Genomic DNA, 144,179 nt, shown 5'->3' on the forward strand with positions numbered 1-144,179 from the left:
ATTGGAAACAGTGATAAAACAAACCGACATAGAGGCAGGAGGGCCCTGCTCGCAAGCTTACAATCTATAGGGATAACAGGAGGGATACATAAGGATAGGATTCAATAGCATGGTAGTCTCACCAGATTGTAAGACAGTCCTGATGGGATGCAATTAGATATGACTGCTACTGGAAGTAATGTGGGGCTTCTGGAATGTGATAAGCTTGCCTGAATAGGTTGAGTTTTCAGGGAACGCTTGAAAGTCTGGAGGTTGGATGAAAGTCTTAATGTGCATGGAAAGGCATTCTTTAGGGTAGGTACTACCCAAGAAATTCCTCCAATTGTCAATGGGAGCTAGTAATGAGTGTGGATAAAAAAAAACGCAGATCTTGTGCAGAGCAGAGAGGTTGGGTGGGGATATATATCTAGAAATATGTGAAGAGATATAAGTCGGTGTAGTCAGGTTAATGGCCTTGAATGTGATTAGAAGTTTTTCATATTGAATACAGTAAAATACAGGCAACCAATGGAGAGACTGACAGAGCTGCTTGCAGCTGCATTCAAAATGGATTGTAGTGATGAGAGTCTGTTCTTGAGAAGACCGGTAAGGAGGCTACTTCAGTAATCAATGTGTGAGAAGCAGAGCAGTCTGCAGTTATACGCATAAGTGCGAAAAAAATACTTAAGAACAAAAATAACCCTTAAAACATAAGTTTGTTAAAATCTGTAAAAATAAAAAAAAGTTTAGTTACATTGTCGGCAATTAACCTTTCAACCGCCAACAACCTTTCCTGTCGGCGAATGGCTGTAGTACACAATGACATAAAGCTCCCATTTGTGTCAGCTATAGGACTTTTTGCGCATCAATAAAACAGCCCTCTAATAGGGCACCAGAGGTGACCTGCGAATCCATTAGAAGTTTGCCAGGAACCGTAATCTAAAAGCAGTTCTATCAGTGAAAGGGTTAGCACTTGGTGTTTGTAGTCATTGGCCGTAGCCGGTAGCTAAATGGTTCAGTTCCAGGATCTAGATAGACGGGAACATGCAGAGAACAGTGCACTGTTATGGACTGAATCATTTGCTGAACTAGTCTGGCCATAATCTGACACTAGAGCAGGAAATGAGTCACTGAGCTCTGCAGCTGCCTCTTCATTTGCATAGAAAGAGCCCAATAAAGGCACGTGTACCGTTTCTAATTAGCCAGGCCATCTATCTTGCACAAATCATTTTTATTGAGCTCTTGCAGGAGATTTGGAAGTCATAGAAGTCGTGTTCTGGAAAAAGTCCCTGCTTTTCAGTGCTGACAGTCTGCACACTACCTCATATTATGTACAGTGTGCATTTTTCAGTGTTCTTATACTAATTAAGAATTTGAAGCATAATTGAATTTGCATTAAGATTATGTCAATTGTTCAGGTCACTCAAGAGTGTAGTGCAATAATGCTCTCAAACTTGGTCCAAGGCATACTTGCACACCCTACCAGATTGGCTGGGAGGGTCCTGAAAATCGGGTCCTCCTCCCGGCCCCCCAGGAAGGTGGGCAAGTCCTCCAGAATCCCCCCAGTCACCCCTCAGTGTTGATTCCACGGGGACCTGATGGCGTGAATTGCATCATCATCATCGCCCCCGCTGTGAAATAAAAAAGACAGAAAGAATGGCAACTTCGCTAATGAAAAATCAGGCATATGGCAATTGTAATACAATTACTACATTTAATATAATACATATATAAAACACAATTAAAATAAATATAAAAGTATACCGATATACTTTGGGCTGCGGTCATGCACTAGTATTGTGCAATATTGGAAATAATGGTGACTATTTTTATCCACCAGTACTGGGGAGTTTTCTGTGTATTCTCATGCAATGAAATTCTTTCCTTTCTCCCTCCTCAGGAACTTGAATGGTTCAAATGAAGAGGCCTCTTCCACCTTTATATTCTTTGAACAGGCTTGTCAGAAGATGCTGTTCCTCCAAGGCTCTGGATAAAGCAGTGGATAGATGAGGTCCAATTCTGGGGGGGAGTGGAACGGGAAATCAACCAGGCTTAGGAGGTGGCGTTCCTCCAAGATTGCAAGTTTGCCACAAAAGATTAGTATCCTGGTTCTGGGAGGATACCTACTAGCAGATGGTGTTTGTTGGCATTCGTTCCAATGGATGGTCGGAGAGTCTTCAAGAGTTGGTGAAGGTGATCATGTCCAAATAATAAGGGGGGGGGGGCACACTAGCAGTGGCACCTACGCGTTTCCCCACTCTAGGCAGCTTTTTCAAGGGTGACTTGATCACAGTAAGGCTGGGGTTTAAATACCCTATAGCTTAACATTTGTCATACACCTGATTCCATCAATGACATTATAATTAGCTTAAATTTACATTAAAAACAGTCAAACAAATAAATCTATATAAAAGGTTGGAGACAGACTTACTTTATTATAGTATAGAATCCTGTTAAAATAATTAGAAAGTTTTTTAATGTATAAAGTGATATTCCGTTTCCAGAAGTACGTATGACACGGAAGTCCCATCAATTAGGCACCTCCGGCGGCTAATTGATGGGACTTCCGGGTCATACATACTTCAGGAAACGGACTATCACTTTATACATACATTGTCAAAACGGCGAGGTTCGCTGGTTAATGCAGCGAGCCTGCTGCATATAGCCACGAGCCTCGCCGTTTTGACACCCGCACTCGCCTCTTCTCCTCACTTTTTAGAAATAGGGAGGTGGAAACAGTGAGTGCAGGGGGTCAATTGAATACTGAGGGCGGGCTATGATGGTGCGCAATAGGCACTGCTCGCAGTCATAGCTCGTCTGATCGGCATTGAATATACCACAAAGACTGCACCAGGGAAACGGATATCTAAATTGATCAAAATATTTAATTAATTGTACAGAAAACTGGCCAGTGAAATCACATAAAATAGACATGTAAAATATTACTTAATATTATTAACCCTTTGAGTGCCAAGTGAATTTGACAAAATAGTTGTGAAGACCTGTAATGTCTACCTATATAAATAAAATATAATCATTTAAATGGTCGTAGACTTATATATAACTAACAATAGAGGTGCTCTTGTTCTGTCCAAAGGATAGTATTATTATTAAGGAATGTTCCAATAGTTGTTAGTAGTTTCACAGTCCAATGTATTATTAGTTGTTATTAGTAAACAAGTCCTTATCCTAATCGTATGTTATCTGTCACAGAGTATTTCAAATGTCGACAGTATGAACAGACTTATCAACATCGCTATGCATCGCTGTGTGCTGAGCAATGCTGATTGTTCTGAGTGATCTAGCACTGCTCAGAAGGCTCACAAGCACATCTCCCCGTGTGTATGCCCCATTACTAGTTACATGCATAAAACAGAGCAATGTCTGGCCAGACAATATCATGGCAGTTAGTGCAAGCCTGCTGATTCGTGTCCTCCAGCTGCTGGTGCTTATACATGTGCTGCAGCTACCTCCAGAGACTGCCAATAGCAGTGTGCTTTGCTAGATATCAATGAGAGAAGTACCTGGATCAGTGGTTCGCAACCTTGGTCCTTAGGACCCCCCAACAGTTCACATTTTCCAGGTCACCCGGCAGGTGCACAGGTGCGCTCATTATTCACAGACACATTTTAAAAGATCCACAGGTGGGGCTAATAACTTCAGTTGTGATTCTGTGTGGAGACCTGAAAAAACATGAACTGTTGGGGAGGGGGCTTAGGACCGAGGTTGAGAACCACTGAGCTGGATATTTGGTATTCCAGAGTGGACAGTAATTATAGGTAGACAGTAATTATAGGTTTTGACGCGTTTCTCCACCTATTTTCAATGTCAGCGGCTTCCTCCGAAAGGTTGTGTTATTTAAAATATATTTCTTAAGATCTCACTCAGAAAGGAACTTGTTTTTAATGTCTTGTTTAGTGAGTATGGGGCGTAAGACTGACTTGTTCAGTTGGAATGTACTCTTTAATAATCAAGGATTTGCACATGGATCTGAGAACGCACAGCGATTTATAATGCTTTCACAATTTTGCAGTGGCCATTTATTCTTTCTTACTGGGTGGCAGGTTTTTGCTCACAGTCTATTGCTTTTTCTTTAATTAGCGATTCATTTTGAATCAGTCCAATCATCAGTTATTGATTAAAAAAAAGAGATTACACAGGGAATGTTTCAATCACTTTCTATTTTCTAATACTGTTAATTAGTTTCTCAAATTTTGCTTCTATAATGGTGATCTCATACAAAGATATCAATATTGTTATTAAATATTAATAAAGGTTACGTTTTACCTGGATCATTTATCTTCTGTGTGCACTGCCAGGGGAACGGCGTTTGTTCCTCTGATCTATTTTCTTTAATATTCATAAACATGCCAGATAATGATCTCATTGATTACCTTATTATCATAGTGGGGCTCAAGGTAGTTTTCAGGCCTTACATGCTGCAAGATCATACTTGCCTATTTTTGAAAACTAGTTTCAGGAAGATTATAGTTGGTAGTCGAATTTTGTACAGCGCCCCACTGAGGGGGTGTGTCATGCTCCACCCAAAGGGCGTGTCTAGTTCCATATATGGAGAGATTGTGAAAAGAGATTGTGAACGTGGCACCTAGAAGCGTGGGTGTGTACTGCTACATCTGAGAGGATTTTTTTTTAATGACATTTAAATGAGCCCCAAAGCAGTTAGTAAGAGCTGCTATACTTGTTAAAGTGCTGGGAAATAGTGCTGATGATTCAATGTAAATGTATCTATCTCTCATTCCTTTTTTCCCAAAAAATGTAACAGTGTAATGTGGGCTAGGTGACATTAGGGAGATTGCTAAACTAATGAGGGAGAGAGGGAGATTGCTGTTATTTTAGGGAGTCTCCTGCAGAATGCAAGAGGGTAGGCAACTATGGCCCTTATTCTGATTGAGTCAGGCGGTTGCGTATTTTGGACGGGCTCCGAGTGTTCTTAACCCCGCCTATCGTACGGATCGCTCACGCCGTCCAAATGTGGTAGGACGCCAATCGAATGAACCGCGAGTGGATGTTTCATGTGAACACCCACTCGTTGGCCTGTGGGAACCTCCCCCATCCTCCGATGGTCACCGACCATCGAACAATGGACCGAGCGGTCAGGCAGCCACGAGTGCTCCAGACCACTCGGACAGGTATCTCTGTGAAAGCAGGGATATGGGAGGGCAGCTGACATCCGGCTATGTCAGCTGTCCGCCCCCCAAACGTGCGTCACCGCCGGATTTCAATACGCATGCCCAGCGCTTTCATGGGAACGCCCATCAAGACTGAAAGTGGATAAATCAATGGGGCCAGACGGAGTGCATCCAAGGATACTAAAAGAACTAAAAGATGTGTTGGTAGCGCCATTAACAGATTTATTCAACCAGTCACTAGATACAGGTGCAGTTCCAGAGAACTGGAGAAAAGCAAATGTAGTTCCACTGCACAAAAGCGGAAGCAAAGAAGAAGCAAGTAACTACAGACCAGTGAGCCTTACATCAGTAGTAGGGAAAATAATGGAAACACTATTATTAGAAAGAATAGTGGAATATCTTAAATTAAACAACTTACAGGATCCAAAACAGCATGGTTTTACTGCAGGGAGATCATGCCAAACAAGTCTCATTGACTTTTTTGACTCCGTGACCAAAATACTAGATGAAGGGGGGGGCTGTAGATGTGGCATATCTAGACTTTAGTAAGGCATTTGACACTGTCCCACATCGCAGGCTGCTAAATAAACTTGAAAGTGTGGGATTGGATTATAAAACAATTAAATGGATAAGAACCTGGTTGCAGGATAGAAAACAGACAGTTGTCGTAAATGGAGTGCATTCTATGGAGGGACATGTTACCAGTGGAGTACCCCAGGGATCTGTACTTGGACCAGTGCTCTTTAATATCTTTGTTAGTGACATTGCAAATGGTATTGAAGGGAAAGTATGCCTTTTTGCAGATGATACAAGGATATGCAACAGAGTAGACACACCAGGAGGGGTAAATCAAATGACTGATGATCTAAGTAAACTTGAGAATTGGTCAAGAGAATGGCAACTACAGTTTAATGCTAAAAAATGCAAAATTATGCACTTGGGACTCAAAAACCCAAAGGCTCAATATAGTATCAAGGGTACTATAATGGGAACTACTGAGGAGGAGTGACTTAAAGGCAGGGAGGCAATGTAACAAAGCAATGAGGAAGGCTAGTCAGATGCTTGGTTGCATAGGGAGAGGAATCAGTAGCAGAAAAAAAGACGTAATAATGCCACTTTATAGGTCATTGGTACAACCTCATCTGGAATACTGTGTCCAGTTCTGGAGACCATATCTTCAGAAGGATATAAATACATTGGAGAGTGTACAAAGAAGGGCAACTAAAATGGTGCATGGCCTACATCACAAAATGTACCTGGATAGACTAAAAGATCTTAACATGTATAGTTTGGAGCAGAGAAGGGAAAGGGGGGACATGATAGAAATCTTCAAATATATCAAGGGTTTTAACATAGTACAGGTGGGAAATTTTCTTCAAGGGAAAACAAGTAATAAAACACGAGGACATGCAGTGAAACTGGAGGGAGGTAGGTTCAGGGGAAATGTTAGAAAGAATTACTTCACAGAAAGGGTAGTGGATAAGTGGAATAGCCTCCCATCAGAGGTGGTAGAGGCTAAGACAGTAGAACAATTTAAACATGCTTGGGATAGGCATATGAATATCCTTACAAAGAAATAAGGATTAAAAAGGGTTGAGATTACCTGAAGGGTAAAAAAAGGGGCAGACTAGATGGGCCAAATGGTTCTTATCTGCCGTCAAATTCTATGTTTCTATGTTTCTATGCCCTGATGGTCCCGTACAATCGTTTTCCGCATGGAATTCAAGCCGTGCGAGGCGTACACACATGCGCAGTAGCGCCTCTACACATGCGCACACACAAAACATCGGCCGTCCGTCCGCACACGCAGCCATCTGACTCAATCAGAATATGGGCCTATGTGCAAGATGGGGCCACGAAAATTGCCAGCCACATTACAATACCATTATTATAGATACTAATAGATTATATGATTTATTAGTATTTCAGTGGCTACATTTTTCTCTATAAGTGCGAGTCTGAGGTATAGACAGAGTGGAATATTGATTTATTTACCAGTACACAAATCACAGAAGTTTCCGGTTGTAAAAGACTGTATATGTATGTACTGTGAAAATCAATATAGGTATGTATTATTGTATTAACTGAATTCTGTGGAACTGGATAATCAAGGGACTGAAAAAGCAATGCTTATGAAAACAGGAACAACCAAGAATATATGTGGTTTTAGGTGTGTTTGCCAAAGGCAGGGCCATTATCCTATGTAATGTCAGACAGTCTGTATGTACTTAATAGAGTGGAATAATGTGTTTTGTGAGAGAAGCAGCTTCCACACAGGACAAAAAAAACTTTATTCCATTGTCACAAAAATGTATCCAATTCCCATAGCAGCTGTGCACAGTGGCATCACTCCCAGAGGCCATGGAACCATTGACTACTTCCGGGCGGCAGCTGTCACTGCTGGTCACTGCAGCAACGGATATAGATGGATCTATTTGTGTGGTTTCCAAGTGGTTGCTTCCTGATGTCTGCCTGGTATAATAAAGTTTTTTTTTTTTATTGAGACAAGCCGGGCACATGACGTGAGGTGTTAGGACATAAAACTTGCCTCTTACTTTGCTCGGTAGCGGGTGGAATGCGGAAAATCCATCCAATATTTCCTGGGGGCACAAAAGCCAGCATTCACTGTATGAATACAACCAGCCTAAGGGCTGCATTTATCAGTCAATATTTGCGGCTAAATCCCCGAATACACCGATTTTCGGGGGTGGGGGGTTAGCCACGCATATTAAGTATCCCCCGAATGCATCAGGAGGGGCCGCAGCATAAATCTCTGATCCCTGCTGTGCCCCCTTCTGTACAGCTGCTGGCCTATGGGGGATGCAAAGCTGCCCAATGTATCAACATCAGCGCATCGCATCCCCGGGCTACCGCTTTCTGAGATGGCGTAGCACATTGTAGCCTATGGGCTACGGATTGTACTGCTGCGGGGGCAGTGCGGTCAGTGGGGGTCAGCACTAACCGCACTTGCGCAGACCCCCCGGCGCCCCGGCTCAGCATTTCGTAGGGATGGGCTCCATTCGGAGCCCTGTCCCTGCGCATTAGCAATGATACATCCCACTATTAGGATCGCATATTACAATATGATCCTGGGCGGTAATATTCCGCCTAAAGGTGCCCACACATGGTACGATTTTATGATCAATCCAATTTCCCTTGAAATAGAGAACACTCTTGGCCAAACTATATTGTGCAAACACATAGAACAATTGTATAACAGATCAGAAGATTAGATGGTTCGTTTAACGACTGCAAATCATATAAGCACATCGTACAAGATTAATGAAATAGTCCCAAGGCGCAAAACCTGAATCCTGCTGCCTCACAAAGGAAAATGAGGATCACCAAAGTCCTCCAGTCGGGAATATGTTGCAAAAGAGACCAAATGTGAAAAGGGTGCTGGATTCCTGTTTCTCCACTCAGAGTACCCTCAGAAGTAGTCCGTGGGAGTTATGTAAGCAAGAAAGAAGAAAGCAAAAAGACGTATATCATTAGGAAGTCAAATTGCTGTATTGTTAATGTGATGGGGAAACGTATACAGTGAATGGGTTCCCAGGTAGATTGCTCGTACCGTTACTCACTCGAAAGTGATATGTGTACCAACATATAAAGGTATCTTTAGTTGGGTCACCTCCGTGTAGATATATGCCAGAAAGCAAAATAGAGATGCGTACCGTACTCACATGTACGTACGTAGTGTTCCTTTTATAAAGGTATCTTTATGGTCCAATTTGTGATGAGCCAGACACTTTAGATATTTTCTCCAATCCAACCCGGTATACAAAGAAAGAGGTCAGCGGTGGGTGGCCATACATTGCTCCCTCAGGTACAGTCCCCCCCTTTTTTCAACATTGTGATACAGGCTGTTTTAATTTGCACTTATCCTTCACTTTAATAAAAAGTCCTACTGAGACCAATCCTTATTCCCCTCTTTCTTTGTATACCGGGACTATTTCTGAGGGTACTCTGAGTGGAGAAACAGGAATCCAGCGCCTTTTTCACATATAAGCACATCGTTCATCATGACTTCACATGGGACTATGTGTGCCAAATCATGCAGGACAAGTCGTTCATCTTTCTGCATGCTGAAGGGGTCAGCGAGCAAGATGAGCGACCGGCGGGAATGTGCATTGAATCGTTATCAAGCCCACACATGGACAGTTTTTAAAAGAAAGGTTGTTCCAGTTGGTCGAATAAGGCCATATTGTTTAAAAAATCTATCTGGAACTCATTGCCGGAGGGATACACTGGATACATCCTTGGCCACTAAGGGAATCCTATAGATATGACTTACTTAAGTCAGTAGTTACAAGTCAAATAGGTTGAACTCGATGGACTAATGTCTTTTTTTAGCCTTAATTACTATGTTACTATCTTAAACAGTTGAGATTTGCCCAATGATCTTGGCGGGTGCACCTTATGGGAAATACCATAATTACTTAATTTTACAGCCTTATTTCCCCTTTCCCAAAGTAAACCAATTTCCCAGGTCAAGCATTTTACCCAGTAATCTGCGGATCAACATTTGATTCAGTGGCGGAACTCCCGGAGGCAATGGAGTCATCTGCCGCCGGGCGCCAGGCTTAAAGGGGCACTGGCTCCATTGCCTCCAATGTTCCGATGCTTAATTGGGTACCTCACTTGACTTCTGCAGCGGCGGGTGGGCGCCCCTTTCCCCATACCCTTGTGTGCTCCCGGGTTCCCTCCCCGATACACTTGTCTGCATTGTCCGCGTCGCCTCTCCTCCCTGTTATCTGGCTGCTCATTGCTCTGCGGAAGTCGCTTGACATCCGACGGCAGCCTCAGTGAGCAAGCCAGCAACCAGCCGGGAGGAGGCTGTCATTGAAGCGACGGGAACCGCTGCCGGGCCAATGGTGAGTGACGGAGTCAATGAAGGAGAAGCTGGGTGGGAGACGCTGCAGAGTCATTGAAAGCCAGCACAGTGCAGCATGAGTATCCTGTTAAAAAACAGATTTCATATATATACATATACATATATATATATATCTTATATATTTGGCTACATCTGTCACTCAAAGTGTGTCTGAAGCTGTAACGCTGGGTGGAGCCTCTGACTCACATGACAGAGAACCAGCCCACCCTCTGCCTCTCCATGTTACACAGCAAAGACACAGCTACTCACCAGACACACCAGGTGAGCGCCCCACACCTCCATACCTCCCAACATGACCCTCTCCAGGAGGGACAGAATGCTCTGTTTGTGGACTTCCATCTTAATTTATGATTGTCATCACCTGTTTTAAACAGGGTAATTGATAAGAAAGGTGTTTAAGCACAGGTGATGGTAATCCATAAATTAAGAAGAAAGTCCAGAAACAGAGCAATGTATCCCTCCTGGAAAGGGTCATGTTGGGAGGTATGCACCTCCCCCCCCCCCCCATTCACGGCAACCCCACGATTAAATGGCACATGTAAAACACTGACATGGCTATGGTCGACAATGAAAAAGGTTGAAGATTTATTTTTCACTTTTTCAATGTTTTCATATTCATTCTCATGTGTCGACATGGACACCAATGAAGTGCCACACTTATGTCAACATTTACATGTGTTGACCTTTCTATGTTGATTTTTTCTTGTGGCGATTCGCGGCACCCCCCGGCGACCCCCCTCCCGCGATTCGCAGCACACCCCCCCGCAATTCACGGCGACTCTCGCGATTTGCGGCCCCACCCCGTGACACCCCGCGACCCCCCCTCCCACGATTTGCGCCAACCCCCCGGGCCCCCCCTCCCGCGGTTCGCGGTACCCCCCACCCCCCGCAACCCCCCCTACCGCGATCCCCCCCCCTGTCATTGCGGCAAACCCCCCCGCGACTTACCCTCCCATGATTCACTGCAACCCCCCGCGTTACCCCCTCCCACGATTCGCAGCACCCACACCCCCCGCGACCCCCCCTCCCGCAATTCACGGCATCCACCCACGACCCCTCCTCCCGTGATTCGCGGACACCCCTCACCTCCTCCCTCCCCCCCACCCCCGCTCGCGATTCACGGCAACCCCAGGATTAAAACATTTACATGTGTTGACCTTTCTATGTTGATTTTTTCTTGTGGCGATTCGCGGCACCCCCCGGCGACCCCCCTCCCGCGATTCGCAGCACCCCCCCCGCAATTCGCGGCAACTCCCGCGATTTGCGGCCCCACCCCGTGACACCCCGCGACCCCCCCCCCACGATTTGCGCCAACCCCCCGGGCCCCCCCTCCCGCGGTTCGCGGTACCCCCCACCCCCCGCGACCCCCCCTACCGCAATTCCCCCCCTGACCCCCCCTCCTGTCATTGCGGCAAACCCCCCGCCCCCGCGACTCACCCTCCCACGATTCACTGCAACCCCCCGCGTCCCCCCCTCCCACGATTCGCGGCACCCACACCCCCCGCGACCCCCCCTCCCGCAATTCACGGCATCCACCCACGACCCCTCCTCCCGTGATTCGCGGACACCCCTCACCTCCTCCCTCCCCCCCACCCCCGCTCGCGATTCACGGCAACCCCAGGATTAAATGGCACATGCAAAATACTGACACGGCTATGGTCGACAATGAAAAAGGTTGACATGAGTTTTTGAAGATTTATTTTTCACTTTTTCAATGTTTTCATATTCATTCTCATGTGTCGACATGGACACCAATGAAGTGCCACACTTATGTCAACATTTACATGTGTTGACCTTTCTATGTTGATTTTTTCTTGTGGCGATTCGCGGCACCCCCCGGCGACCCCCCTCCCGCGATTCGCAGCACACCCCCCGCAATTCGCGGCGACTCCCGCGATTTGCGGCCCCACCCTGTGACACCCCGCGACCCCCCCCTCCCACGATTTGCGCCAACCCCCCGGGCCCCCCCTCCCGCGGTTCGCGGTACCCCCCACCACCGCGACCCCCCCTACCGCGATTCCCCCCCTGACCCCCCCTCCTGTCATTGCGGCAAACCCCCCGCCCCCGCGACTCACCCTCCCACGATTCACTGCAACCCCCGCGTCCCCCCCTCCCACGATTCGCGGCACCCACACCCCCCGCGACCCCCCCTCCCGCAATTCACGGCATCCACCCACGACCCCTCCTCCCGTGATTCGCGGACACCCCTCACCTCCTCCCTCCCCCCCACCCCCGCTCGCGATTCACGGCAACCCCAGGATTAAATGGCACATGCAAAATACTGACACGGCTATGGTCGACAATGAAAAAGGTTGACATGAGTTTTTGAAGATTTATTTTTCTTTTTTGAATGTTTTCATATTCATTCTCATGTGTTGACATGGACACCAATGAAGTGCCACACTTATGTCAACATTTACATGTGTTGACCTTTCTGTGTTGATTTTTTCTTGTAGCAATTTTTTTCCAGTGACAACTATGTGCACGTCAACATACACATCATCAACCAATTCTTTGTATAATATATAACACCTGTTCTGTTTTACTGTAGGTGTTTTAAGTCAGATCTTTTACTGCTACTATTACTGTTTATGTAAATGCATTCTGAATGACAGCAACATCCTACCATCCTTCTACAAGAATATATAACCAACTAGGTGATTCATCGCGCCCGTGCCCCCCTCTCCCGCAATTCACGGACCCCCCGCGCACCCCCCTCCCACGATTCACGCCCCCTCCGACGATTCACGTCACCCCCCACACACCCCCCCTCCCGCAATTCGCAACCCCCCCCCTCCCGCAATTCACGGCCCCTCCCACGTTTTGCAGACCCCCGCCCTCTCCCGCGATTCACGGACACCTGCGCCCCCTCCCTCCCTTGATTCACGGCACCCCCCGCGCCCCTCCCACAATTCACGGCACCCCTAAGCCCCTCTTTAGTCCCCCGTATACTCACACACCCCTATCACTACCCAGCTTCCTGCTCTCCTGAACCGTAACTTCCATCACTGGGGAGTCGCTGACGCTGTTTTGCCCACATGCCCCTATCATGCCTCATAGCCCAGCCTCCTGCTCTCATGGACACTAACTCCCACCCAGTAGGAGGAGACACTGACTCAGGGCCACCATCCTGTACTCCTGTACTGCCACACTGGACCCTCACCCACTGGCAGAAGCTGCACAGTATCTCCCACCCTCCTCTTTAGTCCCCCTTATGCCCACACACCCCTATCACTACCCAGCCTCCTGTTTTCCTGTGTTGTGACCTCAGCCAGTGGGGAGCCGCTGACTCAAAAACACCCTACTATACTATTGCACACACACACACACAGATAAACAACATGCACACACAGCCGCCCCCCCACACCCACAAATGTCACTGTACCATCCACACTATCAATGTACATCTTACTCTGTAACCGCTTTTTAATTAAACAAAACAATACACACCCCTTCCACATCATATGCTCTCTATTTAACACATTTCCCCTATAACTCAAGTTGCAATACAGGCCATCTTTCATACAATTCTAACCATCTTTCTCATATACAAATGTTCACAAATTAAGGGGGCGCAGCCCCTTACGACGGTGTGAAGAGCGCACGTAGGGCGCGATGAATCACCTAGTATATATATATATACATTATATATATATATATATATATATAGTATATATATACAATATATATACATTATATATATATATATGCATTATATATATATACATTATATATATATATATATATATATACATTATATATATATTTATTTATATATATATATATAGGGTCCTTGAGGCGGCACTCAGACTGGTACGCTGTAATAGTGATGCAAGCTGGGTCAGTGGACCGGGGTGCCTTCCGAGAGCAGTGGATGGTGGCTCTACATACAGTTACCGGCGGCAGCACTCCAACAACAAAAAAACACACCAGAGGCAATGCAGTTCAAGCCGATGTTTCAAGGCCGTTCAGCCCTTTTATCAAGGTGCAAAAGAGAGACATATATATATATATTATATACAGTGGCGTAATTCACGGAGGCAATTGAGACTTTTGCCGCCGGGCGTTAGCCAATGGGGGGGAGGGGGGCACGACTATCAATACCGCCTCCGGGCGCATCTTGTGAACTTACGCCACTGATTTGCCAGTCCGGGCTGTTATGGGGCTTGCCTAGAACCAATTTGCATACTTTGCTATATGCAATGATCTGATGTACATTTAGATCAACCTCTACATTCCCTACCACACAGTCACACAGGTTGTGTTTTTTTTTTGTCATAATCCAATAACCATACCAGTATGTTTTTGGGGTGTTGGGGGAACCGGAGTACAAAGGGAGAACCCATGTGAAGATGGGTAGAACATACAAACTTCAGTTAGATGACTCACCCCTGCGTGATGAGGTGCTAATACTAACCACTGTGTTACCATGCTACTTATAGAAGAACTTTGTTTTTAACTTTGCCCTATTTATCTGATGGAGATAGAAATATATTTCTATAACACCATCTGTGCTGAGAAGTGTTATTTACTGTATATTGCATACATCTGAATGTTACAAACAGCAATTAACTGAACCAGCGTTCTTTTTTCCCAAATAAGAACTTTTCCTAGCATGCGAGACAAATTTCTGTCCCAACCTCCATCCGTGCATACCGCATATATAATTACATTACTTTCTCTAAGCATTTATACAGAGGAGGGAGGAGATGGGAAGGGAAAAGAAGATGCCCCGGACCATTAATGGCATTCTGCTAAATGAAACCAAACTGACTATCTCCACCAAAAATGTCAAATAATTTTTTTTTAAATTCAGTATTTTCAAAAACATAACGTAATAGAAAATAAATAAAATAAATTAAAGGATAGTTTCCATTTCAAATAAACAAAATACCATATATACTCGAGTATAAGCCTACTTTTTCAGAATATTTTTTATGCTGAAAAAGCCCCCCTCGGCTTATACTCGAGTGAGGGTCCCACTTGAGTCAATAAGTTTTCCTAGTTTTTTGTTGTAAAATTAGGTGCCTCGGCTTATATTCGGGTCGACTTATACTCGAGTATATACGGTAGACCCAATAAACTTTAGTACAATTTACAGTCTACCTTCTGTATCCATTGCTGCAGAATATCTTAAATGATAAATGATTACACAGATACAATTATTGCATGGTGTCTGGATGATGTTGAAATTATCCAGTTACTGACATCCATGTTGACATCTTTAAAGTAAAATAGATTGTGAGTCATTGTCGGTGTGACTCAGGTTATAGAGAGGCGACATTTTCCATTTTAGGTTCATAAAAAACACATTGCGCCAGTGGTTACTCACAAATGTGGCTATAGTTATTTCAGGCCTCAGAAGTCACACAGTAATATAGCAAGAAGAAGATGGGCCGCACAGCCGAGCCAATAGTCAGAGAACAGACAAGTCCTTTGACTTTGTTGGCAGTCAGTATCCAAATCCTAGCCTCAGGGTGTCCTATCTGCATGCGGAATAAAAAGAAGCATGGTTTAAAAAAAAAAAACGCAAGTTAACTCTGCAGCTGCAAATACGCCCAAGTCTGTCTAGAACATTGATGGCTAACCTTGACACTCCAGCTACACAGCCCAGCATGCCCTGCTACAGTTTTACTATTTGCCCATGTTACTGCACCAATGGTAGTTCCGCCTCTACTATGGAATGTATCATGAAGTGACCGCAGCAGGAATCTCTGTTCTCTGCTGCGTTCACTCCTGCCCTGCTCGCAGCCACATTCCCCATAGGTTAATATGGGGGGTGCGATGCTGCCCGATGCACCAATATCGTGCAGCATCGCATCGGCTCCCACAGCTGCTGCCATTCTGAGGTAGCCATAGCCCATTGTAGCTCGTGGGCTACAGACCGCAATGCCGGTGGGTCAGCACCAACTGCGCTTGCGCAGACCCCCCCGGCTTACCCCTGTCCCTGGCATATTACAATGCAATCCTGAGCAGTAATATTACGCCCAGATCACATTGTATATGCGATTCTTGGTAAATTAGTCCCAAAGTTACAGTCAAAACCCAAACTCTTCACTGGTCTTATATTGCCACCGTTCCCTGTATATATACAAGAAACCAAGAGCAAATCTATCCAGATATGGTTAATCAGTAGAAATCCTTTTCCTGGGATAACTGGGCCTGGTACAAAGGGAGCCTTGGCGTGAGAATCCCCAGAGGCATAAGAACTTTAACCTCAGATGGGAAGCTTGGATGGAGTCTTTTATTTGTATCAGTGATGTCATCACATTGGGCTGATATATTGGACAGTACCCACACATCCCTGCGATGTGCTGTGATGAATGCCAGGGGTCCTGCACATGCAAAGTCACCCAGACTGCACTGCACTGCACAGAAGCTACATCCAGTGGAGGGTTCCTGGGGAACTCTGCTGGTAATACTTCCCTGATCTGTAGCCCATAGGCTACAATGTGGTATAGCAATCTGAAGATTGTGCTAATTATGGGGAGTAATATTAAGAATGCTTCACTGTATATTGGTAAATTGGGCAGCAGCTGCAGGTGGCAATGTAGGGATCGCAGCAGGTATTGGATATATCTTGGGTGGTCCCTTCTTTATACATTCCAGAGATTTTTAATAGTTGCGGCTGTCCCCTGAAAACACCAGTTATAGTGCCTAATTCAGACTAGACTGGATGGCAAAGCACGTTTTCCTCTAATGGTCAAAACCATGGGCCTGATTCAGAGTTGATCAGAAGAGCAAAATCTTTCTCAAATGGGCAAATCCATGGGGGAGGTGTGCTCAAACAGAAATCTATATTGCAGTGTAAAAAGTGGTTACCCTGCACAGAAATAAAATAACAAATCCAAATCTAACTCTCTCTGCTTGTTGTATCTGCTCCATCTGCAGTGCAGCATGTTTTTTTCCATTAGAGAAAAAATGTGCTTTGCAATCCAGTCTAAATTAGGCCAATATACCAATTAGATTTGGGTGAGATATTATTTCCATAAGGACCTGTCTAACATACACCAGCAACAGATCAAAGGAGAAGGTGGATAAATCTATTAAAATGAAGAATACCACCACAGACAACCATTTTTTTTTGGCCCTTAAATCTACAATATTGACTCGGGCATCAATGAGCCAAAAGTATAGAGTACACAATGTTCAGCCAAAGCCTTATATCTCAGAGGACCGCATGTAGCTACTTGCAAGCTGGCTTCCACACTTCAATACCAACTGCTTGGAAAAAATGACTAATGACTACTGAAAAGACAAAGGTGATATTATTTACACCTATTAATTATGTGTAGACTATACTGTTCTACCCCTCAGCTCTATAACACCCATCATTACGTCTGGGGGCTTGGCTCGGCTTAAAACAGGCATTTGTAGACAGCCTGCAGGAAGTGTTTAAAAAGACAGCGTTCTCCATAGTTACTCCCAGCTCTGCCGACTTCTGCTTCTCTTGCCGTTCCTCCCCCTACAGTATGCTCCCTTACTAATACTCACCCTCCTGTGTTCTTCCCTCCCCTCATTCCCTTCTCCTTTACTGTCCCTGCGTTCTCCTTGGCTCTCCTATACACTTCCCTGCGGCTTTGCAATTACTAAAAAAATCTACAAAAGTTACAGCACCCAATTTGTGTGCAATATTGTACTTTAATAAAGTGGCAAATACAGATGTAGTCATTGTCATCACAACCACCATTATTTGTGGGTGCGACTACTTAGGTGTGATTAGTGTGCATGCCGGTAGACACATACCAATAGTCACACCCACGGTCCAGAGGAATAACACTGTGCAGGTGAGACTAATTGCACATTCCATTAAACTGAGCCCGACTACATCTGTACCTAGGACAATCTGTCTGTATCAGCAAAGTGTTTTCAGTGAAGGCTAAAGTTCTATGTAATTTACAAAAATACAATTAAATAACTTACACAAACACAAAAATATTATATTTGATTACATGCAAACAGTGCATTATCCACTAGGCTGATTAGGTCGCAGACTAGGGCACCGGGGGGGGGGGGAGGGGTTTCCCTCGTGGACCCGGGTCAGAGGCGGTGTAAAGGGGTCAACTCATGTCCATTTACGTATGGGTATGCCGGGTCGTCTGACTCGGCTTCTGTTTACAGCAATGGGGATGCTCAACTTCCGGACCACAGCGGCCTGCGCTCAGTATGGAGGTTGGGCAGGTGGTGCAGGGAGGAGGTGAATGGATGCTTGTGTGCGGCATCCATTCACCTAGTGGACGGGGGCTTGGGGGGTCACAGAGGCTGTGGGTATCGGGGGTATTCATTATCAAGGTATCAAACTAGCGGGCATTTTTATCAGCCAAAAATGGACCCAAGATCAGGCAAAAATACATGGGATCTGGGATAAGTTCCCGCCCCGTGTACTTTTGCCTGTCCAGTGGCTGCTAATCAAGGATTAGGTTTAAAGCATAATAGCCGATAACAACGGATATTGAGGCTAAGGAACGCCAACATTGGGGCTAGTAGGACAGGCCCCAAAAAACCTATTAGCAGCTGCTAAGCATCACTGCTGATAGAATAATGCCCTAAAATTCAAATGGGAATCTTCTTACCTGCTGTGGATTGAATGCAAAGAATAATGTAATAATACTGCAAACAGACTGCAGTGGCCAAGCTAATAATTTATAGATCATAAGTCAGAGAACAGCTTAGTACCTAACCAGTGGGTTGGTTTATTCAGGAAATCAGAAGTAATGTGATTTGTACAGATTTACAGATGCGTGCCGAAAACAGCGTGGTCTAAACCAAAGGGTCCATTGCCTCCCGGTGATGCCGCGGCCACAAGTCACGCCCCCAGTTTTTGCAACCATGGGTGCATGGCCAGTGCTATGTGAGCTGCTGGCCATGCCCTCCACCCCTCTGAATAGATGCTGTGTGCATAGCATTTAGTCCCCGCTGCTCTGCTGGACTCTGCAGGAATGGGGGACTCCCAACTGCCCCCCTTCACCGCTGGACACTGTTTGGCCGTCCCGCAAAAATCGGAACAGTTGGGATGTATGCGGTCAACATGGAGCGGAGCTTACAGACCACCAGCCATTAATTGTAGGATAGATCAGCTGTAATAGCAGGGCGTTTCTGAAACATGTCCATTTCCCACTGAAGATTGTGCGGTAACGCAGGCAGCAGCCATCTTGTTTAGAGATTGAATCCGCTCCATTTGTCATTACTTCATTTGTACAACAACAGGTGAAAATTACAATTTTCAACTACTTTTGTATAAATTAAGTGTCAGGGCCATTCTGTGATTGTAACACAACAGATATCACTGATATATACTGGGTACAATTCACCCCAGATAATTTAACAGCCCCCATACCAAAGTAATAAATTATATAATACATCATTTTCTTGAAATTCATTTTATTTTTGGAAATTGTTAGGGTTACTATTGGCCATCCTAGTGTAGCGTACAGCACCCAAATCTCTGCACAAGCTGCCGTGTACATGGAAGTTTGTGTATATGTCTCCTCACTGCCATCAGCTCTCCGCTCCAACTCCAACCCACACTTCACAGCAACTGAGAACAGCAACCTCTTCAACACACTTCTGCAAAATACTCTGCACATTCTGTATTCCGAAGCACAGTTTTCCATTATTGCTGGCATAAGGTGGCCACCACGCAGCAGAGTGACGGTGTCATCAGTTCTATTTATAGATTATACTGTACTTTCAATACAATGCAAGTTTACCAGTACAGCAATGCATTCAAGGATTATCTTGCTGAAACTTTCCTCTTCAGCCTAACGGCCTTTTTCATTTCAGCACAGTTTTTCTCCCCAAAATACATACATTTACATACACAAGTCAGCGGCAAATGCAGGATTTTTAGAGGGGGGTTTCCAAATGTACACCAAAATCTCCCACTCTGCAGCACATTGGAGTAAGTACAGAAGTCTGGGGGAGCGATAACAGCCCTGAAAATTGTTTCTTGTTATACACTGGATACTGTATGAAATAGAGTAATAATATTTAACAGGACAGATGGTCTGTAGTATAGGCTATTTCAAACATTTAAATAAGATAAGTGGTCAGGAAAACCAATACTGTACTTTCTAAGCTCACAATCTCCCACTTCATGGTAAGGCTCCTGTCTCTTCCTCCTGGCAGCTGCTCTCTGGTCCATTGCAATGTTTAAGTGCACAGATCACCAGTAAACCTGGTAGAAGAAGCTGCTACCACTGGTCATGTGCAGCAGCTCTGCTCTGTCCCTTACACTGCATGATGTGGTGGCAGCTCTATTGCAATTGTCAAGAGGAGGAGGGTTTCTGTGCAACCAGCCCCCCCCCCCCCCCCCCCGCATTTGCCTATACAAGTATATGTAAAATAACATGATGTAGACACATTACTCACTAAGGTTCCTTTGGTCACAGCATATACAGTACTGTACTGTTCTTTTCACATCTGTAGATGTTTTTAAAAATATTTTTTTGTTGGAACTTCAAGTCTGAGATTACAGGTCTAGTGCACATAGTGAATTAGCTAGCCAGGTAACACAGGTGACTATGGGGTTTATTCTAGTTCATTCTTTCTGACAAAATCCTTCTTAGATGGACAAAACCATGTGCACTGCAGGGGGGCAGATGTAACATATGCAGAGAGAATTAGATTTGGGTGAGTTATTTTGTTTCTGTGCAGGGAAAATACTGACTGCATGATTTTACACTGCAATATAGATCTCACTTTGAAGAAAAACCCCACCCAAATCTAATTCTCTCTGCACAAGTTACATCTGCCCCACCCGCAGTGCACATGGTTTTGTCCATCTAAGAAGGATTTTGTCAGAAAGAATAGACTAGAATAACCCCCTATATCCCTAATACTGACCCTGGCAAAGCTATAAGTTAACTTTTAAAGCAATAGATAAATAATAATAATATCAATAATCAGCCAGAAAGGGAGCAGACTACAGTTACAGCCTCCATGAGTCCTTGATTACAGTAAGGGTGCATGTTACAACATCATGGGTATACATGAAAATCCCACACACAGAAGGAGAACCAGGCAAAGTCCTTGATGCTGATAAGATGAGAGTTGTGCTATAGAAATGATTTAGTAGAGTCACCTGTAAAGAACCATGGGACAAGGAGCGACTGATCCTGGTCTGAGCAGAACTAACATTTCACTCAATAGGAGCCATATCTAATATTATAATAAGTAAACCAAAATCTGAACCACAGAGAACTGAACATTGAGGTTAGGGCGAGCCGAGGAGGGCATAAAGAAGAAGCCTTTCCAAAAATCGTAATGCCAGTTCTTGACTTCAGTAGATAAGCAACTCTTAACTATGTTATTTGTGGCCTCCTACTAGCCATCTCTCTCTATAGAGGACCCTTCCCTTGGGTCAAACTAACAGACAAATCTAAGCTTATCACATATATGAGGATATTATCGAACCCTTCGAAGAGTATAATACCCCTTTTACACCCCCCCAAAAACCTGGGTTTTTCCGTTGTGGACCCAGGTCAGTGGCGGTGTAAAAGGGGTTAACCCTTGTCCTTTTACACAGGACTTCTATCCAGGTCCTGACCCAACCTGGATCCTGTATACATCAATGGGGGAAGCCCAACCTCCAGACTGCAGAGTCCTGCGGTCAGTATGGAGGTTGGGCATGGGAGGAGGTGAATGTATACCTGTGTACTGCATCCATTCACCTCGCAAACGGGGGCTGGGGGGGGGGGGTGTGTGCACGGGGACTGGGAATAGCCCAGCAGCTTACCTTGGTGCTGGGCTTGCCCCCAGAGTGACGATTGACAATTAGCGGTCCCGGCACTTGGAGATGACGTCATCTCCAAGTGCCGCCTCTGTTTACACTGCGGGTAGGCAAATCCTGGATCTGACCTGGATTGGCTTCGTGTTCCAAATGCCGGGTCGGATCCAGGATTTGGGTGTAAAAGGGGTAGGGTGGTGCCCTTGGCAGCCAATCAGATACTTGCCATAATTTTATAAAATGTACTGCTTGAACAATAGCTAGAATGTGATTGGATGTTAGGGTTAACAAGAACACTTGCTCTCTTTAAAAGTTTTGATAAATCTCACCCATAGTTTGACCTTGCCTGCAAACTAAAAATCCTCAGGAGGAATCAGTAACACGCAAAGGTCAAGTGAGGCAGCAACAAATGTGAGTCAGTGAGAAGGCAGCGGTCACTGGCCAGCAAGAAAGTATCTCACCCATGCACCAAGGTGGCTAAGATAAGTAGAACCTATTATTCTATTATTCTATCACAGTAATAACAAACTTGGAAATACTGTATATAGAAGCTGAACATTCGTTGTAGATTCCATTGTACCAAGGCGGGAGCATGTGAGGTGTCCAGCTCCAGACGCTGTGCCATGTGCATGGGTCTGATTATGTGTGTCACAGGCTGTGGGTGCATTTGCACAGATAGGCTTGGGACAGTTAAGTTAAACATTCACTGTGTTATTAGCAGGATCCAGACTGCAGCTGACCACTGCTGTTTAGTGGTTGGCATCTCATGTCAACATGAGTTTTTCATGATTTTTTTCATCCACGTGGCCGGAAGCATGGTGAGAGAAGCAAGCCATACGAGGCTACATGCTACTTTACTCAGGGGGGTCCAGATTCTCAGATGACCCCCCAAAAAAACATGTGGACATTTTGCTTGTGTCGACTTAGCGCATGTTGCATTTTTGTCAATGTCGACCCATTGACTGTCGAACTTTTGGTGTCAACCTATTGACTGTCTAACTAGATATTGGGCCTAATTCAGACCTGATTGCACAGCTGTGAATGATCAGGCCGGGTGATTATCGCTAGACTCCTAATGTGCATGGCAGGGCCGAAACTAGGAACTAGGTCTTTCGGTGCCCGGGGCGGCAGTCATTTGGTAGCCCCCCCCCCCCCCCCCGATTTTGAAAAGACTTGCCGGACGCTGATTGGCTGAATTCAGCCAATCAGCATCCGGCAAGTCTTTTCAAAATCATCAGCGCAGTATCAGCAGTATGCTGCTTATTAATAAGTTCAACTAGGGATTTCCCCAGTCCTCTCAGCTACATAGAGCCAGTGGGTAACAAAGGGGTTAAATAAACTCAGTCTGTCCCCTGCTGCCTTCCTCTCCCGTTTTCTCTTAGGTGCTGGAATGTCTCCTAATTGGTCAAGCCTTGGCTGCACTGTCCATATTGGGTGGATCTCCCCTGTCCAGACAGGGAGAATAGAATGGCCTCTCGGAAGGGTCAAAGGGGGTTGAAAGGGACTCACCGTTGGGTCCCACTGCTCCTCCTGGTTGCTGCCACTCTGCTGCCGCCTCACGGGACCACTGGCCCTCTGCCTCCTGCTGCCAGGCTCCCTCTCCCGGCTTGGGTGCTCCTGCTGGACGGAAGCGCGACTCTCTGCCCCGTCACTGACCTCTCTTCCCCCGTGTGGCTGCTCCCGCTTCCCTTGGTGCTACCGCGAGGCTCCCTGGCTCCTTCGCGTCCTGTCTCCTCTGCCAGCTATCACAGGCGCCCGGCTGTCACTCCCGGCGCGCCGCTTCAACCTCCGGCTCCACCGCGTCAGGCTTCTCCTCCCCGGCTCTACTTGCTTCAAGGGCCGCCTCTGGTGCTCCGTGATCCCGCTCCACTATTCGGTCACCATCATTTCTCTCCTCCCCGGCGGTCACCTCCTCCTTCCTCTCTCTCCCGCTCACACCGCCGTCCAATAAGGGACAGGGGTCTCATGCTCCCTGCACATGTACAGGAGCTGGGTCCCCCGCTGAAGCTGTTAACCCCTGACTGCCCCAATCACAAGGGAGGGGTTTGGGCTCTCCTCTCTCAGTCCACATATATCACACCCGCTGCTGCCGCTGCACAATAGCGCCCCCCCTCCAGCGCCCGGTGCGCGTGCCCCCCCCCCCCCCCTAGTTACGGCCCTGTGCATGGCCGGTAATGCGAATGTGGAATGCGAAGCCGTCCTGGAATAAAATCCGGCTACTTTTTAATCACTGGCAAGTTGATTGGTAGAAAGTCGTCATTTGTGGGCAGGCATGCCCAGGCATTTGAAGGGAAGTCATATGATGCCCGCTCCGGCCCCGTTCAGCCTGTTTATTTCGCAGCCGCCGAGTAAGTCCTGGGCTACGCACAGACTGCGCACACTGGAAAATAATTGTGAGTGAATGCAAATGGATTTGCAGCTAATCGCATGCCTGCAATATTTCCGCAAGCTTGTACAGGGCAGGATTTCACTCTGGCAGAGTGGTGATCACCTGATTGCAGGGATTTGAAAATTAGCCGCAGTGCGATCAGGTGTGAACTATGCCCATTGTCTGTGAGCTATCCCACACTCTAATGTACTGATGTTCCCCTCTGGCACACAAATTCCCTAAATCCTATGTGTTCTCTTTTATTTCTACAATTTATGTTCATAAGGAGATTCTCATTGGATTATATTTGGAACAATTATATTGTATTAAAACGGGAGCAGTCTGCTATTCCTTAGTCTATACAGGTTGAATATCCTTTATCCAAAATGTTCGGGACCACAAGCATTTTGGATAATGGTACCCCGATGGTCCTCTGACATCCACGGTGTCCCCCGGCGTCCACGTCCCCCTTCAGGATCCTCTTCAGCGGCATCTCCAATCCCAGGGGTGCATTGCGCGGTGATATCACGACACTCCTGCGCACTCGCGCAATGCACCCCTGGGACCAGAGATGCCACTGAAGAGGACCTCGGAAGCTGCTGTGGACATTGAGGGAGGAGGTAAGTATGAACAAAAGGGGGGGGGGCAACAAACCCCCCCCCAGAAATATTCTGAAAAACCACAGTTTTTTTGGAATATTTTGGTTTTTGGAATACAGGGATAAGGGAGACCCAACCTATATTCAGGGCTGGCGCTACCACTAGGCAGCTTTAGGCAATTGCTTAGGGCACCAGCCACTGGAGGGTGCCCCCTCAGCCCAACATTCAACTATACTATATTCTATTGAATGGCCGCCACTTTTCTCCAGCTCTATTCTGTTTTTTAAAGGCTTTTTTAATCAGTTTTTAGGGGTAGGGGAAATGAGGTGCACGCAGCAGCCGCCCGGCTCTTACCAGCGATAGCGCGAACACTGCTATCAGCGTCATGGATTTGGCGGCAGCATCAGGGGGAAGCGCTTCCCCGCCAGCAGAAGCAGCAACTCTGCACATGGCACCGGGAGCCGCCGGGAGAAAGTGTCAGCAGCGGGAGCCACGGTGAGCAATCAGTAGCTGGAGCCGCAGGGAGAAAGAGCCAGCAGCTGAGTGCAGTAACACCCCCCCCCCCCCCCCCTTCCTGCTGTCCCAGCCTGCAGTAAGACACCATTTTGTGATACAGCACCCGGAGTAGTGGCTGGGAAGGGAAGTTGGTAGTTATCACAGTGTGCCCTAGCTGGGGAGGAGGAGGAATGCATATATATGAATGAATGTGTATGGTTGTATGTATGAGTGAGGAGAGGCATTATATGTATGCATTATATGTATGTATGTATGGGGACAGTGCACTGTGTGTGTATGTATATGTGCTGATATTATTTACTACCCTAACTGCCTTTGTTCACTGTCACTGCATTCCTTAAAATGTGCTGGTGGTACCTGTGATCGTCTCCCCTCTCTAACTCACTGCGACTCTCTCTATCCCTTCTCTACCTCCCACATATCTCTACTCCATCCTTGCAGCCCTGTGTCTCTTTATCAACTGCCTGCCACCCAATGTCTATTTCCTCACTAACTCCCCACCTCACTAACTACCCACCCCACTCTATCCCCTCCCTACCGCCCTGCTCCTCCCTACTGCCCTGTGCGTATCTATATGCCCTCTACTTCTATTTTTCCCCTTCCTACCACCTTGCTCCTCTATAACCTCTCCCTACCTCCCTGCTTTTCTTTATCCCCTCCCTACCACCCTGTGCCTCTCTATGCCACCGCCCTACCACCCTGCGCCTATATATGCCACCTTCCTACCACCCTGTGCCTCTCTATGCCACCGTCCTACCACCCTGCTGCCATATGTCTTGCCTCTCCACGACCTGCATCTCTCTAGCCCCTCCAGAATTTCTTGTATTATTCCACAGTCCATCGGTTAAGGCAGTGGTTCCCAAACTGTGCGCCTAGGCTCCCTGGGGTGCCTCGGGACACTTGCAGGGGTGCCTCGGGTTGGTCATCCAGGACCAATTCAAATTATTTATGATCAATTATTTCTGGACAAAACCAGTGCTGGTGGCTGCCAATCATAAAATGTGTACAATCAGAACCAAATCCTGCCCTTTACCACATCTGAACCTAAGAAGCACATATAAACAGAATCTACTTAATTTTATATATATATTTTTGGGGCCATGGGGTGCCTTGGAAAAATTCTGATACTCTAGGGTGCCGTGATTAGAAAAAGATTGGGAACCCCTGGGTTAAGGGTTGAACCTGGCGTGATGGGTATTTTTTTTTTAGATATTTTTTGATATGTTTATGGGACACATATATATGACACAGATGATGCACTTTCTCCTGACTGACTGGGAAAGTAGTTAATTAGCGGTATGGGGCGTTGGGGGGTGCAGTTTTGCCTAGGGCGCCAAGAAACCTTGCACCAGCCCTGCCTTTATTATATTAAGACCATGTTGCCTCCTCCTTGTGTTTTTTTTTTTATTACATTGCCAAGGGGAGATCAGTGATGGCCATTGGGCCATTTCATCCTTATTTTTTCAAACGTTTAAAGCTTTTGTTGCCAATGTATTGTGTCCCTCCCTATATGCTGGAATGTGATGCTAGTGAGTGGTATCCTGAGAGGCCCTGTGCCATTACATACAGCTGAGAGGGCCTCCATTCAGTATTGCGCTGCCTGGGGCCTATAAGCTGTACATATACCACTGCCTGGTACAGTGGGAAGTAATGAGAGAAATTCACCATGAACTGGCAGCACTGCAAGCTTTATGAGACATGAAAGCTGGGAAGCAGAATGAATACAGACCAACGTCGACAGCATATTCAGCAATTCTCTCACATTAATTCCTTCATGGAGAATAAATGACAAAGGCACATTCCATGTCAGCCAGTGATGAGAAGGCATGAATGACAGTTGAAAGTTACAGAGGAGGCCTCTGGGGACACGTTCCGCAGCAAATGTGCTCACCAAAGAGAATGTGGATGTATCACGGCGTACAGTACTTGCCTGGCGTACTTTTACACACTGCTGGAATGGAAAATTCCAGCTCAGATAATAGAAGCATGAAAGAGCTGTTCATAACATTCACAAATATATGTGTAACAATGTTCATAATACTGTGAGTTTTGGAATTGCATACGGCATTGGAGAAACAATTCTGCAGTTGCTGGAGGAATCAATCTGAGGCACATTCGCATTGCTGCAATTTCTCTGGTTCTAAAGGGGCAGACACACGTAGTGATTTTGTGCTATTTTCTAAGCGATCTGTCTAGATAGTGAACATGGATCGCTCCGTGTGTACACCCCATAGCAATGGTGATGTGCGGTCCTCCACTCAGATAGACAGTGCATGTGCACTGTCTATCTGTCTATCCTACTAAGATCACCTATAATCATAGGCAAAACATTGCTCTGCACAGATCGCTCAGCACACGTCGCAGGTGCATCGTATGTGTGCTGAGTGATCTATGCTTAAGCACCTCCCTCAGCGCGGGGCTCCCATCGCCTCGTGTGTATGGAGCTTGACAACTGAAAATGTAACAGGAAAAAACAGCTGATCCAAAAGAAAATGACCAACAGAGGACCAATGATAGTTGAAGGGGTGAGGTTAACGGTGGTGATAATATTTGGAGCATTGTCCAACCCTCCTCGACCGGAACAGATGCCCCGCCCACCAGATCCTGATGTCACGTGGCAACGTGAACTGCCGAGAGGAAGTGAGAAACCGGTCATGCGGAGTGAGGCAGTCCACCAGAACTGGCAAGAAGCAACCAGGCCTCAAATTCCCCCTGAGCCGATGCGGGAGTATGTACCCAGGATGGACGATGCTGACTACCGGGTGGCAAACCTAAGGCCGACAAATGTCAGGGTGATTGACCCGAAGAGAAGCCACAAAATTGGGGTCCACATGGCTGTGACACAGACAGTGGAGCCATCAGAAGAAGAATGAGCAGAACCAGCTATGCCACCACCTGAACCCAAGGCCGAGACAGAAATGCAGAAGAAAGAAGAGAAGGCCGAGACCTGTCCCACCGGAGTGAAGCCTGTAATGAATGGTGAATTTACAATGATATCTGGAGAAGATTTGCCTTCAAGATACAGCAGGCGATACTGAGGTCCAAAAGGCGAGACCGAGAGGCGAGACGTAATTAGTGCCGATCGTACACCGGGAGAGTGGGCACCATTCATGGATATCGGGGAAGCACCTGGACCGCAGAGGGATGGTTGACTCAGGGAGCCCACTGATAGATAGTCAGGTAGTAGAAAGGTAGTAATGCATATTTGTGATTGGATGTAAAATTGTTCATACCTGTTTTCATTTACTGTTTGAATGTTTGTCAAGGACATTCAAGGGACTTTGTCCAGAAGTTATTGCCCCTGTTTGGTTGCCTGCGGACAGGCAAATTTCCAGCTGGTGGGGATGTGGCACCCCACTCCAGGTGCCCCTTAAAGGACCAAGGAATGGTAGTAAGCACTGCCCAGTAAAACCCCTTCCCTGTGATCAGGGCTGCAAGGAGTTAAACTAACCTGGCCAGCACTTGGACCCTGCTGGCTGCTCTGATCTATGTCCTGCAGAGAGAAGCCTGCCCAGGATGCAGGAAGGAGAGGTGAGAGGTCAGCCAGGCAGCGTGAGAGGAAGAGAGGAAAAAGCCCTGTGAAGGAGAGCTGAAGCATGGTGTGCCAGAGCCCAGTATCAGAGAGAAAAGGAGTGTGCTGCCTAAAGACAGTGGGAAGGAGTGCAGCAGTGTGATTACAGCAGAGTGCTGCAGGAGGAGGAACTCTGAGGCATGTGTGAGAGAAGGGTGAAGAAGGCTTCTGTCCCAGTGTGAGGAGAAACAGGAAGAGAGAGAGGGAGCACACTGAAGCCCCCAGCAGAGGGGCCAGACAGAAGTATAGCCAGTGATTCCATGTGGCAGGAGCCAGCAACTAACCAGGTACTATCTTGCCTAACTATCCCAGCCACAGTACTGGCTGGTTACTCAGCTTACAGCGACCCCTTAGTGTCTGGGAAGAAGAGAGCCCTGGGAGACCCACTGTAAAGGCCAGCATATGTATATCTGGGTTAACCCCCTGCAGTCTGTTTTAATACCACACAGGAGGTCACCCCAAAGGGAATCTGCCTGTCCCTCTGACATGAGGACCGTTTATTGTTAGTTTTCCCTGTGGATTCTGGATTAGTGTGCACACTATTATAGGTACTGTATACGTGTGAGGACCTGTCGACAAGGGACCATTGTTTTGAGCAGTGACTGGTTATCCGTGACAGTGTATATTGTTTGTTGCTAATAATTTCTGTGAAGTATTGAAATTGATTGCCGATTAGAGAGTGAAGATAGATAGAAATAAGTAGCGTCACCTGGTGGATGTCAGTTAGAACCACCATAGTCTATTTGAGGTTAGCATACTGGAGTGATTATTGTTTTATTTGATGCTTTATGGTGAATGTAATTCTGCTGAGTATTTCTTATTGTCATTTGCTACTGAAACTTTACAGCGACCAATCAGTGTGTTTTTAGTAAAATAAATTACTGTCGCTGCTAACTGTAAGTTGTGTTGCTTTCGTGGGTCTCCTTGGGTTGTGCCATTCCCTGCCACAGGTTCTTCCAGAGAAGAGGTCCGAAGCTGCCGAATCAGTGAAGTCCAGAATCAGGTACGACATCGCACCACACCATCACAGGGACATTGTCACACATGTAGGTGTGTTGTGTGCCAGTGGTGCCGCATCACTGGCACACACCTATCTGCAGATCAGGAAAGCGCAGAGCAGAAGAGTTATGTGGCCTACACACGTAGCAATGTGTCAGCTGAGCGATCTGTCAAGACCAGTATTCTCCGGCGAGAACACTGGCCTGACCGATTAATAACCAGCATGCTGGTTATTAATTGCCGGGGAGATAGCAACGTGCGGTGTCGTGCATCCCTATCACTATGGCCCCTACACACGGAGCAATGTAAGGGCATTTTCTGAGCGATCTAGTTAAATTAAGTAACATCGCTCAGAAAATGCCTATATATCACTACGTGTAGTAGGGCCCATACGTTTTTCAGTTTTCAGAAGCATATCAGCACAGAAGATATTTGTGATAACAATATAATCATGTGGGAGGCGGAGATACAATATTGCATATTTCCTATCAGGAATCCCTTTGAAGGACACAATCAGCCGCATTTGTGGAAAAATAACTGATAACTGAAAACAAAGGCTCGCATTCAACTGCACAGCTAATGTAGAAATGTAAATAGACTGTCAGACATCTCCAGTGCTGTAAATGTGTGGGAACCTTACCTATATGTTTATCAGCATTATTACTTAGAAACAGTTTCACATACAGTGACTTGCATTTGATGTTTAGTAGCAAGCAAAAGCCTCCTGCTGGGACAGTGTCAGGGAAGACTAAAAATTGATCTCTTATGCAGGGTTGCCTACTTTTAAAGTCTCCTCTCCGGGAGAAGCTCGGAGAGGAGACTGTCAGCAGCACTTTTGGGGGCAGGCAACAGGGCCGGTGCAAGGCTTCTCAGAACCCTAGGCAAAACTTCAACCTACTCCCCCCCAAACCCCACCTCCCCCCCCAAAAAAAATGTGGTCATCCAATCCCCATGACACCCCCCCCCCCCACCCTTTGCCACACACAACAGAGTACAAGGAGGAGGAGGCATCAATGTAGAAAGTATGATCCAAGGAAAGTATGGAGGAGAGGTCTTAGAAGTTCCACAGCCACCACCTGCATTAAGTACAACAAGGATCCTCATAGACATCCTTGATTTTTTGATTTGCAGACTTGGTGGTGCCCCCACAGATCCCGGCGCCCTAGGCAGCTGCCTAAAGCTGCCTAGTGGTAGAGCCGGCCCTGGCAGGCAATGATGTAGGCGTCATCAAGCTAAACTACGTGATTTGCATCTTTAGCCACGTCCGCTCCCTGAAAAGCTGCGACTCGCGGTAAATTACCGCCGAAGCCAGGCCGGATTAGAGGGGGTTCCGCCAGTATCCAGGAGGGTTACGCACCTTTCCGGGAGGCCGGGAGGGGGACCCGATTTTCGGGAACCTACCGGCCATTCCGGGAGGGTAGACAACCCTGCTCTTATGTATTCATCTCAACGTTTGTCCTCTTGAAATTGGGACCTGGCCCTTAAAGGGGGCAGAGCTATCAGCAGGCGGGTGTGCCCTTGGAAGATGGGCATGGTCTAGCACTGCACCCCATAATTTTCGGGGGCATGCAGCATGCTGTTTGGAAACAGACTCTCCCTCTAAAATCCAAACATGGTTGCTGCCATGTTTGGGTTAATAGTATGGCTTTCCACAGCCGATCCACTGCACTCTGCATCCTTTCTGAGTATACAGCCAATCACTGCTTCCCAGCAGGTATAAGTTTCCTGTTTGAGCACATTGTCAGTGCTATGGTTGTCTAACCTAGGGATGACCATCGTGCAGTCGCAATTGATGGTTGTCATCGATGGCAATACTGAAACCAGCCATCGACAGTAATAAACGATGTGATTTATGACCATCCATAGTTTTACCTATCGCAGGTCATCCATTTTCTTTGACTGACTGGCCTGTGGGCCAATTAGAACGTGGAGGCGGGGCTGCATGGGTGTTCGTGGGGGGCAGAGCTATGCTCAGTGAAAAAAAAAACAAGAACAAAACATCAATTTTGCTGTGCCATTGAACATAAACCATTGATGATTTATAATCATGGATGGTCAATGACCATCCCTAATCTAACCATGTGTTGGATGTCTCTGGGGTCTGTGGTTATTCTGCTTGCTGTTCCAGGTTTCCAGCTTGTGTGACCTTGTTCCACTTAAAGAGACCTGCACCAGTTTCCATCTAGTGGTGCTGCCTGACTCCATTGATGTTTCGTCATTGTCATCGGTGCCATGCATCCTTCATCATCTATTCTCTCTCCTCATTAACATTTTGCCCTTACAAATTGGAAGAGCTCTACCGTGCTCACTGCTCATCACAACTTAACTACACACGTAGCGATTTAGGGGTATTTTCTATGCGATCTCACTAGCTCGTACATCGCTACATGTGTAGGGCCCATAGCGATCATGATGCGCGGTCCCGCATGTCACTATCGTCCGGCGATTAATATTCAGCATGCTGGATATTAATAGGTCAGGGCCATTGTTCTCACCAGAGATGACACATCGCTGTTTGCTGAGCGATCTTGCTGAAGCGTTCTGAACGATCTAGCATAGTTCAGGGTACTTGTTTCCTATCTGGGCGCCCACGATTTTGATCGTGGGCATCGCAAGCAAAAAAATCGCGTCGGTCGCGTCGCGTGCTGACAAAAAAACGCATACGATGCGACCGACGCGATTACCGCGATTTTACATAGGGAACAATGTTAAATGTCCCAATTGACCCGATTTCACATAGGGAACAATGTTAAATGTCCCAATTGACCCGATTTCACATAGGGAACAATGTTAAATGGCCCCCCCCCCAATTGTTAACGCCACTCCACGATCAACGTCAACCCGAAGCGTGGCGAGCGCAGCGAGCCCGCGAGGGGCGGCGGTACGCGTCCTCCGACCTTTTCATACCCCTACTATCCACTAGGGCGTGGAGTGAGAATAGAATAGTGTGGCGAGCGCAGCGAGCCACCGTGCCCGAAGCGTGGCGAGCGCAGCGAGCCCCGCGAGGGGACGCGGATACCTTCACAGGTATCCACATCCCCTTGCGGGCTTCACAGGTGTCCGCGTCCCCTCGCCACGCTTCGGGCTCGGTGGCTCGCTGCGCTCGCCACACTATTCTATTCTCACTCCACGCCCTAGTGGATAGTAGGGGTATGAAAAGGTCGGAGGACGCGTACCGCCGCCCCTCGCGGGCTCGCTGCGCTCGCCACGCTTCGGGTTGACGTTGATCGTGGAGTGGCGTTAACAATTGGGGAGGGGGCCATTTAACATTGTTCCCTATGTGAAATCGGGTCAATTGGGACATTTAACATTGTTCCCTATGTGAAATCGGGTCAATTGGGACATTTAACATTGTTCCCTATGTAAAATCGCGGTAATCGCGTCGGTCGCATCGCATGTCATTATAATAGCATGCGATGTACACGCGATGCCCGCGATGGGCGCCCAGGTAGGAAACAAGTACCTAGTTCAGAATGCTTCAACGTCTCTCCGTGTGCAGTCCCCTTTAGATCTATAGTATCTCTCTCGCTCTTTACTGGTATCATTCTATTAGGTACTTATGTAATATCTGGGCGCCCGATTTTTTCATCACATCGCATCGCTTGCAATATAGTGGCATACAATTCATGCAATGCGATTTTTCATGGTAAAGACCCGATTTTTAATCCTTGGAAATGGAGTAGATGCAGAAGGAGAATTGCTATGGTTGCAGCCAATAAAAGCAGGCTTCCTGAAAGACACCAATGGGAAGTCACTGTCAGTCACCATGTAGCCAATCAAGGACTGCAACTGCCTCACTGTGGTGGTTGATTTTACAAGAGAATGATTATGCACAGATAATAAATAGACCAGAGGTTGAGTCAGTGGCAGGAAAGGATACAGAGTCCTGAGGCAAGGATGAGTATAATGTTAGTAGTCAGGAAGGTATAATGTCACACATACTGAAAGAAGGCAGGTCAGACCGAGGTTGTTATAGTGGCTGGATGAATTGTGGCATAAACAGATGATGCAGGTATCTTGGAGAGTGCAATCCAGACTTGGAGTAATTCCTGTGCAGATTTTGCAGTACTTGAGAAACTTGTAGAATAAAGATTAGGAGGTGAAGAAATGAAGACAATGTTGCTATAGATGGATTGAGGATTTGGAAACTTTAATCCAAAAGATGCAGTGTTTCAGGAAAAACAGACCGGAGGCCGACTAGCATGCTGTGGGTCTGCAAACAAACTAGGCAGGGCAGGTTTTCTGGATAAGACAGGACACATGCACAAGATAAGGGACCAGGAACACACTCTCGAGACTGGGACAGAGGCTAGGCTCAGAGGCTATGACCGTCAGTTCATGGCTGGGTTGACTAAGGGTAGGGAATACAGCCAAGGCCAATCACGTGAGAGCTGCTTAAGCTCGGGTAATGAGTCTACTGCAGCTGATGCACAGAGCTAGAGAGCACACACACACACACACACACACACACACACACACACACACAGAGCCTTGATTATGTCAGCTGAGCAGAGCAGGCATACAGAGGCTGATTACAGTAGCTGTGTTTCTCACAAACTTTTCGGAACTTATGTATTATCTGGGCTCCCATGTTAAATGCACCCCATTTTTTCATACCCCTACTATCCAACTACGCATGGAGTTGATTTTATATAGTGTGGCGAGCGCAGCGAGCCACCGTGCCCGAAGCGTGGCGAGCGGACGCGGTCTCATAAGAAAAATGGGAGCCCAGATATTACATAAGTACCCATAATGATAACAGAAACTACCCAAATGACCCTGATCAAAAGTTTACATACCCCAGTTCTTAATACCGTGTATTGCCCCCTTTAACATCAATGACAGCTTGAAGTCTTTTGTGGTAGTTGTGGATGAGGCTCTTTATTTTCTCAGATGGCAAAGCTTCGTGGCAAAAAGCCTCCAGATCCTGTAAATTCTTGGGCTGTCTTGCATGAACTGCAGGTTTGAGATCTCCCCAGAGATATTGAGGTCAGGAGATTGAGATGACCAATCAAGAACCTTCACGTTATTCGACAGGTCGACTTGGCCTTGTGTTGGAACGTCCAAGTAAGTCCCATGCGCAGCTTCCAGGCTGATGAGTGCAAATTTTCCTCCAGTATTTTTTCATAACATGCTACATTCATCTTGCCATTAATTTTGACGAAGTTTCCAGTGCCTTTGTAGCTCACACATTCCCAAAACATCAGCGATCCACCTCCGTGTGTCACAGTAGGAATGAAACATAGAAACATAGAGTTTGATGGCAGATAAGAACCACTTGGCCCATCTAGTCTGCCCCTTTTTTTAAACATGTCACTTCAAACCATATTTGATCCTTATTTTTTTTGTAAGGATATCAATATGCCTATCCCAAGCATGTTTAAATTGTTCTACTGTATTTGCCTCTACCACCTCTGATGGGAGGCTATTTCACTTATCTACTACTCTTTCTGTGAAGTACTTTTTCCTCACATTTCCCCTGAATCTTCCTCCCTCTAGTGTCAGTGCATGTCCTCATGTTCTGTTGCTCCTCTTCCTGTGAAGAATGTCTCCCACCTGTACCTTGGTAAAACCCTTCATATATTTGAAAGTTTCTATCATGTCCCCCTTTTCCCTTCTCTGCTTCAAAGTATACATATTAAGATCTTTTAGTCTTTCCTGGTGGGTTTTGTGATGTAGGCCAAACTCCATTTTAGTTGTCCTTCTTTGTACAATCTCTAATGTATTTATATCCTTCTGGAGATATGGCCTCCAGAACTGAACACAGTACTCTAGATGAGGTTGTACCAATGACCTATACAGTGGCATTATTACTTCTTTCTTTCTTTCTACTGCTGATACCTCTCCCTATGCAACCAAGCATCTGACTTGCTTTCTTCATTGCTTTGTTACATTGCCTACCTGCCTTTAAGTCCCCCGAAATAGTGACACCTAGATCCCTCTCTTCCTCAGTAGTTTCCATTATAGTGCCATTTATACTATATTTAGTCTTTGGATTTTTGAGACCCAAGTGCATGATTTTGCATTTTTTGGCATTAAACTGTAGTTGCCATGCTGTTGACCATTCCTCTAATCTACCTAGATCATCAATAATTTATTTTACCCCTCCTGGTGTGTCTACCCTGTTGCATACCTTTGTGTCATCTGCAAAAAGGCACATTTGACCCTCAATTTCATTTGCAATATCACCAATAAAGATATTAAAAAGCACTGGTCCAAGTACAGATCCCTGGGGTATGGCATACCTTTCATCATAGACCTTGTTGACTCCTCTCCAAATGTAACGTTTATGGTTGTGGCCAAAAAGTTAAATTTTTGGTCTCATCACTCCAAATGACTTTGTTCCAGAAGTTGTGAGACTTGTCTCTGTGCTGTTTGGAGTATTGTAAGCTGGATGCTTTGTGGCATTTGTGTAGTAATGGCTTTCTTCTGGCGACTCGGCCATGCAGCCCATTTTTCTTCAAGTACCTCCACCACTTTTTTCAAAGAGTCCTGTATTTCAGCTGAAGTTATTTGTGGATTTTTCTTTGCATCCCAAACAATTTTCCTGGCAGTTGTGGCTGATATTTTTGTTGGTCTACCTGAACGCGATTTGGTTTCCACAGAATCCCTAATTTTCCACTTCTTAATTAGAGCTTGAACACTGCGGATTGGCATTCTCAATTGCTTGGATATCTTTTTATATCCCTTTCCTGTTTCATACAGTTCAATTACCTTTTCCCGCAGATCCTTTGACAATTCTTTTGCTTTCTCCATGACTCAGAATCCAGACACATCAGTACAGCACTGAATAAAAGATGCAAGGGTCTTTCAGCAGACCAGAAACTCACTGACCTTATATACACACACACTGATTACAAGCAAACAGATCACAGGTGAGGATGGTTACCTTTAGTATCTATTCAAACCTGTTTGTGTCAACTTGTGCGCATGTTATCAGGCCAAAATCTCCAGGGTATGTAAACTTTTGATCAGGGTCATTTGGGTAGTTTCTGTTGTCATGATGATTTAAAAAGAGTAAACACAGTTGTTTGACAATAAATGGCTTCACCCCATCACTAACCATGAGTGAAAGAAAAAATTGTGAGTTATCATTCATATTCTCTGACAAATGGCCAGAAAATTGTAAATTCTGCTAGGGTATGTAAACTCAAGAGCACAACTGTACACAATCCATGCATCCCAAAATGACCTATTCCAGGAGGGACAAAATGCTCTCTACTTGTCTTCATGATTCAATTATAATTGCATTCACGTGTGTTGAAACACCTTTCTTATCAATTAAACAGTTCAACACAGGTGACGGCAATCATATATTAAAAGTCCAGGTATTTTACAATTTGTCCCATCTGGAATGGGTCATGTTGGGAGAAATGCACAATCTATTATAAACCTGCCCACATTCTGGGGGAGACCCTGTCTTAAGTGCCTCTGTCACCCCCAAGGCTCAGTCTGGCCCTGAATGAACAGTGCATACAGTATGCCTAGTATGCACCAATCCCTAAACTCATTTTCAAACTCTGGCTTGTGTTGTGCTGTACTGCAGCAGCCATTTTAGGTGACACTTTACTGTAGTACAATCCTCCTTTTATTTCAAGTTGTATTCCAGCAGGATTAGAACACATATATTTCAGCACTCATATTAACCTATGTCATATACATATATATATATATATATATATATATATATATATATATATATATATATATATATATATATATATATATATATAGCCAAAAAAGCAAGAAGTCACTCTAAGTATTTTTAACAACTGCACGGCGGCAGTCTAAGCAATAAACGAGAAGACACTGGTACAGTGAAAAATCAACGTTTCGGGCGGGTAGCCCTTTATCAAGACATAAAAAGTGTATCTATCAACACACAAACACACACACACACATGAAAATATTGGAGTGTGAATGAGGCCTTCCTTTTCTCTGTCACCTCACTTCCCTCCTCCAGCACTATCCTGTTGTTTATTCTATTTTTCCCTCTTCTTTACCTTTCCTCAGTCTCGGTGTGTGCAGCTGTCTGACATGTGTATGTGACATGGGCATGCAGGCACAGCATACACAGGACCACAGGCTAAGAAGAATCACAAAAAGAGATGGGGCACATTTAATGGATGAATTGAATGTACCATAAGTCTACTAGTTCTGTGGCGCAACACTCGGAGGCAATGGAGACATTTTGCTGCCGGGCAATAGCCGTCAGGGAGGCACAGAGAGCAGACACCAAAACCACGTTTGGGAGCCACTCCACTGCGGGACTTAAGGTCTTTGGATCAGTGCCGAGGGGGGGGGGGGGGAGGTGGTCAGTAACTGCAGACTTCTCACTCTGAAAGGGTCCCCAGCCATTTGCCACTTATTGTTTCTCTATTACGGATCCAATCCACCGTGTGTAATGGTAGTTTTTAGTTGAGCTAAAACCTTCTAGTTCAGTATTTATCACTTGTGTTCACTTTCCAGCATTTCCCTGAAGCGAGGGATTGGTTAAAAACTGGTTCAAACCCTGGAGCGCTGGACTGAACTGGCTTCTTGCAGCAAACTTTACCATACTTATGCATACACATCCTGCTGGTGGTGTCCTGCCTAAGTAGGTGTGTGACAGCTGTCACTGGGGATGTGTGCAGCTGTGACATGGTGGCAGCTGTCGTCAGGCATGCTCCTGCACAGGACCCCCCCCAGACAGGAGCAGATGATGGGAGCACTACAATGTATGTGTCATATGATTTATTGGCATGTGAAATGTGTGCATGATTTTCATGTGATAATACTGAATTTACAAAAACATGCACACATGTGATAAAACTGACTATCCAGTTATTTCCCAACACTGGTTCCCAGAAGTGCTAATGTACCTTAGAACTCCTCCTGAATTCAATGTGGTGACAGCTGTAAACAGAGGAGTAGCTAGGTGCCATGGGCATGTTTCACTCCCCCCCCCCCTCCAGTAATTTTTCCTTCTTATAGTAATGCCCCTTAAACATTATGCCACACAGACTGTAGTGCCCCTTACACAATATACCAAACAACGTAGTGCCTATTACATTTTATGCCACACTGTTTGGCCTATTACATATTATACCACACACTGTACTGCTTATTACATATCATGCCACACACAGTTATACTGCTGTCACCATAATGCGCCAACTAGTGCTGCTTTTACACATAACTTCCCCCACTAGTGCCACTTACACACATCATGCCCCCTGAAGTGCTGCTTATCTACATGCTCGTTGCCAGGGGTTTCTTTCTCATTGCCAGGGGGTTACATGCTCTTTGGCAGGAGTTTCATGCTCGCTGCCAGGGGTTACATGCTCGTTGCCAGGGGTTATATGCCCTTTGTCAAGGGTTTCATGCTCACTGCCAGGGGTTATATGCTTGTTGCCATGGGGCTTACATGCTCATTACCAGGGGGGTTACATGCTCATCGCCAGGGTGTTACAAGTTGCCATGGGGCTTACATGCTCATTACCAGGGGGGAGGGTTGCTCATTGCCAGGGGGGTTACATGCTCCTTACTAGGGGGGATTACATGCTCATCGCCAGGGGGGCGTTAAACATGGGGGGTTATATGTTCTTTGCCAGGGGTTTCATGCTCTTTGCCAGGAAGGTTACATGCTTGTTTCTGGAGGGGTTCCATACTCGTTGCCAGGGGGCACGGTTACATTCTCGTTGTTAGGGGGTTACATGCTTACTACCGGGGGTGGGGTTTACATGTTCTTTGTTTGCAGTGGCGAATATCCCTGCACCACAACATGTGCCTGAGGTACCTAGGGGCAGTACATGTTGGGGGCAGCACTTGGCTGCTTGTTTTAGTTATCTACTTATGCCCCCCCCCCCCAACCACCACCACCACCACCGCACACACACCTGTATTAGGCCTTCCACACCCTGCTTGTATTATACTCTACATTGCTTCAGTTACACTCCACTCCTCTGCTTGTATGCTCTACTTCCCCTCCTCTTGTTTCCTTATGCATCTATTCTTCCTGCAATATTTGCTTGTATTATGCCCCTCTGTCTCTTCCCTGTATGTATTATTTCCCCACCTCCCCTCTACTTGCAGTTACTATACTCCCCTCCCCACACACATACACCCTTTGCCGACACTATTTACTTACTGCCGCCTGCCTCAGGCCCCCCTCATTGGCAGCAAGCAGTGAGTGACACATCTGTTCAGCGGCACTGGCTGCTCTCACTGTCCTTCTGCTTCCCTGTTACAGGCCCCAATGTGGGACAGACAGAACAAGGCTTCCTCCATGATTTCTGCCAGTAGATAAGACTTTAGGGAAGCTAAAACCTCTTCACCTTTCACACAGTTGTTCACCAGGCTCTACCACAGCAACGGCAGTGCATATTAAGGTCACTGGCTCTGGTTATTATTGATGTTGATTATTAACAAATGACTGATGCATTCACAGTGTATGAAGATATTTCAGTCACTTGATAGCAGTCAGCCTTTGTTATTCTCCCTGTGCTTCGGGAACTGGTAGAACAGGCTACAGGGCTGCACCTGTGTGCTGGAGATGGCCACTTGTCATTGTAACCCAATTGGGCGCCCTAGGTCAACACGCTGTTGACATTATAATGGCACTAAGTAATTTACTGATAATAGATATCTGCTTTCATAGTAAAGTAAAGCATTATGTAAATACAGCTATCTATATAATCATTTATACACTATTATATATGTTGTGAGTATATAGCACTGTTGCTATAAATTAGCTATCGCCCGCTCTCAGAGTTGGCGCAGCGGATTGTGGGATTAAGCATTAGCAGAATGCTGCCTATCCGTTCAATAGGCGCTAGTGATTTCGTGAAGACCCAATTTCTGATAAGCCGTGACCCTTTTCATGTCCAAAAACAAATACACTTCAACTACATCCTGACTATTACGCTGCATACACACTGGGCCTGATTCTAGATTCCGGTAAGCTATGAGGAGCGCGAGGATCGCAGGGGGTGTATAATGAAAACACATCCCCTCGCCTATATCCGCTGCAGGAGGAATGATTTCTCCTGGCTTCGCAAACAGAAGTCAGTGGGAACTGACTTTTATTTGCGAGCGCCGGGATGAAGACGGGGCTGGCGGTTGATGTCCTTTGAAGTCAGCTGCCTGCCCCCAGCACACATGGCGGGGTGTTCCCATGGACGACCCCTGTCCACGCCGCTGTCCACCCCTCTCCCGTCACGATCCTTGCACACAGCTTGGCAACTATGCAAGTTGCCGAAGACGTTATCAAAGGAGAGCTGCACTTGCCCATAATATACCATGCGCAGAGCCCCAACATCGAAACGGCCCAAATTCGCCCGGTTTTGGTTGATTCAGAATGAGGGCCACTATACGATAAGAACAGACAAAGGTATCACTAACAATTTTCCCTGAACTCCCCGGAGCTACAGAATGAACGATATAGTGGTAACACATAGAACGATTTCAAACAAAATGTATCAATTATCGCATTTACAATGTGATCTGGGTGGAATATTACCGCCCCGGATTGTATTGTAAGGTACTTGTGTACTTTCACGGCTCCCATCGCATACCATCGCATGCCAAATGTAGTGGCATGCGATGGGATGCGATTTTTGCAGTTTTTAAGCAATGTTTTTTGAAAAATCGAATGCAATGCGATCGCATGCGATTTTAAACAGAAATGCATCCAAATGCATTAAAATTAGTATCATACATGTTCAATGGCCCCCAAATGTCATTTTTGAGGCTGTACCGCCCCCACTATCAACGCGAACCCGAAGCGTGGCGAGCGCAGCGAGCCCGGGAGGGGCGGCGGTAGGCGTCCTACGACCTTTTCTTACCCCCACTATCCACGTCGGTGTGGAGTTGAGAATAGAAATTGTGGCGAGCGCAGCGAGCCACCGGGCCCGAAGCGTGGCGAGCTCAGCGAGCCAAGCGAGGGGACGCGTATACCTGTGAAGCCCGCGAGGGGACACGGATACCTGTGAAGGTATCCGTGTCCCCTCGCGGGGCCACGCTTTCTATTCCCAACTCCACCGCGACGTGGATAGTTAGGGTATGAAAAGGTCGTAGGACGCGTACCGCCGACCCTCGCGAGCTCGCTGCGCTCACCACGCTTCAGGTTCGCGTTGATAGTGGGGGTGGTACAGCCTCAAAAATGACATTTGGGGGCCATTGAACATGTTTGATACTAATTTCAATGCATTTGGATGCATTTCTGTTAAAAATCGCATGCGATCACATGCGATCGAATAGCATGCGATACGATCACATGTGATCGAATAGCATGCGATGCGATACGATCGCATGCGATTTTTTACTATGCGATGGACATCGTGGGAGCCGTGATTGTACACAAGTACCTATTGTAAAATGCGATATTTGCACTGGGATGTGTCAACCCACAAGCGCAGGGATAGGGCTCCGAAAGGAACCTGTCCCTGTGATGTGCTCAGCCGGAAGTCTGCACATGCATGGTTAGCATGCACGGTTAGCGCTGACCCCCCCGCTGACTGAACTGCCCCGGCAGCAGTGCGGTCCGTAACCCATAGGCTACAATGTGCTACCACCATCTCAGAATGGTGATAGCACAGGGATGCGAAGCTGGGCTGCCCGATGATACATCCCCCATAGAAACCGATGGGGGAGGCGGGCGGAGGTGATGCAGGCGGGATCGCAGCAAGGATTGGAGGTTCCTGCTGCGTCCTCCTTTGGTACATTTGTGGGAAACTTAATATTTGCGGCTATAAGTCGCAAATATTGTTTGATAAATGTGGTCCTCAATCTTTTGTTCACACTGAAAGACATGCACCTAGTCATATAGGACACATTTGACTGCATGTGTAGATGAGAAAGGGGGTCGATAACACTGAATGACATGCAAAATAATATCGTTAATGATATCGTTATCCTGCATATAATCTGTCTTTGTTGCATAGTGTGTAAGGGGCTCTAGACTTAAATTGCCCACGCACAGTAAGATATTTTATACGATAATGCTATTTTTGACCATCTGGAATGACATATTGGTAAAAACTGTCCTTCTGTGGGCATGATAACAATGCAATGCACGTACCTGCGGGTCGTTAGCCTTGGTCGCTGTTCCCTTCTACATGCTGAAAGATCATGACCTTTCCTACATGATTTGGCACACGCCGTGTGTAGGTACGATGAACAATGTCATGGACGATGAACGGATTGGAGTTATCTTGCCTGTCCAATCCCTTCCTTCAAGATGAATTGTGAGATTTTTTTGGTACCAACCAATATATCGTTAATGTTTAGCGGTCATGAAAAAAATCATCTAAACCTTGGATCATTTGTACAATCGCACAATTCCAATTGTCTGGGAGTGTTTAGGAGTTCCAGTGAAATCGTTAACGAGATTGGATCATTGTCAACATTGTTCCTTGTGTGGACACCTTTACCCTAGTTTTCAATGAACCAATAAGTAGAAGTGTGTACAGCCATTTAAAAGACTGCATGAGTTCACTTTATGTAGGTCTCAGGTGCACTTATAAAAGCACTTATATTTTTCTTATCTAGGAAACAAATCAGTTTGAAACAAAAGATGTGACGTCACCCATTTTACCGTTCCGAGCTGCACAGAGAGCAGCCCACATTTATGATGTTAAATATCAGGATACACTGGGGGAAATTTACTAAGATGTGTATTTTACTTCACATGTGATGTTGCTATGGGCAACAAATCAGAATCTACTACTTATTTATTTAGAACTAGAAGATAGGAGACAGGATCTGATTGGTTGCCCATAGCCCATAGCAACATCACATGTGAAGTAGAATACACATCTTAGTAAATTTCCCCCACTGTGATTAAATCTGAGGCCCGCCAGCACTCATATACTACAAAGAACCAAACTTACAATTAAAGAATGAAGATACAATACCTAAATAAGTTATATGTCAATGTCAACAAAGAAGATACTTATGCTTAATGAAATCCTTTGTTGTACTATAATTTAAGAATATACAGTAAATGTTCAATCCCAGTATCCCACATAAGTTTTCCTTTTGGTTTTATTAAACATCTACGTTTTACCTATATGTGGAGGTCAACATATTCTCCTATTGGGACCCTTTTACCATAGGATTGCATATTGCCCAGAATCGCATTGCAATATGTGATCCTATCATCTGGATGTAACACTGGGCAGGTGAAAGGAGTCCGTCCTTGCGGCCTGCTCAGCCGTGTTTCGAGGCTCTGCACAGTGCGCTCTGTACCCCATAGGCTACAATGCAATGCGATACAATTTTGACTACAAAGTGTACAATCTATACTACAATATAGTCAAAATTGTACAGTCAGGGGCGAATTTAGGTGTCAGGCGCCCCTAGGCACAACATTTTTGGCCGCCCCCCTCATTTTTTTTTCTCAGTCTGGACTGCCACTGCCCACTGGATGGACCCGAAGGGAGAGAGACCAGGAGGGGGAGGATTACGTTCACTGTCAACGCACTGCCAGGGACAGGCACGCCGTTTGGCTCCGCAGCTGTCCCCGCCCATTCTATAAACAGCAGCCAATAGGCTGTGTGTATAGAATAGTCAATGGGCGCAGGGCAGCAGTTGGCCTGAGCCAGTGAGCAGCGGATGCTCCCGGGCACACCGCGAGACCGACTGTGATTTCATGTGCATGGCTAGCGTGCAGGCAGCGGCGAGTGATGAGCAGCAGCGTCATTCGCCACTGCCCGCTCGGCCATGCTGCTGCTGCCTGGCCAGGACTGGACTGGTGCAAAATTTTGAAAGGGGCCCCCCAGCACTCCGCCAGAATGAAGGGGGGGGGGGGGCTATGGGATTAGAATAGTAAATGTGGAGGGATATGACAGTAGAAGGCACGACCGGACAGGTTGGGTAATGGTTAAGGTCTGATTGGGTAGCTGATCGGAGAGCTAAGGGGGGCATGGTGACAGACACTGGGATGGGGACAGTGGATAGTTGGTTATATTAGGGGGCACTGGGCTGGGGGCGGCGGATGATGGTTGGTTAGATGGGGGCACTAAGCTGGGGATGGTTGGTTAGATTGGGCTGGATATGGGATGGGTGGTGAAATGGGGGGCAATAGGCTGGAGACGGAGCATGTTTGGTTAGATGGGGGCACTGGGATGGGGGATGGTTGGTTAGATGGGGGTACTAGGCTGGATGCAGGGCATGGTTGGTTAGATGGGGCACTGGGCTGGGGGACGGTTGGTTAGATGGAAGCACTGGGCTGGGGACAGGGGATGGAAGCACTGACCTGGGGATCACTTGTCTGTCCAGTCCCACGCACACTGCAGCTCCTCAGCTCCTGCTTTTATCTCCTCCATGATGCACGCTGGAGGAGGGGGGAAGCCACTGAGTCATCCCTCCTTGCTGGGTCTGATGATAAGCGCCGCCGGTGGGGCTGGGTCTGGGCAAGCCACCATTATTTGCGCCGGGATTCATGTTCAGTGACGGGGAGCCGACAATTCGTTACCCCTCCTCCCCGCTGGTTCTGAGGATCAGCACTGCAGTCGGCGGCCCCGGTTTGGGTCCGGCGCTGAAGGGGGGTAGCCACTATGCTCAGTGCGGGGATTTGTGGATGGGGGACCCGGGAGCCAAGTAATTTCCCCCCGCTGGATCTCTCATGGGGACGGGGGTCGGCGGGAGCCGCCAAGGACAGTTCCCACTGCTGTGCCTTAAGATCAGCGCTAGAGCTAATGCGCTGCTGGCGGCGCCGGGGGTCTCCCGTACATATGCGGTAGGAATGAGAAGGAGACCACAGCCACTGCAGGGGAGGTGACTTAAAAAAACTTCAAAAGGGTGCAGTGGGATTCCCTCACAGGCAGCCTGCCGTGCCGCCCATAATAGGTGCCGTCCCTAGGCCCGTGCCTCACGGGCCTAGTCACAAATCCGGCCCTGCATACAGTAGCCAAAATGACACAGTATGTATTGTCAAAATGGGGGGTTCTGGCCTCCAGGGAGTTCAAGAGGAATCATACAGTCAAAATCGGCCATAGTCAAAATTGCACATTGCACCTAAAAGGCCCATACACACTGGGCGACTTTGAGCTGAAAGTCGCTCAAAACAGCATGTTTGAGCGGCTTTCAGCTCAAAGCCACCCAGTGTGTATGGCCCGGCGATGAGCCAGGAAAAGCGCTCCCTCGACATATCTGACTTGTTACAGACGTCACACACCCTCCTCTAAACCGCCTAGGCACGCCTAGTGTTTTTTTGTGGCATGCCTGTGTTTTTCCTATGGTTACCACCCATAGACGCCTACTTCCTGTAGACGCCTACTTCCTGTCAATCACCTTGCAAACAGCCAGCACTAAAAAAAGTAGCAGAAGTTCATCGCTGCCAGGCGTCCCACACGCGCATTGTGGACCATACACAAGCGCAGTAAATCTATAATTATCCTGCGTGTAAATTCGCGACGTGCAATCAGGTCTGAATTACTCCCATAGTACATAACACGTCCAAGGTGTAGATAACATGCAACATATTTGTAGGATGCTACTGTCAGTACACGTTCTACTCTGTACCTGATGTACTGGACGCCATACAGATCTATTGTATTTGTTCTCAAACAACACATTGCCTTTACAGGCCCTTCAGCTGCTAGATACACTGTATTATAACATGACCTTCAGACTTCCGACCTTTGTTTGAATAAAAAGAAAAAAACAAAGAGATTATCAGCATTATTAAGGAAACAGAACACTATATTTCTCCTGTTCTGTCTATTATCACCAGCATAATATTGACTTTATTATTAGTGTGCATACATGCTGTTGGTACATCATGCAAATACTACTAGAATACTTAGCTATTGGGAAAACTTAAGCAGTTGTGCACAAATGTCCCCTCCCCTTGTGCAAAGCATTGAAATAAAAAAAGTGTCAATTGACTGCAGGAGGAAACAATTGGTGCATTATTTATTTATCTCCAGTTTCTTATATAGTGCAGTATATTCTGTTGTGCTTTTACAATTGGAAACAACAGTGATAAAAGAAACTGGATAATTATCGACTGACATAGAGGTAGGAGGGCCCTGCTCACAAGCTTACAATCTATGGAGTGCTTATATCTTTATAACTAGATTAACTACAAAAAATGTCACATTTTTGGAACTTTTTGGGGTTTGCGGCTGTTGAATAATATATATATATATATATATATATATATATATATACATATATACAGTACTATTTTTATACACACACACATCAAAAACAAGATGGTCATTATTAATAGGAGACTAGCATTTCGTTAGGATAGGTTGTGAAATGTAATCTTCCGGTTCAGTGGTATGCTGGTGACATAGTTGTCCACCCCAGCGGCGTAACTATAGCACCGCAGCCCCCGCCACCGCGGGGGAGGCGATGTGCATGTGGGGGCGCCGGGGGCTGCGGTGCTATAGTTACACCCCCCCCCCAATCCCCCGCAGACTTACCTATCTCGCTGGTCCCGGCGGCTCCGTTCCTCTGATGAGGACCACCACAAAATGGCTGCCCCCATATAGCACACAGTTCTATGAAACTGTCTGCTGTATGGGGGCGGCCATTTTGTGGTGGTCCTCAGCAGAAGAAGAACGGAGCCGCCGGGACCAGCGCGATAGGTAAGGCTGCAGGGGATTGGGGGGGGGTTTGCATGGGTGGCGGGGGATTGGGGGTGCGCGGCGGGGGGGGGGGGGCGCCCCCCCTAACGGCGGGGGGGCGCCCAAAACTTAGTTACGCCACTGGTCCACCCGTTCGTCCATGTTGCTCCTGTTCAGCAGCCAGCAGCATTCGCTGTTCCTGATACTTCGGGTTAAATTTACTAAAGCTATGAAAAGAGGTGATATTGTCCTTAGCAACCAATCAATCAGATTCTATCTATCATTTCTTTATTGAATCATAGAAAATGATAGGATCTTATTGGTTGCTATGGGGAACATCACCCTTTTTTTACATTTTTAGAAGCTTTTGTAAATTTACCCCAACAAGTAGGCAAGGCCATCGGTGCAGTCACCATCGATAGTTGCCATCAATGGCGATACTGCAACCAGCCATCGATAGTAACAAACTATGTGATGGATGACCATCGATAGTTTTACCTATTGATGGTCTACCATTTTCTTTGACTGACTGGCATGTGGGCCAATCAGAATGTGGGGTGGTGCTTCAGGATTGTCGGGGCGGAGATATGCTCTGTGTCACTGCACATTGAGAAAAAAAAATACATCGGTTTTGCTGTTCCATCGATGGAGGGAAACCGTCTGGTTCTTCCCCATTGGAGACAAAAGTATTTGACATTGGCCAAAAACCATCGATGATTTACATCAATGGTCGATGGCAATCCCTACCGACAAGCAGAAGAGAAGGAAGTAAAAATGCAAAAGACTGACAAATGGAACGTAAGGGGGTAGAAGAAGTGATACTAAGGGACAGGAGCTTGTTGGAGCAAATGAGTGAAAAAGGAGGGGAACACACTAAATATTGTGGATAATGGTACACATAATACATGGGGGGCATTGGGGGGCTGTATAGTGAGAGACAGGTACACTACAGATTGGAGACAGACTAATACAAAAAAAGAGGAATCAATAAATAGTATCAATCTCTGTGGCATCTGATTGGTCTAACCCCCCCCCCCCAATACCCCTCTCTCCCATTAGATAAGGTGGGAGTGCTGCTGTAATGTAGGACGTGCCACATAAAACCCATTACAGCGAGCACATTCTGACAGTAAATGAATGTCTGCATTAACGATCAGGGTTGATTATTTATTAACAACACTGAGTAATCCACAGCAACCAAGCAGCTCCGAATCTAGCGCAAGTCACACGATAAAAGCTAGTGGCTGTATACTCTCGGGGACTTACTACTGGAAGACACTGGCTGTATACTCCCGATGACTTACTACTAGAGGATATTTACTAATCTCTTCTACATAGCTACAGACATGTATCCCAATATTACCCTCTGGTGACTTGCGTAACCATCTATGATCCTCACTTTCCAAGTAACCCACAGCCAGGGGCGGATTGGCCCACCGGGAAATCGGGCCATTTCCCGGTGGGCCGGCCCCTAAATGACATGAAGAGGCCGCCTTGTAGTCTGGCAGGGCCGTGGACCGCCTGACCGCGATCTCAGCGGTCAGCGTCCGCGGCCGCGGCACTTTGCCCACAGCAAACATGGCCGCGGCCGGCCGCATCATTGCCAGATATCAAAATGGCCGCGGGAGGGCTGCTGCGCATGCGCGGCCGTACGCAGCTCCTCCCGCGGCTCTTTGAGTGTTGGTCGCATGATCCCCAGCAGCAGCACAGGAGTATTTCGCGTGCTGGGGATCAACAAAAGGATGGGCGGCCGCGGCACTTTCAAACTGGCAGCAGTAGCTGCAGTACAAGGCGGGTGTCAGGTCTGAGGTCACTAAGGTACTCCAAAACACATTAATGCATGATGGCTATGTGTGGCTGGCACAAGTGAAGAAAATAATAATAATAATAATATATATATATATATATATAATTATTATTATTATTATTTTCTGTGGAGTGCTGCACGTTCCCGTCTACTATATATATAAATGTATATATATATATACATACATATATATATATATATATATATATACACATTTATATTTATAGTAGACGGGAACGTGCAGCACTCCGCAGCCGATAATGCAGATACAAAAGCTCTTTATTGCAGACAACGTTTCAATATCAAACCGATATTGTCATCAGGTGATGACAATATCGGTTTGATATTGAAACGTTGTCTGCAATAAAGAGCTTTTGTATCTGCATTATCGGCTGCGGAGTGCTGCACGTTCCCGTCTACTATATTATCCCACTTGGTGCGGGCACCCACGCAAGCAACAAACAAGGAGGATGTGCCGGGCATACCTGTTCTGTATTTTTATATATATATATATATTATATATATATTTGCTGCCTTACAGTATTTGCCAAAGGTACTATGTGCCTTCTCATTTAGGCGTATGACTGTAGTTCCATATGATGATGTCTCTATGGAACCTGCGCTATGAGCCTTTGTATTTTGTGTCATGCCATTGATATTATAGTGAGCGCTCGGCGGCGCACACACAAATTATACTCACCAGTGTGTGTGCGTCGCCGAGTGGTCATATGTTATCTCGCCGCCGTGCGAGTCATGTATTTCTGAGCTTGTGTTGTCTTGAGAAAAATACTTTATTCCATATAGGTGTATTGAAACTTCAATACATTTGGCATATGCTTGTTATGATACTATAAAGATTCTTTATTACCATACCTAAGTCCCCTGGAGTGACGCAGATTATTTCCTCTCTCTATATATATATATATATATATATATGCCACCCTGCATACCCCCTCCCACCCTGCTTCCTCCGCCACCCTGCTTCCCCCTTCCCTACCTGAATCCTCCGCCACCCCACATCCTATGCCACGTTGCCTCTCCCCTCTGTCACCCTACATCCTACGCCACCCTGCGTCCCCCCTCCCATGCGCCTATTCTGCAGCCTGAGGGGCTGGGGACATAGCCAACAGTTCAGAGAGCCACTAGCCATGCCCCCACAGCTGCGAAAATGGGGTGTGGCCTCGTTGAAATAGGCCACACCCTCATATCACTTGGCCACGCCCCAAAAAAAATTGGGGGCGCGCCTTCGCCGCGCAACAGGTTCCCCCTCCTCCGGGCCTGTTTCAACATATTTCCCAGGCTGCTTTTAATTCCCAATCCGCCCCTGCCCACAGCCACTTCTATGCAGCACATACCCTGCAGCCTTTAGGGCAGGCATGTCCAAACTGCGGCCCTCCAGCTGATGCGAAACTACACATCCGATTCCCAGCATGCCTTGCCATAGTTTTAGCATTCGCTATAAGCAAAACTGTGGCAAGGCATGATGGGACTTCTTTCACAACAGCTGGAGGGCCAAAGTTTGGACATGCCTGCTTCAGGGGAACATTTATTAAAGATCCTAAAAATACGTGGTTGCCCATAGCAACAAATTCAATTATGTCTCTCATTGCATATTACATCCTAGAAGATGATCGGTAGTTTCTGATTGGTTGCTCTTGGCAACATAATCTCTTTATTTTTAGAAGCTTTAGTAAACTTAGAAAGCTTGGGCCTTTCATTCTACATTATTCTGGTTTCCAGGACTCACTCGTGGAAACAGGCTGCATTTATTTTTGTGTAGTAAACGTGGGATTTTAATTTTCTCCACCCATCGTGCCTACAAGTACAGTTCATGGCAATGTTTGCTACAGGAAATCATCCCAGACTAAATAACAAACGTGGCTGTCAGGGCTACTTTAAGAGCAGGCTTTTAGAGAGACACAGCTCTGGCAGCTGGACAGAAATGCTGTCAGAACTGAAAGTAAAGATAGGGGTCGCTGCTGAGCCGCGCTGGGATTGCATTGCATGGAGAGCAGAGCAGTGACGCAGCCAGAGCAGAGTGGGCGGAGCTGGCTGGGAAGTAATCTGCTCGCTGCTGCTGCTGCTGCTGCTGCTGCCGCCGCTTCCCTGCTCTCTGCACACAGACAGGCTGAGGCGGTGACACGGGTTCGATTCCCCCCTCCCTCCCTTTGGATCTATCTGCCCCTGGCCTGGGGGGGCACACACCGAGAAATCCTTGGCATCTCAGCAGAGAGCAGCTCTGCAGTCTGCACCGAGGATTCTGTAATAATCACGATCTCCCCCCCACACTGGAAAGAGAGGTGCTGCTGGACTGGCAGGGGGTCTCCTGTGTGACTGGACCTGGGGGGACATTTAAATAGACAGGAATCAAGGTGGCTGCAGCAGATGTGGATCAACCCAACGAGGACAGCACAATAACTGGGACTAATTGTATCTGTGTATGTGTGTGCGTTCCCCTGGATGCGGGAGTAATACAGATTGTGGGTTGATCCTTCCCCCCCTTCTAGATTGACGTTGCAAGAAACAGATTTATTTTTATTTTTTGCAAATCTCATTTTGTAACAAAAAAAAGACAAAACAGAACTAATTTCTTGGAATTTAACTTATCACCTGCTGCAAAAAAGGAGACCCAGAGAGCCTGTTCTATCCTATTGATCATCGTACATGCATCAGGAAGGGCGTTGTGCGGCTCCTCTTTTTAATATTGGCATGCTCGACCTGCATAAATATTTTATATTAAATCTAATATATTTTTATTTATGAACCCTTTTTGTTCTATACAGTGCCTCCCCTTCCTGATCAGCTCTGTTCTATTGAGACCTTGATTTAAGGCGGATTATTATTGTGTTTTTGTTTTATTTGTTTTTTTTTCCTTCTGGGTTTTTATTTCGTTTTTTGTTACCCAAGGACTGGGAGGCTACAAACCTTTTAATAGGTCGTCTTTACATCTATCACTGGGATAGGGGAATAGATCTATATTTTATTTAAAGGCTTAAGAAACAAGATGGCTGAAGGTAGCTGTGGGGTTTTTTTTTGTGATGATCTGGTGGTAATGCCAAAAGACTAGGCAGCTGTGAGGCCAGTTTGAAGTTTCCTTTTAAACCGAATTCATCTATAAAAGGAGCAGAGTTAAAGGGCACTCGTATTAATCTATTAATTTAAATATATACAGTTTGTTTCTTTATCCATTTATTTTTTTGCATGGTGCATTACACAAGTTCTAATCAAGAGCACTTTGAATATTCATGGTAAGAATTGCATTTATTTATTTGATTTAAATACAAAATGTGCTAATTTTCTGCGTCTGTCTTGCTCATTGGCCTGCTGACACTACCCTTTGCAGATTCAATGTAAAATCAGAAATAGCTTTCATGTCAGGAAGGGGGGAGACTGAAGGGGGGGAGGGTTGTGATTAGCTGTTGAGAAATTCCTTTTCAGTTTGATCAAAGCATGCAAAAGCTAATCCACTGATCCCTATCCAACTTGTTTTGTTTTTTTGCTTTTTGTTATTTAGCATTTTTATTTTCTATTAGGCTTTTGTTTACAGGTGATAAGAAATGAGAGGTATATCTGCCAGCTTCCTTCTGCGCAGAGCTTAAAAGCATTTTTGTATACCCCCTCTTCTCTTTTTTTTTTTTTTTTTTTTTTTTTTTTTCTCATTTGCGAAACAAGGAAGAGGTGGGAGGGTTTATTCTCGCTCTAGGCTGGAATTTGATCTGCAAGACTGAACTGTCTCTTTCAGGGATCACTCTCTATGGAAACCACCTCAAGAATCTGGTTGCTTGGCTAATTTTTAAAGGAGTCCTATTAGATTAAAAAAAAAAAAAAAAACATAAAAAAATGAACCTGTGCTTGATGAACGATTTACCATAGATCAACTTTTATTTTGCTTCCTTTTTTTTTTTTTTTTTTTTTGGTCCTATAGGGATAAAAAAAATGGTAAAATTCCCTCTTATGTGCAATATGTGCTGTGAAGTATGAACCACAAAAATGGGTTATTGAATCACTGCCCAATGATATTACTATCGATTATTTTATCGTCTTTCACTGGTTGAATTTTTTTGTTTTGTTTATTTGATCTGTCATTATAGAATAATATATAATTATTAGCATTACTAAATTATTTTTGCCTTAAGGGAAATTGATTGACGTTATTCCCGACTCCTTGTTTTCCAGTTCACAAGCAAACAACGTAATATACGTTACGCTGCCTAGCTGGAAATGGCGGAAAATTGGAAAAATTGTTTTGAAGAAGAGCTGATATGTCCTATTTGCCTGCATGTGTTCGTAGAACCGGTTCAGCTGCCGTGTAAGCACAATTTCTGCAGAGGGTGCATTAGTGAGGCCTGGTCAAAAGAGACAAGCCTTGTTCGGTGCCCCGAGTGCAACCAGGCCTACAATCAAAAGCCTAACCTTGAAAAGAACCTTAAACTCACGAACATTGTCGAAAAATTCAATGCTATTAATGTAGATAAGCCGCCCTCTATCTTGCACTGTGTATTCTGTAGAAGGGGACCTCCACTTCCTGCCCAGAAGATCTGTTTGAGATGTGAAGCACCCTGCTGCCAGTCCCATGTGCAGACCCACCTACAACAGCCCTCCACTGCCCGGGGGCACCTCCTGGTAGAGGCAGAAGATGTTAGGGCCTGGAGTTGTCCACAACACAACGCTTATCGGCTGTACCACTGTGATGCTGAACAGGTGGCGGTGTGCCAATTCTGCTGCTACTATAGTGGTGCCCACCAGGGACATTCGGTGTGTGATGTAGAGATACGCAGGAATGAGATCAGAGTAAGTACCTCTTAAGCTTGCTCCAGTCCACGTAGCGAACAGTTGGTTCATTTTGACCACGTATTTTTAAGTGGTGCTAATGGAAGTTATGATAGAATATTTATGGAATGTTGTATTAAATATTATATGAATTGACCTTAAAATCATTCAAGTTTTCCTAAAGGTTCTTTAGCTAGTAAAGAAGTACCAGTGAAGGAGTATGGCCCCCATATTGTAATTGTGCTGTAGGCCTGATCATTGGTTGGTATTTCTTTATATATATTTTTTTTAATGTCTCACAATTGGCTGGTTTTATCTACCAGTAATAAAGCTCCATACACACTAGAGGATATTGTGGACGATATTGCTCAGAAAGGGCCTACCAAGCAATATCTTTCCTAATATCCTCTAGTGTGTACACTCAATATCGTTAACGATGCACGCTTCTGTGCGTCAATAACGAGCTTCGCTGTCTGCTGAAAATGCGGGTCATTTTGACTATAAAGCCATCGACCTGCATGTTCAGTGGGCCCTGCTGACATTACTGAAGGATATTGTATACTGATATTGTTCAGTGTGTATGCTTAATATCTGTGACCCAAGGCCAATGTTGTTAACTATATTGGCCGCGGCCATTATTGTATAGTGTGTATGGGGCTTTACCTATCCTTTTGGTCAAGATTGTGGATGAGTTGTTGCTATGTTTGGATGTGTATTCGCTCACAATGTCTCAGTCAACAGTCATTATGTAGACATTGAAAATGTTGACATGAATTTTTATTTTGTTGTCAATACCTGAGTACGCGGGCCCCATATTAGTCTACCGTATCCAATTACCCCTATGCTTGGCACACTTTGCCATTCCCATTTTTAGCCCATGTGGATGGTAAGAATAAAAAAAAAATTCCCCAGAAAAACTCATGTTGACTTCCTGTGCATGCCAACCTATTGACTATTGCCCTAGACCAGCGGTTTCCAACGGTATTTTTCTATCCCCTTCTCTTAATTTGAAATATCTACAATACTTACGAGTGGAGTGTAAGTGAGCGGTATGCGTGTCCTTATGTGTAGGAGTAGCGGAGAAGTCTGCGTTCAGGAATCTGGTACCTCTGTCGCTGGCCACTGGCTGTGCACTGTCTCCCGGGTTCTAGTTAAAGCTTGTAGGGTTAATGCCGCTGCTTCCTCCACCTGTGTCACCGTTGGGCAGATGATGTCTGAGGGCAGAGGGGTAGCTCCCAGTGGATTGCTCTGCAAAAGCACAAGGAGACGCTGATGATGCGGCAGACAGAACCGGAAGTGATGCAACATTGTTCATCTCCATGGCAATGGGAGACTTCTTCTGATATCTGGAAACTTCTTCCGCCATTACAAATAATATTTTTAAATAACCCTAACCACTCTGTAGCGTACCCCAGGTTGAGTACACTGTCCAAGACATTGTCAGCCATTCGGATAACAGTCCACTAGCGTTTATGAAATGTTTATTTGCCTACTCCAGGGCTAATGGTAAAGTAAGTTTAGGCCTACCAGTGCGTTTTAGGGATGATATTTATTTCCATCCAGTACATGCACTAATGAGAATTTTTTTTTTTTTTTTGCTATTTGTTTTATACAGTCTTTATAGGAAGTACAAAATGGTATCGTAATGGTACCAATCAACCATTTATATGGAACACTGTAAATTATTGCCATCTATAATTTTATTATTTTGTTCTGTGCTGCGCTCGCCACACTATATAAAATCAACTCCACGCCGACGTGGATAGTGGGGGTATGAAAAGGTCAGAGGACGCGTACCGCTGCCCCTCGCGGGCTCGCTGCGCTTGCCATGCTTCAGGTTGGCGTTGATAATGGGGGTGGCGTGGGGGTGCATTTAACATTGTAAGCACCCATTAGGGTGCTTATACAATTAAAAATCTTATAGGGTGCTTAAATCGCATGCGGCTATATGGCATGCGATACAATGCATAAGATGCCATACGACTGAAAATCATGGGCGCCGTGCTAGGAAACAAGTACCCTAATAGGCCCTTCTGCCTCTTGCTGCGCTGCATGTTTGAGTATTCCTGGAGAGGGGTGTGGATAATGGTCCTGACAGTTGGGATCCTGACAGTCCTTGGCCCGACATCGGGATCCCAACTGGCCTGACATGCTGCGGGCACGGTGGCTCGCCAGAATAGGTGGTCGCTAAGCCCCACGAGGGAGAATAGTCAGTGGCCCCTCGGGTCCCCGAGCGTCGGGGCTTTCACTGTCGGATCCCGACTGTCGTGAAACTGTCCGGCACCCCCTGGAGGGTGTGGTATGTTATCCCGACAGTCGGGATCCCAACATTCAGTGGCACAAAGTATGGATTGTGAATTGAATGTAGATAGTTTTATTTTTTCATTTTGCCCAGATCTGAGGCGGTATGGTTGTAGCATTATTAGAATTACATGTTTGTTTAGGTGTCAAACTGGATCCTATGGGTCCTTGTTAGTCCATTCAACCGATCATTTGCAAATAGAGTGCACAGTTATGGCCATGGTGGAAATCAAACGTATAACCTCAGTGCTGTGGGGCATTAATGCTAACCGTTATACCATCCGTGCTACCCTAGCTTTGGTGCTCATCTACATTTGGATGTAGCAATACACATCCGCGCTTCTAGGTTCCACCTACTCTCCCTGAAAGGCTTTTTCAAAAGTATGCAAGTATGGTGTAACTACCAAAAGTGCAGGCAGTACAGCTGCTATGCTATATACATCTTTCATCTTTAAGTGGTGCATAGGGGCCCTTACAGACGTTTGCTATGGGGCCTACAAATATCTAGTTTGGCTGCTATCACTATATCTACAGCATACCCTCCAACATGGCCCATTCCATTAGGTACAAAATGATCGGGACTTCCCTGCCATTGGCAGATAGAGGTGAGGCTCCAGCACAGTCCAATATTCACATCAGGGGGAGTCACATCAACTGCCAGTGAGTCCAGGACAGTGATGTTTGGGGTGGCAGTAGGTGTGGCTCCCCTTTTTGAATATTGGACTGTGCTGGAGCCCCAACTCTGTAACTGCCACTGGCAGGGAAGTCCAGGTACAGAGCATTTTGTACCTAATAGAATGGGCCGTGTTGGAGGGTATGCTACAGTTGCTGTAGAAGTACATCACGTGTAAAATGTAAATCTACCTTCCTCACTGATCTACACCCTTCACCTAGAGTGAGCGATACTGCTATAGGTTTTGTCTCTATGGCAACTGAATGAATAACCTGCAGTATAAACCTCTATTTTCCAGAAACTCTTGACTATTCGTTAGTTTGACTATGTAAAAATCTGCAGAACATTAACACGCTCCAACTGCCCTTTGACACGCACATATCGAAATACTCTGCTGACCGTCTTGTTTACACATTAGGAATCGCCCTAAAATTAATTTATCATATCCCATAGTTCCTGGACATCTGCAGGTTTCAAGGGAATTCTGCTCCTGCCAGTAAATTCATACTATTTTTTTTTTTTTTTTTTAATCAACTTTATTAACTCAATCCCTTTCTCCACTGGTAACCTCCCTGCCAAACTGCACTTTGTTATGCAAGTTCTCCTTCTGATTAATTTATCTATACATACAGAGCAATGGAAAATCGCATCAACCGGCGCTGCTTTCATCTTGTCAGGTGTTAGTAGATCATGGGGGTTTATTTACTAAGATGGGAGTTCTATTTAAGGTGGTATGTTGACATCTATTTGCCTCTAGATTGAAGGTGCTAAATAAATAAGTAGATTCTGATTAATTGCCCATAGCAACATCCCATCTTCAATAGAACTCACATCTTAGTAAATAAACCCCCATGGTGTGAAATATTCATTTACTTAAGCTCAAAGCATAATAAGCAGTTTTTGGGTGGGCCAAAATAACATTATGATATGTTCAATAATCTAGGGAGAGAGAGATAAGGGCGAGAAGAAATAACAATATTACTTGTTCTTCCCATACGTTAAAGTGGTCAGTGAGGCTGCAGGAAGTCAGATCTGATTCACTTATTGAAGTGGCGGGTCCCCTCTAGCGGGATATGCGGGAAGCAGTAGTGATAGGAGGTAGATGTGAAGCTTCCCATACCCTGGGGTCGTGTCTTTGTTGCCTACATCTGGATTTAGCGATCCCAATGCTGGAAGATAGACTGTGGTAAGGGCTACAGTTACAAGTTCCGCTGCTGAATGCATAGTACTTTGCAGCATTCTGCCTATGGGAACTGCTGCCATAGAGCACCTGTTCTCGTGGAGTGGTAGGGCACACCAACTTTGTGGTCTACCCCATACCCCCCTCTCCTATTATGCCCCTACACCCTAAGTGATTCTGATCCCTTCAGCAGGCGGAAAGATGGAACTACCCAGCGTGCTGGATTTGGCCACATCGTTCCATTAATGATGTGGCCATGGCAGCGGTGGCATCCTCAGCTTCCCTGCCGCCGGCAAATGGAAAGAGAGGCTGACGATGGGAAGGAGATTTCAAAACTCCTATTCCAATGAATGGGCAGCTGCTTATTGGCGTAGAGCTCTCCCCTCGGTGGAGGTGCGAAGGGGGTGAAGCGGCAGACCCCATAACACAGGACGATTGAGTAATCCCTCTGATGATTTACTGAATTGTTCTGTGTGTGGCCATGATCAGGGGTGTTCTGGATCTCAAGGGAAATTGGATACGATATCTATCCGTGTGTGGGCACCTTAACTTGTGCACATGGTTCTTGTGCTGTGAGATGCGTGTTTACATGCTGTTAGCTGTTCAGTATACAGATGTAGCCATGTTTATTTTGCCATGACGTGTATGCTTGGGCATGCACATTGTGGAATGCGGCAATATTCATTGGATTCCAAGCAGTCTCAGACCTGCGGCCTCCCATATGGATGAATGACGGGCACACTAGTCGCGTCCTCTATCCCACGGTGCAGGCACATCACAGTGTGGATATGAGTGTCTACTTTTCAAATAAACTCTAGGTTATAAATGTAAAGTCTTGTAGAATGTTTATATCTATTTTTTTTTTTTAAGTAAAATAGCTTGAAGATGTAGCCATCGCTTTCCTTTTATCATAACGGCATTTTACACCAGTATTTACTAAATTAAATCTGAAGGGTAAGGTTAGCACCCGTAGGTGAATCTAGTCAGTCATGATTTGTGGTTTGTTCTGCTTTGTGGTGCATTCGGGTTAGGCATTAGTGGAATGACCCACTCTGTGTTGCCTAGAATCCGTTTTCTCTGCAAAACATTTCTGAGAATTCCTGTTCTCCTGTAAATTGGGGTGCCTTCTAAGGGCAAGAAATGCGTTTTCCTATATGTTGATTTGCAAGTGTTACATTCTCTAATAGGTCTCTGTCTTTCCCAGAAGGGAGATTCTGGTTCTAGGAATATGTATTATTATTTTTTTTTTATTTGATTTGGGTCAATGTATTCTGCTATTCAAACAAACCCTTGGCTGGGTTCTGTATATTGCCTGTGAATCCCGAGTGTTGGAAGAAGCTGAACTTCTGGAACTTTCTGTATTCCCACACAGCTGTTGCAAAATGAAAAACAAATTATACAGTATATCTATATAGCTCTACATAAAGAAAATGTTTGTGTTGCAATTTACCCAATGACTACACTTGGGATTTTAAGCTCCAAGCAGTTTTGTGAAAGTAAATCCGTGTAGTAATGTTTAAATTAGCACAGCACACCCATGTGCGAGGGGTTGGCCTTTCTGGTGGGATAAGTTCATTACCCGTATTGTTACCCTTTATCATGGTTCTCCGCACAATGTCAGCAGAGGGTGTGCTCAGGTGCCCAGCTCTACAAGAAGTGGGTAATACAACCACCCAGGTTCAGAGGCAGTGATTGTGGGCAGGGCTTACAGTGGTCCTGAAGATGTGGTGGAACTCCTTTCCCTCTGCCACCTTACAACCACCCTTCCCTCATTAGGCAGTGCCAGCGGTAGGGTTTTTGACACCCCCTGCAAACTGTAATGCTTTTCTGTTAGAATTAATGTGCAGGGCCAAGATCAAGGTTGAACTAGTTCCATCTCCCCACTACAGGTGGTGGAACTCTGTCCCCCCCCCATGACACATTGATTGCCATGGTCAACCTCTGGTCCCAGGGTGTTTGAAGCTTTCTTCGCTGCCCAAGGGAAATGCTGCAAAGTAGGAGAGTGCCTTCAAGGGAAGAGTACCAGAACCTGGTCTTTAGCAGCAACTTCAGATCATGTGTGCGGCACATAAGGTCATGTGAACCATTTCGCGGCCCGCGCATCATATCTATTGTGTGTCTTGGAAGCTCCTGAGAATATCATAACATGATCAGAATCGGATGCTGGTCCTACTGATGTATGGCCTGATTTAACTTCCAAGGCAAATGCATGGGCTGTCATCCCTATAGCCTGTTATTGTCAATATATCCTGTACTGCTTTATTATCCTCTTTTCTTCAGCGCCATAAACTATGGCGCCACCAATTATATTTCACTGTACAGAAAGACTATTTTTGACATCAGTCCCTGCCCCATTGGTGCTAACACTGGGGAATTTGATCAAAGCTTGCAGAGCTTGATATAAAGTACCAACCAATCAGCTTTAGCTGTCACTTTACAGGCTGTTTGAAAAAAATGACAGTAAGGTGATGATTGGTACTTTATCTACGTACTTTGATTAGTACCAGTATGTTTTTGGAGTACCCATTGGAAACCCAAGCAAACTGCATGTATATAGAACCCCTTTGTTGTAAGGCAGCAATGCTGACCACTGCCCCGTCATGTTGCATGAAATATGGATTTTAGGGAGGACTTGAGAGCGCTCCCAACCAACCAATGTGCCTCAATATTTTTTATTTACATCCAGTTTAAATGCTAAAATATTCTTATGCTCCTCGGTGCTAAGAGTTGCCTATCTGCCTAGTCCTGACGTTACAGTACTATTATAGTCGTGCACTTGAAGATTGGAATGCGCTTGCAATGCAGCTAGATTGGGCCTTTTGTATATTTTATCTCCAGCCGTGTGAACGAACATCTCCCATTGATATTCTGGCAGTGTCCAATTATGGAGCGTGGAATAAAAATCTCAAGATGGACCTTTTCTGTCCACCTCCATCCTCGCCACACTGATTGAACTCCACTTTGAAGCCATAGGCTGAGGCTTCTATTTTCTTCTTTTGTGCTTTAACATGCAGCCAGATTCCTGTAAATCTAAGGAGAGACTCTCTTTAGCATCCCGTCCGTTTCTTTATTCCTGAGAAGCCAGGGAAGCTTTGTACCCTGTGGAGATATTTGATTGGAGATTGCCATTAGCATTCGCAGTGTAAAACTGACATTGTGTGAAAGGTTCTATATGTGTGTGTGTGTACCGCACAAAATACCAACTTCTACTGTCTGCATCTTGCATGGTGAATGTGGAATTAATTTTTTTCCCTGTCTGCAAGTAACCCGAGAGAACTAAAATGGGCGTAAGCTTTGTGCTTTTATTTCTTCTTTTGAAGGGTGAAAAAATTACCTTATTTACAAGTAGGTTTTTTTTGTCCTTTTTAGTAATCCCTGAATTGTGGGCCTACAGAAATGTGTCATTTGCACCTACTGGAAGCAGCCATTTTGTGCCTTTATAAAAAATGCAGCCCATAGGTTCTGTAGGCACCTTTATGACTAATCTATATGAAGCACGGTTTACTAGCTAACATATGTTATAGCCTCCTCTCAAGGCTTCTCTATTTCCTTGATGTTTCATGGCATGGGGTGGATGTATGAAGCAGTGATAAAGTGTCTGGTTCTTTATCAGCAGCCAATCAGATCGTAAGTTACAGGCTGGGTTTAAAAAGGGACAGTTAGGAGCTGATTGGCCAGTGATGAAGTACCAGGCACTTTATCACTTCTCCATTATCACTGCTGCATACTTCTACCCCTCTGTTATGTACAGTTCTTCAGGACTTACCAATAGCATCTCCGTGCATATGTATTCTGCAATTGTACTTAATCTGTTCCAAAAGTTTATTTATTTTTTTCAAACCATTCTAAGGTGGACTTGTTGGCATGCTTTGCTATATTGTCTGGGTACAATATCCACTTCCAAATGAGCTTCAATGTTCATGAGGGTATGGACCAGTAGCCTATCTCATGTTAGTGCTCGGGGTGTGGTATAGGGGTCCGACAGTCTGGATCCCGACTGGCCGGACCCAGACAGCATGGTGAGTGCAACTAAGCCCCTTGCAGGCTCGCTGTGCTCGCCACACTGCGGGCATGGTGACTCGCTACGCGAGCCACCTATTCTATTCTCCCTCTATGGGGTCGTGGCCCCCCACATGGGAAAATAGCCGACGGCCGTCGGGAACCCGGCTGTCGGTGTTTTGACATTCGGGAGCCTGATGTCAGGTAAATGCCTGTTGGGACCCTGAATGCCGGGACCGCGTCTGGCACCCAGTGCCCGGCGTTTGCAGCATCATATTGGAGATTCGTGTACCATTCCTTCTCTTGCCAGGAAACCCTAGCTTACTGTTCCACCACCTTTTGAATGGGTTCTCTTGGTGGCAGGAAGAACCATTAAAAATAACATTTTAAGGTTCTGAATTTCCTCTAATGTATGATCTCAAATGACTGAGTTTAGCATGCATGACTGTCCATTCTTGTCAGCTGCCATACTAAATTTAATCCTTTGAAAGAAACTTCATCCAATGTTGTCATGTGTTTTTATTTTGGTAGATAAGAATGTTGTTTATCTCATTACAACCTTTTAGTGCTTTTTTCAAAGGTTGTAGATGTAGGGGATATATTTGTAGAGACCCATTGTAAGGAGCCTGGCTGGTCTTCAGAGGAGGGGGCTGTAGCATGGACCCCCGCTCCCCCTAGCCCCCCCCCCCCTTTCACGCTGTGATCAACACGTGTGTCTGCCTGACTGTTTCCTGTTACAGCCAATTTCGGCGAGCGGCGATTTGGTAGTGTGTATGGGGCTTAACAGTAATGCACAGTTTAAAATACACCATAGTCCTGTGCAGTAAAATGTACCACATTTATAATTCAAGTGCACAGTCTGGAGCCTAACATAAACCTGACTGCTTCTACATGGGAGTGGTGGCACTTTGGCTTCGTGATGGCCAAATAATGAGGTACACAACTTTAGTGGCACATGGTTTAAGGTACTTTGTAGTAAGTTAGATTGTCCTTTTCAAACATGGCTTGCCTATTTATGCATTTATTTTTGCAGAATAAATATCAAATCTTCTATTTCGCTTTAGTTAATTAACTTTGGTTCATTAATTTGTTTAAATGTGAGCAGTGTAGGAACTGTGTGTGACATTGATATACTTGACCTTTATGTTCATTTTTGTTGTCATTGTGCAACATGTTATAAAGGCGAGGCAATAAAAAATCCTAGATTTTAAAGCTAACAAAAAAGCATGGTAATTGCTTAGTGTTCCTTCTAGGAACCGGGGCAGGCAGGGCGCCGCTGCACGGGGGCATCGTCAAGGGGGCGGACCGAGACCGCCAACGTCACTGTTCCGTCGTCGTCAAGAAAATGGGCGGGGCCGGCCGGCATCGTCATTGAAAGGGGCGGGCCTGGCCGCACCGAAGGCTCTCCGCTGCCAGGGAAGCGCCGGGCACCGCTATATACTGCGGCGCCGGGCTTCCCCGGTATTACGCTAGAGTAGGAGACAGGCTGTTTTAGCGGGGGCGCTGCCAGAGGGGCAGGGCGCATTTTGCCCTTTAAAAATCGGGCAGGGCGCAGCGCCCCGCTAAAACAGCCTAGCGGGAACACTAATTGCTGTTCGAAATCTAAAAGTGTATAAGATAAATTTCATTATCAATTGGTTTTTAATATGATTGATCCATTTCTTGATGTATAGCAGCCTTCTGTTCATTATTGGTTCTTGGTCGATCTCTATAGACCTCAGATCCCCCGATGGCCCTATTGGCTGTGTAGAGGAATTTCATGAAGATGATGACTGTTTCCTGCCCGTAACAAAAATGTTGCTTGTGAACGCAGATAGACAAAAGTGCCAAGAAATTTTAGCGGTATCGGCGCTGGAAATAACTCGCCGAGTGATGCAAAACTCTCATATAGATTACAGATGTGTAAAACTATATCGTATTCAAAATCAATTGAAAATAACCTGTGTTCCATGTGCTTTTTATATTTTATAATATTTTGAATAGCATTTGCTATGCCTTTTTTTGTTGTTGTTGACATTAGGGTATTTGGTAAGTGCTTCACAGGGGGCTATCGTATTAGCCCCCAAAAACTGACTTGAGCCACTTTGGGTGTGGTATAACACCCCGACAGTTGGGATTCCTACAGTCATTAGCCTGACTAGGGACTCCGACAGGGGGGCGAGTGCAATGAAGTCCCTTGCGGGCTTGCCACACTATGCTTGCCACCTATTTTATTCTCCCTCTATGGGGGGTCCTGGACCTCCCATGAGGGAGAATAGCTGCTACCTGTGTGTCTGGCTTTTAGCAGTTGGGATTCCGCCGTCGGGGTAATGACTGTCGGAATCCTGACAGCCGGCAAACTCCGGCACCCAGCCACTTCAGGCACGTGAACAAAATCCCAGATAAGGGTCATCTTTTTGGGGCTGTGGCGACGAAAATGCAGAGGTTTCACTGAACCTGTATGTTTTCGCACAAAAAGTTTTTTGTTTTTTTTTGGGAGAACTAAATGGAAAAAGAAACCTCCAGTTAAACATAAAAACTGGAAATATTTTGCCTGAATTCTGCACAACTGCAACAAAAAAAGTAACAGAAGTCAAAAATAAAAATTGTTGAATATGTGAGACCCACACTTTTTTTTTTTATTTTTTTTTCATATTTGTTTGGTTACCCATTTAAAATTTGTTTGTTTTTTTTGTCTCCCTGTATGAAGAGGGTGCGGTTGTATTTCTTAGTATGGTACATTTATACTCTTTTATACTAACCGTTCAGTGACAAACCACATATTTTCGGTGTTTCTTTAACCTGCTTGCTCATGTAGAGACACAGCCCTGCGGACGCTACTCCACGTAGACTGGCTGAAATGCAGGAATGTTAAGACAGGAAGTTTCATTTGTGAGATGGAAGGAAGCTGAAAGAGCTGCTTAGCTGAGGCCTTACAGATCAAGCAGTAGAGCCTCTCCTCTGTGCGCACAGCAATCTACACTGTACAGCTGTGTTTCTGTTAACCCTGCTCAAACAAAGGATATGGTCAGGGTTGTGGCGGCGCCCTATTGGTGGAAAGCACACAACAACAATCCCTTCTTTGTCTGGATGTTAATGTTTTTGTACTGCAAGTTGAAGCTGGTTGCACTGTGCTTGTACTAGTATTTTCGCCATTGTTTAAAGTGCAGTAGCCTTTAAAGACTAGCTGGGTACACACTGGAGTGACGGAGTCGTTCCGACATCCCCATCAGCCACTTTTGCACACTGAATCGATGTTATTGAAGGACGGAGTGATCACTGTTCTTCATGAACATGCATGGTGTTGCTAGGTTTGATGTGCAGCAGGAGCGTGCATATTGCGCATACACACTGTGGGAAATGCGCTCGAATCCCTCAATGTGTACATGGGTTTAGAATCCTAAACCACTATCAAATAAAACCACTTGTCCCGTCTAGTCTGCCATAAACATGTGCACAATCTAAGGCCATTTGGCAGCCAATTAATCTATCTGTATATATGTTCAGATTGTGGGAGGAGACTGGATTACACAGAGGAAATGCACACAAGCACAGGGAGAATATACAAACTCCGCACAGTTAGGGACATGGTGGGAATTGAACCCGTCACCTCACTGCTGTGTGACAGTAATGCTAACCATTACACTATCCGTGCTGGCCGGCTTGGTAGAGACATTTTTTTTTTTTTGGAGAAATTCACAATTCCTTTCCTGATCTTTTTTTTCAAAATCAGCAAATATATATATTTATTTAACAAAATTAACTCCATTGCAGGGTTGGCTGGTTTAAACCACCTTGGTTAATCCATGGTTTAAACCAGGGGTTGGGAACCTTCGGCCCGCGGGCCATAAACAGGCTGAGTAGCCAGCCCGTCCGGCGGCTTGGCAGAGAGTCAAGTACGGAGGAGTTCTGGCGAGAGGTCAGTAGCTCTCGCGAGATGCCTCTTAAACAGCAGCCACCGGAGTGTGGGACGGCTGCAGCAGGGCAATTTGTAAATTGGATTTTTTTTATATATGGCCTCCGAAGGATTTTTCACCATTACAAATGGCCCTTGGCCCCAAAAAGGTTCTCCACCCCTGGTTTAAACAAATAAAAAAAAAAATGAATACAGTTTTTATTTTTTAGTATGCTGTGACTATTTATTGTAAAGAAATTCCTGGTATTATTCCACATTCTTGTTGCTTGTGGCTTCATCTAAGTAAGCTGAACCACAACTCAAAGATATAGGGGCCCATTTACTATAGGATTGCATATGCAATGCAATCTGGGCGGTCAGCACTACTGGCAGGGCAGTGCGGTTTGTAGCCTTTAGTTTACACTGAGCTACCGCCATCTACATTGTATCTTAATACTTTGCTGATTTTCTCCTGATTCTCTCCTCCTTCTTGGATACTGACCTAACGCAGAGCTAGCGTGTGCCTTAAATACTCCCTCTGTGCACTGACTTGCTTTGAGGTTTAAACAGACCTCAGAATAATATCTTCTAAGTTGGAAGGACCGTAGGGAGGTGTGCACAGCTTGTGCTATTGGCCATGGAGAGGTGGCACAGTCCCTGCCACAGTAGCCTCCCTCACTGGCTTGGGTGTGGATGGTTTTATCGACCATGCTTAGGTCGACAGTCATTAGGTCGACATCGTGGGTTGACAGGTGGGAAGGTCGAAATGGTACAAGGTCAACATGGGGTTAGGTCGACATGGGTTTTTTCACTGTTTTTTGACCTGAATGTCGACAGTCGATATGGACACAGTTGGAAGTCAACCGCAGTCGCTCGCAATGCTTCGTCCACGGTGCCTCGCTGTGCTTGGCACACTATTTTATTCTCACACCACGCCCTAGTGGATGGTAGGCCATGAAATACCGCATGTTGGCACATGTCTGCTCAAAAAACAGGGAAAAAACTCATGTCGACCTAGACACCTGTCGACCTTCACCCATGTCGACCTAGAACCCTGTCGACCTTCCCATCTGTCGACCCAACGGTGTTGACCTAAGTGCTGTCGACAATATGACCGTATCCCACTGGCTTGTGGAGTGCAGCTTAGACAGTCACTTAGCGGCACATCCTTTGACACCCGTTTACCTGGCCCCCTCTTCATGCCATCGCATTCTGAGGGCAGTGGGGTCTGGCATGGGGAAGAGAATAGTAAGGATGTGTGATATATGTACTAAGCCTGGGTCGCTACCAGTATGGGTATGGAAATATTGGTGCAATGTTATAGCGTTTCATTTGTGAATGTGTGGCTCATAAAGCTGTGCAATATGATGTGTAGCAGGTGAATGTCTAATGTAAGGTGCTTGGTGTAAGGGTTAGTGAACACTGGTAGTGGTGCAGAGAGCATCATGATAGTGGCTTGTGTTGGCGTATGTAGACCGTGGAGAACATAGTACAAGACCATAGTATAATAGGTACATTTTTTTTTGCCCAACAGTAATTAAATGGGGCCTCAGGGAACAATTCAATGTTCTGAGCATCTATTAATTATTAGGACATGTATAGCAGTAAACCCTTCTAAACTCCTGGTTATTGAACAACTTTGCGTATTTCTGTGTTGTGCGGTCGCACTACAGTGAGTCTAATGTACTCATTCTTAATCCCGCCATGCTATCTGTGTGTGTGTGTGTGAGAAACTGAAATACTGATTGGAGACTTGGAATGTCTGCATTTCCAAGCCTTTTGCATGAGACTTCCATTATGTGTAGTAATTGCTATTTCAATGAGTTGTGCATGGACACCGGGTTTTTTGTTTTTTTCCTAGATTGTTTTGGAAAAAGCACCCTCATGTTTACCGTTTAAAATAGATTATCTATAAAATTTGGACCTATTCGGTTTCTAAATTTTGAGTTCCGAATGGTCAACCGATTTGAGCCAGGACACTTTGTTCTACTCAGAACCCCAAAGTGATTCTCTGAACTGGGACTCAATTTGCCTTCGTCGCTTGTATGGGTGTGTTTGAATTTCAGGTAAACTGAACCACTCAGCTCTAATTTCATACTTGACCACTGTAGAGCTCACATACTCCATTAAATATCTCCCTTAGAGTGTGAGCTCTGCAGGAGGAGTCAAGCTTGAAATTTAGACTTGTGTAAAGCAGCTAAACCCTAACCTGAGTAATGGGTGCAATGTGAAAAGTCCCATTTGAATGCTCAAACTGGTCACCTGAGTTGGCAGCTGATTGGGTCCTAACAGAGCAACAATTGAATGGCTCCATTTGGAGCCATCTGCTGGGTGGGTGGTGAAAATAATTGAATATCGCTCCAAGAGGCTTATCATAGAAACATAGAATGTGACGGCAGATAAGTACCACTTGGCCCATCTAGTCTGCCCCTTTTCTACACATGTTACCGCAAACCATTATTGCTCTGTAAGGATATCAATATGCCTATCCCGAGCATGATTAATCTCACTGATCCAGAACGTGCTCCCTGTGTTTGCCGATAAAGTTCTAGAGTTTATATACTTGGTATTCCCTTCTCCTGCCTCCAGAATCAGCAACTTCAACAGTATAAAAGGAAAGATGGCCGCTGGCATGGGATTTAAAGAAAGGATAAAAAAAAACAGAACGTACTTGAGGGACAAGCATTTCACTAGCAGCCACTGCCCAAAATGTTCCTTCGGTACTTCAGGCACGCCGAGACGCTCAACCATTAGCAGCCAATCGGATATTTGCTTATACAGGTCGAGTATCCCGTATCCGAATATCCGTTATCCAATTTATTCCGAAATACGGACATTCCAGAAAGTGAAAAAAAAAATTTTTTTTGCTAAAAACTCACTGGGGACATATGTAACAGCATCACTGGGGACATGATATGTAACTGGCACTATATATGTACAAGACAATGATTGCTTGGCATTCAAATTCAGTGCTGAGATAGTACATAAATTTTGTTGCACGTTTTTGAAACCTTGTTTTTTGAACAATTAAAATATATTTGTGTGTATTTTATGTGGTAATAAAATATATTTGTGTGTATATTATGTGTTTATACAGCATAAATGCAAGATACTTCAAAATACATCATTGAAATATTAAAATATTCCGAAATACGGAATAATCCGTTATCCAAAATTCTCCTGGTCCCGAGCATTTTGGATACGGGATACTCAACCTGTACTTCATAAACTACACTAGAATGTTAAAACGTAATACAAAACATTCCACTACAAGCAATCCTTGAAAAGATTTATTGTCCCTTACTGAAAGAACAAATTATATTCAACATAAAACATTGTTTCCAGTGGTTTATATATAGCTAATTAATATGGTGGTATGTGCCCTGCGATAAGCCAAAAATAGCAGCAAAAACAACAAAAAAATTGAGTGATTTTACATAAAGACGTGAGAAGGCGTAGGGAGAAAATTAGTTCCATAGAGGAAAGATTTATATTTAGCCTTTCTGCATGGATGTACAAATTATATACCTTGTATATGGGTTTGAGGCGTGCATTTTTGAGAGGGCAGCCAACATTTTTCAATTATCTGTACAGTCTCCTCTCAGGAGCCACATCAGCAACAGTAATCTGCCAGGAGAAAACAAAGAAATATTTTAAAACACAAAAGGTAGTATGCATGCTCAGCAATGCATTCTGACCTATACATGGAGGCACAGGCGTTGTTATAATTATTAACAGGAAAGAGCAGTTGGTGACTGATTTAGCGCTATCTAGCTGTTTACAAAGTGCAGAACAAATCACCTTAGGTGAACATAATAAAACAATACATAACTTTTGGATATCTCCAGCAGTACAGGTATAATACCAATTATCTGAAATGAAAAGAAACGTGAGGCACCCCTTACCCAATGACGGTTATTTATAGTGGGGGTGGGACACAAAACTACATCATAGTGTAGTATTATGATACAAGAGAAATTTTTAATTTGTACATAAAACTCACAATAGATAGACGTTTAAAATCGCATGATCAAAAATCCCAATGGCAACAACTGCAAACAAGATGGTGCTTTTGGGTATAGTCCTCTAAGATGTCATCAGAGTGGAGAAGGATGCACACAACCGGTATCGGGATCCTACTCTTGGAAACCAGGAACCCAGAGCAGTCGGCAGGGAAAGTTGAATCCAGTGGAACCACACTTTACGCGTTTCGGACGCTGAGGTCCTTCATCAGAAGTGTGGTGCAGACATGTCAAGGGTCCTCTTTTATCCCCTCATAAATAAGCAATCAATTGAAACACATGGTGGGCCGGAAATGGGCTGCGGGCCGTGACCAGAAGTGCGTCATCTGCACTTCTGCAGGAAGTTACCAACCGGAAGTCCCGTTTGCCCCACTTCTGCCGGAAGTGCCGGCAAAATTACCGGAAGTCCGCCAGCGCCCATTTTGCAACGAATAGGGGCAAATTACCAGAAGTCCGTTGGCGGCCATTATTATTGTTATAATTAAGCAGCTTAGAATTCAGACACATTGTAGTAATTTTGAACATCTTGATCACTGCTGGGTACAGGAACTTATTAGAATAAAGAAACATCAGGGACTTCCTGGGCTGTATGTGAATCGCCATCCAGTTACAAAGGTAGGGGTCACTTACGTTCGCCTTCCCCTTTCCCCCCCACAGCAGCCAGTCATTGGGCTGGATTTAAAATACCAGCCAATAAGCAAGCTTCAAAAAGAGATAAAATGGAGAGTAAACAACAGCCAGCCAATCAGCTCCTACCTGTCATTTTTCAAACCCAGCCTATAACATGGCAGTTAGAAGTTTATTGGCTGGTATTTTATCATTCTCCATTTTATCACATTTTTGAAGCTTGATACATCTGCCCCTTTGAGTGCAAATATGAGTGCCGAAGATCACACGGGCTTATCCAATTAGTAGCCAGCTGTCATTTGTACCTGCGTATCGGAGCCTTCTCTAGTTCATTGCTCATACATTATTTCTGAAATTTGCCAACAAAGGTCTGCGCTAATAGTAAGTGACTGCACTATGTGGGATATCTTTATCTTTTATAGTATCCAGGCACTTGCTTTCGGGATCACCCTTTTCAAAGATGTCAACTTTACTATATGGAAATCTTGCCTATTATGCACGGCAATGTCAATTGGATATAATTTGTGTATGGTGGTTTTATATTTTATTTTTTCCCCTACCTTCCCCCAACATGAAGGTTAAAAGCTTATAATATGTTTGTAAGCAGGCTGCATTGTAGCTAATCCTTTTATTTCCTGCCTTGTCCATTATTTTGAAGAAGATGGAACTTGAAATTACCCTTAATTTGGCCTCAAGAGTAATGCCTGTTCCCAAGAAGCCACCGGTGACCTTTGTATGCTGAAAAGGAAAGAGGGCTTGCTTTGACCCTGCTCTTGCATAAAATATTAAAAGCATTCAGCTGTGGTCTCTAAATGACCCTGCTACTTTATTATTCGCCGGCTTGTGCACTTTCCTCATGCAGCGCAGTTTAATTCGGGGGGGGAAGATAGGTGTATACTAATAAAGGCACATTCTAGAAGACTTGCTGGAACAGCCAAATACTGAGAAATGCAGACAAAGGGATCTGTTCTCTTCTATCCCTTTGTTCTCCGATGCCGGTACAGTGTTTTTGATGGTGAAAGTTAATTTGGATCGGCTTTGAAACGGGTTCTTCTTTAAGAAAAATAGCAAAAATTATTTCTTTTATTTTCTTCTTTATTTAGTGTTCTTTTGTTTTCTTAGTTTCAGGGACTTAATTATAAAATTAAGGGTTGTTTGATGGTTTTATAAAGGATAACTTTTTGGTAATAATGAAAGGTTTCGAGAGTGTAGCTTTCTGAAACGAAAGCACTGATCTCTAGTTAGGTATTCGGGTTGATAGGAAATGGTAATTAATGATTGTGTGGACTTTTATTTGAAATTAGTGGGGGGTTTTTCTCTGTGGAGAAGCTGAGGCTATTTTAGATTGTCTGACTAAGGTCAGTAACCTTCTACTCCTTTCACACCAGAAATGCAGAGACCAACCTGGGAATTAAATTCCAGGGACATGCAGGGACATTCCCGGGTTGGGACCCATTCACACATGCTTTTGAAGCAGGAACAACCTGAGGCGGCACCTTTCACACTGAACCCTGGATGACCCTGCATTTCTATGAGAATATCATTGAAAATGGCATTTTTTTTAGGCTCACAAAGATGAAGTAATTAGGGAGAGAGGATGGGCCTTTGCAGACATTGCAGGCTTTCAGGGGTGAAATAGCACTGCTGGGGTCTGTGCTGCCACAGAGCTTGCACAGTGTCTTCCTGTATGCTGCCGCTGGGCGTGTCTGTGAGCATCTACCACAACAGGAAGTTGCCCTGCTAGCAAATCAGCATTAGCAGAGACAACAGGGGAAGGAGGGACATGTCCCTGCACCTTTCACACCAGCCAGTAGTCCGGGAAGGACCCGGGAGCAACCCTGCTACCTAGCAGGGTTGAAATGCCGTCAAATTAACCTGGGAATTTGTCCCTCTAACCTTTCACACCAGCGCTAGTGCGGGTTGTTCCCTGACCCAACCCGGGAATTAAGGATGGTGTGAAAGGTATTACTGTATTTGTCTTCATTTTTCATTCTGCATTATATCTATTGATCACCTATTGCGAGTTGTAAAAGCTGCTTTTAGTTACAAACGCCACCTGTATCACCCTCTTTATACATAACCTACCTTTAGTAGTTGTCACAATATGATCACTAATAAACCAGGGATGATTAGTCGCACATATTAAAGGAATATTTTTATATATATATATATTTTTTTTTACACCAATTCCTGCCTTAGTTAAACTGCTATACATGGGCTGGCTAGACCACTTGCCTTTTCCTGGGACTGGTAGCACACCAGTCCAGGGTCTTGGTCCGAGTAGCTGCAGATGTTCGTTTTATTTGCAGCACAAAAAAAAATAAAAAAATAAAATAGCCTGTCCTGTTCTAAATAAACAAATTGAATGTGTCTCACCAGGTGGAAGGATCAAACAATGCTCTTACAAAGTAGTAACACAACGGTAGATTTAATGAGCTCGGTGAAGTGATAATGTCTGGTTTTTATCACTGGCCAATCGTCTCCTAAAGGTACCCACACACGATTTTTTTGGCCGATTTCCGATAAATTGGCTGATATATCGTCCGATGTTTACCGATAATTGGTCGAGAATCGGATGATTTTTGTCCGATGCGCGCTCCCGTCGATCTTTTGCTAAATCTTCTGATCTTACGTGCTGCATGAAAGATCAGAAGATTTAACAAAAGATCCATAGGAACGCACACGGGATCTTAAGAAAAATCTTTGGTAAAGATGTGCGCTTGCCTGACATCTTTTGTCCAGGACGGACAAAAGATTTCAAGGCTAATTTATGCACACCTCTTACGATTGCAGATCTTTCTAGTGTGTGGGCACCTAACTGTGAAGTTACAGGCTTGGTTTGAAAAATGGTAGGAGCTGATTGGCCGATAATAAAAAAGACACTTTATCACTTCACCGAGCGTAATAAATCTACCCCACAGTACTTATGGCCAGTCATAGGTGTCTCTCAACATGCCTGCTCTTCAGGTAGCGAGAGACTGACCAATGTAACGGACACAGGGTTGTCTGGCAGTCAGTGGTGTTCACTACCTGGTGGTTACCACATAGAAGTTAAGAAACTGGGATTTATACAGTATACATGACTTGCTCAGTGTCTTTATTACAGGATACTGGTTATAGTGTAGTTTGTGTGTAGCTTTGGCTATGCGCTAGGTGAGCCTTTCCGCTTGCATTTAGCCAGGTAAACAGTGGAGTTAAGGAGCCTACACACAGGAAGATGCTGAGCGGCGTTCTTAGCAATGCTAGATCGCTGAACACAGCAATGAGAACACTGCCCCTGACCCCACTACCACTATGGGCGAGATGTACTAAAGGGAAAATGCGGTAAAACCCCAGTTTTACCGCATTTTCCTATGTATCGATACCCTATAGAAGCCTATGGGCTTCTTTTGCCGTCCGCGCCCCCCCCCCCCTCCCGTCCTCCTTTGATCTCCTCCTCCCCCTGGTGTCACAGCCGGGAGGACATCCGGCTTCAGGGGGGAGGAGGAGACGCAGGGGGACGCTGGCAGCCGCCGGGAGGTGACGGAGACCCCCGCAGCCCACATCACAGGTATCGCGGGGGTCTCCGTCACCGCAACCCGATGCTGGCCGCATATGTTAGTACATATGCGGCAGCTGCCATGCGAAGGGCGGCGATGTATATTAATACATCCCGCCCTAGGGCCCCTACACATGGAGTCTACATACTCCGTGTGGAGGCACCATTAGATGAGAATTATTATGAGAAAGGAACGTATATGCCATGTCTTGTAGCAAACTCTGTGCCACATGTAAGGTTACAGAATATTTAGCCTTCAGCAAGTGTTCCCAGTGTAAAGACAAGAGCATTCTGGGTGCACAAAGGGGACGAAGGAGGAGAGAAGTGGGCACAAAGTCGTAAGCACAAGGATCAGGGAGGATAATTATGCCTGAAGAGCATCTATTTTATTTATTTATTATTTATTAACAGTTTCTTATATAGCGCAGCATATTCCGTTGCGCTTTACAATAGCAGACAGTGAAACAAAACAGGGTATTTACAGACAGTCAAAATGTAGGAGGGCCCTGCTCGCAAGCTTACAATCTATAGCAGTATGGTAATTTAGTGCATTCAGTGTTGGCGACTTGGGAAAGTTGGCCTTGCATTACCTTGATTATGTTAAATATAAATAGAATTAATATGTCCATTTTGCCACAATGTATATGGTAGAGTATAATTGAGAGATATCAATAATGAAATATATTGTAAAAAATATGAGCTCAAAATGAATAATAAAAAGATTGAAAGATGTAATTTATACCTACGTTATGATCGTATTAAGACCACGAAAGTAATGACTTTTACTTAGTGAGCTATAATATATAAAATTGGGTACTTATGTATTATCTGGGCTCCCATGTTAAATGCACCCCATTTTTTCATACCCCTACTATCCAATTACGCATGGAGTCGATTTTATATAGTGTGGCGAGCGCAGCGAGCCACCGTGCCCGAAGCGTGGCGAGCGCACGCGGTGTCATAAGAAAAATGGGAGCCCAGATATTACATAAGTACCTAAAAATGTTATTCTCTACCTTATGTACACGCACACACTAATTCTAGGGTTGATATTTGCCAATTAACCATTCAGTATATTTTTGAACTATGGGAGGAAACTCTGAGTATCCTGAGGAAACCCTCGCAAGCACGGGGAGAATATACAGTTAGGGCCATGGTGGGAATCAAACCTATGACATCAGTGTTGTGAGTCAATAATGCTAACCATTACACCGTCTGTGTATAGTAACTGCATTGTAACAAAGAGTTGACCAGACAAAAGCTGAAACCCTAAACCAGGCATGTCCAAACTTTGGCCCTCCAGCTGTTGTGAAACTACAATTCCCATCATGCCTTGCCAAAGTTTTGCTATTAGAGAATTCTAAAACTATTGCAAGGCATGCTTGGATTTGTAGTTTTACAACAGCTGGAGGGTCATAGTTTGGACATGCCTGCCCTAAACCTTCCAAAATACAAAGTAATATTATATGTATGTTTTGCCATGTATTTTATATGAAAGGCAAGCTGTGACCCTTATTATAAAAAAAAAAAAAAAGAGAGAAATTATAGCTTGAGACTGCTAAATTACTATACTTTAAATAGGGGTCAGTGTTCTTTTATTGCCATTATAAAGATGTACTCTTATCTCTGAAAACTTTTGTTTCCTGTATTTCCACATTGGCAGTATGCGCATCTTCTTTTTTTACACACTGTTACAAATGGAGCTGTATAAAGCCATGGAAACGAACAGGAATGAATCTCTATAAAGCATGTGACATCGGTTCAGGCAGAATTGTGCTTGCTCCAATGAATCTGTTATTAAGTGATAATTATTATAAAGTGTTGCTGTTCTTACACCATGCCTCTGTTCTCGATCGCTCGCCTTTTAACAAAATATTGCAGTATGGACAAACCGCTACAGCTGTAGCATCTTGCAGACCTACCGTAGAATTTAAAGTTGGCGGCTTAGCACTCGGGAATTAGAGCAAACTACTGGCATATTATATTGGCCAACAGAGCTTAAAATTTGATTTATTCCTCATCCGTACTAAAGTTCTCACAAAAGCCTGTGATTTAGATTGAAGTGGTGGGGTTGGGGAGGAGATGAAGTGGTGATGTTGCTTGTATCATCAAGCATCATCAGCATGTAACTGTATTGTTTTTTTATAATATTTTTTAGCATCATTTGCAAAATTACAGAAGCTGATTTGGTTGGTATTGCCATTTCTCTCTAACCAAGATTTGATAAATCCCCTTCCCCTTCGCCTCAATCTTAGTCATTGGCTTTTGAGAGAACTTTAGGATGGAGGAAGACGCACAAGGTTGCATCCAATGAGGATGTTACGTACAGTGTGCTGTTCATTTCCTGTTTGACCTCCTCTCAGAGAGGGGACATATTCGGCACTCTGGAAGACCCTCTCCAACATGGCCTTGTGGAATCGGTGAAGCCTAAGCCTTTGGTGATTTCAAGATTGCTACCCAATCTCTGCCACACAGACCAAACATCCATAGTATAGGCACCTCAATACTTGTGTGTATATTTGAATGTCTGACCTCCAAAGAGTGTGTTAAACCATGATAACAAGTGTCTGATTTGCCCCAATAGTGGCCATAAGTCTTAGTAATCCATTCCTAAGTACAAGTACTGCTAGGGTGCGCTTCACTTTGTTAAAAAATTAAAACCCTAGATTTTTGCAAAGGGGTGTTTGTTTCAGAGGAAGCTGTAGATGAGAGGGTTTGGGCTTTCAAAATGTGCTCCTAATGGAAGTACAGGGACCCATACAGATGCATAGTTTGTGTACACTAAGCATTACTAGAGTTTTGCCTGTTTCCAGAGACTGTTGAGATATTTTACCGCTTCGTTAACAACACCTTGAAGGGGAAACAAAGCCCGAGAACACCAGGACACCTCATTCATTGCTACATCTGTATGGGTCTCTGTTCTTCCATTAGGAGCACATTTTGAAAGCCCAAAACCTTTCATCTACAGCTTCATCTGAAACAAACACGCCTTTGCAGAAATCTAGGGTTTTGATTTTTAGCTTGTAGGCAGTGACCATTCAGGTGCACCTAATCAAACTTGACCAGTACAAAGTCCAGCTTGTGAACTTTTATACTTTCAAATCTAAACTAAATTAAAAATCCTAGTCCAAATGATTCTGTCATACTGAGAGAAGAGTTAAACATCCAATGTTAAGAAGAAAAAAACAAAACTGGAAACTGCTCAGGGCTACAGAGTGAGACTGTCAAGGGTTTGGTCCTTTGTCTTAGCCAACTATCGTGGGAGGGAGAGAATTCTGGCAAAGAAATAATAAATAGCGATGAATGAGGTGTCCTTGTGTTCTCCGGCTTTGTTTCCCCTTCAAGGTGTTATTTGAATTTCCTAGAGAGGGGATGGGTGCAACTTGCACAATTTCCTGCACGGATAAACTATTTGCTATAGTGCTCGGTTACCATCACACTCGATACGAGCCTGATCTACCCATTTTGATATTTTGTATTTATTTCTGCGTTGTCTTCGCTTAGTAAGTGTGAGACTATACAGTTCTACAAAGACTTTTATATACAAAAACAATATTTCTCTTCTGGTTTTGCAAAAAATTGGTGAATTTTAAGGGTTAAAAACCAGACCGTTGGGATCCCAACTTAAGGCCACCATACACGCTGCGATAGCAGCGTGCGATGCACGCTCCCGTGGGCATCGCATCGCACAGTACAAAAAGTATGTGCTGCACATACAGGGGGCTATTCTGCCTCGTAGGGGTCCACGACCCCCATAGAAGGAGAATAAAACCTGTGGCAAGCACTGCAAGCCAACAAGTAGTCCCGGCAGTCGGGATTCTGAAGGCGGTCTAATGACCGTCGGAATCCCACCTATCGGCACATACAGTGATAAAGTAGTTATGTCAGGTGAAATTAGAATATCCATAATTCCCATTGGTGTCCACACACCGTTTCTGTGAAAGGGGTTTATTTACTAAGATAGGAGTTCTACTGAAGATGGGATGTTTCCCACAGCAACAAATCAGAATCTACTTTTTATTTATCTATTTACCTTCTAGAAAATAATATAATCCGATTGCCCATAGAAACATCCCATCTTCAATAACTCATCTTCGTAAATAAACCCTAAATTATCATCATCAAAATAAGTTCTTCTTCAAAATGAGAAAGAAAGGGAATGTATGTTTGTGAATGGAGAAATATGTACGACTTACAATGGTAGTAAACGGGTTAAATATTTGTCCTCGCGGCTTTCTTATGTGCGCAGCAGAGCACATCGTTTTTACACATGTTCCTGATCTATTCTTTTGGCTGTTTTGCAGGACGGTTCTAATAATTAGGTCAGGGGGAGTCCACTCTCCCATAATAACTGGTTCTGTTTAGCTGGGGGATAGAAGGCAGAATTCGGGAGCCAATCAGACAATTGCAAGTGCTTGTAGAATATTGTACAGAGCAATGGAAGATGTGCATCCATTGACCTCAGAAGTAGCTACTCCCATAAGTTAGGCGCCAGAAGTAATTTCCTAGGCAAATTGGATACTTGGCACTGATGTAAGTTCGTGTTACTAGTCCTACTACACCACACAGCGGAATAAACGGGCTTGTGCCAGCTCTCTTCTCAGATTATATTCTATTTCATGCCAGTCAACTGCACACTCTTTCCAGGGAGCGAAGTTTGCTTTTTGCAAAATATGACTTGGTACCTTCTTTATCTTCCTTCTGACACAAGGGGGTGGATTTCCGTACGCTTCTGTAATTAAAATGTAGTGGTGTTGCCCATAGCAACCAATTAGATTCCGTCTTTTATGTTCCAAAATGCTGTATAGAGAGAACTAGCATCTGAAGCTATAGGAAACACCACCACTTTTCATTTCTAGAAACTTTTAGTAAATCTAGCACAAGATGTACATGTATGTATAAAATATACAGAATACTAGGCAGAATAGTCCCATGTAAAGGTGCCCATACACGCTGCGATAGCAACGCGTGTTGCGATGCGTTATGGGCTGCATCACATGCGATGTGCAGTCCTGCATGTCTCTTTTGCCGGTCTAGATAATTTAAGCATACAGTATATAGCTAGTAAGATTGCAAATCGCCTGTGTTTTATGAAATCTACGTCACTTTTACTCCTGTAATTACATCTCCTGATTTAAATTACTTCTTTTTTTGCTTAACACAAATCTCCCATACTAAATTGTTCAGAACGCCTCTCTTTTTCAAATCTTTCAGTGTCTATGCAAACCTCCCGATTATCCCGATTTTTGCTGGGCCACTCGGTTTTTTGGGACGGTACCGCCCGAGGCCGGCGCTGTCCTGTGGCGGGGGGTAGTTGGCAGTCCCCCCTGCTAAGGAATAGATGCACAGCATCTATACAGATAGACAGAGGGGCTAGGGTCATGGCCAGCAGCTCACAGAGCGCAATGAAAATGGGGGCGTGGCCTCACGGGAGTTTTGTGATCATAGTCCCCCCTGTCTGCGAGACCACGCCCCCCAAAAATGCAACCTCATGCAGTTTGAGTTTAAATAAAAGTAGGAAAAGAAAATGGGGAGACGGGCCCTGCTTGTGAGATCTTACATTTTTAAGACACTTCTATGTAATTGTAAACTCATGCTTATTAGCAGTGGCGTAAGTTCGTTCCAGTTGCCCGGAGGCAAGATATATATTGGTCCACCCCCCCCCCCCCCCACACACACACACACACACACAACCCTATATAACCTTATATAAAATATATATGTGGCACCCTGTCAGGGGTGACGTTCGCACAGTTTAAGAACAAAATAGGATCGATGCCCCGCCTCTACATCCTTCAAGAGCAACAGACGGTAGAAATATTGATAGCACAGCTGACTGGGTCCGCCCTACGTGAGGTGATGTCATGGCCCCCGGAACATAAACAGACAGTGGAACAGATCCTAAACAGATTATTTACCATGTTTGAAACAAGAAATCTCCCGGAACTGAAGATTAAACTATACGGGAGGAAACAGCAACCTGGAGAAACGTTACGGGACTACGCCCTCAGTCTGCAGGAGGCTTTGAGGGCAATACAAGCTATCGACCCAGAAGAAGCTAAAAACTCAGATGAGACACTGACCGTCCAACTTATAGAAGGGGTGGTGAAGGAAAGTATGCGTGCGCAACTGAGGTTACTCCGTCGACAGATGCCTTGGAAATCGTTCAGGGACTTCAAAGAAGCCGCCATCGCAGTAGCTGGCACCGAGGTCAAACGAGAAGATGAAGACCCCGAGTTATTGGGTTCAAAGGAACAGCGGGACCTGCATGGGCCCACCACCATTAGCCAGGAAGGAGCAAGGACAAGCAAAGACATGGCTGCACAAGGCGGACAGAACCTCCAAGAAGACAAACTCCAGACGCTGAGCAGACAGATAGAGCAGCTGACAGCAGGAATGGCAGACATGAAAAGGGAGATGTACCAGAAGAACAGATCACCGACCGGCGATGATAGAGAGTCGGGGTGGAGAACCGAATGGCGTAGAGAAGCGGGAAGCCAATGGAACCACCCAAAGCAGTCAGACAGGCGACTGACAGATCCGACTGAGAAGCGAGCCCTGCAACACGACATCTGCGTCCAGAGGAGCCAGACGGGGAAGAAAGTACTGGCTACGCAGATACAAGGAACCGTCAAGTGGTTTAATGTCCGATGTGGATACGGCTTTGTCAACAGAAATGACACGAAAGATGATGTCTTTGTCCACCAGACGGCCATCAAAAGAAACAACCCCCGGAAGATCCTGCGTAGTGTTGAAAATGGCGAGACGGTGGAATTTGATGTGGTAGAAGGAAAGAAGGGTGCGGAGGCAGCAAACGTGACTGGCCCTGGCGGTGTACCGGTTAAAGGAAGTCGGTTTGCCCCCAACAGACGTCGGGTCCACAAATGTTTTTACCGGCCAAAAAGAGATAGTGCTGGAGAATCTGGCGGAGAAGGCGTAAGCAGGGACCAGGAGTACTTAAGTTTAACGCTGTCCCGTGAGGACACGGCCAGGAAAAATGGGGGTGAATGTGGCACCCTGCAGTGGGTACCACTAGACAGGGCATGCAACGCTGGCCCCAACACAGAGAGGAGGTTACTTACCCTCCCCATCGCTGCGTGCGCCGGGAGGCGGGATGCACCCGGATGACTGACAGGGAGCAGGCCAGGCGGGGATTGGAGGAGAGATGGGCGCGAGAATCGAGGGGAAGTGAAGTGGGCGCCGGAGGAAGGAAGGAGAGAGGTGACCGGAGCCGACGCGGAGGGCGGCACAGGGCTCCAGAGTCAGCGGCATCCAGCGTGTCTCTGAAGCCGGAGGCTGACAGGCAAGCGGGGATCGTGGCAGCGGCGGCTGAGGCACCACACATAGATCTCTGCTCCCTGTCCGTATGCGACGGACGGAGCAGCGGCACAGCCCCAGCAGCAGTATCTGGAGCGGCGGATGAGTCCCACCTCCAAAGGAAATAGCACAGTTGCTACCCTGACCCGGCACTGTGGTGTGACCGGGCAGTACAAAGAGGCCGCAGGACCCGTGTGCCCGTGGCAGAGGCCACGGCAGCAGCAGCACCAGTACCAGCCATGGACCCGACGCCTATCCGGTGGCCAACAAAACGTGAGTCAGGCCCTAGTGGCCACACAGGCCAGGGGGCAGCTTTAAAGGGACGGTGCAAGAGCGTCCAACAGGTGTTAGGGGGCACTGTATAGGCCCGGCCCAGTGAAGAGGGGCCCACTGACTAAGCCCTGAGTGAAGTGGAGCAGAGAGACTCCGATGGTCACCAGTAAAAGACCAGTGCCCATCATGCCCTCTACCTAGCCCCGATAGGGCCACATGACTAATTTACCAACCTGCCAGCTGCACCCCACACGGATGACTCCTCAAGCCCATCGTCCATTATAGAACGGAGGGATTCTGTTGTAAGGCAAACAGGCTACTGATCCGTAGGAAAGCCTGCTTAGTATTAAACCGGGCTACTGATCCGTAGGAAAGCCTGTGGAAGGTAGGACACAGGCCACTGATCCGTAGGAAGGCCAGGTTGCCCCTCAGGGACATCTCCCTGGAGAAGGGTATGTTAATCCCTGTGCACGGGACGAGTCCTAGACTCTGATTCAGGACAAGAATCGGTACCGGTACCATTGGTTCACGTAGTGTAGGTGTAGTATACCTGTTTAGCAAGAGTGAGTAGAGTGATTTAGGAGGGTAACCCTGATGTTGTTTATTGTAATGTAATGCGTGTTAAACAGTCTGATTCGTACCCGAGTATGTTAAGTAGGGTATAGTGGTTATATAGATGCTAGTTGCTAATGATGAGCAATAAATCTATATCTGTTCTTTAAATCGCATCTACTGTTGTCTTTCCAATACCCGGGATTAAAGATCCGAACCTGCCTGTGCATCACATATATATATGTTATGTTCAGAATATAGATAGAGAACATATATATATTTCAGAACTCAGCCACAGAAGCAATATCGTTGGCTTTTAAATAACTGATTTAAACTTCCAGGGAGAGGTGCCCCTTTGGGAGCAGGAGCCCGGCGGCAGATGACTCCATTGCCTCACAGAGTTCTGCCTCTGCTTATTAGTGATAATGGTTTCGCTATAACAGTGGGTATTTTTAACCAGTGGCGAGGTCTGAATGTCTACTTTACAGTAGGAAAGTCCATGTGGTGTTCATTTACGAGGTTTTAAAGTAGTTGTTACTCAGAATGACCCCTCCATATCCTCCTCCAACCCCCCCCCCCCCCCCCCAAAAAAAAAAAAAAACTTTCATCCTTTCCCTTCCTTAGAAACAGACACACAAGAGACCTTTTGATGATGTCACACCTAGCGCTATATAGGCCACAGTTGTTGCTATGGTTACTCCAGGCCCGACTTCTAGCACCAGGATATCAGGAAGTGTCTGAACTGCAGAGTAATTATTTGTGACATCATAAAAGATCTGCTATTTCCTGAAAGCTCAGTCACAGGGGAAAGGATGTCATTGTTAATTTCAGGAGAACTCAATTATTGCAGCATAGCCAACATGGACAGTACTAACTTGCAGCAACACGGTCATGTTGTGGGGAGAAGAGGAAAAATAACAGAGGGCTTGTGTTAGAGTAGGGAGTAGCATGTGTGTGTGTCATTCTCATATTACTGATTGTATCCTGCTTGTACTTGGGCAATCTACTCTAATTATTTACCCAGTGTCAAGAAGATGCATATGTCCTCACATGCCAGAGTATAATATACAATCATGCTGACACACATACTAGTTAATGTCTTTTGTACTATTGGCCTTATTCGTAGCTGCAGTCTTGTACATCGATACCGTGCAACAATACGCTTAAAATATTCCATATCTCAGAATATTCCATGTTTTGGAATATCTAATAGGTTACACAGGTTGAGTCTTCCATTGGCTAAATACGTATGGAAGCAGTAAATAAGACCTAATTATTGTCCATACAGATATTTACAAGGTGTTTATTCGGTACTGCTTTCCTAGCACGGCGCCCGTCTCATTGATTGTATGCCTTCAGTATAAGGTACTTAAGGCATACAATCAACGCGATGGACCCGATTTTTTTTTTTAATCTCATGGATCTTATGCATCCATAAGATGCATGAGATCCATGAGATAAAAAATCGTGAGCCCCCAATAACCATTGTTAACGCCACCAGCACTATCAACGCCAACCCGAAGCGTCCTCCGACCTTTTCATACCCCCACTATCCACGTCGGCGTGGAGTTGATTTTATATAGTGTGGCGAGCGCAGCGAGGGGACACGGACAACTTTACATGTATTCCGCGTCCCCTCGCTGGGCACGCTGCGCTCGCCACACTATATAAAATCAACTCCAGGCCGACGTAGATAGTGGGGGTATGAAAAGGTCGGAGGACGTGTACCGCCGCCCCTCGCGCGCTCGCCACGCTTCGGGTTGGCGTCAATAGTGGGGTGGCGTTGACAATGGGGGGGGCATTTCACCCATGAGGGGGGGGGGGTTAGCAATTAAAATTGGGGTTTTGGGGGCTTTTTACATTGATTCCAATGTAAAAATCTCGTTGATCGCTTCGATTGCATCAGCTCATGCATCTTATGCTGCACAAACACATAAGATGCAAGAGCTTCTTGAGATATCAGCCCCACACATACAATCTAGATGGTGGGCGCCGTGCTAGGAAAGCAGTACCGTTTATTCACTATACAGTAAAATCACATCCATTATTATTATTATTATTTTTTACATGAACGTTTAATCTCCTGATGAAGGCAGCCGTGTCCTATCCCTAATCAGATACTGGAGCGAGTGCTGACTCTGTAATACGTAACCTTGTTTAGTTACACAACAATGTCAAGGTTAATAATAAAAGCCTGCATCAAGGGCATGGGGGAGTTGATGTTTTTCTATGCTTTGCATGAGTGACCGGACTCTTGATTTTTATGGCTATTCGCTGACTAGGCTGTCATTTATTTTGTCATAAGGGTAAATGAAAGGACAACTTAAAGACTAGTTTTGGCAATATGAACCGAGTGACTTCAGCACTTTGCTCTAGAAACTGTTTCGGGAATATGCGGTGCTTTTGTTCAGAAAATCGTATTGATGTATGTGGCACGTATTCATGATATAAAAATGAAAGTTTATAATATATAGGGGGTAATTCATTTGTTCGCAGCATCAGCAGTGGGCGTTCGGCAACTGAGATTCCATTGTTCAGCAGTTTGGGTGCAGCTGCATGATTTCTGCTGGCTCGCAGAGATCAACAAGAGTCAGCTGTTTGGGCGCGCTACAAGGGACTTTACACATAATGCAAGTGCGCAAATACAACAGGGGGAATAGTTACTAAAGGTCTATTGAAACAATTTTATCAATTTCCAATTAAACAAAAATCATGTGTTGATAGACGTTTGTTTTAGCCCCTGAAACAGAACATTGGTTCAGGTTTAATTTTAATCTGTTTGCAGCTTTAGTAAATATACCACTTTAGGCCCAAATCTGATCACAGTACAAACTTGTTCTCAAAATGGGCAAAACCATGTGCACTGCAGGTGGGGCAGATGTAACATGTATAGAGAGTTAGATTTGTGTGAGTTATTTTGTTTCTGTGCAGGGTAAATACTTGCTGCGTTATTTTTACACTGCAATTTTAGATTTCAGTTTCAACACACCCCGCCCAAATTTAACACTCTGCACATGTTACATCTGCCCCACCTGCAGTGCACATGGTTTTGCCCATTTTGAGAACAAATTTGTACTGCGATCAGATCTGAATAATGGCCTTAAAGTATCAAATTTACAACTGAAACTTTCTAAAAAGGCCTTATTGTATAACAGAGTATATAGTTCAGTGATTTCACATTATGGTGTGCGGTGTACACCGTATGTGATTTTATTTTTTCGATCACCTCAGGTGCTAACTAAGAATTCACCATCCAACAGTCTAACTTGAGGTACTTTGATCAGGACTTTTGGTACATAGCTTAAGTGAAATCGCATTTGAAATATGATTGTAGATGTGTGATACTTATCTATATAAGTAGAACATTAACCAACATTTATGTTTCTTGAAGTTAGAAGGCAATAAGAAAATAAGCACTGACTTATGTCCTGAAGGGAATTTTTTTTTTTTTTTTTTTATGATTTATTTTCTCTTTCTGATGTTACCCAGCATTCAGCAGTACAGTACCACCACACCTATTTGAAGCATGAAATTTCAATGAAATTGTGTGTTTTCACAAAGTAGCAGAAACCTTTTTAAATGGCAAGTTTAAAACCTATTTTCAGAAAACATTTAAGATCTTTTAAAATCCACATGTTACAGAAAGCAGGTAACCTTTTTAATTCAATATTCTTTAATTTACAAATTTAGGTGTTTTTTTTTTTGCCAAAGCTACTTTCTTATTTTGCAGCGTGTTAAAACTCAATCAACCACCTCCTCCCATCCGAAGCACTTTCCAGTTTTGCCTACTGTAGACAGATGCAGTTGGCACTGTTGCTGAACAGCTGCTACATTGAAAACTCTCTTCAGGGTCCTCTAACGATGGGATTCATGAAAATTACAATCTATTTCTTTGGAATTCTCAACATCCAATCAAAATGAAATGAGAAGATGAAATTGCTTTATCCAAGCAGTTTTAGGTGCCAGCTGAAATCACTTATAGGATTTTTTGAAACTTGCCCTTCTTTTTTGTTTGGTATTATCACTAAATTGTGCTGCGCGAGGCTTTTCCCTTTTTACTCTTGCTATGTGGATTTACATTGGTTTTGTTAAGGTGAAGCCGATGGGTAGGAAAATTCACTTGAGAAAGTGTCAAAGGTTATAGTAAAATGTTGCTTGTGGTATCCTTATGGCCTTATGCAAATACCACCCCCACTGTTCTCCTGAAAATGTTATTTTAATTAAGTGGTCCATTTATAAAGCAGGAAAAAGGAGTGGAGAAGTTGCCTGTGGCAACCAATAAACTTTGAAGTTACATTCATCAAGTGCATTCTACAAAATTTGCACGTAGAAGCTGATTGGTTGCCATGAACAACTTCTCCACTGGTATTCTTCTCTACTCTTTTTATCGCTTCATAAATAGACCCCTAAATCTGGTAGATTTGTTGACACTTAGGGGTAGATTGAAATAAGCCTAGGTTGTGTCACCCTATCTCTATTTCCAGTGGGTGCAAGGAGAAATAAGCAGCCTTGAGGCTGCTCGTGAGTTGAGGGGCTTGTTACATGGGAGAAGATAATGTGCAAAACAACCTATGGGTAACTGTATCTTTCACTTTTAGCAATCAATTTACATTTTTTTATTTATTTTTATTTAAAGAACATTTATTGATAGAGCTGGCATAAGGAAAAAATGTGTTCAGACCAAATGGGGTATTGGAGCATCCTAACCTGAACTTCAGCCATCCATTAAAAAAAAAGAACTTGTCATTTTATTTTTACTCTAATATTGAGACTATACGTCCTGTGGTATCCACAAATTGCACTTGACTGAAAGATCATGGGTTCCACCACATGATTGTACACAAAGCAAGTAAAGGCCCCCATACACTAGGGCGACTTGTCCTAAGGACAAGTCAGCCCCGATTTCCCCTGAGCTTCCCCGGCAGCTCCCCGGGGGAGCTTGATAAGATGTGGCACTTTATGTGCCATTTTTTACATGTGATAAATCAGATGCAATTTATCACATGTAAAAATCCGGGGAGCTGCTGGAGAGCTAGCGGTCCGTGGGAGACCGCTGGGCGGCCGCTGATTGGCTGAGTTCCCAGCCAATCAGCGCCCGCCAGTCTTTTGAATAGGATTTATTTCTATTCTCCCGCCGCGCCCCCGGTCTCTCTGCTCTGAGTCTGCACTGTGCCGCGGTCCCCGCTCCCTGCCTGCAGGTACATCTCGTGCCGCTCCCCGTACCACTCCCTGCTCCTGCCGCTCCCCGGACAGGTCCACACTGCCAGCCTGCTCCTGATGCTCCCCCAGACGGCTGCACATGATTAATCTTATGTGCAGACCGTCCGACATCTGGATCTGATCCGATGCGCACGGGACCGCGCATCGGATCAGATCAGATGTCATACCCTACGCAATTTGGCCAATTTCACCCGATTTCTCGGCCCAATCCTCCAGAATCGGGTGAAATCGGGGCCAAATAGCGTAGTGTATGGGGGCCTTAAGCGCATTGATAGAATTTGCTGTGTTACTGGGCTAAATCTTATTCCTCTGTTAACTTGGAGGTTGTCAGTGGCTGCTCCAGGGGTGGGGCTGCAGTACAGTTCAAAATTCAAATAAGTGAGAAATACTAACTGCAAGTCAGTCAGCTTGCAGTGGCAGTTCGTGTGGCTAACATATTAGAATTTTGAACTGTGCTGCATCCCCACCTCTGGAGCCACCACCAGTCGTGTGTTTGGCACCCTACATTTGTCTGCTCGCTGTGTGACATTACTAAATACCCATGTGCTCAGTACTTTAGAGGGGAGTGTTTTTGCATCACTGAGGGAGTGCAGCCCCCCACTCTGAGGGGTTTTATTACTAAGATGGAAGTTCTAAAGAAGATTGGATGTTGCTTATAGCAACCAATCAGAATATATTACTTCTGTATTCAGCACTTTCTAGAAAATAATACGTGGCTAGCAATAGCAACCTCCCATCTTGAATAGAGGTCCCATCTTCGCAAGTAAACCCTTGAGTGACAGCCTTACCTTTCTTTGACTTTCACATATTGCTTTGATGTAGTTAACCAGCGCTGGGAAGTTGGTTGATTACTTGGCTTAGGTACAAAATCTATTGGTGGGCACATTGGCCTACCTAGAAGATGTAATAACCTTTCCTGTTGACGGCTAGTCCGGAAATATTCACAACTGATTTATTTTTTTCTTCAACTGTCCACCGAATTTGATCATTTTGGAGATAAAGCTTAAGCCCTTATGTCTCCAGATTCCTGTCATACACAACGTGATGGGTTTTGACGTTTGCTCCACCCTAACAGTATATGCATCTTCTCTCTTGCTTCACGGATAAATAGGATTTGAACATTGTTTTTCCTCCAAAAGATCAGTATGGATTTATTCAGGCCACAGCTCAAATACTGAAGTTGCCATTGTCACGCAAACCAGTTCTCGTTCAGATGATTATTGCCTCATGATGTCTCTGCCGTATGATGGGCAAAGAAAAAAAAACATGCCATCCTATTGCGTGCCATTTCTAGCCGCAGCATCAGTGGACGGTGGAGCTGATTGAGCTTGGCACCTACGAAGTGCATCTTCAGCTGGATGGGGATAGACAAGAGCACTGTGAACTGCCAAAGCCAACAGATGCAGGAAGATTAATAGTAAACTTGGCATGCCACGTGTGGTGGGGAAACCTGCATCATGTGCCTGCTGGCACCAATAGAATAACAGGGCAAATAGAGGGCTGAGCAGTGCAAGGGTAGAATTTTATGTGTTAAACCTACTTCATAAAAAAGGATGGGCTATAGGTCTGAACAGCTTTGGGGGGGGTATGCAATGTGCCGCCGCTACTTCCGACGTGGGATATAGCAGCGGCTTCCTATTCAATGCTGTCTTTAGCAACAGCATTGATGTGGGATCACGGCAGAATGGGCCCGACTTTAGAAGCTGTTGGGCCTGTTCTACCAATAATGGCTGCGAACTGTCGCGATCCCGGCTGCAGATCGCCAGGCTACGCCCATTTTTGCACCGAGCGACAGGTGGGACATTGAATCCCGCCTGACGTTCTGCGGCCGATCAGACCTCAAACGGGCCAGGTTCACGGCTGTCGGCGGGGATTTCAACAACAATGCACTCTAAAAAAAATAATGGGGAGTACGTAAAAACGCTACACAGACCTGACCCTAATTGGAGAGAGTTCCTTCTCTTCCCCCTTCCTTGGGAGACTTTTCACAGAGAATGCAATGGAAGAGGCTGATTTAGTCTATCTGATTGGGGGGAGGCGCTATACAGACACCATGGGTAATACGTAGTACTAAACGTTACACAGCACAGCATGCACTGTGGATACTGTGCATGTAGTCGCACAAAAAGACTTTAATGGAAACAGGTTTTTTTTATGTTTGTCTAATTTTATTAAATAGAACTTTCATAAATGTTTCAATAAAGAAAAAAAATATAAAAATAAATATATGACCATAATTTAACATGAGTTTCCAGCATGTAGAGCGGCGCAGTTATCCACTAGCCTATGCCACCTGGTGATAGCAGCCGCTGCTCATGAGTCTATGTATAGAGTGATCTCATGCAGACAGGGCCGTAATGCCAGTCTCCGAGACGGTCCAGGGTTTGGTGTTCACAATATTCAGCATCGTCTATGTCAAGGGTGGCCAACCAATCGGAGGCGAATAGCCGAAAAATCTGTTCTGGTAAGACAAAGAGCCGATTCGCCAGTTTCGTCTATCCGGACAGCGCACCATATCTTTCAGTCTCACGCACTTTTCACCGAGAATGGAATGCGTATACATGTGAGACAATTGCGCATCCCTGCGCAGAAGATATGTCATGCTGGCCAGAAGGATGAAACTGGCTAAACCTGTAAAAAAACATGCCCCTCTGTGCCCATATTACACATGCCCCCCCTCTAACCTGTGGGCAGCAGGTTGGTGGTGGAGCATGCAGCTGACAACAGGGAGCATGATGGTGGTGGGGCACAACTCAGCAGGTATCTGAAGCATCGGCGGTTACCACTAGAGGAGACTTGTATGTACGTACTACGTAGCTGCCACGGAGGGGGGAACCGCACAGCATTATTGGTACTGTGGGAGGGGGCGCGGTCACGCGATGGCCGCACCAACCAATGGAGAGGAGGGCAGCTTCTTCCCCTCTTGTCCCAGCATGCCCTTGCCCACCTATCATGTGCACAAAGCCAATAGGCTCTGTGTACAGTGCTAGTCGCTGCCGGGCATCTCCTGACCTGGCTGTGCTCAGCTGAATGTCAGTATGCTGGCGGCCGCCACAGATCCCCCGGCGGTGCTGGTGTGATCTGAACGGCGAGCCGCACATTGTGAAAGGGAGAGCCACTTGCGGCTCGCGAGCCGCGGGTTGGCCACCCCTGGTCTATGTGAACTGCAGGCCGCTGTTATCATTTTCCATAGGGACCGAGTCACAGCGATGTTCACGGGAATGAGGTGCATGAGCGTCTCATAAGTACAGTAAGCGCGCCTCATACTGTACGTAAGCAAGTCCCATTCTTGGGACTATATAAATATGCCACTAGATTGGTGGAGTATTGGCCACCCAGTGGTGGTGGTATGTATTGCATGGGTATTGTATTGCGTGCCTCCACATGCCTTGGCTCACCTGAGCGCAAGGCATGTGCCAAAACTTGCGCCATGGTGAGCTGGCGGAAACAATGAGAGCGACTCCTTCTGTATGTGCTAGCTACCTTGTTTTGCTAGTCATTCAGTGCACAACTCTCGCCCATATATGTTGGATTGGGCCATTGTTAAATTGGTTAGCTGTGATGATGAAGGGTTGGGTTCCATTCAAGTATTACACTGGGTGAATCATTATAAGGGTCATGGAGTTTGCTCTAAGGTTTTATTAACCCCTTCAGTGGTGTTTTTTTTTTTTTGGGAGCGCTCCCCACTGGGCGAGTTTTTTATGGGGAGCGCTCCCTTAAAAAAAAAAAAAACCACCACTACCTCCCTGGGTCCGGGCAGCGTCGCTGCACTGTCAATCAGCGGCTGCCTGGACCTGCGCCGCGTCCCTGTCCCCGGCAGCCAGCTTGTCATAAGCCAGCGTCGGGGACTTCAATACAAAACCCGGAGGGGAGGAGGAGGGAGGAGGCGGCGCCGCAGAGGGGAGGGAGCCAGGCAGTGCAAAGCTGCCTGAGTTCAGTGATTGAACTCAGCAGCGCTGCCCGGGTGTAAACAGTGTCAATCCCGAGAATTTTCCGGGCTTGCCAGACTGGGCACTGCCCGGGAAATTCTCGGGATTGCCACTGCAGGGGTTAATAATATTGTGTATTTGGCATCGCAAGGGTTCCGCAGCACCTAACAATACATTAATGAGAAAAAAACAAGAAAATGACCTGCAGCACAATTCAAGAGTGTATGTGTGTATATTCTAAATTCATTTATCCACCAGTACACACTGTACAATTTTTTTTTGACCAATTTTGTTACTTTTGGCCCTTCTCAAAGATATTGGTCCAAATTATCTTTCAGTATTTATGCGACGAACGATGATGCACATACCTGCCGGTTGTTTGTCAAGATTGTTCATCAACTGTGCATGCAGCTTAATTTGTTTATCTTTCGAAAAAAGCGCCTACAAACTGTCGCTAGATCTTTTATCTTTCCTCAACATCTTTCATCATCATCTTTCGTCCAGGACACTGGGTTCAAGGGAAATTGGTCATCAATGTCTTTCAACGAAATTGGTCCAAATAATTGTACAGTGTGTATGGACCTTTAACAGAACATTATTTGCTTTTGAAAGTTAAATTAATTATCCCAAAATCATGTGTGGTTGGTATCTCAAGTACAAATAAACTGTGCAGCAGTCTATTTCTATTATATCGTAGCGAGGGCAATGCTACACAATACATCGTCATCCTGCCGGATACCTGCACCGTTAGTGTTTAAAATGATTCTTTACCATTATCTTTTAGTTCCTATATGGTATCTTCTGCATGAAACTGCAACCCGCATGCTTTCTCAGGTTGTCAGAGATGCAGCCAGGTTGTCTAGGACAGCCCCTTTAATGATTGATAGTCCCTGCCTGCAGGAATTTCCATTTAAATCTGCTGTGGATCCTGTCTACATTTGCTCTGTAATAGAAATGTTTTCCACTGAAGATTTTGTATTTTCTGATGATCCATCATTCTCCTATCAGATTAGACCTGGTACAGTGACTCACAAGTGGCAGGGGGTTAGCTATTTCTGGTACTGCTAAAAGGATTATTTATCACTGGCTGAGGTTTTGTTTGGGCAATAATCAATGGCAGGTATATTGCTGGTTCCAAAAAACCTACTTTAACTAGTGACTGGGGACCTCAAGGGAAGCTGCAACCTTGACATTAAATGCCATCTGCATGCAGACTGCTGTTGCGTTGCTATGGAAAACCCTCAGGATCCTGATCCAGACAGCAGTTGCTTCAGGATTCCGAGAATTATTGCGAAACAACAGCTGGTATCACCAGTGTAAAAAAAAAAATTGGTGTTGCGTTTATAGTATTCCCAACCAAGTTATAACATTTGTTGGAGGGTGGTACTTTTGTTATCCAGTTGTACAGATGTGAGAACCTTCTTTTATAGCCGAGCACACAACATGAACGTGTCACATTTACTAGCGGAGCTGATAAGTGTTTCAAGCTTTTAAGATGCACAGAAAAGGCTATCCCGCTCGTTGGTGCGGCCATTGGCACCACATCCCCCCCCCAAGCTCCATATGCCTCCATCCCCAGTGCCTTCTGTCACCTTCATATCCCACTGCTCCTCATACAAGAAGTGGCACAAATCTTGCAGACAGACCGCTAGCAGAGAAGATGGCGGAAAAGGACCCTTTATAGCATTTCCTGTGCATTGTTGGTTTAGAAGAGCAACCCCTTTCACATTGCAAATGCCAGGTTGCATTTGTGATTTTTAGCGACTCTGCAATAAGCTGGGTTGCTGACGTCGGACAGGGGTGGGTGGCAGAGCGGCACGGTGTCATTGGGGGCAGGAGATTATGCAACACTTGGAGCTGACGCTGTGTCCAAGCGCTGCCTCCTTCATAGTATGTACTATTGCAACCCGGGTTGCCCTGGGTACCAGTTCACACTGCACAGCAATCTGTGTCTGACCCGGGAATAACCATTCTTTTAACCCGGGTCAGAATGCTGGGTTGCTGGACCCAGGAAATTTAAAATGGCGCTTTCACACTGCAACTCGACCAGGGTTGAAAAGTCATCAGCCTGTCAATAAACAGGGTCGAGGATACAGTGTGAAAGGGGTTATAAGTGTGACATCGCCCTTTTATGTTCTGAAACAATATTCACGAGTAGAGATGCTTGAAACTGTAGTGGTTCAGTTCTCCATACAGTACCAAGATGTTTGTTTCCTTTTAATAAGACCATCAGGTGCCATAGCTGATTGCTTTGCAAACTTGTTTGGATATCTTTCATTCGGGGCATTAATAAATTAAATGTAAAAAAAACAATGAAAATTTCCTTTTACTGAAAATAGTAGCTTATAGTATATCAGTGGGGATATATTCAATTGTATGGGGTATTTTTTGTTCCCACTTTCCTGTGTAAAGTTTATTTGTGCCAATAAGTGTCTATTTCGTCTTCCCTGTGTCATCCCTAAATGCATCAGCATTAGCCACGAAAACCAGCTAAATTCGTGCAAACCGTTGGACTTTGGGGATTTCTGCTAACCACCTCAGCACACACAAATAATGAGAACCCACACAGTTGACTATCACCCGCTCATTCAGACAGGTACTGCAGCAACGCAAAATAATAGACTCCCCGCTCACAAATAAATTTCATTTTTTTTTCTCTCTATAACGTTCTTCGCTGTTGTGGGGTCAAAAACCAATGGATGAGAATGAAGGACCACGCACTTTCTGAAAGTGTTTGTGCTCTGTTCGTCTTGGCATTGCCTGCACTGTTCAGATACGTTAATGCTAGTTAAAATACAATGGGCTTAATTAAAATGATCTCCGTCACCTCCCAGCCGCCTACTGCTCCCCTGCAGCCGGGACAGCTCACCGTGGCTCTCCCGGCGCCGTCTCCTCCCCCCCCCCCTGCAGCCGGAAGGGGGAGGAAGGACTTACCTTCCAGGGTCCAGGAGGATCTCCAAGAAGGTGAGCCCAAGGGAGGTAGAGAGGGGGGGGGGGGGGGTTCGACGAGGCGGCGGGTGGCGAAAAGAAGCCCATAGGCTACTATAGGGTATCGCCACCTGGCCGGCGATATCAGTGCGGCCGGGTAATAGTACATATGATAATGCGGTAAAACGGGGGTTTTACCGCATTTTTATTTTAATACATTTCCCCTATATTCATTGCTGGTGCAGGTGAATGGATTTCTCCCTACATGCACAGCTGCAATAGAAATTGTAGACGTGCACGTTGGCGGGATTTTGCCCGATTGGGGCAGCGTGGGGTGTCGTTTACCTGTTTGCTGGACTCCGAATATACGCAGCGCAGCGATTAGTTCTGAATCGGGCCCCAAGAACAGAAATGCACTAAATAAAATGGCCGATGCCCCCACTCTTGGAATTGAAACCCAGCCCAGTATGAAAATAGCCTTATAATGAAAGATTTTCAGCAGTCTGAATGTATTGTTCCGTGTCCTGTGCTCAGTCAATATATTGCTCAGTGTCCCGTTTTCCTCTGCGACCAGAGATAGTCACTGATGAAAAGGAGACTCTGCCGGGGGAGCCGCAGGGGGAAATCGCTGATTAGGGGTCGAACACGGGAGCGTGCACCCGGCGATTTATCGCCCACAGCGCATACAAATCAGTGGCAATATGGTTGCTCAGCGATATGTGCTTATAATCGCCCCATGTGTACACAGCTTTTCAGTTCCTGAAAATCTCCTGCTCTTTGGAGAAAATAGCTCAGTGTGTACTACTACAGATCTACAGTATCTGACAGAGATTTTGGCAAATTAAATTCTCCTAGTGTGTATTGGCCTCAACACTCCGTTAAAAGCAAGGACATAAGATTTTGTGTCTATGCCTTTTTTATTGGAGATTTTTAAAGCTTTTGTGTTCGAGCGCTTAGACATAGTTATCTATAATAAATGGATATTGAAGCCCAACATGATTATATTGGTGGCAGATCACACACACACACACACACACACACACACACACCCCACCCCCCCACCAGGCAGCATAGTGCTCTTTCATATACTGGTAGATGTGACTCTTGCAGTGGTACAGTACAGAATCCTCTTCACCTGCTCAATGGTGAGACCTTTTTAAGCCATTACTGCTAAGGATCAAAGTTAAGATTTATTACAGTGGGAGAAGCTTGGCTCGGTGGGTCGGGCATTCGCTCCCTCCCCACCGTGGAATGTTTCTCTTGTGGAATAGCCGAAGAGACTGGCTTTAGATGAGAGGCCAGCTGAGGTGTCTGCAAGACAATTCTGTGGCTGATTACAAAGTCAGATGTGCTCTTTTGGCATTCTAAAAGGGAACGCGTCAAGCCAGTGACAGTATCTGTGGCTGCTTTCCAGCGCTCCCAGCATGCCCCTCTCTGCATGGGAAAGGATGGGCTGTTGGGAACCTACTAGTGAGCGTGTGTTAGGTGTCAGCCTATAGTGGGGGGCACTCATGACTGCGGCATATATTGTACAGTGGAGATGTAATTTCGTATTCTTCTGGTCTCAGCCATTGTACAGCTGATTCCTGTCGGCTTGATGAGGCGTTGGAGATATTTGCAATGACTTTTCTAATATAAATAGATGTAATACTCAGTGGTCTGTCTAGAGCTGTACAAATACATAGTTGAGAATCCAGTTAAATGCTACAGTAAATCACGTTACAAAGTATTCTGCAGAATCGAAACCCTGATTTGTGTAATACAATGACGCACCAGATCCCCTAACGGGAACCGTTTTTTTTATTTTTTATTTATCACCAGGAAGCAACGCTATACCGCACAGCAAATCAGCATCTGCATCCCGGCTTTTCAGCCGATCACAAATCTTGGGATAAACCCTCAGGATCTTGGATCTGTTCCCCAGCAGCGCTATGATTGCGGTACTGTGCATGCAGTAAATCACACAGATGGGGCCTGTGCTGCAGGATTTCTCAGTGCATCGCTCCCAGTATTATTCCTTTGTGACGCAGCAACATGATAGAGTGCAGCAGAGAGAGCCAGACCGGCCAATCACGTGGCCTGTGCTTGGCAGCGCTTGCAGCTTCGGATCTGACCTAGTCAGAAACAAGAGCCTGTGTTAACCGTTTCGGTGCTGGGGAATACAGGCATTTGTTACTGTGCATTGATGGTTTTTAGCCTGTTTCTTTTGTGGTATCTTGATCTGTGAGTGGAGAGAAGTCCGATAACCAACCATAGGGAGTTTAGCATTCAGATCAGACACCTCCCTTCCCAACTCAAAATTTTCTGCACACTGCTTTTTTTTTGGGGGGGGGGATGAATTTGCTCCTGTCTGTATGCATATCCCTCGCACGCTGCCACGGTTACAGCTCAGGTGACCAGTTCCCACATTGAAGGCCTGGAGGGACGTGGGAACGGACTTGGGAGTTAGATGGAATGTTCATTAGAGCGGCGTTCTGGAATGTTAGATATGCAGTACTGGAAACCATCTGTTTTGGGGGTCCCAGAACAATGGCATGCAGACACTTGGGTCCCAGTTTAATAATGATACGCGCCACTGTGCTACAGTGTGTGGTTACTTATTAGATAGCTGCCAATATACTGCTCGGTCAAAAGACGAGCACCTGACTTTTATACAGTATGATGTCATCAGAGACCACCTGCTCTGGGGTCCGTTTCATTACTCTGCTTTACGGTTTAATTACGCACTTCTCCGAATATATGCACTCTGCGCTCCAAATGTATGCCTCATATTTTAGGCATACAAAATGTAATAAAGGGTCGCCTTTATTATGAGGTTATTACCTTATCCGCGTACATGATTGATTCCATACTATTCTATACGATTTTAAATGTGCAATTGAATATTAATGCAAAGATATTCAGCTGAATTATTTATTGAAATACTGAGCAAGTATTTGATGAATAATTGGGAGAGTAGATGTTGCCGGTTGCAGACACTAGACCCCATTTCATTGTGTAGATGGAAAAAATATCTTCTGCTGCCGACGTTTAGAAGACAAAGGTAATGTATCAGGAAGTTATTGCTGAAACCTGAAAACCTCTCGATTCAACTTTTTAAGTCGAGGGAATATAATCATGAGAAAACGGGCACATTGATTAGGCTTATCATTAAATACCCATCATAGTCTCCATTTACTTCAATACACTTCTCTCATCAATGCTCCAACCTCTTGATTCTGTTCAGGAAAAAGTACAGTGATTGGTCCTCAAACCAGTCCTGTAGAGCAGTCATGACATTGTCATCCGATGCAAAAGTCTTCACATATATGTGTTCCCTGAGCTATGGAAAGGGAAAATATGATACCAGGGGCCAGGTCTGGTGAATGGCGGTGGGGAAGGGGCTTGTGTCTCCCTTTTTTTTTTTTTCTTCTTCTTTTGCTGTACACGGTTTCAACGTCAACTGGAGGTCCGACCTCCGAGTTGGATCACCTCCCAGTGGCGCGGAACGTAATCATGTGATACATCATATGTAGAAGGACCACATGCAATCCTGGGCGGCTCAAGGGGATTCAAATGCGACGACTTCCCTAAGAGAAGTTGCATAGTGTATGTGGGCCTTAAGACCTCAAGCACATACATCCACCTATTGAATATGCGGTGACATCTACTACTACATCCGGAAACAGACTTTTGGATATAGATATAATATAGTTCTGGAAGTGCTTGGTGGAATCCTATCCTTATGCTTCACAATAGGAGTGATGCATTTTAATTATTATAAATTGACATTGATTTTTTTTTATTATTTAACTTGTAAGTTCGTCCAACCAATGCTTAAGGTATTCTCTTATTTAATAATAATAATAATAATAATAATAATAATAATAAATAAATTCTCGTCTAGTGTAGGAGGTGTCTTTTTTTACTACCTAATATAAATGGGAGTGATGACCTCACCCAATAGTCATATAAAGATGTTTTTTTTATCTGGTCATTTCTACTATTTTATTTGACCAAAGTGTGTTGTTTTATAATAATAATTCTTTTATAATGCAACCATGACTTGCACATCCCGGTGCATGTTTAATGAGGGATATGTTGCTAAGACAACGAGCGTTCCTCTTTGCAACGTAATGTGAGTGTCCTTGTGGAGAAAGAAATCCCTATTTGGAAAGCATTGTTACTTTATGCCATCTTCCAGAGTCACCAATCTTTATTGTAAATGTAACAATATCCTCATGAACACACCTCTCCGTGCTCTTTCTTTGATCTAGGTCCTTGGTGCTAAAATGTATAGATATCGTTTTTTTTATGTTATTGGAAGTGAGAACATGACCACAGCAATCGTGCGCTGTACTAAGGGTTCTACGTTGATTGCACAACAGCCAGCGACAAGCCAGAGCCTGTTCATGGGCATTTAACAATAACTTGCCTGGTGCATGATGCTTATCAGTTGCTATATGACATATACATTTCTCATATAGCCCCGAATGTATCATCTATGTGTAACTGGTATTTCCCCTCCCACATACACAGCTCATACTGCATAGTCCTGTAGAGGCGGTGGCTGGTTATACTCCAAGCTTTTAATATTATTCATCTGCGTGTAGAATGCAATTGTTATTATTTTACAGAGAGATTAAGCACAACTCCCCCCCCCCCCCCCCCCCCCCCTGAAATTAATCCATTAACCCTATGTGTATCCTTTCAGGCTCTCTTATTCCAGAGATAGATATAAAAATAAAATCTGTCCCAACTGTGCAGTATTATTGGACTGCGTCTTGTACCAGAGATTAAATGGACCTTATTTTGAAATTATTGCAACATTTTTATTGAGAATGTACCATGTAATTTCTCAGCAGATGACCTCAAAGGACAGATATATACAAGGGTCATTTGCAGTAAATTAAAAATAGCAAGTAAAAAAAATATAAGGTGAGTTTTTTTTCAATTTTTTTTAATGCCATTGGCAAAGTAGGGCGCCTCAAAGCCTCATTGGTGGTGGTGATGAGTGCCACATTCAATGAGAATGTCTTCCCGACAAGCCAGATTCTCACATTTGGAAACCGGAAGAAGTTGCTCGGAGCCAAATACGTAGAATAAGGTGTATGGGGACTAAATTGGAAGACCAACTGGTGTAATTTTGCACAGAATTATTTTATTTTTTGTTAATTTTTATGGCAACTGCTAAATTGCAAATGACACACCTACCACAGGTGAACAATACTTCACTTCTAGTAGCAATTTGGCCATGGGGGAGGGGTTTATAAGAGTGGAACTTTCCTGGTGTCCTGTCCCCCAAACAAATTGTGGTGCCATCCCATATAAATGTATCAAACGACCCTTCTATCTCGTTATAAAACTCTAAACATTTTTTCAAAGAAAATGTTTCATTTGCTTTACAGAATAAAATTAGGTATTTTTAGATCTAATGATTCAGCAAATTCAAATACAGTCAGTGCATTGTATAACAGTTTAGAAGGTATTGTATATTTGTCGTTTTTAAACTTATAGTCCTTTTTCTGCTGCAGCAACAACCCAAGTTATTGCCGGGACTAATTTCAGTGATATAACTAGAGGTATACGAGCGCTGCCATCACAAGCGCAGGCTTTGGGGGTCCCTCTGTCGAAGCTAGCAAGTTGTATTTTCGTTGCCACAGTGCCACCTCAATCTTTTTAAACTATACAACTTTTAAATCTTACTGTATAGCTGTATCTATAAAATTGCATTGTAAAAGTGTATATAGAGCACAAGTCAGGCAGACCTGGAGGCCCCCCACCTTTATTTTTCACTAGGTGGAAAGTGCTTTTAAAAGTAATGTAAATGTAGGGTTAAAAAACAAAGCTGGCTCATTTTTATTTCCTGGGGTGTGGTTTTGTAGCCAAAATTAACTTTTTCAGTTTTTTTTTTTTTTGCCTTTAGTGCCAATTCTATTTCCATCAGAGCAGCTTTTCTTGGAGTTGGAATTTACTGTCATTAATAATCTTCTGAAAGTTGGTCTCTGGTGACATCATATTTTTTGAACTTTTTTTTTTATTATTAGTTTTTTAGAGTTATCATATTTCCCACCCTCAATTTATTTTCCTTAGCCCTTGCTGTGCTTCCAAGCGGGCGACGTCCGGTGCAGGCAGCGGCTTTCTAAAAGATTAATCCTGAGAACTTTATAGCCGCTCTCCTCAGAATCTGCTGTGGGCGCTGTGCCGTGACAGACTTTGGCTCTAGCTGAAGCCAGTCCTGAACCATGACTGGGGGCGGCACTACGTTTTTTATTTTCATACCAGCCGTTGCTGTAAGCCAAATTAAATTGAAAGTAATGAAAATAAAGACGTAGTGCAACGTTGTGAACTTATATTACATCTTTGCCCTGCGACAAAGCAGAATAGCGACTTGAGGGTCTTTCTGCAGAACGTGACCTTTGCAGGGGTTCTCGTCTGTGTTCCTCTAGTCTAAGGGTTTATATTTCTCAACGCGATGGTTGGTGTTGTGCATAGAAAGGTGATTGAGAGTTTGACTCTGAGGTCATAATAATGGAGAATCTCACACGTTGAACTCTGGATGTTTGTTTTGCTATTAAAAGGAATATAAATGACTTAAAGCAGATTCTTGGATTAGTACTAATGTTTGTGATGAATGTCAAGGTTGTTGCTGCCTTGGGTTAGCAGAGACCTGTGCCAGGATCATGAGTAACTTGAATAGATTTTGTAATGAAATATTACATTTCAAGGGTTGATGGACTGTACTTCAGCAGTGTGGTCTGGTATTGGGAAAAATACTACACTATTTTATTAACAATCTGTTATGAATAATGCTGTAGGATTACTATGATAAGCCTAGGTGTCAGAACAGGGGTGGGGGGGGGGGGGGGGAGAGCAGTGGGGGCTTATTCTCCACCCCACCCCCTAAACATTTGAGAGGCGCCAGTCCCAGTACTGTGTTGTGGGGCACTATCTAGGATTACCACTGGCAGTGTATCTATAATATCTGGACGGAGAGAACACCCTTTTCAGCTGCCTCGTTTTCTCCCTCCCCACAACCCTTCTTCACCTGCTATCTGGGCCCTTCTCCCCTGCACCTAGCACTGACCCTACAGTGTGTGGCCTAGTCACTGTGGACCCCTTCTGTGGGACCATCACCCTTCTCACCTCCCACTTCATATGATCCTTCCTCTACCCACCCCCCACCCCAATTTTTCACTTCACTCCTCACAGCTAGGACTTCTCCCACCCCCTCTCCCCCCTCACAGCAATCCACCCCCACCCCCAAAATGTCATCATGTTCAGCTGAAAATTTACCTTGTAAGATGGAAGAACCAAGTCTCACTAGCTGGACCAGGACAGGCCAACCTGTGGCTCTCCAGATGTTGTAAATCTACAAATCCCAGCATGCCTTGACACCGTTTGAACACTCCCTTATAGCAAAACTGTGGCAAGGCATGATGGGATTTGTAGTTTGACAACATCTGGAGAGCCACAGGTTGGCCAGGCCTGAGCTGAACTGTTAGGCCATGAGTTGTGGTTAAGTGGAAACAAAAAGTTTTTATAACTGGTCCCAAAAATATAGCAAGCGCTAGATGCACTTTTTTGATGTTAGATTGATGGCGTATAAATAGTAATTATAAAATGTTTCTCTGAAAGCAAAGATTGTTTTGCCTTTTTATATGTACACTGATAATCACCTCATCATACAAGTCACTGGTTCTTATCTGATTTTGATAATGTGTAAGCTTTAATAGATAAATTAGTGGAGTAACACGTTACAGTATAGTTCTAGTGTCATTACTTATATTGTGTTAGTAGGTTATACAGTTGGGCTGACACTTTCAGGTTAGGATTACATTTATTGAGTTGCTACTGCACAATGTACTTCACACCTTATGTCAGTTGGCAAGCCGTTGGGAACGGCTAATGGCTAGTCAGTTTGTGGTTTAATGGCTTGTGTGATCCCCATCTTGTATGCTTTGACTCAGACGTTTGGATGTAAACTGGTAGTTTCATGTAAGCCACAACCGTTTTAAGAAGTGTGAACAAATTCATTTTTAAACTTCTTTCTTTGTGATAAGACAACAGAGCCTAATTTTGTAGGTTAACACTGTGTTTTGTACCTTTTATGCACTGTTTGATTGACAAGTCTGACAAAATGGCTCCCCACTTATTCTGATCTATTCATTTTCCTCTGTAGAAGATGCTCATGAAACAGCAAGACCGCCTGGAGGAGCGTGAGCAGGACATTGAAGACCAGCTGTACAAACTGGAGTCTGATAAGAGACTGGTGGAGGTTAGTACAGGCACCCAATGACATCACTGAGAATTGATTTGCTGCTTTCTCTCTACTAACAAAATGGCTGCCCACACACATTCATTGGTTCCTGGCAAACTGGCTGTATTCACGTGTGTGTGTGTGTGTGTGTGTGTGTGTGTGTGTGTGTGTGTGTGTGTGCTGCATGGCACCTAGCACTGTATGCAACCATTCTTAGGGTATTTTGAAGCATCTGTGAATTAAAATTGGTTATGCTACTGATTTGAGTAAAACTTGGTTATGAGGACATACCGAATTTATTCTACTGGATTTTTTTCTAGAATGTTGTATTATTATTGTCCTGAACTGTTATTTCTTAAAAGGGCTAGTAGCCTTTTTTTACACCACTTCAGAATGTACTGTAGTATGGTACCTCCTTTTGTGCTTAGGTTCTGGAGGCCAATCGGTGGTGTATCTATAGTTGGCCAAGCTTTGCCCAATTGTCAGCTGGCTAATCGGACAATAATTGGTAGCGTTGCACCAGTTATAATTTTTTTCGTCCATGAAAAATCTTGCGGCATGCCCGACAGACCAGTTGTATGGCAATATGAGCTAATTGGTCTGCCTGATTGTGCATTTCATCTGACAGTGTATGGCCAGCATTATAAATGAAAAAAATTGATTTAGGATGAATTGTTCTCCATTTTGTGTTCTGAAGATTGGTGAAAACGAGCCATTCACTGGATAAAGTAATCATTTTCTCTTTTGGAGAACTGCAGCCTTCTTTTAGCAATAGAAACCTACCCTACAAAATAAGGCTTTCGATACTTCTCAATAGTTTGGCTTTCCTAGTGCCCAAGTCCTATACAACAAGAGCATAAAGGCTAAAGCACCTTACAACAGAGACTGCCCTGTGTACATCATGACACTATTTTTGCTTTATTTTATTCAGTCTTTAATAAATTATTTTAATAAAATCCCAGTCAGGGCAGGTTGTCAGATTTATGTCTGTCTCCACTGTTTATTGCAATCTTCCGCTACTTCTGGTGGCAGGGCAGTCTGATTGGCTCATTGATACTGGTCTCACTGATGTAGCTTCTGCCACTGCTTATATATCAACACAAAAGTCCATGAACTAAGAGGCATCCTCCATTATTATCCCTTTCTACCAGCTTTTATTTTATTCTTCCCCTTGCTTTGATCCACTGTCATTATCATTTATAATTGATAGCGGTTTGAGGGACAGACCATTGTCTCTGGGAACAGAAATGGAGTGTCAGCAAAACTGCTATTTAAATAGATGTGAATTGTGGAAAAGCAATTAATTTGAACTGTCACTGGTTCAATGAGGTGATTGGAACGGGCATATCTGTTACTGGAAGCCACTATTTGTGAGTAGTGGAGATAGGGCTGGGAAATGGAAAATAATGGGTCCTACCCTCTCGGCGATTTGGTCATTTAGCTTTTTTACATCTCCATTGTTCTCTGCAGTGCAGTGTGTTACGGTTTCATCAAAAGGACCAGAATCCATCATCCTTGAATGAGGTTTATTTATGTACTTATTTGCAGTTTCTTATATAACACAGCATATTCCATTGCACTTTACAATTGGAAACCATGATTAAACAAACTGGGTAGTAACAGACCGATATGGAGGTAGGAGGGCCCTGCTCGCAAGCGTATAATCTAAAAGGGATACATACGGAAAGGAATCTATAGCGATTAGATATAAATGCTACAGGAGGTTATGTGGGTTCCAGAATATGAGAAGTTTGCCTGAAGAGGTTAGTTTTCAGGGACGACTGATGACTTGTTCTCGACAAAGGCAAAACCCCCCCAAAACATTTCACTGGCGAGAGATTTTTATTGTTGTAATGCAAAAAAATGGTTCTAATATAATTTAAATCATTATTCCAAAAGTTGTGGGTATATTGGAACAATGAGCGCATATGCTGTAACTTCTTACAATCAACTGCGTAACAAATACTGTCCTGGAAATTTCGTAAATTTGGCCTTCGTTTTTAAAGATATTTTAAACCTGTTCCTAATACCTCTTCTATAATATATATAAGCGTAAAACCTGGGTTTTTACACTTGTACTTACAACATCCAAGGTTCAACCTTTTGTCTGATAATGTCTACCCGTGTACGTACATAATCCCGAGTCTAGTATATGTCTGATTAGCCAATCACTTTTTTAAAGCAACATGGGCATTCCACCTTCAGAAAACTTCTAATGTATTTTTGTTTTTACATAATCTTTTAATACTTTTAACACTATTTTTTGTGTACAACTTTTGTCTGTGTTCTTCGGCAAGGTCAAAATATAATTATAGAATAGCTTTGGGGAAGTTTTGCCCAAAACACATTCATTTCAATAAATGTAAAGGCTTTGATGAAAAACGTGAATGTATCCAAGGGAGTAAAGCAGTGTTCTTGAAACGGGTTTGGCTGCAGGTGGTAAACTTGTTAGGGCACCTGTCACTTTGTTAATGTGTTACGGTGTAACACGCTGGGGCGGTCCTAATAGCGACAATGATTCTATTCATATCACCAAGCAAACAACTCTATCTTGTGTGCTCTTCTTCAGGAAAAGGTGAACCAGCTGAAGGATGAGGTTCGGCAGCAGTATGAGAGACTGCATCAGATTCTAGATGAAGACATGAGGAAAACAATGGATATTTTGGATAAGGCTCAGGCCAAATTCTGCAATGAGAATGCAGCCCAGGTTCTGCAGCTGAATGAACGTATGCAAGAGGCCAAAAAACTACTGAGCTCTGTGCAGGTCATGTTCGACAAGACAGAGGACATTAACTTCATGAAGGTACGTGCTTGTCCCACTTAAATTTCACAAGTTTATGAATTTATTGGCAAACATAAAAAAAGGTTTACTAAGAAAGCCTGTGAGACTGGGGTCTATGGCCTTTGGATCATTATTCCCATGATTCTAGTTATAGACATGCTTCCTTAAAGGATTGACCAAAATCCTTGAGGTTCATCTTTCTCGCGATCAAGGAAGATATCTGCAGAATTGTCACACGTTGCTTGCTGGAGATGAGTTTAAAAATCTGGTGGATACATTTGGGTAACTTTCAATCTTTAGCGGGGTATACAATCCCCGCCGATATTTCCGACTGGGGGAAATCGGGCCGGGTGCCTATTAAGTGCTGTCTTGCCCGACAGCATTGAAGAGACAGAACGGGCCCAACTTTGAAAGTTGGCGGGCCCGTTTTGTCGATTAAGGCCGTGAATTGTCGCGATCACGTCTGAATCTCGACAATTCACGGGCATTTATGTGGACACACCCCCTTTTGCCGATTGCCAAATTTGACGTTAAATCCCACCTGGCGATATGTTGTTGAGCAAAACGAAAATGGTCCATGGTCACGGCTGTCCGGACGGATCGACAGTCGTGACCTGGGATTGAATACCCCCTTAATGTCTAATCCAGTGGTTCCCAAATTGCGTGCCCCAGGGTGCCTCACGCTGATGAACCAGGACCAAATCAAATTATTCATGGTCCATTTTTAATGGGCAAAGCCAGGGCTGGTAAACGCCAATCATAAAATGTGACAAACTATAACGCAACCCTGACTTCCACGACATAGGACCTATAAGCACAATTTACTTAATGAAATAATTTTTACAAAATTTCTTAATAAAATCATCATCAAAAGAAATTCTAATACTCTAGGTCACAGTGTTTCAGAAATATTTGGGAACCACTGGACTAATCTATGAAATCAGAACAGCTACTGCTGTGGTTTGAATTAAGTTACTGAGCATTTGAATGTTTGATTTACAAGATATATATTCAGTCTCTTTCATTTTAAACGTAATCTCTGGAAATCCTTGTCATCCGAACTGTGTTAGTCCTGTAACTGTTGGCACCATTTAGGTTGTGGCTTTCAACATTTAAAATCCCAGTACCCGTAGTTATCAAGCTCGCGCTTTCTAAGGTACTTGCTTTGGTGGTCTGAAGCTGCTTAATGACCCAGAAATGAGCTTGGCTGGCAGAAGCTCTACTGCAACCAATTTGGGCAAATGATCCCAGCGCAAAGACGTAATTCAGGTAAAGGTAGTTGGGGGGCTGGGTAGTTTAAGAAAAAAGAAAGTAAAAAAGAAAAAAAGTTTACTAGTCTAAGGTCCCTGACCCTCGTGACTGTTAGATTACAGACCAACGTGATACACCTTATCTCTGAATTTCTTATTAAATGGATGTCTGTTTTGTAATGAAGTGGGTATAGAATTCTACCATTTTTTGTTAATGATAACTGGATAGTTTTGATCAGTGGAAATCAATTGCGTTTTTTATTTTTGTAATAGCAAGTATAAATAGTAAGATTAAATGGTTGCTCCCTGTTCCCACCTCTGATGCTTTCCTTCTGGAGGTCTGCAACTGGGTGTGGTATAGGGTTCCGACAGTCGGGATCCCGACAGTCATTAGCCCGACGTCGGGATCCCGACTGACCGGACTCAGACAGCTTGGCGAGCGCAACAAAGCCCCTTGCGGGCTTGCTGCGCTCGCCATGCTGTTGGCACGGTGGCTTGCTACGCTCGCCACCTATTCTATGCTCCCTCTATGGGGGTCGTGGACCCCCATGAGGGAGAATAGCCGGTGGCCGTCGGGAACACGTCTGTCGTTGTTTTAACAGTTCGGATCCCGACGTCGTGTAAATGACTGTCGGGATCCCGACTGGCACCCCTGCAACTGCCTTGAATTTTCATATGATACCTTTTGGCCATGCCCCCTGAATGAACAGCTGATTTTGGGGTAAATAATGTATTCAGTTTTTATATGACATACTGTATTATAGTTTGAAAGCCAGTTGTTGCTGGGATAAACTATGTACACCATAAAACCACTAACTGGCTTTTGTTTTTCATTAGAATACAAAGTCTGTGAAAATTTTGATGGACAGGTAAGATTAAAAATTTGTAATCCGGCCATGTTATTTTATACTGCACATGTGCTTTGTTTAGCCTGGGGGATTAAAGGCAGTACGCAATAGCAGGAGGATTGCAGATTATACTGTCTAGGTCTGTGTTACGAGTAGAGATTTACGATGATCTATGCAGTGCAATGACATTATTTGATAATTCCGAACATTCATAATTATTCATTTACAATTAACTAATGACTGGCTAGTTCCACTGACCTATTCCAGTGGTCGGTCTGCAATCAAATGCTGTGTATCTATGTATTGCAATCAAGAGTCCACTTGAATGAGCATTGATAATGGAATGACTTCTCCAGCAGGTCTTCTTTTATCAGTAATCCTGTTCCTGGTTGGGTAATCCTCCATGTTACTCAAAGACTAAATTGGTTACCATTGACTTTCCCTGCCTTATTTTATTACAAAAAAACAAAACCCAAACAAAGCTTTAATTGCACTTTAACAACAAAATTGTAGATCTAAATCAGTTTAGTGCAGCATCCCAGCAATACTGTAATCTATGCAATGTACCGAAGCTTTGCAGCAGATCAGCCGTTTTTGTTATATGATCATGCAGATAAGTGAATGTTGCATGACTTGCATGTACCATATATACTGGGGAAACGGAATAACAGTCACTTTTATTTCTTCTGTGTGCGTAACAGGACTCAGAACTGCACTGGGGGAGGCCTTCCTCCACCTAAAATTGGACATCTGAACTCCAAGCTCTTCCTGACAGAGATTGCCAAGAAAGAGAAGCAGATGAGGAAGATGCTAGAAGGTATATCTTGGTTTTGATTTTCTCCCTCGGGAGTCGCCTTTGCCCCTCCTTTACACAAAGCCAGCAGTCATACTGAAAAATGACAGACCTAAGCTTGCTCGTGTGTTTGCCCTGACATTACTCTGAGGCGAGGAGGACACATTCCTGTGTGTGGTTCCTCATTATCTCCTCCTCTATGCTCTGTATACAGAGTCATGGAAGCGGATGAATCAGATTTCAAGGCTGCTTTTACACGAGTACGACATAAGTATACATCCATATTTTTAAATGTACAGATATATTCAAAAGTAAATAATACTTGGGTGGTCCATCACCGTTTCGCAGTTCCTTGTGTTGGCCTCGTTCCTGTGAATACAGATATTTTTTCTTATTATAGGATTTATAAAGATGTGCATTTTTTTGGACTGGTTGCTTTGCCATGGTACTTACAGTTGTGTCGGCCCTCATTCTTGCATCATATGTGACTATTCGCTACTATGTGATTTGTGAAAATAGTGCCTCCAGCAGGTACTCAAAAAGCAGACCAATAAAGCTTCTAAACGTTTTTTTCATTAGGATATATTTGCATTTTTTTTAGTACCTCATGTAACCTGACCCATATGAAGTGAGCCAGTCTTGTGTCCAAAAAAAAAATAAAAAAAATCACGCAGACAAAATGCAATTCTCTTTTTGTAGGTTCTAGGCTCCACTTGGTACATTAATCCACTTATGAAAATAAACTCTTGTCCTACACACTCCTCAATCAGTGCAAACAGGAAAATCAGTCTTAAAAATTGTTTTCATGAGGAAAACAAAACCCTAATGTAATACAATTATGCCACAACATTAAAACCTCCTACCTGATACTGTGTAGAGCCCCCTTGTCCCACCAAACAGCTCAGACATGTTGAGGCTTGGATTCCACAAGACCTCTGAAGGTGTCCTGTGGGATCTGGCTCCAAGACGTCAGCAGCAGATCCTTTCAAGTCTTATAAGTTGTAAGGTGGGGCCTTCATGGCTCAAACTTGTTTTGCCATCACATCCCACAGATGCTTGTTTGGATTAAAGTCATTTAAGGAATTTGCAGGCCACATCAACACCTTAAACTCTTGTCAAGTTCCTCAAACCTTGACTAGTCTGAAGCTATATAGACTCATAGGCAGCAAGATGCGACACACTGTGTTTTGACACCTTTCTATCATAACCAGCAGGCCGTGTTGCTGGTTTACCAGTTGTCTACACATCAAATATCAGCATGTTTTAACCACTTAGCAGCTCATGGGTCTTCAACCTGTGGCCCTCCAGATGTTGTGAAACTACATGTTCCAACATGCATTGCCACATTTTTTCCTATAAGAGCATGCCAAAAAACCTCAGGGCATGATGGGACATGTAGCTCCACAACATCTGGAGGGCCACAGGTTGAAGACCTGTGACTTAGCTGTTACTTTCATATGTGTGCAACCGGAGCCAGCAGGTCCCGCTGTGTTTCCCCACTGTATAAAGCACATATCTTCAACCTGTGGCCCTCCAGATGTTGTAGAACTACATGTCCCAGCATGCCCTGACAGTTTTGGCATGCTCTCATAGGAAAAAAATGTGGCAATGCATGATGGAACATGTAGTTTCACAACATCTGGAGGGCCACAGGTTGAAGACCCATGGTAGAGGTTATCTGTTCTGCACAAGTGTAGAACATACTTCTGCTGCCTGGTAGTGACCGATTGCTGACATTACTCCCTTAATCATGCCCATCACTGCCTTGCAAGCGGCATTACATGGGGAAGGTATGCAATGGAACTAAAAGTACGGGGAGAGGAACATAGATTTCCTCCCTAGCACGTCTATTCTGATCTCTGCCACTGGAATTTTATTACCACTATAGAGGTGGGGGAAGATAACACTGAGAGTGTTATTTCTTTTTCTAATTTTTACATTGGAGGCCTATGGACAAGGGGAGGGGAAGAGGGGGATGAAACACCCTGTAAGCATATATTTTTAAAATAAAATCTATATTAATTAAAACTTTCACATCAACTGTGAGAAGTGGTTGGATGCTCTTTTATACGTTTTTTTTCCCCAGATATTCTACATTTGAATCTTATAGCTTCTGTACAAGGCTAATCTTTTCAGTTGGTGTTAAGTTACAACCACATGGTGCAATTTGAGCTTCCAATTTAGACTAAATAATCAAATGGGAAGAATAATTTGTACAAATCTCACAGTGTATACTTTGCGATGCCGATGGGTGCCCTATGGAATTGGCAACAAAACTAGACTGTGCAGGCAAGCCACTTTTGATTATATTGTATACAGTCTAGTGTTCTAGTAATGTCAAAATCATCCATAGTCAACATCTCAAGTAAATATAGTCAATATTGTATGGTTCTGGGCTCTGGTCAGTTCAATGGAATTGTATAGTTGAAATTGTACCTAGCCAAAATCTCACCATCTGCATGAACCTTTTATGGTGGGTTGCAACAAATTAAGGTAATGACCAAATAAGTTTCACAATTGTAAAATTGTGCTCTATTGTTATGTGCTCGTATTTCGGCACTGATGATTTTAAACGTGTGAATGATGTGTTTTGTGTTTTTTTCATGGTAGATGAAATGGGAACTGGTATATGGAAATGAGGGTTAGCTATAAATAGCAAAAGTAGAAAAGCAATGTGGTATATTTGATGAACTCATATCTAGAATTTCAGGAACTTTACTACTTTTAAATGGTGAAATTATGCATTTTGTTTATTAGAATATTATTATAGTTCTTGTATAAAATAGTAGACTTTATTTAAGCTTTAATGGGTCCTGCAAGGTCAAAACCTGACCTGATAATATTGCAGCCCAATTGATGTGTAATGTACTTTAACCCTTTAAAAAAAAATTCTTGCAATTCAAACAGTCTAGTTTAAAATAATTGTAATTTTTTTTTTTATTAAAAATGGTCTACATTGAATGTTGAACAATGTTAATGTTGTTATTTTAAAGTGACTCACCATTGGATCTGCTACTAGTGCTAGGGCTGTTGAGCCTGTCTAGGCGATGGACCTGAAAGGCTTAAAACCTAGTTTATAACATTTTATTCACTTTTTGTTTCTCTTCAGGACCATTCAGCACCCCTTTGCCATTCCTGCAGAGCATTCCCATGTACTCCTGCAACGTCAGCAGCTCAGGGGCAGAAAAACGGAAACATTCTACTGCCTTTCCTGAAGGCAGCTTCCTGGACCCCGCATCTGGAACTGTTAGTGGCCAGTACATAAGCCAGGGGTCTTCCACTGGTGAGGGCCAGTCGGCACAAGCTATGGTGCCTTGCAGCTCTACCCAGCACATTGTCGGACTTCCTAGCGGCCCACAACCGGTCCACTCCAATTCTGTCTTCAATCCCTCCCATTACCCCAACAGTTCCTCATCTCAGCAGTCTGTGCTTTCCCAGTATGGGGGGCGCAAGATATTGGTCTGCTCTGTGGACAACTGTTACTGCTCTTCGGTGTCCAACCACAGTGGTCACCAGCCATACCCAAGGTCTGGCCACTTTCCATGGACAGTCTCCTCCCAGGAGTACTCTCATCCTCTTCCACCCACTCCTTCAGTAACACAGTCTCTTCCAGGACTCGCAGTCAGAGAATGGATTGATGCTTCCCAGCAGCATGGGCGTCAAGATTTCTATAGGGTCTACGGACAGCCTGCCGCAAAGCACTATGTCACTAGTTAACTTCTACAGCAGGCTAGCCTTGTTCAATATGCATTATGAAAAAGATGCCCCCCAAACATGGAAAAGAACAACCTGTACTTCGTTTAGTGGTGGACAACTTATCCACTTCTGAATATAACTAACATAGGATTGTTTTATATTTTTTGCTTTTAATTCCGATATTCCTGAACAATGGCGTATGCCATCCCATATCTAGAATAACTGTTATTTTCCGTTTTTTTTTTCCCGGGTGGAGGGGTGGGGATTGTTTTAAGTGCTTTGAAGCTTCTACTGATGTTTATCATTTGATGCAAGCAGTTTTTTGGTGTGTTTTTTTTTTATTATTTTTTATTTTAGTTCTTATCAATTTTAGATGCATATGTTGCTTTAGATATAAGCTGTTTCATGTGATAGAAGTTTTAAGTTAAAAGGCCACTTATCATTTAGATGCTTTTTTTTTTTTTTAATGGTATGTTTTTTTAGATATGTGTAAATACACAACGAATAGAAAATTAGTGCAAATTACACAAAAAAAGGGAACTATAAAGTTTTGTTTGCAGGGAGAGAATATGCCGCTCCTACAGGTTTTTAATCATGCAGTAACATGATGGACATTATACGATTATGGAGCTATGACCGGCAGGCACATTCTGATCTAGAACACCAATGAGTTTATGGAATATTATATTTCTCTCTTCTGTACCTCTACTTGAAGTCTAACCTATGAAAAAAGACTATTTCTATATTTTTAATATGTTGGAAATGAAAAAAAAAAAAAAGCAGGGTTGGGAAAATGTGTTAAAACGATAAATGTTGTACATAAATTAAGAACAGGGTAAATTTTTTTTTTTTTTTAACTTTGATCCTATGTAACTCATTGAAACATTGAAACTAGCAAAACTATTAAAAATACAAAAAAAACACCTTTTTTTTTTCTTTTCTAAATCTACAGTTTCATGGACCAAGATAATAAATATATATATATATATATATATATATATATATATATATATATATATATATATATATATATATATATATATATATATATATATATATATATATATATATATATATAAATAAATTTTCCCACATGGTAAATGGTCTTTTAGCTTAAAAGGTAATTTCTTACACTTTTTGTTTAAAGTTTTTTTTAACATTCCAATTGTATGTTAAAAAAAAAAGTGCAATTCAACATTTCCTTCACTTAAGAAGAGTAGGTTTTGCTTTGCAGATGAAAAGTATAATTTCTGGATTGTCACAACCATAATACAAAAAAAAAAAAAAAAAAATATCAGAAAAAAAAGAACAAAAATATAAATGACATAATGTGTATTTATGTACAGTGTAAGGTCCAGACACTTCTGTTTTCTTTTTCTCTGCAGCATTAATTAATGAACCATTTAATGCCATATTGTAATATTACAGCAATAAGACTTTGTACTGTATGTTGCTAAGGGACTTTAATGGCGCGGAAGAACATTTGCTTGGAAAGCCACCTGAACGATGGACACCACTTGGACATCTAAGCTATGGAATCAGCAAGTTCTGCATGACGGCAGACAGTGCGGCAATGCGCTCCTGTGTTTTCTTGCCTTTTTCTATATCAGTGTTGGATCTGGAGGTAACTATCATACCATGCTCAACTTAAAGCAGCAGTCCCGCTTACTTGGTCAAAACAAACAAAAATGAAATAAATCTTTTTATAAACTAAACGTTGCCTTCTTATGAGCTTAATGACTTATGGGAAGAGTTTCCCGAATTTGGATGTGAAATTTTTCATTTACCAGTTGCTCCTTTTTTTCCGTAAGTGTGGGAATTGTACAATATTTGATATTTGTAATAATTGATTTATGTGTTTCAGTGAGCTTTCTAGTACCTACTGGATTTGGTAGCATAATTTCCAGAGTGATGGTTCAGTCCGCAAAATGGCTGTCGTATTTGTGTCAGCCTACAGAAGCGCTTTTTTTTTACTGGGAATGGCTGTTCAGAGCACAAAGCAAATAGGTGTATAATTTCCACGATTAGTTCTCATCGGTCTGTACTGCAGACTTCCAGTACTTAGTGACCGAAAATAATGCTGTTTAATGTTGTTACATTCACCTTACTCCAGTTATATTGCATTGTGTTCTTGTGCAAGACACAATCCTCTGTTCAAGCTGGAATACAGAGGATGATCTTTGACGTGCTCAAGGTCCCCCACCATGTAACATCGTTTGGCTTTCACTTTAGTGCGTGTAAATATTTATCACTGGATTCTGTGGGACAAAATGACAGCCATTTTGTGTGAACGTTCAGTAATTGTGTCATGAGAGGGTTTATAAATATTTTAAAGTGTTTTACACCCAGCAACAGAAAAGCCTTAGTTTGCCCCAGCATTATAAATTTAATTTTTAAATATGAGGCACACAATTAAAATCTGCCTTGGGATTTCTTCCACGGACCTCAAAAATTAAATGGACGCATTTTATAGAAAATAATAAATTTTGTTTTACTTGGTGAAAAAATGTCTAAAAAAAAAATGGGTACTCTTTACCTAGCCCACGATGTCCATCGCGGTCATCGGGGGTAAAAAATCGCGGCCATCGCATGCACTAAAAAAACGGGTGCGACGCGATGCCCGCGATTTCCCATAGGGATCAATGTTAAAAGTGTGATTGGACGCGATTTTACTGTTCAATGCCTCAATGCCCGCGATTTTTCCATAGGAAACCATGTTAAATGGGCCACAGAGCCCTAATAGTCCCCCTGAAGTCTGAAATGGCCCCCACAATTGTTAACGCCACCCCACGATCAACGTGAACCCGAAGCGTGGCGAGCGCAGCGGTACGCGTCCTCCGACCTTTTCATACCCCCACTATCCACGTCGGCGTGGAGTTGAGAATAGAATAGTGTGGCGAGCGCAGCGAGGGGACGCGTTTACCTGTGAAGGTATCCGCAGGGCTCGCTGCGCTCGCCACGCTTCGGGCTCGGTGGCTCGCTGAGCTCGCCACACTATTCTATTCTCAACTCCACGCCGACGTGGATAGATCGCAGGCATTGAACAGTAAAATCGCGTCCAATCACACTTTTAACATTGTTCCCTATGGGAAATCACGGGCATCGCGTCGCACCCGTTTTTTAGTGCATTTGATGGCCGCGATGCCCGCGATGGGCGCCGTGCTAGGTAAAGAGTACCAAAAAATGTTCGTTATCATGCAAAGTTGAAAATACAATCCAAGGCACGGACCGGTAGAGCAAAAATTGGGCTATTTTCTAAACTCTTACTAAAACAACACTTAAACATTACCAATAGAACATTTCTTAAATCCTATAACTTGGAAAACATATCTGCTGTAAGAGCGGAGAAGTGAACCAGTGGATAAGTTGTCCTTAGCACCAATCATCTGCCTAGCATTTTATAGAATGTATTTGGTAATTACTTCCTCAAAGCTGGCTGATTGTTATTGGAATCTTCCTCACTTCCACCTGTCAATGCTGGTAAGAAATAATAATGCTTGTTTGTCTATTGCCATTTTGTTTTTGTATACTTTATATAACTGCACCCCTTCTGTAGTCCCCAAAAAAAGATCAGGGTTGCAATATGTAGATCAGGGTTTCTCAACCACAGTCCTCAACGCAAATCAACCAAACAGGTATTAAGGATAGCCGTACTTGAGCACAGGTGGCTTAATTAAAACCTTGGATTTGACCATCTGTGCACAAGCCTGGATATCATTAAAACTTGCAAAGTCCCACACACACATCACTCATTTTTTTTTCTTCAAGATATCCCTCAGAAGGGCCCATCTGAGTGATATCCTTAAACAAATGTACAAAATCGTTAACAAAGTGTGCTCCCATGCAACGACCCTCCCTGTCATCAGAACATGCAGGTCAATTTTGCCTTTGTAGCAGACGACCTGCTAGTTAAACAGCCACATGTGATGTCACTGTCGAAAACTGGGCAGGGGGAAAATCGCTCAGTGTGTGTATGCACTTTATTTCAGGTAAAGGTGGGGGAGAAGAGGTCCCCACCTATTTGCTGACCAACCGGACATACCAAATTAAAGAATTCTGCTTCAAAGGTGGTGTTTTAATTAAGAAAATATGAAATATTAGTTGCTGGTAATGTAGATATGATTAAGTCAAGAGCATGCCCGTGTCTGCAAAAAACAAATCCTGTAATTATAAATGTCTAGACAGATTACTAAACTGTTTGTTGCAACGAGACTCGCTCTCTTCCTGAAGTCCATTTTTAAACCTTTATCCTAAATATGCAAACATTGCAAATAAATGCTATCCAAATCTATATATAAAAAAATGTACATTTACTTAGCCGGCGGCCTGTATGCAGCTTTGTGTAATAAACAGGGTGGTAACCTTCATATATTTCCTTCCTACCCAGCTGTTTGGACAGCCACGGCATTATTACGCAGTTCGCCTTTTTATCACATCACAGCAGAAGTCCCGTGTTAACTTCCTACTTAACCCTTTTGAGTGCCAATTGAATTTGTCAAAATAGATGTGAAAATTGTCGGGCAAGCATTTTTATTCGTCATAACGGCCTGTAACGTTGTATAAGAAATATGTTTGCTTCTTACGCATTTTTTTTTCGTTTGAATTTATATAACAAATGTGGCATTTTTAACGGATATTTAGCTCATCTCGCAGAAATTTTGGCAGCCAAACGGTTAAGCTTACATCATCTTTCAATTGCTATAAAGGACAATGGAATTTGTTGTCATGGTTATTTACCAATAAAAAGCACATCTTTAAAACAACCAGTGGCGGTTTTTACCTATGAGCTGCAGGGCTGCAGCCTCCCAGGTAAATTCCGCCACTGTGTGAAGCTAGATGCAGTCTGTGAGGGATCAGTATGAAATCCCGACGGTGGAAATACCAACAAGGGTGGCTGTGGATTTCCCCCCCTTGCGGGCTCGCTGCGCATACCACGCAGCGGGCCTGGTGCCTCGTTACGCTCTCCACACTAGTATATTCTCCCTCTATGGGTGTCGTGGACACCCATAGAGGGTCAAAGTGCCAACATTGCGGCGGTCGGGATTCTGCATTGGAATTTCGACCGCCGGGACTTTGACCACATCCCGTCTGTGAGACTGCACTGGCTTCACTGTGACTGGCAATGACTTCCTATTGGAAGTCTGACCTGACAGTCACTAAAAGCAGACTCATTGAGAGGTGTTCCCTCCCTCAGAGATGCCTGTCTATGCACAGCTGCGGGGCAGACCCTAAGATGGGTTCTGCGCAGTACCGCAAACGATACTGCGCATTCGCCGGACTGGAGACCGTCAATACAATTCTGCAGGTCTGCTACTGAAGCAGCCTCATAGAGGCAGGGGCCAGCGCATGCGCACGTCAGTACTGAAGATGCTACTGCGCAAGCGACAGTTATCGGTACAAGAGGATGGCGGGGACCTGCAGCAGCGGCACTGGAGGGTTGGTCGGGCGGTGTCTTGGCAACCCCTCTCCTCCGAGGAGGTAAGAGCCGCCAATAGAAAATTACATTGGCTTGTGGGGGAGACCTATCAAAGCTTGGAGTACTAATCAATCAGCCTGTCATTTTTCAACCAGCTTGTAAAATTACAGAAGTGGACAGGCTTCTTTGTTTATCTCCGACAAACATTCTTCCATTTACAGAGGTCACTATGCTCTCTGGAACCTTCAAAGCCGCAGATATTTTTCTGTACCCGTCCCCAGATTTGTTCCTCAAGCTAATCCTGTCTCAAAGGGCTACAGACAATTCCTTTCATGCTTGGTTTATGCACTGTCAAGTGTGGGACCTTATACAGACAGGTGTTTGCCTTTCCAAATCATGTCCAATCAGCTGAATTTACCATATGTAGAATCCAATTAATCTATAGGAACATCTCAAGGATAATCAGTGAAAACGGGATGCACCTGAGCTCATTTTTGAATAATATAAATCTGATGTTGTGGAACTACATGTCCCAGCATGCCCTGAGGTTTTTTGGCATGCACTTCTAGGAAAAAATGTGGCAATGCATGTTGGAACATGTAGTTTCACAACATCTGGAGGGCCACAGGTTGAAGACCCATGAGCTAGACTCAGAGCCTCCCCACCCACTGTACTCACCGCCCACTGAACTCACAAGGGCCTTGGATGGTGGGATAGTTTTTAGTTACTGATCTTGCTTATACAAGTGATTCAATAGCTTTATTGAAAGATGTCAAACCATAAATCATTAGCTGTTTATCCGCCTTACATATTACTGGAAATCCCTGGTGTTCGCATATCCCTATCTAAAGATATTTTTTCATTCAAAAAACAAAAGTAAGACACGGTCCCGTGTATACACAAGGTGTGTCTCAGTTCTGTCACTTGGTGAGTTTGCGGCATTTTTAGAATGTTTAAATTCTTTGTCTTTGGATAATTTGCTTGAAAAAATATGGATGACGGATCTGACTACACGCTTAGCCGGCCAGGCTTGCTGACAGACAGAATAGGCATAGTAAACAAAGGGGAAAGAGCGGTGGAGCCAAATGTCATTACAGCTGAACAGTGATTGATGGGAAGGTCAGTTTCTGAGTGATGTGAAATAATATGTTTGAATAAACAAAATAATGATGTTGTGCAGCCATCTCTTTTGCCGCTATAAGCTTAATTCCAATGCTCAAGGCAAGAATAAGCCAGCATTAGCATATGGTGGCCTGAGATGTTGGTCTTCCAGCACACTGACACAGGGACACAGAGGCACAGAACAATGCCACACTGTCACAGGGCCACATAGACACAGAACAATGCCACACTGACACAGGGCCACATAGACACAGAACAATGCCACACTGACACAGGACCACACAGGCACAGAACAATATCACAATGACACAGGGCCATAGAACAATGTCACACTGACACAAGGCCACAGAGGAACGGTACAATGCCACACTGACACAGGGCCACATAGACACAGAACAATGCCACACTGACACAGGGCCACAGAGGCACAGAATAATGTCACACTGACACAGGGCCACAGAGGCACAGAACAATGCCACACTGACAAAGAGGCACAGAACAATGCCACACTGACACAGGGCCACATAGACACAGAACAATGCCACACTGACACAGGACCACACAGGCACAGAACAATGTCACACTGACACAGGACTACACAGGCACAGAACAATGTCACACTGACACAGAGGCACAGAACAATGTCACACTGACACAGGGCCACAGAACAATGTCACACTGACACAAGGCCACAGAGGAACGGTACAATGCCACACTGACACAGGGCCACAGAGGCACAGAACAATGTCACACTGACACAGGGCCACATAGACATAGAACAATGCCACACCGACACAGGGGCACAGAACAATGTCACACTGAAGCAGGGCCACAGAGGCACAGAACAATGCCACACCGACACAGGGCCACAGAGGCACAGAACAATGTCACACTGACACAGAGGCAATGAACAATGCCACACTGACACAGGGCCACATAGACACAGAACAATGCCACACTGACACAGGACCACAGAGGCACAGAACAATGTCACACTGACACAGGGCCACAGAGAGACAGAACAATGCCACACTGACACAGGACCACAGAGGCACAGAACAATGTCACACTGACACAGGGCCACAGAGACACAGAACAATGACACACTGACACAGGGCCACAGAGACACAGAACAATGCCACACTGACACAGGACCACAGAGGCACAGAACAATGTCACACTGACACAGGGCCACAGAGACACAGAACAATGCCACACTGACACAGGGCCACAGAGGCACAGAACAATGCCACACTGACACAGGGCCACATAGACACAGAACAATGCCACACTGACACAGGACCACAGAGGCACAGAACAATGTCACACTGACACAGGGCCACAGAACAATGTCACACTGACACAAGGCCACAGAGGAACGGTACAATGCCACACTGACACAGGGCCACATAGACACAGAACAATGCCACACTGACACAGGGCCACAGAGGCACAGAATAATGTCACACTGACACAGGGCCACAGAGGCACAGAACAATGCCACACTGACACAGGGCCACAGAGGCACAGAACAATGCCACACTGACACAGGGCCACATAGACACAGAACAATGCCACACTGACACAGGACCACACAGGCACAGAACAATGTCACACTGACACAGGACTACACAGGCACAGAACAATGTCACACTGACACAGAGGCACAGAACAATGTCACACTGACACAGGGCCACAGAACAATGTCACACTGACACAAGGCCACAGAGGAACGGTACAATGCCACACTGACACAGGGCCACAGAGGCACAGAACAATGTCACACTGACACAGGGCCACATAGACATAGAACAATGCCACACCGACACAGGGGCACAGAACAATGTCACACTGAAGCAGGGCCACAGAGGCACAGAACAATGCCACACCGACACAGGGCCACAGAGGCACAGAACAATGTCACACTGACACAGAGGCAATGAACAATGCCACACTGACACAGGGCCACATAGACACAGAACAATGCCACACTGACACAGGACCACAGAGGCACAGAACAATGTCACACTGACACAGGGCCACAGAGACACAGAACAATGCCACACTGACACAGGGCCACAGAGACACAGAACAATGCCACACTGACACAGGACCACAGAGGCACAGAACAATGTCACACTGACACAGGGCCACAGAGACACAGAACAATGCCACACTGACACAGGGCCACAGAGGCACAGAACAATGCCACACTGACACAGGGCCACATAGACACAGAACAATGCCACACTGACACAGGACCACAGAGGCACAGAACAATGTCACACTGACACAGGGCCACAGAACAATGTCACACTGACACAAGGCCACAGAGGAACGGTACAATGCCACACTGACACAGGGCCACAGAGGCACAGAACAATGTCACACTGACACAGGGCCACATAGACATAGAACAATGCCACACCAACACAGGGGCACAGAACAATGTCACACTGAAGCAGGGCCACAGAGGCACAGAACAATGCCACACCGACACAGGGCCACAGAGGCACAGAACAATGTCACACTGACACAGAGGCAATGAACAATGCCACACTGACACAGGGCCACATAGACACAGAACAATGCCACACTGACACAGGACCACAGAGGCACAGAACAATGTCACACTGACACAGGGCCACAGAGACACAGAACAATGCCACACTGACACAGGGCCACAGAGACACAGAACAATGCCACACTGACACAGGGCCACAGAGGCACAGAACAATGCCACACTGACACAGGGCCACATAGACACAGAACAATGCCACACTGACACAGGACCACAGAGGCACAGAACAATGTCACACTGACACAGGGCCACAGAGACACAGAACAATACCACACTGACACAGGACCACAGAGGCACAGAACAATGTCACACTGAAACAGGGCCACAGAGACACAGAACAATGCCACACTGACACAGGGCCACATAGACACAGAACAATGCCACACTGACACAGGACCACAGAGGCACAGAACAATGTTACACTGACACAGGGCCACAGAGAAACAGAACAATACCACACAGGGCCACAGAGGCACAGAACAATGCCACACTGACACAGGGCCACAGAGGCACAGAACAATGCCACACTGACACAGGGCCACAGAGGCACAGAACAATGATGTAGGCTGTATACACATGCCCATATTTCAGTTCTTTGCGATGGCTGAATGCGCGTTACTCTGGGTAGTAATGATACATTTACATGACAGGGACATGTCAGGAGCGTGTAACAAGAGTTACAACCTATTCTAAAGCTGTGCATTTGCATAGAACACTCCATTATTAATTTTATCTTCAGAAAACTACCATGGGGTAGGTGTAAAGGCTGTTGTTAGTAGTGACTGTGTAGGTCATATGGAGGACTATGCCTAAATATACTTAATTATATTTAAAAATCAATCCATGCTGCTGGTTATTGTATCCTCACCATATTATGTAGCAGATCTCCTCATAGTGACTGCAGGCAGAAGCAGATGGGGTCATGTCATTAATGTTGAACAGGAGTGAATATTTATAGTTGGAATATAAATGTTTGAACGTTTAGGTTACATTAGTCTCTATGTAAAGAAAGAAACTTTATGAAAAAGCCGTTTCAGCGTTCGGCTGTCCTTGAGTTCTAATGTTTCCTTGGTAAACTTTTCCCTTCTCTGCTCAAAACTATACATATCAAGATCTATGAGGGATCCATGTATTAACATCGTTTTTACAAAAATAATGTTAAAAGGTTATTCAAATTTTTTTAGTATCACTGGAATGTATTAATGGAATTTTGGAGCATTTTGCTCCAAATACTTTAATTCACAATTTTTTTAAGTAACCAGATCGCGTTTCCCATACTTAGGGCGGGATGTTATAACATCCGCGGCCCCCCTTCGCCGGACATCGCATTTTTAATAACGGCATATGCTATAACATATGCCGTTATTCATGCAAGGGACAGCTCTTGCGGTAAGAGCTGTCCCTTGCGATGCGGTGCCGGCACTGGACTTCCGGGTCTGTGACCCGGGAGTCCATCTGCGCATGCGCAGACCCCGGCGCCGGCCGCAGGGCACGCTGGGAGGGATCCGTGACGGATCCCTCAAACAGCGCTGCGGTAAGAAGCCCATAGGCTTCTGCAGGGATTCGCCAGCTTTAGCTGGCGATTCCCTCCGCAGCGCTGACACTGCGGAGGCGCCATATAGCATATAGAAATGCGGTAGAAACCCCGAAAACGGGGTTTTTACCGCATTTCTGCTATATAGCATCCCGCCCTTATAATGGAAAAGTGATCTGGACGAAAGCATGGGAAAAAAAAGAATTGAAAAATTCTGTAATGAGCCCTGTGATAATAACGTCAGCTTCAGCTGGCGAATCACAGTGCTCACATATAAATCAGGGGTTCTGCACAGTTTTCTCTGCTCCTAGGCTGACAGTGATGGTGGTTGTGAAGAGAGACCCATCGCAGGGACAGAGCTTTATCATAAGCTCTGTCCCTGTATGTAATAATTAATACATTCGTGCGACAGGGCTGGATTTCATTGTCAGACCGCCTCTAGGCTCCGCTCTTCCACTCATCTTTCAGTGGCAACGGTGGAGGCGCCAAAGGGGTGGGGGAAGCCTGTGGCGCTGCTCTGTGCTCTCCTTCAGCTCTTAGCAGCGGCAGCTGCCGGAGGGGTGGGAGAAGAATATGGCAGTGTGTATTTCTTAAAGGTACGCCATACCACTCCGTACCTCCTTACTTGCTCCACTGCTTGTTTGACAGTCCAGACCACATAATATTCGAAAATATGCTGCAAAATGTATGCAAAATTCTGGCATACTTATTTTCTTTCTGGAAACTGTACTGCTGCAATACCTTGTTACATTTGATTTTGCTATAAAGAGGGTCTCTTTCTATGGGTGGCACACCTGCATTTACCATAGTAGATGAATAAACTGGTACTTTAGGCTTGGAGATTTGTCCACCTTGCCTCACTACCCATAAGCCTATCCTTAGTGATAGATGGAATCTCATCACAGATCGATATGCAGAACAGTTGGATTCCTTTCGTAACTCCCAATTTCCTCTTGCGTTTAAGCCCTCCAACCCAGCTACGGTATGAATACTAGTATAATTAGGGCCAGACATAAGGCGAGATGTACTAAGCCTTTAAAAGTGATCAAATCGAGAGTGATGATAAACCACCAACCAATCATCTAATAACTGTCATTTTTAAGCATGTGCCATGAAAGTTAGAAGCTGATTGGCTGGTAGTTTATCACTCTCCATTTTATTACTTTTTAAGCTTAGTATATCTGGTCCATACAATACTTTTTTTTTTATATAGCCAATCCTTAACTGAGAGGAAAGACACTATATCAGGTTACCAGTAAGAACTACACATTATAGAAAATAAAACCCTGACATGTACAAAAATGCAGTGGTTTGGCCGATATTACAAGTTTTGGCGCTAGTTCTTGGAGTTTTTCCACTGCAGACAGACAAGGGGCCAGATGAAACGTGATGGTTGGTGGGATGGTCTGGACTGTAACTAGAGAAATCTGTGTCTTACAGTATGTGAACGATAAGAAGAGCTTTAGACCATAATATTTGAGTCCTGCTGTTCCGCACATGTGAATGACAGGGCTTACAGGACAGTTGTGCAAGGTAAGCAGTGACTGAGATAGAAGACTAGATGTACAGTAGTATTTGATTGAAAAGTAATATAATGCCCCTTTCAGACCGCACATATTAACCGGTATATTGCCATTTTTTTACCATTTCAAATGGTAATACTGTATGTGCAGTCTGAAAGGTCCAGAGTGAATTTACCGAATGTAACTGGTATTTTAAAACTGTAAAAAAGCAGGGTCCTACCCATTTCAGACCCATTTTTTTTTTGCTGTCTGAACGGGTCTGAAACGGTACCCAGACAGCAGTGAGCACTATTGGTCCCCAGCGCAGTGCATATTTAATGAGCCAGCCACTCATTACATATGCACATATGTAATGAGTGGCCGGCTCATTAAATATGTACTGTGCTGGCTCAGAGGGGACCAGCTAATGCTCAGGGGAGTGAGGGCTCCTGAGGCTGTCCTGACTACCTGTGTGGTGAAGTGCCGGGGGAGAGAGGGCTCCCACAGCCACACTGAGTGGTGTGCGGGCGGAGGGAGTGGGGGCTCCTGCGGCTCTCCCTGTGCTGTGAATCGCCGGGGGAGAGAGAGCTCCCGCGGCCACGCTGAGCGGCATGCAGGGGGGAGGGAGTGAGGGGGCTCCTGAGGCTGTCCCGACTCCCTGTGCTGTGAATTGCCGGGGAGGGAGGGCTCCCGTGGCCACACTGAGTGGCGTGCGGGGGGGGAGGGAGGGCTCTTTGTGCTGCTCTTCCCTTCTGCCATCAACAGACCATGGGGTCATTCCTATTCCACATGATGTACTTGCGGGTGCGAGTCATCACAGAAGCCGCTGCACTTTACAGCGGCCAAAATTCACTCAAAAGTGAATATGCCCATATGGGGTGATTTCATATGGGGTGATTTCAGCTCCAAAGGGTGCGAATTTAGGTACCATTGCTGATGTTACAACATCAAGGGCACATCCTGCTGAATTGGATTGACCCGTGTCTTCCAATATTATACCTTTAATTCTGCTCCGGTCACCCCTACTCTCTGATCTTTAGCTCTTTATTATGTAATGCATTTTATATATGTACAATGCAACATAGGTCATTTCCTGTTAGTTTAATAGTAGTTTTTGTTTTGTATTATTGTTATTGTTCTATGTGGAAGCTGTACACATAATGAATAACCATACTGTAAAAGTAATGTAGAAGTAGTAGGTAAATTAAAAGAAATCGTTTTTAAATATACAATGACAAAAACACAGAAATGGCTAGCAATACCTATAAACTCACCATCGGGTATCCTGGTGCTATACCTTTAACCAAAACTTACACCTATATACACTTAACCTTATTAACTTAACACTAAAATAACGAGACAGACACAAGTGCTGGCGTTTCAAACTAAATGTAAAATTTATTGATTGACAGCTATAAACTATAAATGGTGGCGGCACTAAAGAACAGTCATAGAGTCAACTCTCCCATCACAGACCCATCCGGGCAGATGGTGCAGCCCATCCCCTGTCGAAGGGCATGGGCTAATGACATATCGTTATCGGGAGAGCGCACCCACTATCTACACCCAATTGCATATAAACAAGGACTGTTTTTTTTCCGCCGCCGAGAAAATAGAAAAATAGGGATGGGAGGGTGGGGAAAATTCCAAAGAGAAGGTTCACTTAACTTCCTGCCTACTCTTAAGCTTCACAACTCCTCCCCTGCCTCTAATTGGCTATTCCTTACCTCATCAAATCTTTAACCCTATACAACTAAAGTTACAGCATGTCAGAACCCCTCTTTGCTTAATCAGCCTTTGGTATCTTTACAATATAGAGAATTGAAAAAGCCGCCCTGAGCGTGGTGAAACGCGTTTTTGAGGACACATACCCGCAAGTGACCAGGTGACATATGCTGCTGCACAATTACTGCACAACACAAGTGGACAACTGACGGCTGGACCCGGCACAGGTGAAGCGGACATTGTAGCAACATCACCTTCCACACAGCAGCCGAGGAGTCCCGCCGCTAATCACTATCTGCACAGTGCGCCTGTGACACGGCCGTCAGACGCACAGAGCACTCTCCCCCCTCGACTAAGCCCGCTGGATGGAAACAGTGAGGAGAGCGGCATTCGCCCATACTACCAGCATCGTGAAGCCGATTACGGCAATACAGACTGTTCTTATCACCACCGGTCACGGGTAAGACTGCTCCGCTAAAGAGCACTTGTATTCCACAAGGATTCCCCCAACCTTTACCTCTGCCCTTGCCCCAATACCATCTGGGAAGTGCGCATATTTAAGAAACTGGGAGCCGTATATCTCTCCATCAGTAAGACACGTATTGACTTACAGCTAGCCCCGTTCTATTAAGAACTTGCACAGAGCACGTTAATACCATTGGCCAATGTGTCTGCATGTTTGTGCTGTTTTAGTTTGTTATTAGTTTTTATTTCAATGTACTATTAATGTATAGAGTGTCAATAAATTTTTATTGTGTACATACGGCGCCTACTGGTACTTGTTCTCTACTTCTGTAAACTTTTGAGGGCGGCATCCCTCCATCATAAGGCGGCCATATGCACACAGCATACAAAACCTGCCCCTAGCGCTCAAAACTTGTTTTTTTTTTTTGTTCTCACTTAACTTCCTGCCTACTCTTAACTCCTCCCCTGCCCCTAATTGGCTATTCCTTACCTCATCATATCTTTAACCCTATACTACCAAAGTTACAGCATGTCAGAACCCCTCTTTGCTTAAGCAGCCTTCGGTTTTCTTTACAATATAGAGAAACCTTCTTAGAGACTTTCATAAACTCTAGTTTCAACTTCACAGGAAGAGAGGCTGACGATAAACCCAGTGGTATATGACATTTCATTGAAACGCAAGGGCTTAAACAAACACTATCAGGGCCGGTGCAAGGCACCGGAGCGCCCCAGGCGAGTCGAGGTGGGGGCGCCCCGGTGCCGGGGGTGTACCTGTCCTGCGGCTGTGTATATAAAGCTTGCGGCGGCAGCGGGGGGTCCATGCAGTCAAGAAATAACGAGCACTATCCGCCTGGCTACGCGGAAGTGCTTCTGTTGTGAAAACACTGGCCGCACGGCGCACGCTGATTGGCTGAATCTCAGCCAATCAGCGTGCGGCCAGTGTTTCCACAACAGAAGCGCTTCCGCGTAGCCAGGCGGATAGCGCTCGTTATTTCTTGACTGCAGGGACCCCCCGCTGCCGCCGCAAGCTTTATATACACAGCCGCAGGACAGGTACCCCCGCGGCACGGGGGGGGGTGTGTGCGAAATGCCGCCCTCCAGTGGCCGGCGCCCTAGGCAAATGCCTAGATTTGCCTAGTGGTGGCGCCGGCCCTGAACACTATCAAACTTCTGCATGTTTTGGAATAGTAATACTGTCTCCAGTCACCTTCACCTTGATGTTCACACAGATAGCTCGTAATGGTACGGTATGTACAGTATGTCCTACTAATATCCAAACAAGAACTGTCAATCTCCATACCTCCCAACTTTGTATGGTGCAGGAGCGTGACTCATCGCCCAAATTGTTTGTTCATCATGAAACAGTACCTGGAACATTCCATTACAGCCCATGGCAGCCCGCAAACTGCTCATAATGTGGATTTCTGTTAATCATCTCCGTGGTAAGGAGGTCTTATTCCAGTCACCACAAGTGTGTCATACTGTACCTCCCAACTGTCCCATTACAGCAGGACAGTCCCGTTAATGGTAGACTTTCCCGCTGTCCCACCCGTGGGTCGCAGTGATCCACGGGTGGGGACATTTGGAGGAGCCAGTAATCATGGCATCCATCACTGGGAGCTGTGGGCTGCTCAGGAAGGACTGGACCCCCCCCCCTCCCCCTTCCTGAAAAAAAATGGAGGGGTAGCGAGGCTCAGCCCTGTCCCCTCCAATCCTGGCTCACCACCACCACTCCTGGCCCCACACACTTTTTTCAGGAGGGGCCACACCATCCATGTGGCATGTCCCATTACCAATTATTGAAAAGTTGGGAGGTATGTGATGGCTCTGGGCATTTATCCTGGAATCAACCAACTTGTAATCAAGTTACTTTGGTTGTTCAAGTCTAAGGTTAAAATCCTTTTTCTGGTGCTGTAAGTATCGGGCCTAATTGTGCTTGCGATGCTTAGGTCACGGTGCCTCACTGCACTCGGCACAATATTTAATTCTTCCCCCATACTGTAGTGGATGGTAGGGCATGAAATACCGCCTGTCGGCTCAAAAAGAAGCGAAATACTCATGTTGACCTTTTGACTGTCGACCTTCCCATTGTCGACCTAATGCTTGTGCCAACCTTCCAACCCTGTTGACCTTAGCCATGCTGACCTATTTCAGGTGTCAACCTAAGGCCTGTCGACCTTCTGTGGTCGACCAATGCATATCGACCTAAATAGGTTTGACCTAGTGACCGTATCCCAGAGTTGCAGAGGTCAATTTACTAAGATGGGATTTCTATTGAAGATGGAATGTTCACCATAGCAACCAGATTCTATCTATTATCTTTTAGTAGGTACTAAATATATAACAACTACAATCTGATTGGCTGCTCTGGTCAAGATCCCATCTTCAGTAGAACTCCCATATTAGTAAATTTACTACATAAAAACTTATGCAATAGGGTCATCGTAATAAAACCATATTACCATTAGATAGAAGCCTTATTATGCTCCTACAAATTTTTTTTAATTTACTTTGCATAGGTAGATAGATACCTTCATACAATGCAAAAGAGTGTATATCTCTTATATATTTAGCCAGATCTGTCACTCATCCCCTCTGTATATAACATTTCCGCCCAGCGTTCTACACAAACCCGCCCCTCCTAGGGAAAAGACACTCATTCCCTGTGTGTATAACGTTCCCGCCCAGCGTTCTACACAAACCCGCCCCCCTAGGGAAAAGAACAGTGTGATACACACCACCACCCCCTTGACATCACCTCCCCCTGCCCAGCCAGGGCTACAGTACAGCCCACCATCCACTATTACTCCACAGCCACCAGGTGACGACCCCCCCTCCCGCGATTCATGGCACCCCCCGCACCCTCCCTCCCACGATTCGCGGACCCCCGCGACCCCCCCCACCAGTGATTTTCGCCCCCCCTCAACCCCCCCACTCCCACAATTCGCGGACCCCCACAACCCCCCCCCTTCCCACAATTCATGCCCCCCTTCCTTGATTCACGGCACCCCTGCCCCCCCCTCCCGCGATTCACGGCACCCCCGTGCCCCCTCTCGCGCTTCACGGACCCCCGCAACCCCCCCTCCCACGATTCACGGACCCCCCCTTCCTGCGATTCATGCCCCCCTGTGATTCCCGGACCAACGCGCCCCCCACGGTCCTCTGCATCAGCGCCACAACTTTTAGCAATGTCTTGCCCACATACCACTATTATACAGCCTCCTGCTCTCATGCACCCTCACTCGCACCCAGTGGGAGGAGACGCTCACCCACTGCCGGGAGCTGCATACTGTCCCCCACCCTCCTCCAATTCTAGAAATGCCCATCGACCATCAATGATTTCAAATCATCGATGGTTTATGGCTGATGTTGAATACTTTTGCCATCGATGTGGGAAGACCAGATGGTTTGCCTACATCAATGGCAAAGGAGAACCGATCAAGTTTCAAACGCACACCTCCCCCCCCCCACACCCACAAATGTCACTGTACCCTCCACACTATCAATGCACATCTTACTCTGTAACCGCTTTTTAATTAACCCCTTCCCGACATTTGACGTACATGTACGTCATGGTCGGGAAGTACTTCCCGACATTTGACGTACATGTACGTCATGGCTTCTAACTGTCACTGCGTCTATAGACACGGTGACAGTTAGGAGATGTCTGCTGTCCCTGACAGCAGACATCCCCCCTCGCCGCCCAGGGGGGGCAGGGGTGCCCCCCCCCGGTCGGCGATCGCTGTGATTGGCTGTTCAGATTTGAACAGCCAATCACAGCGTTTCCTGTGTTACCGCTCGGCCGCTCGGTAACACAGAAAACGGTGGTGATCGGTGCAGCACCGATCACCACCGATGAGCAGCACCCCCCTCCCACCCACCCGACACTCACCCGGCAGCTCCGGGGCAGCAGGCTCACCCGGCTCCCCCAGCAGCAGCAACAGCCTCAGCGCACGCAGATCTGGCTCAAAATTTTTCATTTTCACAAGGAATGAAGGAGACAAAGCACCCCAAAATCTGTGCCCCAATTTCTCCCGAGTATGGCAATGCCTCACATGTGACCAAAAAATACCAGTTGGGTGCATGGCAGGACTCAGAAGGGAAGGAGTGATTTTTGGATTTTGCAGCACAGATTCTGGTTGAATGACCCCTGAAGCACCCATACAGTGGAACCCCCCCACAAGTGACCCCATTTTGCAAACTACACCCTTCAGGGAATTCATCAGGGGGTATAGTGTACATTTCAAACCCCCAGGGGCTTCACCAATTTTGATACAACTGAGCTGTGAAAATGAAAAATTAAATTTTTTCATTTTCACAGCCCAGTTGTATCAAAATTGGTGAAACCCCTGGGGGTTTGAAATGTACACTATACCCCTAAATGAATTCCCTGAAGGGTGTAGTTTGCAAAATGGGGTGACTTGTGGGGGAGGTTCCTAACTTTTAGCACTTATGGTGCCTAGAAACCTACATGGTGCCTAATAAAAAATCTCATAAAAAGGAGGCTCCAAAATCAAGTAGGTGCTCCTTCTATTATGAAGCCTGTGGTTTGGTCAACGTGCACACTAGGGCCACATATAGGATATTTATGAAAACAAAAGAATTGGGGGAATCAATTTTTAGTCACATTTCTCTAGTAAAATCTAATGTATTAAAATTGAAACTCTGCAAAAAAAAAGAAATTTTGAAATTTCACCTACACTTTGTTTTAATTCCTGTGAAACACATAAAGGGTTAACAAACTTCCAAAATGCTGTTTTGAATACTGTGAGGGGTGCAGTTTTTGAAATGGCATCATTTATGGGGGTGTCTCACATACAAGTCCCTCAAAGTCACATCAGAACTGAACTGGTCCCTAAAAAAATCAGTGTTTGAAATTTTCTTGAAAATTTGAGAATTTGCTATTCATATTTGAAGCCTCCTAGTGTCCAAAAAAATGAAAAGGAGGTTGAAATAATGATTGCAACATAAAGTAGACATATGGTCTTTGTTAGTTATTAACTATTTTGAGTGGTATGTTTATTTGTCTCACAAGCAGAAAATGTGACATTTTGCAAATTGCAAAATTTTCCATTTTTTCACGACATTTTGGTATTTTTCACAAAAAAACACAGACTGTATCGACCCAAATTTACCACTAACTTGAAGTACAATGTGTCACGAGAAAACAATCTCAAAATCACTGGGATAAGTAAAAGCAAAAAAAAGTTATCCCCACTTAAGTGAAACATGTCAGATTTGAAAAAAATGGCTCTGTCAGGAACGCAAAAACTGGCTCTGTCAGGAAGGGGTTAAACAAAACAATACACACCCCCTTCCAAATCATATGCTCTCTATTTAACACATTTCACCTATAACTCAAGTTGCAATACAGGGCATCTTTCGTACAATTCTAACCATATGTCTCACAATACAAACGTTCACAAATTAAGGGGGCGCAGCCCCTTACGACGGTGTGAAGAGCGCCCGGGCGCGATGAATCACCTAGTTTGAGTATAAAAAGAGAACTCATGCAAGTTTTGTGTGAACTGTGTAGAAAAAAGATAATGTTTATGACGGTGATCCAGGAACTTGCCTGCCGAGTGGAGTTTTCAGGGAAGACTGAAAAGCTTGGGGGCTAGAGAAAAGTCTTTTAACGGCCCATCATGCATTCCTCAGAGTGGGTGCATAAAGTTCTATAGCATGTACTTAGGGGTAATTCAGACCTACATGAATTGGGGTGGGTGCTGACATCATGTGACTTCAGCCGCCCGTCCAGAGCAGGCAGGGGAACTCCTGCGTTTCTATGGGCACGTCCACCATTTTTATGATCACGCCCATGAAACGCCAGGTGTCCACCCACAGAACACCCCCTGCCTATCAGACAGCAAGCGACCCAGCGAATTAAAGTTTTCCAAAGGTGCTCACTGCGGAGGACAGCACATGTGCAATAGCGCCATAGCGCCAATGCGCATGCGCAATCCCCAACCATCGGAGACGGGTCTGAATCAGCCCTGACTGTGGATGAGAGCCATAGATCTTGTGCAAAGCAGAGATTTTTACAAACCAATACAGTGACTTCCAAGATGAAGCAGAAGAACATTGTGCCAGGAACGTCTGTCTAGCTGCTGTATTAAAATAGACTGTAAGGGTGAGAGACTGTTTAGGTCAAGACTAGCAGGGAACAAATTGCATAGGTAATGCAGGGTCTCTTGTATAAGTGGATGAGATCTGGGAAGATTTCTTAGATGTATGTAACAGGATTTGGAAATACATTGGTCGTGGGGATCAAAGAACAGTTCTTGGGTTTGAGGCGACGAGATGACATCCAAGATGAAACGGCAGAACTTGAAACGGTATATATGCAAAGGAAAGACATAAAGAGGAGTCTTGTTGAACTGCACTGACAACTGATGCCATTTAAAATATAACCTTTACTAATCCGTTTAAAACCAATCTCTGTGAAAACTTTAAAAGTCAGAATTTTTTTTTTTTTTACCTTTTTTCTAGCTCTGTTTTCCAAACATAATTCCAGGAAATCCAATTACCAACAAGCAGAGGAGCAGGTATATCAAGGAATAGATCACAATAAGCTGGAATAGGTTCTTTCCTGGCTAATATAGGTCCCCCTCTCGGCTCCCCGGGAAAGGTGGGCAACCCTCCCTGAATCTCCCTGGCCGCAGCGGTAATTTACTGCAATTCGTGCGGGGGGGGGGTGTTTAGGGAGGGGCGGGGCTAAATATGCAAATGGCATCATTCTGCCTCCTCGAAGACCCACGAATTGCGGGATTTGCCGTACTGGGGGCGGGGCTTGATGACACCTACATCAGGCCCTGCCCCCCTAAATGCTGCTGACAGTCTCCTCTCTGGGCTTCTCTTAGAGAAAATACTTTAAAAGTAGGCAACCCTGTAATATACAGACAGCTTGCAGGGAGTTGGCTGTGGCCAGAAAGTGAGAGGAGAGCAGCTAGCCTAAAATGTAGAATGTTCAAGAATAACAAACCGATTTCTTACCTAACTGTACGAACACAGGTATGTAGTTTGAAGCGTATCAGCTCCCCATTGGGGTGTGAATTTATGGGGAAGGATGTGGCTTCAAGGAGAAGGGGCATGGGCACAAAATAGTACCAATTCAAATTAAACTGCACAGTACTGTCTGTTACTCACACTACACCACTCAGTAGTACCCCTTATACATGTTATGCTTCCAGGCCCCGTCAGTTGCCCACATTAAAAACATCCCTCCCAAAATGGCCGCCACCTTTTGTAGCATACTTAATAACTGACTCCTCATTTTAGAACGGACATTTTCAATATAGGCAGGCGTGACAGGACCGCAGACAAGTTTCTGGAGGTCACACGGCATTCTATCACAACAAAGAGAGATTTCACAATAACAACTTAAGGTACAGTGCCACCTACTGTGCCTCCAGTGTATTGCTTCTTAGGTCCTAAGTAGCCGCAGTGGTCATTTGACTCCTACAGAAATCCCCCAGTACATTTGAGGCTTGGATGCCATCATGAATTTCCTGAGATCTGCACCATAGCTGACAGAAATGTCTGCTGGCACATTTAGATTGTACTGAAATGTGGAGTGATTCTACTCAGCATATTTAATTTACCACACGCACAGTTACCTGTAGACAGTTACTGACCTGTTGGATTCCCTGGAGTTTCCTTGAAGATGTTATCCAAGGATATAAATTAGCCAAGGGCACTGACAGATATTTCACGCTGGGTGGATCTCACACTAATTCCTGCTCATACTGAAAATGCAATTTTTATGACTAGTGTTATAAGCATTCAGCAGGGGAAAAAGGCCTGGTGTCATTATGCCTGAACCAAAATCATCTTTCTACTGATGCACATTCCAGCATGCAAATGACTTGTCCTGTTCAGCTAATAGTCTGTTATGAGTAGTTTGGCTATGATGAATGTTTTATAGAGAGCACCATACACACACACTAGGCAGACATAATCAGACCACTTCATATGACACTTTTTGTAACAAGTTCTGAGGCTTTGTAAAACCTCATCCACTTTGGAATCAGAAGTGATAATGTGAAAGATGTAATTCCAAGTCACTTAGAGTGTAGCTAGGGCTGAGCTGATGGGCGATTTGTGTATGTACATATGATGTGTGTGTATGTATCATCTATATATATGTCTAGTGTTCGTTTGTGTGTCTCAGAAACACTGCCATCTGTTAGTAGCCAGTGAAACTACATCTCTTTCTCTCTCACACATGCACAAACACAGAGGCAATCACAAGGTAGCAGACTAGTAGTAGTGGGCGCTAGGTAAAGAATTAGGGCATTACCTAGCGCATATTCCAACAAAATTAACCTGTGTGTGCGTGTACATGTGGTAGGGAATATAGATTGTAAACTCCACTGGGGCAGGGACTGATGTGAATGTTCAAGTATTCTCTGTAAAGCGCTGCAGAATATGTGTGCGCTATATAAGAAACTGTTAATAATAAATAAATATATATACAATTAGGAACAGAGAGGCGTTGATAAATAATTATTTCTGTGCAGATTATGCAAACATGGAAACAGGTTGACGTTTCAGGGCATATACAGCCCTTTTTTTTCAAGACAACCATGCAGCATATACATATAACAACAAACCTATACGCGTGTGTGTCCTGGCATAACATTTCAGTTCCTTCATTACCATGGCACTTTCATCAGGGATATCCTGATGAAGTTGCCATGGTAGTAAAGGCACTAAAACATTGCTTTAGCATATCCTGATGAAAGTGCCACAGTAACAAAGGCCTCAAAATGTTGCTTTAGCATACCCTGAGGAAAGTGCCATGGTAATAAATGCACCTAAATGTTGCTTAATAATATACTGCTACCAAAGTGATTTTTTTTTATGACAACCATGCAATTTTATGTAAAGTAGCTATTTCACAGATAATGCTGTGGGTACTATGGCTGAATCCATATAGGAACAGGAAGGCGAAGGTATGCCGAGACTAATGAAGTGTGTCACTCATGTATAATGGGTATACAATGCTAGCTGACGTGGAATGATTGTTGGTGCTTTTAGTAGCGGTGGGAGCATTAGCAAAGCATGCACTGGTGAATTGTTGGAAGGCGGCAGTTGTTAAAGTGCACACAGAGTGGAACAGCTGACAAAACACTGGGTCTCTGAGCACAAAGCCTTTGGGCAAATATGGCAACGGGATGCTCGCGCAGAACAGAGAGTGGGCAGACTTGTTCAAATTTTGGATAAAAGGAGCTGTACACCTCCAAATTACTCAGGAACAGAGGGATTGGATAGTAGAAACGGGCCATGCGGTCTGACAAATCACATTTTCAGTTGCAGTCAACATTCAGATAGTATGGTGAGGCTATAGAGATAACAGCATGGAACTTTCTAGATACATTACAATATAACACCTTCAGGAACAGGAAGGTGCACTTCATCGCATTTGGGCTAATATACCCCGGGGAACTGGCAGTTAGTAGAATCCAGACATGGAAGAATTCAAATCATAAATAGTGGGAAAAGTGGCCCAACAAAGTGCTCATTTGTGGTCATAAAAATGTGGTCACTCAGAAATCACAAAGGGCCAGATTCTCTAGGCTTCAAATGTGATAAAATAGAGAGTGATAAACAGCCAGCCAATCAGCTCCTGTCTGACATTTTTCAAACACAGTCTGTGACATGGCAGGTAGGAGCTGATTGGCTGGCTGTTTATCACTCTCCATTTAAGGCGCCTAGAGAATTATGCTGCTTTTATCTTATCTCTATATCTAACACTTAGGCCTAGAAATAACTCACACTGACACCTTAACTAATAAATAAGACACGGACACCAACTGCGTAAGTTTAGAGGTCATCTAGGATATTTATTTAAAGATGGTATGACCCTAAATTGTTTAGGGATGGCAAGAAGAAGCACTTGAGACCAGCACCCTCACAAAACGCGGATGCCCCTCATGGCGGCGACCAGGTCGCCCCACTCGCTGGCATCACTCAACAACTTGTGTGTACAGCCCGCTCCGCAGTGGCATGCCACGCCCCTCCTAGGGCCAGACGCGGGCACTTCCAGGAAGTGTCCAGCGCCCCACCGCGTTGAGTCGGGACTCGCCTACCTTCTTGGCAGAGGGGCGGGCCATACCCCACGGAGACCACCTGACACCACACTTGAGTGCTGGTCGAGAGCGCTCAACCGCCACTGCCTTGGCACCCTTACCCCGCCGGGTTAACCTGTGCCACAAGGCCCGCCACCCCAAAACAACTACCTACGCCCTAACTACACTAGACTAACTAGAATGTCCTGCAGAAAAATAGCCATACCAGGGTCCCATAGGTGAACCCCGTCCGGCCTATACAACTTGGGGTTGGTTTTCACAATAGTGGGATGCCTGACTGCTTTACCACCCTTTGCCACTATGTATCTGGATACGGCGTGGTTCACTTTCTTTCTGGCCTTCTCAACAGCCTCTATGCTCCGACACCCCCGCCATGCGAAACGGGGCACTATGTCAGACCAGACCAGCAATACACCTGGCCAACGCTCCTGTATCCTCGCCATGTCCTTCTCAATTTGAATGGTTAATGCAATGCCTGTCCGCTTGACCAAGTCATTGCCCCCCAGGTGTATGACTAATACATCAGGTATGCCTAATCTCCGGGCTTTGGAGACTAGCAGGTACCACAGGCCATCCCACTGAAAACCCCTAATGCCCAGCCAGTGCACCTCCCGTGCCTGAGACAGCACCGGGGCCGCGGCTGCCAATGGGTGCCTAGCAGCCCAATATATATAGGAGTGCCCCACTAACCAAACCCTGCCCAGAGTCCGTGAGGAAGGGGGAGGGGCTGAAAAAGAGAAAACCTAAGGTTAGCATATAACTTTATACTGTAAGACACAACTGGAATGCATTGACCATGGACCCGAGTGAAGGGGAAAAATCTTAAAAAACCTCTGGTGGACTGATGGGGGAAGGCCAATTGTGATTAAGTCCCCTGCAGAGGAAAAAGTAAAAAAATTCCCTTCACACCGTCGATTCCGGTACGCTAAAGTTCCAAAACCGATTGTAAACAGTATGTTTTCGGGTCAGCGCAACAGGCGCTATCTACAACTTATCTAACCTTATATATTTCTTATATGCGGCTGACTTCCACCTCCCCACCGCTTGAACTGAGGACGGTGGAAGCCCCGCTGCGGCTGCGCAAGTTGCCGCCCCAATTCTGAACGAATGCGTTCCGTACTCTTTCTCGGGGAGACCCAAGGCCGCGACACATCTCCGAAACACAGCCGCAAACTGGAATCGGGTAAGTGTCCACACCTCTTTGTGTGCCAGGAACTGTGCCGCGGTACCCGGTCCGCCCGAAACATACTCCTCAGCCAGAGATACAGGACATATTGCCTTATTGCAGTGCGCCCTCAATGTTATCCAGGTGCCCTTACCCGCTTGGTCTGTCTTAGACCTCCCTATCTTGCAAAGTATCTTCCCTTCACGGAAAACTACATTTTCTTTAAGGAGCCCCGACAGCGCGTGTTTGTTAGCTGCCACTAACTCGCTTACCCTAAAGGCTCCAAAAAATGCGAAGGAAAATGCCACTTTGAAGAGCCACGCCTCATATCTATTCTCCGCTACTGTATTTAAACACTGCATAAGGTCACCCAGCATGCCCTCATCCACTGGGCGCCGAGAGTCTGGAACCCCTGGCTGTGCCCTAGCCCACCCTTTTAGGGCTTTGGTCAGTACAAAAGACCTAGTGGGATCTGGTTCGCCTAGCAACTTGGCATGGAAAGCTATCCCCGCCAAAGCCGCCGCCATAGCTGACTTGGACCTGCCGTTTTTATAGTGCTCCCAGACGAAGGCTAGCAACCGGTCCTCAACCGACTTACCCTCTGCCTCCGGTGAGACCTGAAAGGCTGACCAATCCCTCCAAGCCGCCCCATAAGCTCTACGTGTGGACGGGGCCAAAGATAGCAGGGCCAGTGATTTCATGCCGACTCTACGACCTGCCATACAAAAGGGGGACAGCTGAGCCCTGTGATAGCAGCCTCAGGTGCCAGCTCGCGAAATCTCTCGAACTGGAACCTCGAGAGTGCGTCTGCTATGCTGTTGTCGACACCCGGGACTTGTCGGGCCCTAAAGTGTATATTGTGTTGCAGACAATGTAGCACTAGGTGTCTTAGTAGGCGCAATGCCTCTGGCGATGTGGCCCTCTGGTTGTTAATCGCATGAACAACTCCCATGTTGTCGCACCAGAACACTATGTTCCTGTCCGCCAAATGGCTGGCCCACAACTCGACCGCCACAATTATGGGAAAGAGTTCCAGCAGTAACAGATTGACCGTGAACCCACGGTCGATCCATGACTGTGGCCATGGCGCGCAGCACCATTCCCCCTGCAAGTAGGCCCCGAATCCCGTAGAGCCTGCCGCGTCCGTGTAGAGCTGTAGCTCTACGCTGGAGGCTGGTTCCGCCGGCCACAGCAGCTCCCTGTTAAAATGCTCTAGGAAACTGGACCAGACCGCTAGGTCACCCTTTATCTCTTGCCCTAGCCTAACTGTATGGTGTGGGTCTCTCACCCCCGCTGTGGCCCTCTCCAGCTTCCTGCAGAACACCCTCCCCATCGGAATGATGCGGCAAGCGAAATTGAAAGATCCCAGCAGCGACTGGATCAGCCGCAACCGGACCCTCCCCTTCCGCCGGCACTCCTCAATAAGCGCCTGTAACTTCGCCACCTTATCCTCCGGCAGCCTGCAACATCCGCCCTCAGAGTCTATTTCGATACCCAAATACGATATCACCCTGGTGGGACCCTCTGTCTTGTCAGCTGCTATGGGGACACCTATGGCTGTCAATATGTCTTTGGCCCGTTCCAGAATGCGCTTGCATGTGTCGTCATCTCCTGGTCCCACGAAAAGGAAATCATCCAAATAGTGAGCCACCCCTTTGCAGCTCGCGCCTTCCTGTATGCACCAATGCAGGAAGGTGCTGAATCTCTCAAAGTAGGAACAGGAGACCGAGCATCCCATGGGCAGGCATTTGTCTATATATATGCCCCCTTCTAGCCTAAAACCCATAAATCGGAATGAAGTGGGGTGCAAGGGGAGCAGCCGGAAAGCGGACTCTATGTCCAGTTTCGCCATTAGTGCCCCTTGACCAAAGCCCTTCACAATCTCTAGAACCTCATCGAAGAGCTGGTAATGCACGCTACACTGTGATTCCGGTATGGCATCGTTGATAGACCCTCCGGGGGGGTAAGACAAGTGTTGTATTAACCTGTACTTCCCCGGCGTCTTCTTAGGGACTACGCCTAAAGGGGAAAAGCACATGCGGGGCAAGGGTTCGGCCGCAAAAGGGGCCTGCCATCCTTCCCAGTTCTATCTCTGCATACACTTTCTGTCTCACGACCCCCGGAAAGTCCCTCGCCGACTTGAGGTTCTTATGTGACCTCACTAGGACTGACTCAGGTATGGGTAACTGAAAACCGAACTTAAAACCTCTAAATAAGAACTGTGCCGCCTCCCTATCGGGGTAAGAGGCTAGGCGGCGAGCCAACTCATCAAGGACTATGGGGGAGTGTGCCTTACTTGTTGCTAGGCCCTGCGTCACCCTGATCCTGGGCTCTCCCAGACTTGCAGACCTTTCCAGAGTGACCTGCCCCGCACCAACGGCACTCGTGTCTGTAGCGGCACTTTGCGCCTCTCTCGCATTTGCCGTCGTTAAAGGCAAAGCATCTACCTTTGCCCGGGGTCTTCGCCCCGTGTTTCCCCCCGAGAAAGGGTTTCCTGCCAGATTGCTCAGTGGATGGCTGACCTTTTCCTATGACCTCTAGCCATATCTCCACATGCTTGCAACCCATGGGCATGCTTGCCGACCCCTCGTGAGCCCGGCGGAACTTCTCGTCATAGTCCCGCCAGGCCCCGTTCCTGTAGCTGACGAATGTTTCGTTCACCAAAAATAGGTAACGGAGAACATTCAAGTGCTCATCTGGCCTGGTGCTAAGGTAGCACGAGGAGAAGATGAGGAAACCCCTGAGCCAATTGTGGAAGCTCTTGAATGCGAGTTCCCCGTTGGCTGAGGATTTCTTGGCCTTGTCAAATTCCTTTTTCATATCGGCCGTTAAAGTGAAGAGGTCAACAAACTTCCCCTTCTTAATCCTCTCTTTCACTCCCCTGCGGAGCCCCCTGGCTATGGCCGTGTTGGAGCAGTGAACCTTGTCCCCCGCCGTGTCTGTAACGGGGGGGGGGGCGCGTCCCTCTGTTTGCGCTTTGTGCCTCTGACCCCCTTAGCTACAGCTCGCGCAACCAACTTGGCCAGCTTGCGCGGGCGCCCTGACTGCCCCTCGTCCCCGCTACTGGCTGTGGAGTGGTAAGATGAGGATTCACATAACGAATTGTCAGTGTTCTCACCCTCCGTGGATTCAGCCCCGTCCTCAGGCTCTGCCTCTGCCTCTTGTGTCCCGGGTTGTTCTGAAGGCCTGGGCCTCGATGACCCGCCAGCTTGCCCTTCTTCCCCGGAGACGCCCCTGGGGTCCCTGCCGTTCGTGACTACTGTGGCGGCCGGGGTAGATGACCTCTGACCCGACCCCGAAACTTGCAGGAGTCCTTGCGTGGCACTCTGTGTCGAGCTCATGGCCCTCATGGCCCCGTCCGAACCTGTAGATGTTTCAGGAGACAAAGGCAAGGCATTACCCATGGAGCCTGACGCTGTGGAAAACCCCACATCACCCCTGGGTGCCCTACCCCTTTCTGCACTCCCTGTGAGTGTATAGTGCGGACGTGGAGGGGTGAAGGTTGGCTGTTGCCCATATGGGTGTGGCTGAAACCCGCTCTGATAGGGATGCTGCAACCCTGATGCCCAGCTAGCCGTGGGCTGTTGTTGGAAACCTGGCCAAGCATACCCGTAGGGCCCCTGTGGTGTCCCACTGTGCTGTTGGAAATAGGGGAAAGAGGTATGTTGGCCCCAGGTAGGCTGGTGTGCCATGGGTTGTTGTGCTGGTGGGTACCCCGGGTGGCCGGTCGCTACCGCTGTAGGAAAAGGCCAGACCCCCTGCTGGTGTGGATTGGCCGGGGGCTGCTGAAATTGCTGCAACCCCGGGTAGAATGATGTCTGGCCCAACCCTTGGTGCCCTTGCTGCAAGGGGGCCGAGGGAGGGAACAGACCCTGTGGTGCCTGGGCTTGCCCAGGGCCCTGGTGCCATGCTGCTTGCTTCCCCTGGTAGAACTGAGCTGTGGTAGGCCCCGTGCCTTCCCCGCCGCCGCGGGTTAACGCTAGCTGCCCCCCAGTAAAAGTTCCCGTCTGCGGGGCGAAACTGCCTGGCAGTAGCGGCTCTACAGTGTGTGCCAGGGAGGCCTGCAGAGTGACTAAGGGTGGCCCCCTGAGTATTGCAGGAAGCCTTGCTGGGCCTCCTGTAATCACTTGCATGGGACTGGCGCTAGTTGTGGGCGGGGTTGATGCCCCCCCGCTGCCCCCATAAGGCAGCGCATAAACTGGGGCACCAGGAGCTGGAGGAGGTGTACTCATCCCCCTTGGCTCCTCTTCGCGGTGTACCTGTGCTATGTGCACCCCCACCCTGTTACCTGGCGACCTGTCCTGAGCTGCGGGGGCCGCCAGCGCCTCGGCCGAGGTGCCTGGCATACCCCTGCGTGTTGGTGTGCTGCTGACATCACCAGCCGCGCTATACGCGGCCTGGTGATGGTATCGCACAGCCGCCGGGGACCGCGTGATCCCCGCGACTGATGCGCCGCTGCTGCTGGGACTGACTGCTGACAAGGGAACAATTCCGCGCTGCAGCGCCGGGGAGAGAGGGCGCACAGAGTCGCGCTGGCGCTCTGTGGCAGCCATATACTGGGCCGCGGCTGGAGTTTTACCACCCCCACGCCCTGCTACAGTGATCAGGGGACGGGCGGCGTCCGCCAGCCAACGGGGGGGGGGGAGCGCTGCGCTTAGGACGCCCTGACATCTTTGAGGTATAGTAACTACCCGCTGGACCCGAATAAGTAGAAAGTACTTAGCTTCGTTTGTCCTTGCACTTGGTCACACAGGATTGTCCCAGCAGAAATCTAGACTCAAAGAGGAAGTCCTTCCTGCTTGCTTTCCTATAAGTACCCCTCTCTAAGCTGACGCCCCCCAGCTACCCGATAGGGACGATCTAATCACTCAATATTTGCCTCCGGCCTCATCTTGATGTTTACAACTTTATTTAACTTCTGCAAATTCACAGGCTCTTAATTACACTCGGGCCTATGCGGCCCTTGTTACATCTTATCACTTTTGAAGATTAGAGAATCTAGCCCAATATGTAATAATATTATAAAGGGGGTAATGTAAAGTATTTTGATAAAACTATTACAATAACTATTATTATAATAATATATGCATTTTACAAGAAAAAAAGGGAATAATTATCAAAATAGAAGCCTATTGTTAATGCAAGCTATGGCAAAAGAAATATTGCGCACATGAAACGCTATTGTTTCCTCTTATGCCCCTAAATAGACCCACTTGCCATTCATCCGGGATTACAGCCTTACATTCCTCCACCCGTTCCACTGTGTCTTGGTGAGCCAGGCTGAATTATGTGACCTCAGAGCAGGGACTACTTTGTTTCATTCCATATGCAACCCATGGTAATATGTGAGCAGAGCATGGGAAATGTGGGGATGATGGATGGAAGTGATGGTGCCAGGATAGCACAAGAGACACATGGGGAAATTTACTAAGATGTGTATTCTACTTCACATGTGATGTTGCTACGGGCAACCAATCAGAATCTACTTCTTATTTATTTAACTCCCTCTAGAAGATAGTAGACTGGTTGATTTCTGTGTTTCCGGTGAACCAGAACAATTAATAATCTTCATTTTAGACAAACACAGAAGATACATCCATAAAATGCTACAGTACCTCAAACAGCATCTGTGCTGCGATATGCAGCATAAAAAATAAGTACTAAGCTTGAAAATTGATAAAGTGGAGAGTATTAAACAACCAGCCAATCAGCTCCTCACTATCATGTTACAGATGTATGATGTATTAAGCCTGGTGAAGAGATAAAGTGGAGATAAAGTGCAAGGTGATAACGCACCAGCCAATCAACTCCTAACTGTCATTTTTTTCAAATATAGCTGATTTGCTGGTGAGTTATCACGTTTCACTTTATCTCTTTACCAGGCTTAATACATCTGCCCCTGGGTTTGAAAACGAACAGGTAGGAGCCAATTGGTTGGTGGTTTATCACTCTACATTTTATCACTTTTGAAAGCTTAGTACATCCCACTCTCAGTCACAATAGGTGCTATCATTATACCTGTAAATTGCACACTAGATGCGATTATTATAGGGGGCGCTGACAGTTTAGCCGGGCCCATGTAAAATAAAGGGGGTGTTGCCATGGGAGGGTTGTGGCCAATTGAATAGGTGTGGCCATGATCATATATTTTTTTTTAAAAGGGTCCAGGTGCCCCGGAGGTGCTAGTGTCAAATCCAGCAGGTGGGCGGCTGTGTGTGGGAAAGATCACACACTTGTGAAAGGAGACAGAGAACAGGCTGCCGCTGCCTCTCTTCTTATCACAGAGAACTAAGCAGCGTGCTCGCTGCAATGGGGGAGGGGGATCGGGCCCCTCCAACCAGCCTGGGTAAAGAGTACCCCACCCAGCCTCAGTCTGTAAATTTGTAAGTTTGCCACAACTTATTTACTGTGGAAAAACAATTTCCAAATGTTGGGTGCTCATAGGGAAGGTTTCCTGCTGCCCAGGCTCTCTCAAACACTCTAACCATTACAGTTCTGTAAGTTTTGTGATGTGGTCTGTGTGCAAATCACCACAGGACTCTGGAGTACTGCAGAAGTGTGTCTTTAGGATAATTCTGTAACTGAGCAATCGCTG

General features: G+C 45.2%; 1 protein-coding gene and 1 long non-coding RNA gene across 2 annotated transcripts; one reads left to right on the plus strand and one right to left on the minus strand.

Annotated features, from left to right (window-relative positions):
- Positions 1 to 7,401: 7,401 nt before the first annotated feature.
- Positions 7,402 to 48,967, minus strand: LOC146007257 (uncharacterized). The gene is made up of 3 exons (XR_014444302.1): positions 48,729 to 48,967; positions 46,311 to 46,427; positions 7,402 to 7,729 (listed from the first exon to the last, which is right to left on the minus strand). It is a non-coding gene; the product is annotated as an uncharacterized LOC146007257 (long non-coding RNA).
- A 2,284-nt stretch (positions 48,968 to 51,251) lies between these two features.
- TRIM8 (tripartite motif containing 8) lies at positions 51,252 to 112,944 on the plus strand. The gene is made up of 7 exons (XM_083149235.1): positions 51,252 to 52,420; positions 53,349 to 53,963; positions 102,537 to 102,632; positions 105,184 to 105,417; positions 107,484 to 107,515; positions 108,196 to 108,311; positions 111,397 to 112,944. The coding sequence occupies exons 2-7, from the start codon at positions 53,394 to 53,396 to the stop codon at positions 112,002 to 112,004; spliced, it is 1,656 nt and encodes a 551-aa protein (XP_083005361.1). The 5' UTR covers positions 51,252 to 52,420; positions 53,349 to 53,393; the 3' UTR covers positions 112,005 to 112,944.
- Positions 112,945 to 144,179: the final 31,235 nt, after the last annotated feature.

Source organism: Crinia signifera, chromosome 6 (genome assembly GCF_055691185.1).
Source record: "Crinia signifera chromosome 6, ASM5569118v1, whole genome shotgun sequence".
Lineage (NCBI taxonomy): Eukaryota > Metazoa > Chordata > Amphibia > Anura > Myobatrachidae > Crinia > Crinia signifera.

Coding starts and splice junctions, on each gene's coding strand:
- TRIM8 (XM_083149235.1), top strand. CDS start 53,394: ATGGCGGAAAATTGGAAAAATTGTTTTGAAGAAGAGCTGATATGTCCT. Junction 105,418..107,483: donor AGGACATTAACTTCATGAAG/GTACGTGCTTGT, acceptor GTTTTTCATTAG/AATACAAAGTCTGTGAAAAT. Junction 107,516..108,195: donor GTGAAAATTTTGATGGACAG/GTAAGATTAAAA, acceptor TGTGCGTAACAG/GACTCAGAACTGCACTGGGG.